This window comes from Antedon bifida, chromosome 6 (assembly GCF_963402885.1).
Source record: "Antedon bifida chromosome 6, ecAntBifi1.1, whole genome shotgun sequence".
Classification (NCBI taxonomy): Eukaryota; Metazoa; Echinodermata; class Crinoidea; order Comatulida; family Antedonidae; genus Antedon; species Antedon bifida.
In genome coordinates this window covers 5031741-5174555 of record NC_136231.1, presented here as the reverse complement: position 1 = coordinate 5174555, position 142815 = coordinate 5031741, and the positions used below count along the sequence as shown (strand labels likewise).

Genomic DNA, 142815 nt, shown 5'->3' with positions numbered 1-142815 from the left:
ACAAATAAATTATGAATAGGCAAGAGGCCACTATGTATAAATAAAATTTAACCAGGCAAATAAGTCAAAAGAATGCAAGTTCCATTTGTTCTCATTATCAGATAATAATCAAAGGCACAGATTAAAATTAAACATTATTTGCCAAAATGAAAATGATTTCCTGATACCGGTGCTTAGCATAATCCAATGAAATACATAAAGAGTTTATTTTGATAATTTAGACCAATGTGCTTAATTTACATGCTGGCATAATTGCCCTAACTCAATTTAAGACGATTAGTTATGCCAAGTGATTAAACTGAGAAGATGCAAGCCCTACACAATAAAAGTTTTGGAACTTGTTTTTAATACCATGAATATTTCAGGAAGGCATCAAAGGTTGAACAACTGGTACTGACTATGACTGAAAAGGAGTCGCTGCATGGACTAGACATTTTGACGCATAATATTGTAAATAATATATAAAATATATGCTTCTGTAATATGTATATATTGCTAATGTAAACAATTCATCAATGAATTTTGTAAGCTTATGCTTTAATAGAATATGATATTAGTATGCATACAATATATGATGTCATTTAACACAAATAATTCATTGAGTTTGCAATGGTTGTTAATATTTAACGTAAGTTCATAGGTTACACTGGACATGCTCTCTCGTAAGCGAATACTACTGCTTCACACAACATATTACCTGTCCGCCAAAATTACAATAAGTAAGTAAGACCTGAGCCTACTAAATATGCCACATTCGCAGGTTGCCTAATAATAGCGTATCCTAAAGAGGGGTATAGCTTCAAAAGATTATTATAATCCAAGATCGATATTCTCAACTTTCCACTGTGTATGATAGTTACATATAATTATTGTCAAGTTTATTTTAAAATCATAGTATTGCATATTTATTGTGCTATACCATACCATATTTCATATTATTTAAGCGTTTCAGTTGAACTTTTAAGTTAAACTGTATTTTATCCACGGATCAACATAATAAATAATAATGAATAAAAATACAATCTTAGAGATTAAGATATTTGTAGGATAATTTGCGTTTGATTGGATGTGTTACTATGAATGGATGTCGACATATCTAAGAACAAGGGCTTACAGTTATAAAGCTCCAAGATGAGCTATCATAACAACAATATGTTTAAAAGTAAAAAAATCTAATCTAATTACAGTTTAAATATTATTATTTAATAAAATATTGAAAATAGATAATAATCAAATACTATAAATGACAAATAACACCTCACCAAATCGTAAGCTCTGTCTACACTATCAAACTTTATGTGACAACAATTTGTTTGTGCCCTTACCATATTTGGGCACATCAAACTTTTGTTGTCAAACTATGTTGATAGTATAGAGAGAGCTTAAGTTATTGATTGATTGATTGATATTTATTTGATTCCAATTCATGCAAAGAATAAAAATAGGCCTAAATCAAGGCAACCATGGATCATGAAAATGTTGCCCTGAAATAATTAATAATATGATAATATATGAAATTATGTAATATATATCACATTTCATCATCAACATTGTTTGATGCCAAACAAGATGAATGAAAATCATCTTATTGTAGTTTACATTGTAAATTTTATACAAAATGTAATAATTCTTTGATATGTATATTCTTTGTAAAATGTGTATCAATATACACTTCCGTAACGTCACATCATGGAGTTATTTTTATACCTCCATGGCCACATTTTGTGGTGTTTATGACTATGTATACAAGTTGGTATTGTTTGTGATATGATAAATGTAATAAACGAGGCGAAATATTTATCTAATGTGTTTTCATTATTGTCGGATATGTTTTTATATATAAAAAAAAGTTAATAGCTAATGTCTTTTTAAAAATGGATATCGAGTGACAAATCTCTTTCAAAATGCCTTTTGGAGCAGATGCACATAATAAATATTCATCATTAGGCCTAACTAATTAGTATAGGAAATATACATAAGTATGGTATATATATTAACTCATGTTATTCAATATTTTATTTATAACGTTCATTAACATAGGACTTTACAATAATAAATGACTAATTTTTAGGGCCTACTTTATAACTGAACTGAATTGCGCACTGACCTTCTTCTGGTCTGTTCTCTCTGTGCTGCTCACAGTAGACTTCTTTGTCCACAGCAGCAACTGGTGGTGAAGATGAAAGAACATCTCTACCTACCACCTATATTACTAGGCCTACCTCCAGTTTTAAGGACTCGGAGAAGACTTGTTAGAATGGAAAAGGAAAGTCATTCTCGAAAATTATTTCCCTTTGAAATTATATTGTATGTGCTTTATTGTTAAGTGATGGTTAGGCTTACTTTGATCTTACTAAACGGTATTTATTTTGTTTACTGATAACTAAGCCGATTTGTACGCCTAGGCCTAACTTAACATCATGGTCGAGTCATATAATCCCAGAACTCTATCCCATCTATTTTCGTTTAATGCACAACAGTATATTTACTTGTATTTTTCACGAAAAAGAGATTTTATACGGCAAATATTATAACTAAAAATGTGAAATATAGATCACTTTAACGAGAGTTTATAGCAGAGACTTTCCTGATATACACGAAATGGATTATATGGCGACAGGTCGATATCTTAATCCGCTCCGTTTCTCTGTTTACTGGATCGAGCCACTGTGGCTGTAGATGGATTTGTATATCTTTCTGAAAGAAACCAATCAAATAATTATACATATGCAACGCCACGGGCCTACTTTATGAATGATTGAAAATTATGATATACATCATGAATGCTAGAGACTGATGATCTACTATAGATTCAATACCGTTTGAACATTTTTGGTTTTCAAAAATAAATATGAAAGGTAAACGGTAAACGGTAATTCCTGCAAACCAATCAATTAAGAATGATAAATACCATTAAGACAGGTGCTGATCGTTTTTAACAAAAACCACGGTTATTCAAAATTAAAATCAATAAACCGGGTTGTGAGAAGCTTATATTATTTCTCTCTGTAAAAATTGACTCCATCCACAGAGAGACGAGTGAGTTGTTCGCGCGTATCTCTAAGAATGGTGAATTAAACACATTTTGTCAATTATTGTAATCCATTCTATTCTATGCGGCATTCATTAGAATTTCTTTTTTATGTATCCTATATCAAATTGAATGATTTTTTCCATATCTAACAACACGGCACCGTCTTTCCGTTCCGTGAAACAGAACAAGTGTGAATGCAGCTTTAATATCTTGTTTGACGACTGTAGGTGGCGCACGACACGACACACAATGTAAACAGGCATCATCCACATAAAAACACACACATGCGAGACGAAGTCTAAAATAAACAAAAAAAGTAACTTTGATTATTTTCTTTCTTTTATATATACTACAGTATAATTATATATATATATATATGTTTTTTCCGCATTTTAGTAGTTGAAGGGTTTGTCTCATGTCGACATAGCCTAGGCCTAGGTATAAATGCATAGGCCTAGCTAGGCCTAGTAGGCTAGGCATAATAGGGTAATTTTGGTAGCGGGACGATTCGGCTCTTTGTTTGAGACGATTATTCGGCCGGCCCTGGGACGATTTGGCCCTGGGTGGGACGATTCGGCGCGGGACTAACGCCATTGCATTGTTTTATACGTAACTAGACTGGGGCCTAGCCTCGTAGGCCTAACTATTAGGGTCCTACTAGGAACTAGGCCTAGTTACTAGCCAAGTAGTCTTTAGTTAGGCCTAGTGTAGTAGCACTAGTAGGCTACTATCTAGGCTAGCTAGTAGTAGTAGTAGTAGGCCTAGGCCTTCTACTAGCCTAGATAGGTAAAGTTCTTATTAGGCCTAGATCATTGCGCCCAGGCTGCACAGGGTAATAACAAAAATGCCCAAGACCGCCGAGGATTACGTGACTAAATTATAACTTTTTAAAGACCATTTTTATTAATTAACAATCCTGAATTCATTCTTGTTCAAATATTGTGTTTGCTCGGCCCTGGTATGGGATTACAGCCTGGTAAATATCTAATCCTAGATCGCTGACCTAGATGATTCGATTGTGTATACTGTATATTTTTTTTATATTAAACTTATCATCAGTTTAAAAATACAAACTGCACATGTTCAAATCATTTTATTACTTTATTACAATACATTCATTTATTACAGTCATACCATCATTATTTGCCATCAATTATAAAAATAAGAAATAGGCCCATCTAAAACTGGAACTGCCTGATCCAATTAACTTATTTGAGAAAGGACGTAGGCCTATCATGCCTTGGAGTTTAACAAAAACATATCTGTATCTGGGTGGTTATCACTATGCGGGCGTCACTGGACCTTTCAGGCGCTCTCTGGGGTTCTGGGCGCTCTGTGCAGGTTTTAGTGGGACCCTATTACAGTACTGCATGTACCATTTTTAATTCTACCTTCCCTTTTAAAATTTTTTTAATGCATTTTTTAAAAATTCAACTGTTAATACAGCCATATATTGTGTAATGCAGGATGTCAATTGTAAATCATGTTTGGCCTTCTACGATCTCATTATTTCTATAATTTATTTCTTATTGAGATTTTTAAAGGTCATCTTATTCATTACATAATTGTTACAATACATAATAACAAAATTCTTGCTGATCATTGAACTTTTTTTAAACTAAATGTGCATGTTTTAACTAACAGTAACTAAAACTGACATATGTACCTTACAAATATGATAATGAAAACGAATAAATAAATTTAAAAAAAGTCATTTTCGTAAACCAGTAAAGCTCTGTTTTCGCATGGCCCTGAAGTGCAGGTGCATGTTGCTTGGCTGCTTAGGCCTACCATAAGATCAGAGTGAGCAAGAACATTAACAAAAAATTTATCAAAATTAACCTCGCATTTTTAGTAAAAATTTAACTGTAAATAAGTAAATTCTATGTTTATATAATCATTCTTGATTCAATACCAAAAGGCTGATAAAATAGATCAAAAACTATATAGTTTTTTACTTAAAATAACATGCTTTACAAAATATGAAAGGGGGATCAGCTCAAATGGAAATGTTCTCATATATTATACAGTACATGTTATATTATTAATAAACACATCATTACTCAGTTAAATCCGGTTTACATTTCTAATTTTACAATGTCTTATATTTTAATTTATAAATAATTCTTAGAATGACGTCAAACATTAAGCTAAACATCCGGGTTTTCAGGAAACATTTGATAAACATTTTGAAATGAATCCATAAATTTTGCATTTGAAATTAATCCGTGTTTTATTTTTATAAAAATTATCCAATTTGAATTTTAAAAATATTGTTTTTAACACTCTGCATTTTAAAACAAATTATAATGACGTCATTAAAAATGATATCAAAAGGTTGAAAAGTGTTATTTTTTATTGTTAGAGTAAATAAAAAACATCCTGACTTTTTGTCCTACTTTTTAAAATTGAAATTCACAAAACATCTATTATTTTTTTTAATACTAAATTGAACAGTGCATTCCATATAGTAGACATTTTTGCAATCATCTGCAGGTGCATGGAAAGCAGTTGATTGTAGAGTAGCGCAATAACTATAGGCTACCTGTAACCTTTTGATTAACTCGCAGGTATAATAACTGAACTTTATGAACTTTTACTGTTACAATAATCATCAAATGTTGTATTCTTAAACCTAGAAATGGTCTTGGCAAAAGCAAGATACCTTGAGTGCCTGCTCAGAGCGATTAAAATTACTACAGAAAAAACCCACTGCAAACCATTGTGTATGAGAATGTTATGCCGACCATTTACAAATATGTAAGATTTGTTTAGATTTTATTATGATGCTTTCGTTCTGTGAATAAAAATTAGTAATCTATTACAAATTTTCATTTAGATAAAGAAGTGGGTGGGGCTCACTCCCGGATGCAGAGTGCGGCAGAGTTACTCCAGCCAAAGAAAGGCTCATTTTGAGGAGGACCCCATATTTATTGTTTTCCTCTTGCCCTTGCTGCCACAGGTTTGGTTGTAGCTAAATCTACACCTTGTTGTGCACATTTTTGTAATGAATTTGTCATGAAGACCTACTGTGCCGTATCTTTCATTTGTGTAGCACATGTACTATGCAATTGTGGTGTTTAATGTCTAACATTAACGAAAGATATTGTACCTGGCTACTTACTGTGCACATCCCGTATCAAACACATTAGAATTTCCGATTATTAGATTATGTTTATATACAGTAAAATGTCTTTAAACCAATATTATATATATATATACGTCGCAAATGTGGTTTAACATAAAGACATTTTAAACATATATATCCATAAAACCGGATGCAAATATTTTTCAGGGGTTATATTTTGTGGTAAATACAACTTATGTGATTAGAATACTACTATATTCATTTGAATATTTGTTTTCCCCTTCAGAGCAAGTGCAGATCTTCAGGATGTTCCTAAGGGTTTTGATGGATGGGAACCTGTGGATGATGTTTATCGTATTGATCGCTATCCACCAAAAATTCGGCATATCAGTGAATGTCTTGATGATTTAAGGGCGCAAGATAAATGGGCATATTGTCGAAAACCAGAAATTTACAGTGACAGAACTGTTAATTTGAGTTTGCTTCTTGACTTGACTATACCATTAAAAAAGGTTTGTATACAACAATTTAAGATATAAATTCTTGTTTTCACTATTTTCTATGGAATGTTAATGTTAGTTCAGATAAATGTACAGTTTTATACAAATACAGAATGTTTATTAGTTGGATGATGGAGAATATTTCATAAAGTCGAAAGATTGACTGCTCTAGAGCAGTCTTTTTCAACGCATAAACAATATTCTTCACCATTCAACGAATACAAAACATTAAAAAAAAATCATTTTCACCATTCAAATCCTAAACATTTGTATAATAATATTTATGATTTTATCTTGCAGAAACAAGTAGAGCCATTTATAGGTATGGCTGCAATACCGCATAAATTTAAAGCATCTAATAAAGTGATTTGCTTTGCGGAGGTACAGTATACTTTTCTTAATCCATAAAACAACAGCCCTGTCTACACTATCAAACTTTATGTGACAAAAAAATGTGATGTGTATGATGATGTCATATCACTACCATGTTTGAGCATATTGCTACCATATTTGGGCACATCACACTTTTTTTGTCAAACTAGTTTGATAGTGTAGGCAGAGCTTAAGACTTTGTGTATGTAGAGTGTCTTGTGTAGTGATATTGTTTCCTTTGAACAGGATGATTTAAGAAGGATAGTGAACTCGGCAATTTGCCTAAATATTAAAAAAAAAGTAATTTGAACCCGTCAACATTAACTATTAATTTACAGGGTGATCAGGTGACTGAAGCGATGAATTGCGGTGCTCACATGATAGGTGATGAAGCCTTGATAAATCAAATACTGAATGATGAGTTTACTGATTATGACTACATAGTAGCAAGTCCATCCATGATGGCAGGTCTGTTGCCATTAAAGAAAAAACTTAGGAAAACGTTTCCAAGCTCAAAAAGAGGTGAGACAATGTATGAAATTGATGAAACTGATGATATTTGAAAATCCAATCTCTGTAGAAATTTGTTCTCGGTTTTTACAGTAAAAGTTACAGTAGTTTTAACACATCAATTAATAATATTTTCTTGTGAATATTTGTTGAATGTTGAATATGATAAATCTTGCAGTATACTGTAATGAAACTAACTTTTGTTAATTGCTAATTTTTACCACTGTTATGAATCACAATATTTACACATTTATATTTTACATTGTAAAAGGTTCTGTCGGTGTTGACATGAAGAAGATGCTTGCTTTGTATTTAAATGGAATTGCTTATAAAGTACAAACAAATATTCCACATGTTAATGTAGCTGTAGGGAAGGTAAACAATTCTTTTGGAAACTTCGATGCAGATATCTTATTGTTGGCATGTCACAGAGGTCAATCAAAAACACTGTCATAAACTCTCCTGTAATCTTTTGAGGGTATTTAATTGTGTTAGAGTGGTATTAATCGGAAGTTACTACTACCTTATTGGACCGAGTATACTTTAGAAGGCTGGTCTGGAAACCTTGCCCCTCTCTCTGGCACCCCTCCTGCCAAATCCTGCATCTCCTCAAATAGGATGAAAATCGAGCCTAAAAATGGGTGTGATTATCTTTAAATTGAATAATTTCTTAGATCTTTAAAAGCGAAAATCAACATTATCTAACAGTAACACTGACTGAAAAGTCTCAACCTTTTTTTTTTCCATTTCAGTTAAGTCTTAGTAATACACAAATAGAAGAGAATGTAAACAGTTTAATAGAAGCAGTATGTACACATAAACCACCGGCAGCTGGTAAGTTCCTAGCCAATTGTACTACAGGGAGATATTCATATTATCTACTACTAAAAGAAATACCTAACCCACTCCAATTTAAAACCATCCCAGTACAAATTCTGGTCATGTTGTTATCCCATTACTCACAATCCCTCCAAATGATACTTCATTGCTCCTCCTAACCCCTTCCTGGGTTAATTCAAATAGTTTAAAACCTTTAAAGTATACTTATTGCCTTTTCGATACCACATGTGTATGGATGTGGAGTAAGAAAAATTTGTATAATGAATAAACGTACATACTCATAGATACAAATATAAATGCACATTGTACCTTGCTTATTTGGTCACTACTGTACCTCTCAATAAGGTTATGTATGATAATCCTTGAAATAACTTTTTTCCACGTCTTAAACAAATAATCACGAGTGGTTCAAGTTCTGATCGTTTCATTTGCCTTTTTCTTTCAGGTCCTTTAATTCGAAAAGCAACAGTCAGCGCTTTCTTATTAGATGGTCATCAATTTAAATATGAATCATATGTTCCTGGCTCATGCGAAGAAGAAAAATAGTGTGGATTGTGGTTCATCAGAAATAAAAACTATTGTTATAGCTTTTAGAAATGTTGTGATTTGTACAAGCCAACAAGCACAAGTTCAACCCTCTGTTATATACACTAAAGTGTGGTTCCCACTAGCAACGACATATTGCATAATCACAAGTGGGAACCGACGACGCAACAGTGCTGCAAAGTCACAGGTTTGATTTCACGCAGGCGGGGGCAAACACAATTATCGGAAGGGCATTTTCTTACGTTGCGTTACGTCGCTAGTGGGAACCAAGCTTAACTCACATTTCAAGTATACTGCTCTAAAATTACATTTGCTTGAGTGGATGACTGTTGTCTCTTTAATTCTTTTCAATGCTTACTATTACCTGGAAATGATATGTATCAAAAATTGCTTTATTGAATACTGTCCTAAGAGATACTACAGGAATATGGTCTCAAGATGCTCTCAGACATTGAAAGTGTTTCTTTTGACAAAGTATTGAACTGTAAAATGACATGTGTTTTACTATTTAGGACCGCGAGTCTACGTAAACAGCACAGACCCATACAAACCCCTGGGGAAAATACTGCAAGTCAAATTTGTGAATAGTGCTATAATAAAAGATGTCCACATCTACTTCTAAGGTTACCTGTTCATAATTTACACTGCTCAAACAAAATGTATGTCTATATATAATTGTCTTTTATTTATATGGCAATAATAATTATATACAATGTGTATATACTGATACACCACAGTTACATACAATAAATAAAATTATAATACAATCTATTGTACATTGTTTACTGTTATACATTGAAAATGGCAGAATGACTTCAGAACATTCTAGATTGGGCATTTACCTTTTTTTACTTTACTCCTATTTCTGGAAATCTTTGATTATGTCTATTTTAGTGGTGGTATGTATACTAGTTGTACACAGACTAGACTAGAATGTTAAGAGATTATCTCTTTCTCAAGCAATACTCGCCTTATAAAGTTTGTTAACAATAGGTTAATCAATATTTTATGACTGAATTTCAACTTTTCAATATTAGTAAAACGATAATATTTTGGCACACGTGGTGTATCTTGTGTTAATACTTTAGCTTGATATTTCCCAGACAAAAATCAAAATGCCAACAAAATAAAAGACTTGGGGCAAGTCTAGAGTATAAAGAATGATATGAATTGGCGAAGTGGGAGGCTGATAAGAATTTATTGTAATGTTTGGACTAGCTTGTGCCAAGTAAGTAATCGCCATCCATTTTTCAACTACCAAAAATACAGTAAGTATGACAGATAATGATTACACTGTGTATTATCCTAAAGGAGTTTCATCTTTAAAAAGCAGCAACTCCATATTTTAGGATTATATATCATAATTTCTGAATTTCTTGATAATATCATTCTTTGTTTGTCTTCTCCACCCAGCAGCTGAACCTAGAAAACCAATGTAATGTTAATGTTGTTGGATTTCTAAGCGCTTAAACAATCAAAAGATTGTCCCAAAGCGCTAAGAGAAAAAACAGAAAGAAATTACAAAGAAAAAAGATGTAGATTGTAATTACTGTATATACAAAAAGATAATCTAGGAGGACTTTAAACCCACAGACTAAAACAAAATATACACCTAAGAGCCCAACCCACCATGGCTCTTCCCTACCTCCCAGAATGGGCACTCAAATAAATACTATTCAATACCTTGATCATTAACACTCATTTTATCAGCAAAATCTTCTGGTTGATCCTCTTTAGTTGTACTTTCAATCATAGGGTCAGTTGTAACTACTGACCAATGCATTGACTGAAAAACAAAAATAGGAAAACAGGATTAGAATGACATGTAAATTATGTGCCACATGAGTCTACCTTGTCTACCTTGTCATCTGCATCTGCCACATGAGTATTAAGGCCTAAAACTTAATCCCAAAGACAAAAGCATAACAATAATACAGTGAATATCTATAACTAAATAAAAATTGTTTATGCTATAAGCAGCCAAATGAACTTTTAATCAGATAATTTTAAGGTGCTTGTAAATATTGCTTTTAACTTTCAATATTTTAATGAATTGATTTAGTTTATAAGAAAATGATATATGGTGGTATCAATTAATTCAATGTGGTGTAGGCTCTTGAATTGGCAATGCAATAATTGAACAGGGTGTTTATATGTATTGTAAATCTCACCGTTTTTACCGATTCCTTCATCCGTGCCCATTCAGCATACGGTATATGCAATCCGGAATTAAGCCATGTGTCATACTGCTTGCGTTTTTTGGGGTTGACTAGAATATCTCGTGCTTGCTGAAGTTTGCTAAATTCCTCTGCAGCTGTCGCATCTCCTGGATTTTTATCAGGATGATATTTTAATGCTCTAATCTTGTATTCAACATTTATCTGTTCAAACTTAATAACGAAACAGTTACTGTAGTAGGTAAGTAGAAAAAAAATGATGTGTGGTTTTACCACTTTCTTGGACATATTTCATTATCCAGGGGAGCAAGCAGTCCGGGTGAAAATAGTAAGTGATTGACAATGACAATGATTCCTTTATTTCTTTATCGACCCTTTTTCAGGGTATGAAAGAACATTCGTTCAATCTTATACAAAAACAAATAACTAAACACTGTAGGCTAGGGTTCGTGGTCGGGATCCAAAGCTTTGACTTTCTAATTGTCGAGGTGTGTGAAAGGACCATAAGAACTGTGTATTGTTAACATTTGTTTTGACTTCTGGGGTCAGAATTCCTGAATGTTCATACCAAAAATGGCTGCACCTCCCCATAGATCGATGATATGGAAAGAGACTTTAGGGTAATTAAATTATACATAAAATGTATTTATTTTAACTGGCATTTTAGCAAATATACCATTTACATTATTATTATTATTATTGTTATACTGTAAATAGTAGTAGTAGCTTGATATGGTCTGAATACTGTAAAGTTATATAATCATGCTAGAAATTGTAATATAGTAATTGACAAAATGCTAACTCACTGTTGATAGTTGGTCACAGCCAAGTATTTCATATAAAGTTTCTTCTTTACTTGGATCATATTGTAAAATGGCATCCATTCCAATCAGTTAGAGGTGGTTTCTAAGGAAAGATACCAGCAAAATACAGTTATAAAATAAATAATTTACAGATGAATAAAGCCACACCTCACAATTTGAATTTAATGACCCTATAAATTGTACAAAGAGGGTCATTTTATACTGCTTAGCAAGCCATGACCGATTTTAGTAATACCAATCAAATTACTGGTGCTAGTCCTAGTCAAAACACTGCAAATTGCATAAGGGAGATAGGACATCAAATTAAACTCAGCACTTCATTTCACCATTTTTAGGCCCCGCCACTCTCCATGGAGTAAAGATGCACCCTCCTATTTCAAAATCCTGGATCCACCACTGCTGCTATTCTGCTGTATTTACAGAAATATAGTGAAGAGAATGGGAGATTATTTAACAGTGAATTATACTGTTGTATCTATTTAAAGATATATTTTCCCCTGAAAAATAAATTTGTTGAGTATGCCATTTTAATGTCACATTAATAATAGTTATTTACTTTTATCAAAAATTGGATCGAAAAAAAAAAAAAACCTAAAGAAACTGTAAAAGCAAAAAAATCACCAAATTGTCTCAGTCAGACAATAACATTTTGGTGAAATTTATTTTATTTAATATTTAGTCTTTTTATAATGAAATGAATTTTTTTTTTCCTACATAAGTGAATACAAACTTTTTTTAAAGTGCAAAATGGCCTATTCAAAGTCTGATTTGTTTAATCATCTTGTCATGTTTTTTTGAGAACTATTGGAACCGTCAATACTGTCCGGCCAATTAATGTTTTCTATCTCTTGGTGCCCTGTACCGATATTAACTGAATTAAGGACACTAGGACTAGCCTAGACGAAATTCAAGTACAGTTGACTATAGTATTTGGTATGACTCTATATGAGTGGTTTTGACCAGATATAGCCTAATTAGGCTATTTATACAGTACCTACCCTAGAAAAATGATATTCTTAAAAAAAAAAAATTCATAATTTATATATAGCCTACAGTGTGTAGCCTATAATAAATGGATAATAAATAGTACCCTCTCTCTGCTGCTCTAAATATTGTGTGATGATGATGCATATCACATGTAATCAGTTGGGATGTCAAAAACCATCCTTTTTGTGTTTTACTGTGTTCTGAGATGTGGTATTCTGCTCTCCTGATCTTATTTGTATCTCTAGTTTTGTTGACACTACACTCTCCCCCTTTTTTCCAAATACATTTGTCACGAAGATCGAAAGGCGGCGCTATACGATTTTTAAAAATCAACATTTATCTGCTCAAACTTGTTGAAAAATAGATATAAACAGTAACTTTTCAATTTCAAAACTAAACAAATTATTTGAAATGGTGTAAATATATGATACAACCAAAAACTATTTTAAAATGTTGAATTCATGACTAAAATATGTTGCATAATAAATACTTTTAGGGAATTTTAATTTCTCGGAAATCAGTGTCAACAAAAATGGCTGACAACTCTGAATCTGAAATTTCAGCGGTACAAACAAAACGTCCTCGGCTTGAACAGGATGAGCATATTTCATCATCTTCAACGTCTTGTAATGTACCAATTCTAAATACTCAGTATGAAAGTGCTAATTTAGGACCATCTATAAATAATTCATTAGAAAATTGTTCATCAACCATCGATGATGTCAGACCAATTCATGAAGCTGGCTCATCCGGCGATCGAGCAGGTTCATCCCTGGAGGAAGCATCACCGCTGTGCAGTAGCAGTAGGCCTAGGCCTAGCTCTGAAAACCTTTCCGAGCTTAGCTCAACTGTGCCAATTTTGCAAGGTGGGAGCTAAAACATTTGCTCTACTTTTGTTATTTTAATTTGTTCAAATGGATAATCTAGGGTAGGCCTAGGCCTAATCTTTTTTTTGTTTTTTTGTTGTGGGGGTTGGGGAGCCAGGGGAGGGGGTAAAGCCAGGGGAGGGGAGAGTGGAGGGGGAATGGTCATTGTTCTAAAACAAGTTTTGGAAAGCAAGATTCTTATATAGTTTTCCGGAAAGTGATAGATGATAAAATTAATGTGGGATCTTTTGGATCATAATAATTAATATTTTAATTTTTTAATAATATATAGTACCTTGTGTAATGTTGTATTTAGGTTAAACTAATTATTTTATTATCTTTATTTCAGAAAACAAATTTATTTCTGATAAAGTCACAGCATATTCTAAAAAACATTTAAAAATCAATAAAATTAATAAATACAATAAGATTTTTAAGGTATATAAATATTCTAAATTATCTAATTTTAAACCTTTTAAATTTACATATTTTTTCAGTTGTATCAGTAATGTGAGATTTGAACGACACCTATTTACCCTTAAGCTTATTTATAGTATTCTAGCAAAAGCTAGTGGACTAAATGATTGAACTAAACCTTGTCGATTTTTCAATACATTTTCATAATGAAAAAGTTTTTTTATAAAATGATTCATTTGAAATTATTTTGATCTATTTTCATCGTATTTACAACGTAGATGCTGTCTATGGCATTTTGTTTTTAGAAATCATTTTACTTCAGGAAAAGTTTAGCGACATTGGTCCTATGGTTGTGCTGTAAGACTTGCATTTCATTCTGTACAACCTTTGAAACATTTATTTGAAGAATTATTTATTATTTGAGTAATTTTTACATACTGTAGATAACATCACAACAGATAATGAACCATCATCATCTTCTGCTACAGTAGATGTCAATCAACATCATATTGATAATGAAAATGATGATGAAGATAGTGATGACGACTTGGATTTAAATCTAGGAGACTGGTCACCACAACCAGCCAAAGGTGAGTAATATACATCGATGGTCGGTCGTAAAATCTGGTATAAGCAAGCCAATTGTGTTTTTAATGTGATTTTTTTCTGAAATAACCATCCACGCTATAAAGTCTATCAAGTTAAAAATGATGCATAAAGTAATATTTAAACTTCAAAACTTTAGGTCCATTTGGTTGGCTTCAGCAGCAGATGATCATGGGAGTGAACCCTAGATCCATCTTATCCAGAGTTTTACCTGGTACAAACTTTCCTAGCGAAATGGAGGAATGTCAACTGTGGGCATTGCTTGTTGAATATTTTGAGTATTTGAGTGAGCCGAAACGACGTTCAAAACTTGATGCCTATAATACTATGGATGATGTAATACGTCTGTTGCAGACATGCACTAAGGTTCTTGTTCTTACAGGAGCAGGGGTAACAATTTAATTTACTTTGTTTAAAACGTTTTAAAATTAAATGCATGTTCAGATGGTATTATGCAACCTACTGTCTAAAACTTAGCAGTAAATGAACAGGTTATCAACTACAATATGCTATGCTAATGGCCTAGATTTGCTGCTTTCAAACTGGAAGAAAAAATAATTGTTAATAATGTTTAAAAAGAAAGACATATTTCCAGTATATGATCATGAGTTTGGAGCTCACTTGCTTCATGGTTACTGGTAGTAGAACAAGTCTTCTCGGTGTACACATTCAGAACATGTGCACTTTCAAAAACCTAGTACTGTACATCTTGTACTGTTACCCTGCCTTACCAGCCACTGCCGTAGACAGGGGAGAGAGAACCTTATTTGGCTGCCCTGATATGACGTGACCTTGGTGTAATTGAAATGTGAAAGACCCACAAGCAATGAGCTATACAAAAACTCATACATTATACATCATACATTTATTATCATTAAATTATCTGCTACATCATGTTTTTTCTTGTTGTAGGTATCTGTTTCTTGTGGTATTCCTGACTTTAGATCGAGGGATGGCATCTATGCACGACTCAGCCAAGACTTTCCTGACCTTCCTGATCCACAGTCTATGTTTGATATACATTACTTCAGGAGAGACCCTAGGCCATTTTTTAAGTTTGCTAAGGTACATACACAGTTCTTTAGTTGTAATCATAAGGTTGTGCACTTTCATAGTGGATATGTGAGCTTTATAAATTCAATGGTTATTTTGTTATTTATTAACAAAAATATCAACCTAATTCCTCTACTGTAAGCTAAAGGTACAAAGAGTTACACATTTATTTTTAAATTTTGAGCCATAAAGTACATTACTCATTTTCATAAAGTACCAATCAAGTAAGAGGATAAAGGAAATGCATACTGACTGTATATAAGCGGGGTCTGAGTAAATATAATATAATTTAAAAACAGTGCATTACCTTTAAACAAGACTTGTTAACTTAGGATTTTATTTTTCATCTTTTAATTGGTAATCAAATTTGCTTTTCATAATGCACTAAATAAGAAAAGAGAACCAAAGTCTAAAAAGAAACTTGATGTTTATAGCTTAACATCACCGCTGGAGTTTAACTATGTCAGTACATCCATATGCTATCCATTTTTTTTTTCAGGAAATTTACCCAGGTCAGTTTAAACCATCAGTTAACCATCAATTCATCTCAGTGTTAGAACAGAAAGGGAAGCTTTTACGTAACTATACACAGAATATTGATACATTGGAACAAGTAGCTGGTATTACTAAAGTCATTCAATGTCATGGTAAGAAAAAGTAATAGTTTTGGTCATTGAATATGTGTAAAAGTTTAATATGGAGAATATTTTTATGAGTTGAAAGCTGGTCTCCACCTTGTTGAATAGAACAGTCATATTACTAATAGAATTCAATAATATATTAAAACTTAGTTAGGATAATATTAGGGCAGGATGACAAACTTGAGTTGAGAGTGTATATTGTAAGTATCTTTTATTACTTTTTTGTTATTTATTATTAATTGTTACAGAACGTTATTATGTAGTATGAAAAACATGTATGTTCTGTGTAATATTCATTTTTATATGCATGATATTTCTTCTACCAATAATTAATTAGTTCCTTTTTAACATTTGTTTGCTGCGAAAGATAATTTTGTATATAATAGTCATGTTAAGAATAAAAATACTTGGTACCATACGTTGGTCTATTCTTCATTCCAGAGAAAACGCGTGACCGCGCAGAGTCACTAAAAACACATTTGGATTGTAGTTTTAGTATTTAACACAATAGTTTATTATTATTATAGGTTCTTTTGCAAGTGCCTCATGTACAAGATGTAAGCGTAAAGTGAATGCAGATGCCATTAGGCAGGACATATTCAATCAGGTACTGTATTGATTCATAAATGACTTATTCCACTGAGGTGCTTTGAGAATTAATATCTCATCTTAATTTTACAACACACTGTTTGGTATGCCGTGCATTGTTATGCAAATAGGATTGGGAAGGTGGTTTTGTCAGTCATTTGCAGTCGACACTTACAGTTAATTGCAACGTATGTGGCAACTGGCATGTGTGACCGCACTGTCCCAGATAAAACGTGATATATATTTAAAACAAATACTGTAGTTTGTTTTGTTTTTTATTCTATGGGGTTGGTTGATTTATTTTGATAAGATCAGTTTAGTTCATGTGTTTTTTCATAATTTTTATGGTTCTTGATTAACCAATTTCAATCTGTATTTCAATTCATTGTTGTATGTTAGTACATATTCTATTACGATAATAATTACTATTAAATAAAACAATAATGATATTAAAAAAATAGGTTGTTCCTGTATGTCCAAATTGCCCTCAAGATGGTGAAGATTTAGCTGTTATGAAACCAGATATTGTATTCTTTGGTGAAGGCCTGCCAAACACATTTTATGAATCACTGGAAGATGATAAAACTCAAGCTGATCTTCTGATTGTGATTGGTTCGTCACTTAAAGTTCGGCCAGTGGCAACTATACCAAGTAAGTTGAGTTGACAGCCTTTAGTATTGCACTATTTTCACGGTTTCCAAAAACTTTTTATTGTTTGGAAGTACAGTATGTCATTTATTAAGGCAAGGCTGATATGAAGCCTGAGGTCAAAGCCCAAACCTGACAAATGTTTCCTCAAGAAAAACTGATCAACCAGATCTACCTCCATGATAAGATATGCCAATTTATACTGCTGGAACAAATATCTTATTTAAGTGACATTAAAATCAGTTATATTTACTTTTCTTATTAGATATGCTCTCTCATGATATACCTCAAATTTTAATCAACCGAGAACCTCTTCCTCATATGACCTTTGACATTGAATTACTTGGTGACAGTGACATTATTGTAAATGAGTTATGCCGTCGACTTGGTGTAGGCTGGAATCAAATATGCCACACTGATGACAAATTGGAAGAATCATTAGACATGCCTTTGTCTGCAAAGATGTTGTTTGAGACGATGCCAACACCTCCATACAGTCAAGGAGAATGTGAGGAAAACTCTCAAGATGTCAATGATGTCTCACAAACAGAGGCAGGAGCAGATTCTGTATTTCAAGAGGCTGAACAAACTGATATGGCTTCCAAAGATCAGAGTGAAAAGAGTTCAGAACAAAATGTACATGAAACTGATGTTGAAAAGCAAATCAAAGATGAAGTTGATGTCAGTACTGAGAGTTCTTCTGAAGAGTTAGTTACTAACATGGCATGTGAGACAGAAAACAATTTAATGAATAAAGCATCATCTAGTAGTTCTTTTGAAGTCAATGAAAGTTCTGTTGAAGAAAGTCCAGTAAAGACAACAAGTGGTAAAAAGAAATTACAAAGGAGATACAGCAGAGATAGTATAGCAACACACCTTAAACGTAAGTGTAACTGATAAACTTGTCATGAACAGATTCAGTTTGTCTCAAGTCGGCTTCGACCCTTCTTTGTTTTCTTCTTCCACCATCCTGGATCTGCTATGGCGTTGCTTTTCTTTTTCTTCTGTACATACTAACATCTTCAAACAAAAGTTGTTGTTGTATTGGCCAAAAGGTGACATTATATTATACTATAATACCCAAATCAATAAATACGTTTAGAATTAATATTCTGTACCTGTTGTGTTTATGTATATATATATTTATAATGTAAAAATGTAAAGCAAATATATATCCAATCATGCTCATGGTGCTGGTCACAACATAACCTAGTTTCTTGTTTGATTTATATTTTGTTTACACTTCAATTCACACATCTTTCTGACCAACTGTCTATATGATTATAAATAGTCATAAGAAGTTCTTTTTTTTACTCCTTATTAAACAAAAATAATTTTATGTTTGTTTTCAGCATCAACATTTCTTTTCCTGCCTCCAAATCGCTATATTTTTCATGGTGCTGAGGTTTACCCAGACAGTGACTCAGATGATTCTTGTGAACAGAATTCTTCATTGAACACATCAGGTTCATCAAAAGACCAAATTAAAACAGCAGAAGAGCCTACCACAAGTGCTACGTCATCGCAAGATGCTACAGAGGATGCTCCAACATCAGTACCTAACATCAATGCAAGTGTCATGCCAGCTTTACCAAATACTGCGTCAGTATCAGATGCAATTAAGAGTGAAATGGCACCTTTACCAGATGCCATTGGTGATACATCAATGAGTGATGTCAACGTGATTGGCACTGACCCAGCAGTCAATCCGTCAATGACCTTACCAGAAGTCGGACAACATATGACCAATCATAAGGAAGTTGTTTGTGCTGAAAACCCTGAAGGTACTACATCAGGAGCCAACTTACAACCAGCGCACCATATAGAGCACAATCCAACCAATCACAGGACTGAATTATCAAACAGTAAAACCACCAGCTCTCAGGAGATGTCTAAAGTGTGTGATGATATACCATTGGAACCCAATCAGACATGTTTGTGAATTTATCTTCAGTAAAAATAAATCCAAAAATCTTCCAATTTATCTGAAATTAAGTCCAGATACTTCACTGATGCTGAACAATAGCAACTAGCAAGAATGGAAAATACCAAAAATTCTAGACAATTCAATGATAAAATTGAAACGAAAACATATACTTATTTTTTGTACAAAAAGTTAAAATAAACTTTATATTTAAATCCACAACTTAACATTTATGTTAAAAAGGAATATTTTTTTATATGACCATTTGCTCATGTACAGTTTTACATTACATTAAGATATTTTAGAATCTTTAAACATATTGAATCATTATCAAACTCATTTAAAATTTACTGATGTACGTCTATATCCTACTACTACTGGCCAAATTTGAGACTTTAGAAAAACTCTTTTGATAATAAAGAATCTGGTAAACAAAAGCTGTTCTACTGAGTACTACAAAATCCATAATACATATACTGTATATATAAAATAGAAATAATTTGTGTCGGCTATAATAATTAATACATTTGTTTTAGGAATATAGGCAAAAAAATGTTAAACATTGTTCTGTTTTGATAATGTGTAGAAATATTTACTTTTTGTTGTACAGTAGAACCCCTATTAGGGGGACAGCTTTAGGATTGAAGTGTCCTCTTAACAGGGAACTCCCAAAGAAGGGATTTGCTGTAATTGGTATAATAATTATTATACAGTACTGACTAAACAAAACCTCTACTTTGCCTGGACATCCTCATAAACTTAAAAACCAGTGTCGTAATACTGAACTGCCTACACTGTAAAACACATTAAAAATGTTTCATATTATGTTTAACTGACATCCTGTGTCTGTGTACAGGGGTGGGGTATCACTGTCAACTTTCTGCTTTTGTTGAAAGTTTTTCTCAGGAACTTATCGCAGTCAAAGATGAAATGTTCTGAAAACATATCTTTGTAAATAATAAACCACCCCACTTCAGTAGCTATAAGATTTGTTTATATAAATATAACTTTAAAGGGGGCCACCTTGAATGAATTAAATAATAATTTTGATAGATTTTTAAAAAGTTAGTGGTGCTTGAAAAGGAACTGTACCTATAACTTTTTTAAAACGTTAGAATTTAGTGATTTTCTAGCCTTTTAAATGACAATATTATTATGCCAATTGACGTGAAGAGTTTTCCATTTGATGGTCATCAAAGAATACACTTTTTTGTTATAACGCGAAGTGTACTGTAAAGCTCTGTCTACACTATCAAACTAGTTCGACAAAGTGTGATGTGCCCAAATATGGTAGTGATATACCAAATATGGTAGTGATATGAGATCATCATGTCCATGATGAGCATGTTTCCTGTTGTGATGATTTTCGAACATTAAATTGAAAATGTTGATTTTGTTGTGGTGAACATTTAACAAGCATGATGGCATGGGGCAGTGGTAAAATTATTTATGTCGGAGCGAATAATATTGGGGCATTAACTTTGTATTAATAACGTTGTAAATTAAGTATTCAACACTGCCATTATTTTGTAAATTATTAATTTTGATTGAAGATAAATGCTGCATGTATGGACAGTCAAATTCAGGGTTAACTTGTGTATTATTCTATTAACTTGTTCTTGAAAAAAATCATCTAGTTTCGAATGATTACTTTGATCAAATTATTTTAAATAATACTAAATAATTTTGTATTTTTTTCCTTTTGGTAAACCATAAAACTATTACTTACTATTTTGCTACATTTTGTCTACTTGCATCGGCAGCCTTGTTCATCCGGACAGGAAAACACATTTGTTTTTTAGAACTGTATCAGAAATTACTGTACAATGGAATACAGTAACTCTTTTAAGTCTTTTGCAATCATTTGAAAACAAAAGCCAATCAACATTCACAAATATTTTATCATTTAAAAAACCATATACACTGTTACAAAAATCACTCAAGAGATTTATTCATAAATGTTTGATTTCAAAGCCTTTATACATCACCAACAACTGACATTATGGAATGTATCTCAACACAATATGCATAGTAGGAGAGTATGCTTCCAGGCTATTGTTTTAGATTGGACGAAAACAAGACAACCAAATGAACATTTGATTAAATTGTTAGATTTACAGTAAATGTAGTTAAACAGTATCTACAATCTCATAAGTACAGTACTGTACATAACATCTTGATTTAACTGTATAGGAGTCATTTTGTACAAATCTTTAAACTATACACCATTGGGGGCTGGCCCACAATTTCATGACTGAAAATATGGTGTCAATGTACAGTATATATATACAGTATCAATTTGAGCCATTGGATTTAATTGTATGGGTGTTTGGTTTAGAGAGTTAAATGTAGTTTAAGCTATGGTTAATGTCTATGTATTATAATCTACTGCCGTATATTTAATTTAACATTAAAATAATGATCGGACAGCATTTGTTAATAGGCTAGTGAATACAGTACACTAATAATTTAATATTATAGAAGTTCTTTTTATTTGTTCATATCATGTATTCTATTATAAAAAAATGTTTTTTTATACTATTTAACAAAATTGATTTACACATTTTAACTGATTACACAATAGTAGTGTTCTCTATGAGATGTTATTTAAAGTTTGAAAGGTAACCTGGCTGTGATTTTATTTTTTGTACATAAGTTGGTAACCCCTTATGTGAAAGATAGCCGAACTATTTCCTAAATATAACTAAACCTAACCCTCTAAATAATCTCTATCTCACTATTAAGTAAAAAGAAGTTGCTCATGGGATTCGAACCCCATACATCGTCATGTAAAGTCGATAGTCTAATCCACTCGACTACACAGACGGCTCAACAGAAAGCGTTTGCATTAGCGAATTATAGTCAGCTCAATTCTTACGATCATTATGGATATGACTAATGAATATTCATGTTTATTTTGTGACGGTTCATGAGGGGTCCCCCAACTTATGTACGAAAAGAAATATCGCAACCTGGCTAGGCTACTGTATTTATTATACCTCTGATCAACAAATAAGATTGTTGGTAGATATGTTAAACACACAATAATTTATCAATTGAAAATGATATAAATCAACACCTGTGTTAGATGTTTTTATAGCAAAATTTATTATAATTAACGTTATATTAATTAATTACTGTAGAACAAATCATAAAACCAAATGTTGTATAGTTGAGTTTTATTTACTGTATTGCAGTAGATGTTATCTGGTTCTTCCTTTACTGGACAAATCAATGTTTTTTTCAACAAGAATTAAAGTAAGATAAATGAAACTGTGCTATATTTCTGTATCTTATGGTATTCCAAATGATTTTACATATCACCTACAGTGTAGTAGTCTACCATTCATATTACCATATCAAAATGTGTTTTCACCAATAATGGTGTAGCATCAATGATAGTAGTCCATGGCTCAATATAGTACTATTGTATATTGGTCTAGTACACTAGCTGTGTACTAGCCCTAGTTCCCAGCATATTCATATTCAAAACAGATACTCTGTGTGAAAGCCAGGTAGTCTTGTTTATTCATTTTACAATGTCCTCTCTATTCATATTGTTATACTCAAAATGTGCTAGATCCATTTATATATCGGTTTATCATTTACCACTTGTATTTCTAACTTGATTGGACATTTAAACCAGTGTGACAATAGTTCTTCAGTGTACCCAGCGAGGAAATACATTTTCTGTGGAGCAATTACTCTCATCAGCACCATCGAAAGAATGATCATGTTTGCCCGCCTCTTAATAATCATATCTGTTGCCAAGCAACCGTGAAATGTTCCATATATAAATTTGCGCAGAAATACATCCTCAAACACTCTTTCAGCAGATCCATCTTCATTGTCTAAATTTGCTGTATTGGTAAAATGAATTAAATACTGGTCAGTAATAAGGGAACATAGTAAAAACAATTAATGAGAAGATTTTATACTAGCTTAGTAGGTAAAACATACAATGGGCATGCCTGACATAACCATGTTTACTATAGTAGATGCCAATATCTTTACATGTTTGAACATTGTGGGGTTTGATATATTTTTCAAAATTATATAGCAACCTCTATAGTTTGGACATGCTTCCATAAAAAACCTGATACAGTATTTCATTTTTCCAAGTTGGGATAAAAACAACATCATGCAAAACAAAAAACAAGTACATAATATACACTGAAAGAGGTCTGGTTTAGTTTTCAGAGTTACTAATTACTTAATCTTCAAAAATTAATGACACATTATCTTACCTGTATGATGAGTATTCCACCCCTTCCGTACTCCGATATTAAAAGGTGGGTTCGCTTGTTCATATGTAATTGGCTTTTCACCTTTACTGACTTTCACTTTACCCGCTGTGCTTTTGCAAGCAACAGTGCTTGTTTGGAAAAGCCTAGTAACATGATTCTGCAACGGTGCTCTTGTTAATATACTCTATAAGAAAAATAAAAAAATCATCATGTATCTATCATTGCATAAGTGCTCAATTGGGCTCTCAAAAAAGTTTCTGGGCTGAAGATTGCACTGCGATTACATATAGTCTCATGACCTTTAATTAATAATATAAATAATACTTAATAGTGCCATAGGCCAAGTCACAATGGTGAGTAAAATAGGGCTAACTCTTATCCTCAAACTCAAGACAATCGAGAAATAAAAACAAAACATATAAAAGTATATTACAAAATTGAAGCGAACCAACAACCCCTCATTCCACTGTGCCAACCAGCCGGTCATACAATTTGGTTTTAGAATGATTTATATTATACCGAGTCTGTCAAAATATACAATAACATCATGGGACATGGATAAACTATTTTATTCTTTATTTTCTTTTTTTTTCAGAAAACGTCGGTTCTATACATTTATTATATTACTACTTTCCCACATTCATGGCATGGAATTATTTTTGACTGTTTTGACTTTTGAGGCTATTTTTTAATTTTATTACTTTCTTTCTACTACTACTAGGCTACTAACCTAACCTATCCTATCCTACTAGGCCTAGTAACTGTCCTAAATAAACAGTGGGTCTACCATTTTACTATGTTCCATGCTATAACCTACGTATGGGCAGGGCCTAGCTAGCCTAGCTGTACTCCCCAATCCTCATTCTGCAGGTTTACCCTCCTCCTCCTGCTGTGCACGTACGACGTCGACAGTAGTGAAACTGCAGGCAGAGCTAGCTAGTTAGCTAGCTAAATAAATAACATATAGGCCTAGGCCTGGGCCTATATCATACATTTTTCAGTAAATATATACAACTAGGGCTAGGATACTAATCAGCAATGTTTATATAGAGCCTAAATATATAAGAAACAGCCAATAAAAACAAAACCATACCCATCGTAAAAACTTCATGGAGGCAGCCATTTTTTATTTGGCAAGTTGAAAGTTCAACGTACAGGGTTTAAAGGTCACTTACGGTGTACTAGAGCGTGAAACATGTTGTTATTAAAAAAACAAGGAAACAGTTTATGAAAAATATAGCTCAACTATCGTACTAAAATGAATTTTAGGCGTCATATATTGTTGTTTTATACCTTTTTTATTCTTTTAAATTGTATGTTTTGTCAGTTCAGTTCATTTGAACCCGTAAATTTTGCAGATGAAGGCGGAATTGGAGGGGGATCATCAAAGTTCCCAAAGTTTTCTAGTTTGAAAGATACGCTTCCTGTAATTTTATGGTGGACAGACAGTTTGTATCCTCATTTTAACAAAGAATCTGATATAATTCAATGTCCAGGAGGCCAATGTGTAGCAACCAAAAATAAAAAGGTATTAGGAAATGAAAGAACACGTGCAATTATGTTTTACGGCACAGATATACGGCCTTACGATATGCCACTTCCACGGCAACCTTGGCATGAATGGTGTTTACTTCATGAAGAGTCGCCATTAAATAATTATTTATTATCGCATCTCCCAGCTTTGCAGCTTTTTAATCATACAGCAACTTTTAGAGAGGAGTCGGATTATCCGTTAACGTCGCAATCTATTATTAATAAAGACTATTTACTTCATCGCTCCCCGGTTCCAATTGCAGAAAAGAATCGGTTACGAAAAAGTGGATTAGCGCCGGTTTTGTATGTACAGTCCCATTGTGATGTCGCTTCATATAGAGATAGATATGTGGAAGAATTAATGAAATATATTGAAATTGATTCAATTGGCGATTGCGTAAATAATAAAAAAATGAAGGAAGGCTTGGAAGATCCTGTGAAATCAATGAATGATGAAGATTTTTATAAACTTATATCCCAATACAAATTTCACTTAGCATTTGAGAATGCTATTTGTGATGATTACATGACTGAAAAATTGTTTCGACCACTCCACGTGGGATCTGTGCCTATATATTACGGGTCATCCAGACCATCAAAATGGATGCCAAATAACCGTACATTGATTTTAGTTGATGACTTTTCAAATCCTGAAATGCTTGCAAATTTTATTAAGAATTTGGATGAAAATGATGACATGTACTTGCAATATTTAAGTTACAAAAAAGATGGTATAACTAATCAATTTCTGTCTGCTCATTTAGAGAATCGACCGTGGGGAATAAATGAACCGAATCATGTTGATTTCATTATAGGCTTTGAGTGTCATGTATGTGACAAACTTCGAGAAAGAATCGAAAAGGAAGAACAACACGCTCTTGATCCAAGCGTGCCTCTTCTGGCCCCACACATGGCCAAATACAATCATATGGGATGCCCTCAACCAGACTCGACACATGGGGGCTTGTTTGAAGAGCTTGTCGTTGACTCAGCAGATGGGTAATTTCTCAATGAAATACACACACCTTTACTTTAAGCTCTGTCTACACTATCAAACTTTATGTGACAAAAAAATGTGTTGTGCCCATATATGGACACGATGATGTCATATCACTACCATATTTGGGCATATCACCTTTTTTTTTTGTCAAAATAGTTTGATAGTGTAGACAGAGCTTCAGTATACAGTAGTTGTTTTTGTTGAGGTCAAAGTTCATTTGTATCATGATCATTTTAAACCATTGCACCGCTACAGTAGCACTAGCACTAGCAGTCGACTCAATAAATTAAATGACATTTTAGTTTCCATTCCATTCAATTTCTAGTTATTTATTTTGTGAAACAATTGATTTAAAATAATATTTACTTTTGCATCTCTTTTCATCTTTTTAGATCAATTTTGTGGAAGGAAGACTATTGGAGTATGTTTGACCAAGCTGTTGCTTTAAAACAGATGATTCTAGCAGGAGAGAAGAAATCGGCCAAACTGTTTGACTATGTTGAAAACCTGTACAAAAATTAACATATGTAGTATTGCAGTAATTGCTGTACTTGGCAGGACTAAAAATATGTATATTTGCAAAAAAAAAAGGATATTTTTTACCCAGATGTTTTAATTTTATGTTTTGTGAGAGTATAATTTAAGCTTAGATACCAATGAATTGTAGGTTATACTGTTTTTGTAGGCCTACAGACAATTTGTATAATCACCTGGACAATTTTAGATTTTGATGAAAAATACATCCATTGGAATTGGGTCTTTTGTGGTTTCTAAATTAGACTCACTTTACCTACTGGATAAAGTAATATTTTATGTTTTTTGAGTTGCCATGGTACCAAATAGAAAGGACCTTTAAATTGGTTTTTAATTTGATGGATGTCTTGAAAATTGCTCTATTATTAATCTAGTATTATAATACGGCATTAATGACAAATTAATTGCAGGTGCATAAGATAAGTAATCTAGAGCTACGGTATTCATAGTTTGAAATTGTAATTATTTTTTCTAATAATTAAAATTGATGGCACGAGTAGTCTACTGCAATTTATGATAGTAAATCTTGTCGGTGTAATAAATTGAACAGGATTAGAGGGTGAATTTACACTCAAGGAAATAATAGTAGTTTCGCCTACTGTATTTATCAATTTGCATAATATTGCTCCATATTTAGGGCAGCTCAAGCCGAGACAATACAGTACTTATTTCATATGAATTAAGATTGAAAGCATTCAATAAATGTGTTTTTTTTAGAATCTACTTTAATGAAAGTTAATGCATTTAAACATGTCCATGAATCAATGTCATACATGTAGCGTGCAGGCTCTTATTGCGTTCAATGGTAACAACATAGATGATTGCTAGACGCCTAACTGAAATCAAGGATCCAATAAGCACTCAGCAGAAATGTAGAGCGTGGATCTTTAATGCATATTTTTACCATGATGAAACAACTGCAGAATGTTTTTATTTTCTATAACAAGTGGATGTAGACCAACAAACTACATTTTTCCCTGTGTTTAAACTCTAGTGAGTCAGTATGGTAATTTGGTTGTGAAAAAAATGATGTCGTGATTTTTGTATGTAATTGTTAGCTGTCTTGTCTTATTTTGTAATGCAGGCATTTTAGCTCAGCTACCGCTTTTTTATTTTATATTTTTATATATAAATAAATATATTATATTTTAAATATATAAATAAATAAAAAAGTAAATAAGTAAAAAAAAACCTACCAAAAACTCTCCCAGGAATGGAAAAACACACATTTTTTTATTTTATATGTTGCTCTTTGTCAGAAATTGATTCACGATATACAGTATGAGCCTTAAGCCTGTGTCAGTAGAGTATACCTAAATTGAAAGTACTACCATTTATTATATTATGAAGATTTCATCAATAATTCATACTGGCTTTAGTGACATTCCAGTTAATATCATAACTTAATAATATTACGGTATAATGTTGACAGGCTATATCCGTAAATAGAAACACTAGTGAACGCTTTGTTTTTTTAATGCTTACCTGGACTTTTCAAAGATTAATAAGGTAAATATTGGATTCCATTAACAATTACATCAAATTAAAAATAAGTGGTAGTTGCGCTGGCTTATAATGAAGTCACGTTTTACATCAACTTCAATCATAAGTTACTTATTGATATTTAACTTCCATCTTGGTTAAACTTATTTGATATTCACCAGTCTGAGCCAATGTCAATAACAAGGACTGTGTATATAGTAAACAGAGAATTACGAGAGACTCGATATCCTCCAGGCCAGTGCCTGACAACGGTATACTGATATTGATCGTGTACGCTATTCTCCATGGTTAATATGTACGGTGTTTGACTAGTGTATGAAAATTGATCTTTTTTTCGAAAACAGCATTGATGTTTTGCAAATAAGCTTCCAGATGCAAATGAAGAAGTAGAGTATGTGGTTGTGATCTCAAAATAAAAATGTAAAATGTATAACTTGCTTCAAAATAGTTAATTAATTATTGATGCAGTATTCGCTGCTTCCTTGGGCTCTAATTTAACTTTGGTGTATGAACAGCAGATAGTGATCTACTGGGTACAAGTCCCACCCAAAAATGACCTGCAACTTTGTTTGCAAGTTTCTCAAATGTACTTTATAAAATACTATTACGTCAGAGTGGGGCAAAAAGCTGACTACTTAGTTACCCGTTACCTGTAATGAGTAGTCATTCTGTAAAACGAAACATGACAAAGAAACATTGTCATTGTCTACAAGGCTTTCTATCATATACATGTAATCTGGGTTGTTGTTGAAGAGACTGAAAGACTACACTGAACATGATAATTGTGATGAAGATACTTTACAGTGCAATCAAGTCGCTACAGTATGGACACAAAATACCTATTTCATTATTTGATACATATATTTTTTTTATTATGTACATCTGTACAAAAATAATAATAATTTACGTTTTATAAGACATTTTTACAAATTGTTGAGGCCTTATACTGGTGGAACAGTTAAAACCTCTGTCAATATCATACAGTCCTCTATAATAATTAAAGGTATGTTGCTTCAGTACACTTTATAACGTGATCGTAAACCAAACCATAAAATATACTCATGAATTATAGAAAGTAATATTATAAACTGCTGTACACATTATTATATGGTGATTATTTTACAGGCATACACAACTGATATTCTTTGCATTATAAACAAGGGGAAAAAAGCCATTAGAGGTATGGGTACATTGAAAATGATATTACTTTCACTTATAATATGTATAACTTATTTTAACTCAATACTGTAGTAGCATACAAAACATGCTATCCACTAATTTGTTCAGATATTACTGTAGTTTTTAAATTAAAACTGAAACAAATTAAATATAGTTATTGTTTCATATAAAATTTAATGTACAGTAATTTTGTCATTTTATTGATGAAATGTGGGTATTATTAAAGATGTATTGTCCCCCTGAAAAAATAATTCTTAAAAAATTGTTGTTGAATATTCCATTTTAATGTAACATAATAGTTATCCACTTTGACCAAAAATTGGATCGAAAAAAAATGTATTTACCTGAAAAAACTGTAATTTAAAGCAAAAAATGGTCAAATTGGCTGCCAGCCAATGGTTTTTGGTGAAATTTAACTATTTATTTTGTCATTTTATAAGTGAAAACATTATTTTTTTTCTACAGAAGTGATTAACTTTATTAAAACTACAAAATAACATATTCAAAGTCTGATTTAATTAATCTTCATTTTTTATGTTTTTGAGGGACAATACATCTTTAAACAAATAAAATATTGGCCTACTGATGTTTACAATATTAGTTAGCTTTCATTTCGTGACAACCGACAGCCTAGGAACAAGTTAGCTCATGTTAATTCATTGTGTGCATGCGGGCAAGTTGGAAAACATTTCCTAATTCTATTTCGTGACGACCAACAACACATCAATACGTAGGTCCTACGTCGTCAGTTTTCGCAAATCAATAGCTCTCTCTTAACATACAGGAAACTATTACAGCCTTTTTCATATAAATTTCACATCATAACTTGGTTAATATTTTCTTGAAAATAGTATACAGGAAGTAATATCCTATACATACAGTACCCTCTATATTGTATGAACTTTAAGTGAAATGTGTTGTTGCTATCAACTGAACCTCTTTATGTTGTTTCTTGGAAATACGGTCACATTTTAATATCAGGAAACTAGTTATTTTATCTATGATACAATGCAGTTTCTTTTCTGTATTGACATTAGATCAAAGATCATATAGCGCAGCCACGCTGCGCAAGATAGATATGTGTTGCTAAGCTCCTATCCTATAACACAACGCTCCCATGTATTTCCATGGCCCCCGGAATAGCGGCCAAACCAACGAGTAAAAACAAATAGTGTTTATAATATTAATAGTTATATTTTCTTTGATAATTTATTTTGTTAACAATTATTGTATTACTATTTATCAATGATAATCATTGTGTCTCAGTAAATTGTATAGTTGTCTGTCTTGTATTGTTTGAACTTGTAGGCCTAGCCTAAACTCATCGAAACTCCCGCATTCATCCAGTTAATTTTGCCGCCGGAATTGCGTACATGGGATTACAAATATCTTGCGCAGTTATCTATCTTGTGCCGCGTAGTGGCGCTATACAATCTTTGATTACGAAATGAAATAAACTGCAAAAAGTTAATTAAATAATTCATGAATTGTTATAATTTTATGCAAAGTAAATTAATAAAATACTATTAATCGGTAAACATTATATCAATAAAAAATGAATAAACATACATAATTATCAATAAAATTGGTGTTATTATACAGTAGAATCCCTCTTAAGGGGACACCTTCAATAAATTGGCCCCTTAATAGAGGTTTCCCCCTGAATAGGGAATAGCATTCAATAAATATTTCCCCTTATTCATATCACAGGAATGTGTATTTCCTTAAAAGGGAATATGTGTCCTAAAAGGGGGAGGGGAGGTTGACTTATATTTAATATGAACTGATTCAACTACTGTAAAATGCTGTGGATGTTTTGTGATGAATCATCATCCTATTATTATTAAAAAGTTGACAATGCCAATTGTGTTTATGATAATGACTCATATGGGTGATGAAAATTAGCATAATATTTTCCATAAATAGTAAATCTGATAAACTCCAAAGCAACAATAATAATTATCTAAATTCTTCTACCGTAAAATTTCAACACGCGCCAGAAACTGTAAGCTTATAGTAATATCATAATTAATAAAAATGGATCAGTATATCGAGAAACACCTTTAACTTCCTGTTTAACATGCAATTTGCGAATTAACATAAGAACAACCTGGCAACAACACAAAGCATCAAACTGAATATTCAATCTGATATATGATTAGATAGCACAAACAACAAGGAATAAATTACTCTAAGTGTTTTCTGTTTAGGTGTTATCTAGCGATCTCAATTTTTATATCTACTCTAAATCCAAGGACATTCATATCAATATTCATTGTTTTTGTTTATTTACCAATTTTTTTGTTCCTAAATCGTGTTGTATTTCATAATAGTAAAAATTAGTGAGCCAACGCAGAATTTTGTTTTAACTTTTGACATTTCCTTTTTATATTGCATTTAATATCAAACAGTTTGTATAAGACCATTAGTTATTCATAGACATAATATAACCGTTGCAGTACTTCAAACGAAAATGGAAATTTATAAAGTGGAAAAAATACTCGTGGGGCTATGCAGCTGCAAATTGGACAACTGTGGTTTTAATGGTACTGTATGTTCAAATATGGACAACTATTTTTACCCTCAATTTGGCATGGTGATTTGGTGAGGTCAAATCAAATTGATAGTGATACACCATCATTTAAAAATAATCATTTTAAGCAAATATAGTAAAAAGGTTTTGAATAATTTTATTGTAAAAGAGATGTTCAGACTAATGAAAAATAGTCTTTGTCAAACCATGTACTGTGATTAAAATATTCTTGAACTAATGTATATTTTATATAAACAAATAAGTACTCCATATTAAATGAATTTACCAATGTTATCAACAAGCCTTTTAGAATGAATATGCCTAGATCATTGGACTGAACATGATTGGTGAATTAATTGTTGAAAAAAAATTCAGAAGTCTGTAATTAATTATAAATTAATATAATCAATTTTTAATGACATGTTCTTCTTATTCGTATTAATATGGAAAATTATATTAACAACAAATATTGAACCAAACTGTGCTCAAATTTGAAATTGAATTGATCCACATGATGTACATTATAATTTCTATTGAATGTTTCTGTATAGGCCCACCTTTGGTCCTCCATTAGTAGCAGATCCTCAAAAACGTCACTTTTTAATGTGTGTGCTTATACCGAAGTATATACCTTTAACATAAATAATATAAACATTCAGTTCTTTCTATATTTATCCAAAATAAATTACTGTGCTAGGTTCAATTCTGGACAATTCCAGGTTATGTTTTAACTTTAATACAAATAAATAAACCTTCTCTGAAACACATTGTCAACTTGATACATAACCCACATTTTCTAACCACATTTTGTCATACATTAAATACAGCAGAATTACACTGTGTATAGTGCTAATGTATACAATATATGTCCATAGATCGCACTCAAATTGGAGAAACGTAAGTGTAAGCTTAGCTTTCCGTTAAACTAGAATCCTGTTAGATACAGGCCAGCTATTGTGCTCATCGCTAGACAGGAAAGTGGTCTTGAGTAATGCTTGGTGCTTCGTAACTAACAAGTTAGTATTTTGATAACGTGATAAAACATTGTCACATGATAGAATATGTCGCTATTCATCTTCTTTAACTTAAAACTTGCGAATCAATGTTCACCGCAGTTTCATTCGCATAATTTAATTTGTAACGTAACCTATCTTCCATCGGACAATCTTGAACGTATATTACACGGTTGTATGCCTTTAACCGTTTCCACAGTTGTAAGTACACTTTACATTGTATGTACATGAAAACAACTCCTCCAGTGAAACCAATTGCAACAACCACTAGTTTTGTCCAAAAAGGCCATTCTAAATTCCCTTTCTCTATCTCGTCTGTTGTTCTTTCTATCAGTACGTATAGTGACCAGACAACACACGTTATTGCAATGAAATGGAAGGCAACCGAACAAAGAATTTTTCTTTTTTCATTGGCAGACATCTCCAAACTTTCCCACTAGAAGAATAAACAAAAATATTTTATAAACAAATGGTCTTACATCAATCTGAATTAAGTATAAAACTACACCAAGACTGGATTCTGGTGCCGGGGGTTAAAAAAAGTTGTTTAAAACCATAACTCAAAAAATGTAATGTAAGTGTGTGATGATAAATATTAGGATTTATAACATTTGCATTATTTATATACTTGATTCATAACATTAACATAAATATAGATTAAAGAATAATCCAAAACTATAAATTATTATGTGAGTCGAGTTTAACTAACAGTAAGCTTGGCATCATAATGTATATTTTAACAAGAACTATACAGTACATCAATTATGAATAACAAATAAGCAAAACATTGCAAATAACAGAGTAAATCCATCAGAATATGTCTAGCTCAGCATACCGCTGGGACATTATTACATTTGTTGTTATCCTTTAATTGTTATAGCGTATGCTATGGGGTGCTAATAAAATATGGCCTTTATGTTTTCAGAAAGCATAGCACCTTGAGTGAGACATCATGTTGTTGCTTTTTGTGATAAATACAATAAGCCTGAACAAATTTAGATTTAAAGTATGGTAGAAAGTTTATTCAAAAGTTATTTAACATACAGTAGACGTACAAAGAGATGGATCGGTCCTTTTTCTGTACTAGGCCTACAGTATAAATATCACTGGGGTAGGCCTATAAGAAGCAACATGATTTATGTTTAACACAGGAAGAAGGCTCGTCTCCCTAGGGTGCTCAGTACCATATAAGGGGATCCCAGCAAAGCGAGCAGGACCTCCTGAGAGACATACTTATGGACCTACGAATGAGAGTACTAATGCTGATGAGGCTTAATTAGCTTCCATTTATGTGAATGCCATCAATCACGTGACCTGACTAAATACAATAGCCTAGCCATGTTTCAAAAAGTCCTGGGAAGAATAGTAATATCTTGTTAAGTCTCCCTTGATGCACATACAGTACATGATTGCATCCTAGCTTGTATTATCGACTGCATTATACTTTAGTATAGTACAAAGTGTACATAAAATCTAGTATTATAATTGTGGAGATATCGTTGAGGTCAAAAGTTAAGTCCAATTATCAAGCATCATATTCTATAGTCTATTCAATGTGAAGGGCATTTATATATTTGTGTGTCAAATTTCAATTATATTTAGTAAATACAGTATAACTAAATCTAATACTTTTAAAATGTACTGTGTTTAAAGCTATAGTTTTATATATTTTTTGTTGTTTTAATTATTTGTATCATAAATATAGTGTATACATACCTGAAAGCATTATTCATGTACAAAGAATAGGTAAAATTAGAATCCACTGAGGAATTATGAGAATATAATTTATTTTATGAAAATAGTTGTAAACACTTTGTTGAAAAAAACATGTATATCTCACCTTGCCAACTGGCTTTAGTTTTGAGTACATGCGATATGCATAATGACATAACTCGCAATCCTTTGCGTTTGAGCCTTTGATCCATTGATGTAAACAATGCTGGTGAACAAATTTTAAACTGCCTGTACAAATGCATGGCATTATCAGTTGCGAGTCCTCTTCTGAACCGCAATGACATATGCGACAGATGTCACCTTGACTGGACGCTAGAGAAACCATCGACTGAGCGTGCGATGGACAATGAGATGGATTACACGACGATTCTCTGGACATCCCCGTCGGGGGCGTGTACCATGTTTCGGTGGATGCTTGCTCATACAGTTTATCAGAGTCTATGAATTTACTGTCCAGACTTCCATCTTTAACTTCGTCAGTTTCCACAACGACATCATTGATTTTGTCACTTATATTGTTTACCCCTTCGGACATTGATCGCTTTGGACTTAAGAGAGTGACCCCACCATACAACGAGCCTTTGTCACTTATGAGGGGCACACTACCTGTTAAGGATCTTGATAGAGGACTGGTAACTTTATAACTCTGAAAAATTAAAAAAAAAAAAATGTAAAAAATTATATACTTAAATGTTCGTATTTATTAGATAAATTAAATTACGATTTGATCCGGATTGCCTCCAAATTTTAATGGAGTCATTTGTAGCTATATACCTTTCAGTAGTTTGAATTTGGTAAAGACCCGTCTTTTAGTTTTGACAATATCCTACTAACAGACACACCCACACACATACAAATAAATCAATATTGCATAGAAAAAATGGCGGAGATAACAAAACAACTTAAAACTACTCCTACTGTATAATACATAAGGAAAACATCAATGTACTGAATTGCAATAATCATGTATGCTTGCTTGTAGCTATACGTTACAGATGGCCTCTGCATTACATTATCTTGAACATTAACATAACAATATTATTGCTTACGACATGAATTATAAAATCACAATTTGAAAAAAAAGAAGGCATTACATTATCATTTTACGTTCACTGTTCTTTGTTTATCTTTCATAAATAAAATAATTCTAATTAAAAAGAATTACATTTCAATTCCATATCAGATGTCATACCACATGGCGCATTCTATCAATCTTAATACATGGATGGAAAAATTTTACGTAAAAATAGTACATTCGAATTGCTAGCTTCAACTACTGTATCCTGTCGCTGCTTAGATAATCTTATGCGCATAGAAAATAATTTGTCAATGAAATTATTAACATTCAATCTGCAGACTTGATGGTGGATGAATTTTTAGTCTAAGGTCATTAAGATCATTTCCCAATATTACAAAAATTTGATTTTTTAAAATATTTGCCACAATAAACATGTTTAAATGATGAGCACTGATAAAGTAGAAATGAAGAAATTATGTAGAATTTCAACTGACATTACACACAATGAAAGGAAAGACGTAAATGAAGCAAATGTATAGAATTTAAGTCTATTCAACAAATTGTCGTGATGTAATTTTCGGAATGATCGTAATCAAAATGGTACTGGGTTTGGTCTACTACCGTTTCTGTTCCCAACTAGTCATCCATTCATAGAAGTGTTGATGAAGAAAACCTATCTGGTGTTTACTACAGAATGGTCCTGAGACAATGACTATACTTCGGCTTTAGTTGATCGAAGATTGAAATATTTTGTTATGAGATATAGTAAACGTTTAAACGCATTTAAACATTTCAATTATATTAGAGTACTTTAATAACTTAGAATGCGTACAATAAATCAAATCTATCAAATTAATGTAAAAATATTATTCACATAGGATTTAACATTTGCACAAAGTTAATTTTGATTTTCTAATCTTATTATTATAAAATGAATTAAATTGTAATCAATGGTAGAGAATTCCCATTGCTATACTCAGGCAATTTGTATTAATGTAACTATTCTGTTAATATGGATAGTACAGTACTGTAGAACACAAAATGAATTAAAATCTGATGTACAATAACTAAAAGATGAAACAATATAAGCTGTGTTATCAATTGATTTTATTTAATACACTTTTACTATATTTTGTTTTGTCTTCATTTGTGTAAAGTAATTATCTACTATACTGTATGTATCGATTAAAATTCCCTTTTCTGTATGTAAATTAATTAATTGTTATATTTTATATTGTTATTTTTTAAGGATGCACCTTTGTGCTAAGTGTGCCACCGGTGTAATTCCAAATAAATAAATAAAATATAATGTATCAATATCAGTGTACCAGAAGTACAGTAACATACAACATGCAGTTGACAATGGCAATTACTTTGTTGGCACTTAATTGTTTAAATAATCAAAGAGACACTGTTGAAAAGTGTACAGGGAAATAATAATTGGTTGCACAGTATAAACAAACAAATTTACAATTTACTAAATTATTTTTTTACTCTGGAAATAACAAACAGTACTGTATATTTATACTACTGTGCTAATAAATTTGAAAAATTTATGACATTTTTTTCTTTCTTTACATTACAACATTCATAAACATATTCACATTGACGTCAATGAGTCAACACTGAACTTTAAATTATAAAAAAAAATGCTATTCTCCATAAAGAAATATTTACACATTAAGCTATAGCATACATTAGTGAGTATTTCAGATATTAGCATTTTAATTTTATCCAATGTTAATACTGAATATGAATAAACATTTTAGTAGTGGACGTAGGTGAACGCGTTTGTGTTTAAAACGCGTAATTATCAACGGCATATTCGGTTTAAAAATATTAAAATGGATGATCAGTTTTGTCATGTACTGTATGATATATTACTATTAGATTATTATAAACTGTGTTATATGTACAGTAATCAGCTATCCGACCTCTGTACCTGACCTCCTTTGAAAAATCCAAAATTATGTCCTATGTGAGCGGATGGCTCGGGATTCGTCGTTTAAGCTGTTAACGTCCAAATGGCGCTCAATTTATGGTAAAAATAATGGTTAAAATTAAGCCATTATTTTAACCTACTATTGTAATATACGTCCGCACACAATAATGTACTGTATTATGACGACTGATCAATGATGTACATTGATATTAATATTGATTTGGATGGAAACATGATATTGACAAAGATAATCATAAATTCATTTTTATTGATATAGTGTACCTGTGCTGTATTATCTGTATTATTAAAATATTATTTATGACATGTAATAAAAATTTAAAGTCAATACAACATTTGTACATTAAAAAATATTGCCTGTTCATCACATATTAATAACTGAAATGGAGAATAGCGATAATAATAACAATTTATTTTGATTAGATATCGTGAGTTCATTTGCATATTCGGCAAAAAAAAAAAAAATTCTAAGAACACTATTGTCTCTGAAACGAATGACGTACATACAACAAAAGTATTTATAAACACATTTTGTGGCCAGATTCTGACACTACACAATGATTTTCAAGATTAAGGTTTTTATTATTATTTTTATTATTTATTCGGGGAAAAAAAATCTAAGAACATTATTGTCTCTGAAACGAATGACGTAGATACAAAAAAAGTATAAATCATTATAACATATTTTGTGGCCAGATTCTGACACTACACAATGATTTTTAAGATTAAGGTTTTTATTATTATTTTTATTATAAACCACAGCTAAATTTAAAAAAAAATGTTCTGTGGTTTTAATATAAAACATTTTCTATAAATAATTAAACAACTTGTTGTCATATGCAACAGAAACAAATGGCTTATACCATACTGTACAGAACAAAATGCTTAAAAATAGAACAAATTAAATATCTATCAAAAGCCAAGTTAAATATAGTACAAAGCTACTATTGCATCTGAAATTTCAACCTCGTTATTGGAAATTTGAGCAGACTTATTATAGAAATAGTATAATTAAAATCAATAAGTTAATAACTAATGTATTTCTGATTGGACATCTCAGTAATTTCTACTCTAGATTCAAATTAAGATCGATGAAGTTGCATAGCACATGTAGAGTAAACTTATCACTGATGACAATCCATAAACGCATAGTACATACATGATGGCCATCATACGAATATAATCAAAATCGTGGCAAGGTCTCATTAGAATGGATGAGGAATGGAGGTCTACTGTAATGCTAATAAACTAATTATGCGCAATATGACATTTAAGTAATTGTACAGGTAGATGAATAGTAATCATGGATACAGCATTAAATTACTTTACTTTAAAGAGAAGCGGGTAAAGACAGTTTGCCCATTTGAGATTATTTACAATATGGATTACACAACACATCAGAAAATAATGGTTTAAATTAAACCTCAGAAACAAGGTTTGCTATTTGACATAATACATGAACATGCTACTCTATACATATTAAACAGTAATATCACATGTTTCTCTTAACATTCATTGAGGAATGTAATGTCCTCAGTCCAAAGTGTCTGGCGCCCCAATCTCTCTGAGCACCATCTTTGATACTGTACCCTTATTTAAGTTACTGTCTACACTATCAAACTAATTTGACAACAAAATTGTGATGTGCCCATACTGTACCGTATATGGTAGTGATATGCCCAGATATGATAGTGACATGACATCATCATGTCCATACAGTATATGGGCACATCACATTTTTTTGTCACAAAGTTTGATAATGTAGACAGAGCTTTAAAGACAACCACAATTACACTATATTTTGTGTACTTACATTTTCCACTGGAGATTCATCTTTTGAAACTTGTAAACTGCTAGGTATAGATTCTTCTGATGCTAGCGGAGCAACACTGATTTGGTGAACTGGCATTGTTAGCCGTCCTAAAAAAAAATATATATTTTTTGCATTTTTTTCCATTAATACACAGAACAACAGGATTATGTTTTCAATGGGCTACAATAGCAAGGACAGATTCTGGAGAGGAGCACTAACTTATCCAAAACCTGGACTCTCTTCCAAAACCAGACTTTTCTTAAAGATGTATTGTCCCTTTGACTAATTCCAAAAAAATAAAAAATAACAGATTTCGAAAAAAGGTGGGTCATTTTGAAGTATCTTAATAGTTATTAACTATCACCAAGAATTTTTCGAAAAAAAAAATCATTTAACTGAAATACAGACGTTTTTTTGTTAAAAAAATAACTTTGACTTCCAGTCAAAGTTTTCGATCAAAACATATCCCATAATGAAACGCGCTTGTTTGGCTACTCTGTATGCATAATCATAAAACTTCCTCACGATCTGTGTGAAAATACCTTCTCAACCGTGACGAGTTGTAAACAATCCTAATTAGCATATGCATAATGCGTACTTGTGGTTTGAAATCTTTGTTTACTTTCGTTGGCGACGATTTTCCAGATGAAATGTAATCAAACTAATTTACCTGTTAATTACGTAAACTTGTTGCTTTTGGCTGGAATTTTCGACTTAAAGTGAATAACTTTAATATTACTTTGATATTGCCAATTTAAATTTAGAATACTTTGACCTTCATTTTTTTGTGTTTCAAGGGACAATACATCTTTAAAGGTCCGAAAGGTCCCAAATTCTTTTTTGACCACCAAAAACACATCGGAACAACATACTTTCCAGAATACATGACATATTAGGCCAGCTTAAAGGTGTCAGTATTGGATGAGTTTATTGCGTTTCCTAGAATACATTTGAATAATCCCTGCCCTGTGTCTGTCACCATTAGGACCTGAACAAAGACTACTGTATTACAATGGTTGAAAGATTACAAATAAACTGCCATTTTCCTGCTTACATAACACATGTCTAATTCATTATACAACAGTACAGTACATCTAAACAATAAAATTAATTGGATTCTAGAAGAAAACAATCAATAATTTAAGTATAACAAACTGTATTAAGTTGAAAGGGTTAAAGGTTAAAGAAAATGTTAAGTAGTAGTAAAGTACTATATAATGTATTATATTAATATTATCAGGATCATCTCCCGAGTGTGTACTGTACCTTTACACAAGTTCACAGTACAATCAATGTGAATATCAATGTAACCAACAATTAAGACCAATTAGACAATTAAAATCAGTTTAAAAAGTGTTCCATTTTTATAAAGAAATTACTTTCTTTACTAATACTTTTTTAGGGTGGGAGAGAAACAATAACAAAATTATGTTTGTCAACATTAAGGTCAATTAATACATAAGAAAAAAAAAGTATAAACCAAATCAACTGAACTGACGTGAATGTTGTTAGTGGTAACGCACCATGTGGGCGCATCATAAAATGTTTTTTTTCTCTCTTTAATTACCAAACTGCAATTACCAAAACGTAGTGTATTTACATTTTTATTTTAAAGTGACCTCTTTTAAATTGTTAGGTACTGAAAGCTCGAATTTGTACTGTATTTAAACATCTGCAATTAGCAACCTAAAGTACTATGCTTCTTTCCTACGTAAACTAAACAAAAACACACAAATTAACCAATTTAGAATTTAATACACTATTGTTCATTAATTTCCTATAGTAATTTATAATAAAAGAGATGTTTAGTCCTGGTTTGATGATGATACCTGTAGTGTAGTCTCGTTTGGTCGAAAAGCTTTTATACTATGGAATTCGTTACTGGAGGATGTAGTATCTTTCAAGATCAATTAATCAATTCAAGTCAGGTCTTGAACAGGCATGGTCCAACCACCCTCTAAAATTTGCGCCGTATTCAAGATTTGATGTTATTTTCAAAAGGGGCTTATACTATAGGCATAGCCTAGCCTCGACTCTGTACCTAGCAAATGCTGAGCTCCAGAAACAAGTAAGTAAGTAAGTGTGAAACAAACATTTCTATATTGTTAATAATTAAGTATTGGCTAATCAAATTTTATGGTTTACATTCAATCAATGAAAAATTACATAAAATTACTGGTATAATGAGAAAATTGTAATCATTTTTTTTATTTAGCTGTCATACTTGACTGATTTTGTAAGATATTACCACTTCAAATTCATTAAGAAGCTTTGTCTGATAGATAATAAAATCCTTGAAAACGAAGAATATAAAGTAGAAACTCAAGCATGTACCATTTTAAACTAAATACTAATAACCATGATAGTGTTATTATTATTAAAAATGCTAATGAAAAAGGGCTCTGAATAAATTGGTATGAAAAAATGCTTGAAGAGGGATGTTTAATTACTTGTACTTGTAGCGCTCTTTTTCTCAGAGAGAAATACGATAATGTTTGGTCCCTACTGTAGGCTAAGTTAGGCATGAAATAGGCTTATCATTTTTTTTTAGTTTCGGCACACACTTTTAATCTATCGTGATATGGGTGTTAAACTACGAAAAAGGGTGGAAACCAGATATTGAGATGCGATACAAAATCAACCAATCAAATTTCAAGGATACACAGGTTTGTTATAATATTTACTATATAATGTAAGTCACACCTTCGAAATGACTAATGTTCAATACATAGGCTCTAACATTGGAATCTGTCAATCTAGTTTGACAAAAAAAGTGTTATGTGCCCAAATATGGTAGTATACCCAAATATGGTAGTGTTATGACATCACAATAATATATATTATGGGCACATCACGTTTTTTGTCGCATAAAGTTTGATATTGTAGACAGAGCTTAAGGCAAATTATTTATTACAGAAGAAATAATTTTTTAGGCTATTGACATGGTCAATCTGTGCATATAGTTGAAAGTCTTATATTGGCACGGTATGGTTGTGCACATAGAAAACTTATTGGACTGATAATGAATTGGCTGATGATAGCCACTTTCACAGTAAAGTAAGACACAAAAGGATATTAAAGGTTCCTCTAATGTAAACACATCCAGTTATCTGTGTACACAACTAGCTTCTTTGTGGTCTATGACATTATTGAGGTTTAAAAAAGTGCAACCTCATCACACTGTACAATAGGTACAAAGCTTTAGGCCAAATGAAACTACTGTACTGTACCTGTAAAATGTATAGGATATAAAATCAGACACACAAAGATCTTTATCTTCTGTATTGTATCTATTTTTGATTAAATTAGTTTACAGTATTTACATTATCACTTACAGTACATTACAGTACTTTTATTTTAAGTATAACAATAAAAAATGTTTTTAAACAAATTATTATTAAGGTTATATGGTTACCACCCCTAAACTAAGACTGTGAGGTCAAGAAATTACATGGGGCCGAGTTGACTTGGGGCCAAGTTGTCTGGGGCCTGGTTGTTTTTTTGACAGGCTTCCGCCATTTATTTATGGTTTCACTTCCTTTACCCCTTTTTTTCATAAAAATTATTAGACGCAATTTATCAGGTTGGATAAAACCTTTACTTTTTCATATGTTGATTCTCTAAAATATATTTACTGACCATCATTAACTCACAGTCACCATTGCCTAGACAAATTTTTTGCGGGTGGGGAAATTAGTACTTATTCATTAGCTAGTGATGCTCTATAGAATATGTCGGAAGTTGGATTTATCTGTATCGCGACCTAAATAAAATGCGCCTGATTTCAAACATTACCGACAGGCTGATAGCGATACATGAATGATTAGTCATCATTAACCACAAACTTCAGATTAAAACAAAACGAAAACTAGGCTCTTCCTGACGGTGGAGGGAACATACTAACAACATAAATAAAGCGCTCAGCAACTGAGCGAAATACTTGGCAAAAGAGCAACATAAGTTTTGTGACGTCACCAACATATCAATGTTTCTGAAAATAAGGCATATTTTGTTTTAGGCCTAGGCCTATATGCCCAATAATTCTGGTCAACAACTTCAATTCTTTTATCTAACATGCACTAAACTAAACAGGTATGTAATGTAAACAGAACAGGACCAACGGCTTTACATCCCATCTGAAGGACGAAGCAATGAATGAGTAATTTGTAAAATTGTATTAACTTTACTTACCTGGATACCGACGTCTGGGTGAAAATCCAAGACGATTTTTGCGACCGTTAGGCGATACCCTAAAAAGTGAAAATATGTTTTTATTAAACTTGATTAGAAAAAGTAGAGATGATGTAGTAGAAATAGTATTATTAGCCTCTACAACAGCATCACACGATCGACTGGGCTAGACTGTGTGTGGTGCATGATGGAGTAATATATTCAAAGGAACTAGGCCTACGAATTCTCAATCATTATATACCACAATAACCATATAAACAAGCTCACTTTTTAGTATGACATCCTACGGATTGCAAAGACAAAAAATCCACGGCAAACTAAACAATTAACCCACTTGAAAATCAATTTTATAACGACGGTGTGTGCTGCTCGAGTACACTTTCTTTATCGACAATCTTTGTTTATCCAGGAAGTGCTAATTCCATATATTCCAGACGTCTTCTTTTTCTCTCCACTCTTGAACCACCACAGAGAAAGCCTAAACTAGTTAATTGACAGTCTGTAAAAATTGAGGGCAGCAAGCAAGTTATTTTTAACATCGAAAGATTAGAAGCCGCACTCTGTCGATCTAAACGCAAATATTAATTTTATTTCGCTACGGTGATCGTTCGAGATCACATAAATACAGTCCTAGTTACGAAACAGAGGTATACAATAGAAAAACAATACATCATTATCTTTATAATATACTTTAAAAGGGTTAAGGATGTAAAATGTATTATTTTTTTTAAACAAAAAACCTAAATTCTGATAATCGTGACATTCGATTAGAGTGGAAATGAGTGATTAATTTCTGTTTTAAAGAGTTGGTACGGTACCAGTTTATTTCAAAATGGTAGCATAAAGATCCAATGTCAATGGCATATTAAAATATAGGCAACAAAACCACTCGCTCCCCTTATTCAGTGCATGAGATATACAAATTAGAATTATAATTTTTACCTCTTCAGAAGAAGTTGACCTTAACAAGTTTTACTTTTTTTTTACATAATCTTATCATAGTCAGGCCTTTTAACATCCATCAGTCAATATATTGTAGCCTATTAATTTTTCGGAAGTCAGTTTTGTGTAAAAGTGTAATTTCCAAATGAATTGATTTATGTTTAAATTAACATTTTGCGCCAATCATTAAGAAAAGTAGAAAGGTTGGCCTCAATGAATAACAAACAAATAAAATGACAACTTTAAAACTATGCTAGTAGGCCTATTGTAAAAAATAAATATCCATGTTAATTAAATTACTATAATAATACCATTTAATTGAGTATAGTTACCATTTCAAACCCCCAAAAATAAATTTCAGTAGGCCTACCCCTTATTCGAATACTAAATACGGTATTATTAGGGAAACTATCATAGAGGTCGTTAAAGGGTATCTCCGTGTTTAACACAATATATTGTTCATGAAAGCCTTGCAATTGTAGCCTATAACACCACTTAATATTTTTTTCAGCGGTAAGAATAACGAGCGCCGTGGAATAAAGCCTTTTTTTACCTTTTGAAAAATGTTATAAATTCAAATAGGGTATTCACCAAAATTGGTTTATAATATCAGGGAGTTGTTTTATACAACTCTCTGGTTTATGCAATTTTTATGTATTTAGAAGAATTTTAAAAAGTACATAAATCAAAAGAACAACTCGATCATTTTTTACACAGGAAAATACTTTTTTTTATAGAAATAATTATCCAGTTAATGTGAGTTGAATTGAAAACCATAAAAAATTCCAATATTCTATAAATTTAGGTACCGGGTTTAAAAAAAATACATTTATTCCATTCTTGGGATTTGTTTAGAATCGGAATATTTAACATAATTAGACAAAGAAAACATATTTATACTTCGATACAGTATAATCATATGCTCCATGATATAATAGATCAGAACGTACCGCCTAATTGAAGGTAAAAGTAAACAAACCCTGTTTATGAAAGGGTGACTGGAGTTCACGAGTTTTTCACATGACTGATTCTGAGTGAGAATGTGACCAATGAGATTATGCGTTTTATTCAGCGGTCGTCGACGATGATGACAAATTCCTTTCTGTAGTGAATCATGTGATGGCCATTGGAGAAAAATAGTGGTTGTCAATATGTAGAGTAACACGTTAGAAACAATGGCTAAAGTACTCCATCGTATGTTTCATAGAGACAGAAAATGTGGTTTTAATGCAGAGTAAGTATACACTTGATTCAATTTGTTAGTGAGTTGTTTTTTTGTTTTATTTTAAGTCTAAATATGATTGTAAATTGCTGTCTTTTCCACACAGGTCTCCCGAAAGCTTGACCTCGTACAAATGGTAAGTCAACGAAAGAATCGCTTTTTTGGGGGTTGTGTTGACAAAACAGAGAGCCTGGTGGAGCCAATTAGGCCTAACTTGACATTAATATGTATAATTGGTAGATTGTCAGCAAGCAATACTTGCGACAGTGTACACTTATTTTAATATAAAACCACGGAGCTATTAGTATATATCTCCATCACCATGATGAAACAATGTATTGTTTTCTTATTATTGATGATGTAATTCTATTATTCTACTAATTTGAATCATGGAGATTTTTATACCTCCATGTTTGAATCAAGGTCAAATTAAATTAGGCCTAGCCTAGGCCTAACTAGGTTAAATTCACATACTTTAGCTACATCAGAGAGTTATACTACTAATGTACATCAATTGCATATCTGCTTTTGATTAATTCGATGGCTGGACGTTGATGAAAAAAACATTATTCATTAACAATACTCAAAATGCAGTAGTTCACTCAAGGTCAACTTCGGTCAATCAAATAACCATTATTTTTGTGTTGAGTATAAAATTTATTCACATGGTTATTTGTTCTCTCACTCAGCATAGCAGGCTTTATGATTGTCGTCGGAGTCCAATTATATTTAATTGATTGATAATTGGATGGAACATATAATGTTTATTTCTGTCAAATGTGCATGAAATGTTTGTGTACAGATGCAGGGTGTAATGTTCCATTGTTTTACTGTCCTAATATGTCCATCCAACACAGAACCTAATTATCATAAAGGGGTTTTCATTCCAATCAATTTGAATTGCATGTAATGTCTAATACCATGAGTTGATTTTGATTGAAGAAACATTCCGTTAACATCGGCTATTGAATTATACAATATCGCACAATGTCATTGTCAGTTTATTTTACTGACTAGAGTAGTCTAATCTTATGTACATCATATTCCAGTTGGAAACCGCCCGACTTCGATCCGAAACAAATCCGTCTCCTTGTGTTTCAAGAATCCGACACAAAAGGGAAGAAATTACTCTTTGATTCAAAGTCCATTAAGAAAGTAGAAGAAACACCTCGTGTAAGTATTTAAGTAATTAGTATTAATCTAATTTGTAATTATTTTTTTATTTACAGTTTTACCAATTTAAGATTACATGCTGTCTGTTGCTACAGTATATAACACTGTTTAATTGTACACTAGACATTTATATTATAGCATCCTCCAGTACTATCATTCTGTTGTTTTTTTCGAGGATATATCTTGAAATGAACATATTTAATATATGAAAATATAATTTTATTTTGTTTATTTTGCCACATACAACAGAACATGTACTGTAGGCCTACTGCCAAAATTGAATATTAATTATAATTTAAAAAAAACAAAAAGAGCTTTCATGTTTCTTCAAATAGAACAGTTAATTTTACTTGGCTCTGTTAAATCAAAAGAACTAAAAAATAGTACATCATGACTTGTAGAAAGGTACAGCTGTTAAGGAAAATTAAAAATAGACAATTGACCAATCATTTGACCGTTCATTATTGACCTTTCATATCACATTTAAATGAGACTGAATGCTTATCTGTCAAATGTTTACAGTGGCGATAGTAGTATAATTGTATTGGCATTGTACCAAGTGACTGAATATCACATGTTTTAACTATTTCTTTATCTGATTATTAGATTATTTTATCGACTTGTGATCTACATGTTTATATCAAATATTTTACGTATTGTGAAAAAGTTAAGGGGGAATTTTCTATGTACAGTACTATTCAAAACAGTAAACATAACTAGTTTACTCAAACATGATAAACAAAGCTCAAAATAGGATCTAGACATTTTATTGGTCCACATAAGATGGAAATTCATTTTGCTTAGCATAATTTAGACAATAAAACTACAAGAAATTGCACAAATGCACAGTAGGGCATTTTGGTATTTCATCAATATCGCTGAACAATTTACTGGTTATAGTTTTCAGTTTAAACTTAGCTGCTGTTGTGCAATCATACCTGTATATATATATATTTAATTTTCAATTGACTGTACTTCATTTCAATGTATCTGTTTATAGGCACGCAAGCATGACTGCTCAATTCGTTCACATTTTTATGCTCCTTCCCCCAAGGGGAGATGCAGCACCCCATTGCCACGTAATTCCAGCAATCCATGCTTGGACAATGGAGAAAATGGAAAATACCAGGTAAATGAACACTCTTGCAATTATTCTCTTAAAAGTTTAAAGTTCAAAGTAATTAAAAAATCTTATCTATCCTATGCCTTTTTTCATAGATCAATAAACAGCTTTAATTGGATGCACTGACGTACATGACCTATAGAGGAGAAGTGTGTTAGTTAAAATGTTTAACATTTAAATCCACAGCACCTAGAGCAAGGATTTATCATTGAAAATGGCGCTATACAAAAGTATAAATTATCATATCACAAATAATACTTAGAAATAAGAGATCCATACAAAAATATAATTAACTTTATTGCAGTTTCAAAGACCAGGATCTGACGTAAAGTTGCTCGGAGAGATGATGTTTGGTTCTGTTGCGATTTCTTACCGTGGCTCGACTCTCAAAGTTCATACACTCAGGTACCCACCACAACTGATGCTCACAAGAATATTCATTCTAAAATCAGTCAAGGATTCACAGTTGTAAGTTGTTCTATCATTTACAGTTCGTAATAATAGTAATATTATTTATGAAAAATAAATCTGCATGGGAAAAATAGTTAGTAAATTTAAAGTTTGTCATAAAAAAATGAAAGAAATAATTACAACTCCATGTTTTCTTTGTCAAGTAGTGCACAGAATTGCGACAGAACAATCTACTGTATCATAATGTAATACACCCCACCTGTTTTGTCACATGTTAATTCCTTAAAGGCTTTTTATCATACTTAGTATATCTAATTAACATAAGGTATGTTGCAATTGTATTATGTAAATAATGACATTATGAAAATGAATGCAATGAATTATAGATTTAAAAAAAAAAATCCTACCATATTCAAACAATTTATTGCAGGGTGTGTGTGTGTGTCTGATCATGTGATTCTGTCATTATCATAATAGGTATATTTAAATCTTGAGAATCATTTATGCTATGATCATTTTCAGATGTATTGCAACCAAAATTCAAACTCTTCTGTACAATATGGAAATACCCTTCCATACATTAGTTAGGGCTTCAGTTTATGTTAAAATCTGTGTGGATAGCTAATCTTTCATTTTCAGTGTGATAACCTTAATTAATAGGAAAAGTTATACAGTATACATTAATTACACTGCATCAGAATAAATCAAATTTATAATGCTTTTTCATCTCCAAATTACTAGATTACTTTAAACTAGATGTTCTATGGTGAAATGGTGTTAGATAAGCAAATTAAACTATTTTCTGTGAATACAATAGACTCATCACCATGGATACAGTACATTATAAAGTTATACTACTGTTACAGTATATTTAATACACTGTATCAGAATATATCTAATTTATAATGCTTTTTCATCTCCAAATTACTAGAGAATACTTTAAACTAGACGTATCTTTCTATGGAGAATTGGTGTTAGATATTAAGCATATTAAACTATTTTCTGTGAATACAATAGACTTATCACCATGGATGCAATACATTGTTTAATTGTTAATTAGTTAGAATACTATAAACCCCAGCTGTAAATCTGTCTGTTATTAGTGCAGGTTTTGTTGTTGCTATTGGATGTGCATTGAATAAAATACAAATACATCAGTAGTGTGCTCAATCAGTCTTAGGATAGGCTGACACATGAAAAGAACATTTTATTTTAATTTGGAATAAAAGAAAAATAGGATATTTAAACCTACTGAAATGTAATTAACATAAATGTTTTCTTATATTTTACTGTTTTTTTTATGTTTTACTGGTTTTGTTAAAGTTGTGAATTTTGTATGATTAGTAAATGAACTTACTTTTATTGAGTTCTTTTTTAGTTGGTTAGTATAGGATATTTTGTTTGTGTAATACTTCAGTATAAATGATGCACTTAGACATGCAAATACGAAACATTAACATAATTGCATTAAGTTTAAGGTGGTAGGTAAAATTAATTTATTGCAAAACAACTACTACAGTCATTCAATCATTTTAAAAACTGACCTTTAAATAGACAATTGAATAAATATCATGTGATGCAGTGTATAGTTCCTGTCCTTGTTAAAACAGAGACTATTCTTTCAAAAGCTAAAGAGCATCACATGACTGAGATTGTGTTATAAATTTGAATCACAGTGCTGACTTGCATTGATTTTTATCTCTGTCACGCGTGGTGGATAAGTCAACATTTCTCCTTCTAGGCCAAAGCTAAATTACTAATATAGTTCATAAAATATACCTATTAAGATAATGACAGAATCACATGATCAGACACACACACCCTACAATATATTGTTTGAATATGGCAGGATTTTTAAAAAATCTATAAATCATTGCATTTATTTTCATAATGTCATTATTTACATAATACAATTGCAACATACTTTATGTTAATTAGCTATACTGAGTATGATAAAAAGCCTATAAGGAATTAACATGTGACAAAACAGGTGGGGTGTAAGTATTACATTATACAGTATATTGTTCTGTCGCAATTCTGTTGGGCTATTCTAATTGACAATGAAAACCCTGATCTGACATTTACAACATTGAGTTATCATTATTTCTTTCATTTATTTTAAAATCACAGATAATGTTCATAGTATGGTAAAGTGTCACTATCAAATTTGAACAATACCATGAAAGCCCCAGTGGTCTAATGGTTAGAATACTTCATTCTCACAGATGTCATCATTCCTCATAGTTTTAAAATTAATTAATTAATATTCAGTATCACTCTGTGCCTGTTAATTTATATTATGTTAATGTTTTTATGTTATGATAATGTTTCCAGCTTCAAACAAGATGTAATTTATCAATTTAATTTTACATTTCTAAGTTTTTAAATGTGTTCTATTGTGTATATAAACTATATTATTAACTATATAAAAGTGTACAGTACCTACTGTAAAATATATTTTTTGTTTTTAATACTTATTTAAAATCAAAATAGTAAGGTATTTAATGAACAGGCAAACTGCCTTAATATAATACCATGACAGAATACTCAAACTGAAATCAACGCCTAGAGTACTTATATACCAATTTCACAGTTGTATTTAAATGAGGCAATTATTAACATGATAAAAAATGAGGTACAGTAATACTTATTTACTAATTGAATTATGTTTTGTAACAACAGAGATCAGGACAGTATTGAACATAATTCATCAATGGTAGATCTTAGCACACCAAAGACTATAGATTCATCTACCAAAAATGAAAGTGCATTAGGTAAGTGGATTTATAACTTATCATTTAATATTTATTTTTTAAATGCCTTAATAAAGAGTAGAATCTTGTAATTTGATTGGATGATATAGGGTCATATCATTTATTATTTGATAACACCCGACATGGTCATTGAACTGTTTAATTGTTTGCATAGCAAATACTAAGAAATGTAAACAGTAAAGTAGTCTGAACTACTCTTAAGCTCTGTCTACACTATTAAACTAGTTTGACAAAAAAAAGTGTGATGTGCCCAAATATGGTAGTAATATTGCCAAATATGCTAGTGATATGACATCATCATGTCCATATATGAGCACATCAAATTTTTTCACATACATTTTGATAGTGTAAACAAGGCTTAACAAGTACAGTAGTACCAATCAAATACATAGAAAGTAGTACAATTACATAGCTATTACTGTACAGTGTCTTGCCACACTAAAATAATAATAATAATAATACATAATGGAATAAACCCAGAACCTACATACAAATTACAATACATTATGAACAAAGTAAATAAAAAGTTTGGTAAGTAGGGCTTTAAAGTAGGCTTATACTGTATACAGTGTATGCTGAAAATAACTGTGAGAAAGAGTAATATAATACTAAGATTACACAGGTGAACAACTTTACCAGGATTTACACAGATAGGAAACTAAAGATTTATATATACAGTAACCACAATAATTAATTTGCTCTGTTCCATTTTTAAATGGCTTCTTTTTAAAATTATATAAATTTATGTAAATGTGATTTTTTTATTTGTGTAGCCCATAGTCTTCCAATGGCGATTCCAAACTCACCTTCCAGGAGTAAAGATTCAGAAAGTGGCATTGCAGGGATGTCAGGTAAATAAATATGGACTATACCATTGTCCAACGGGGGTGTGATATTTTAATGTACTAATGTTCTTCTTTTCATAATGTATTCCTCTCTTTATGTCGGTTTATCCAGGTAAGCGACACTTAGACTACAAACACCACTGTTGGTTGGTGTATTGTTAGTGGCACATCATGATTTAAAACCAAAATAAAAACAAATCAATGAAAAATGACCAACTTCTGCACATGCTTACAAACCAACCATAATTCTGATAAATTCCCAGTTCTTCTGAAACAATTCAGAATTCTGAAATTAAGGTAGTCAGCTATCACAATAACCAGACAATTGGTGTAAGATTAATTGCTCTCTGTTGCTTCATGATAGTTAGCACTAACAATAGTTGCTATTATTAGAACTATTATTACTAATAGAAGGCCATCTTTCTGATGAAAATAGTGCATGTAACACAGGTACTTCTATATGATATAGAAAAATAAAGCTGAAATGGCATACGGATTGTGTATTTGGTTATTTAAAACAAAGCCCTCAAATAATAGACTATTTCAAGGTATGTTAACACGCTCGGTTATTAAAACCATTGTTGTACTCTGGACATATTTATTGACAAGGGAGACCAGGAATAGGAAAGTATAATGTTCAGGAAATGAATAAGATAGCAGTTTGGTTGTTCATGTGGCATTTTGCCAACTCTTCACCCATCTTTTGTAAACTGGAGTTTTTATTATTACGGAATTACATTTAAAACATTAAGACATTGTTACACCCTGGCAGTATATTCCCTTGTGATGACTTCACCTTAGATTGTGCTGCTTAAATTCGACTCATCTCTTGCCAAACGTTATCGGTACTTTAGTTGCTACAACTCAGACATTGTCAACTTTATTTCCTTTTTGTAAACATCCAGTAGAAGATGTAGCAAACAACCTATAAATATTGGTTGGTATTTAAATTGGATTTATTTGTCTAATGGATGTCTTCGACTTATCCTAATAGTTTTGGTTCAAATAAGAAATCCCTGTCCATACAGAATTAACACAATAGTAAAGATTACGTGATAAGAGGTTAAGTTAATTTATCTGTATGGCTGCGTACAAGGATTTATGCTTGGCTAGGTTCGGTTGCGTGTCATACAGATCTTTACGGTGTTATACAACACAAGGTCACTGAACTAGGTTGTCTAATAATTTAAAGTGATCAAATTGCACCTGTTAACTGATAAGTTGTAACAGCACATATGTGTAGGGTGCAGCGCCTTGAACCTATAGCGACTGACTTGTCTTACTGACTTGTCATAAGCACATGATTTGGAATCATCTTGGAGGATTAGTCAGACTATCTTTTGCAACCATATATGACAGCATCAAATAATTGCAAATACAGATCAAATATGAATAATGGAATCTCCCTTTTTGGATTTATTGTTTGCTAATTTCTCTATTCTAAAAGTGAAAAACGTTGTCTATTTAACTAAGTTTATTAAATTGATAAGGAGATATTATCTGAAATGAAATGTTGATATAAAGTTATACTGAAATGAACTGTTTCTCGACATTTCGATCAATAATAAATTTGAGCGTGGTGCAGAGTTTGTATAAATCTGGACTGTAAAGTTTTATAAAAGTATAATAAATTATAGATTGATGCAATATTAATCTCACTCACTTTCTACACTATTATTTTTTAATACTAGGATCATCAAGTAGCTTTTTTACACCCTTTCCATCACCATGTAGCAGTGTGTCCAGTACCTCATCTAGCTTCTCTAGAAGAGTATTGCGCAGTCAGACAATGAGAATGGACATTGATCTTGGACGGAGGCGGTCATCTATGGATAGTGGACATACCACCCAGGATGAGGCATGTATTCTATTCCATACAAAGTTTAGATCTCTGTCTACACTATCAAACGTGGGATGTGCCCAGATATGGTAGTGATATGCCCAAATATGGTAGTGATATGACATCATATCCATATTTGGGCACATCACATTTTGTTGTCACATAAAGTTTGATAGTATATTGATAAACTCTAATCTTTAATAATGACCCAATTATATTGCAATTGACTCTATATGTATCTATACTATAATATTTTGATTACTAGAATATCCTTAGCTGTCATTTAACCTCTGATATTAATTTGGTTTCATTGTGGAATGAACTCTAAACATACTAAACATATTTCTGAAAATATAGAACTGAAATCCCACACAATTTTTAAATATTAACTTAAATAGGTTAGGTGATTGTGACAGGAGATGAACATTATTTCCTCTGTCATTTTGATACACTCCTTGTTTTTCCTGTTTGTGATGGCGCTGCTAGGATTAATCAGATCCTTGTACTGTGTCCTTGTAAGTTTGCTGTGGTTGAAACTTTTGAAAATCAAAGCGATTTAATTCTTCAGCTTTATGGATTATCGAAAAATAACAACTTGAAATGATTAATTATTAAAGATGTGTTTACACATGAATTTAAAACAAATATTTATATAGCCAATGATTATTTTTCTATTCTATATTATGTTTGTTAAATGCTGTAAGTAGTATGTAATATAAAAAGTTCTTTTGTTAAACTATTTCACAAAGTCGTTCTCAATCAACATCATGTTAAATTATCATAAATGTGTATTGTGCTGTTAATGTTATTTTGTTTTCTATTATACTTAGCCTGTATCCAGGAGAAGAAATCCAAAGATTGGGTTAGCGATTGTTATTGGTCAAGGCAAGGATGGCAGTGAAGAACAAGCTGACAAGTTTGAGCGATTTTTCTTCTCGCATTTCTCACTTTTTGAATCGCACTTTCAAAAGTTAACGCTGGTCGTTGAAAAGGCATTAACACTCCAAAGAAGAACTTACATAACACCTTTATTTGAAGTAAGTAATATTCATTCTCGAATTGAAATGATTTAATCATATAATACCACTAAAATTAGAGAATCAATAATCATAATCAATATTTAATGAAAATGCAGACTGTCTTAAAAGTTTCATGAAAATTGATATATTTATTCATCCAGGGCCTGGAGGAGTTCCGAAATTCTATTTGTAATTTATACCTGGCTCCACGTATTCAAAAACCAATCTGGTTGGATCTGATGAGCTATCCAAGTCAAAGAAGCCATCTCTGCCAACATTTCCTTAAGGAATTGATGTCAGAATTGGATCAGCATAATACACTCAACACAAACTTGTAAGTGTATTTGTCATGCCATCATATCTGCTAGGCCGCTCAAGGAATATTGTAAGGAATATCCCCTGCAGTGCAAGGCATAATTTATTAAGAGTGAATCCTGGTAGATCACAGTCTACTCATCATACGTTGTCCAATCAAGTGTATCAAATGTCTTTTGTGCAGATTTGTTACAATATGCACATAGGCCTACTTTACTTGATAGTTGGTATAAATTGGTTGTATTCCCAGCACAAAGGTGTTCTGGATAGGCATATTTTGATATTGTCAGCCACACTTATAAAAGAGGCTTTACATATATTACATCATCTTTTTTTTCAGTTTTGTTAGTTGTCTATTAACTGGTGTGCTAACCCACCATCTTGCCTGGGTACCAACAGTGATGCCAGCTGGAGTGACACCAAACAGGGCCTACCTTGACAAGCACTCGTCTACTTTTCTTGACACCCTGGCCAAGTCCCATCCATACAACCCACTCTGGGCACAGCTTGGGTAAGCCATTTATTATATGAAATATCCTTTATTACTTGTTTGCATAAAAACTGATTTTATTTACTTCATAAGAAGAAGAATAGTTTGCTAATTTATATTATGGAGAGTATGCTTAATTTTAATGGTTAAAGTAAAAGATGATACTTTATAAATCAAACCATTATTTATTATTTAATGTGCATGTATAATCTGTCACATCTAATATGAATTCCTAATTTTTCTTTACAGCGACTTGTATGGTTCGATTGGCTATCCTGTAAACATATCGAAAACTGTGATAGTGGGAAAAAAGGCAGAGACTGTCTGTCGGTTTTTGTTCATTCTTAGTTATTTCATCCGTTGCAGCGAAGTGTATGAGAAACAAGAGAAGAGAGAGGAGATAGCAATGGAATATAAGAGAGTCTTTAGCTTTGATGATGTTGCAGAGTTTGTCCTGATGCCATCAGATCAGGATTATGAGTCACGGCATCTGGATGGTTGTACAATGAGTGATGAAGTGTTGGCAGCCAGTGCAATCGGAGATCATGCAGAAGGATCCGGTTATCTGTCAAACACAGAATCTAATGATCTTGAGACTGACAGCCACGATTCTAATAATCTATATAGATCAAGTTCTGTTAAAACCAAAACGCGAGATTCAGGTATAGCGTCCTCTATAGAACATAGCTCGGACTGCTTTGATCACGCAGACGATTTTGATGTGCAATGGGAACAGAGTAATTCAAACGCAAAGTTAAAGAACTTTAAAAAAGATCGTAGATTTACTGTAAGTGAGGGTGATTACTTTAGTAGTAGTGATGATTCCAAACACACGTCACCAATTTCTAATCGTAAACTAACTGAAACTGTTCAATGCTTGCCAGTTGTTAATTTTCCAGAAAAAACTGAAAATGAAATTTCCGTGCAATGCGTAGATACAAGAAACACTACAATGAAAGACTCGTCTATTGTTTGCGCACACAGTGACATGACTTTGGAAGTGAAATGTGAAAATGTTGTCGCTGTTGGTCGAGCTCCAGTAAGAACTAAAACATTAAATTTTGAAGAGTTAAAACTAACTAAACATTTGTTAAAATCTGGGTATGTACCACCACCAAATAGCCTATCAAAGTCAGTTAAACTTTATCCTGATCTTACCAATGCTGTTGACAGTGGAGATGTAAATGAAATTGATATCCCTATGGTAGATCATTCAAAACTGGTATTAAAACCAGATGTTATTAACAGTCCTGTAGAAGAAACGCTTTCGTGTGCAAGCCAAGCTAACATAGACAAGGATACTGTTGTAGATAAAGATACTAATGAAATTACTTCTGGGAACTCTACTCCCACCCTTGATACTTTTACTGGTGATAATTTGACACCAGTAACTGAAAGTCTGACGACACCAAAGGTTCATTTACATCGAAGTTATAGTGAGAATTGTGGTTACGATCCAAGATTAGTTGAGCGTGGGAATTCAGTAATATCTGATATTTCTTTATTGTCGAATAAATCAACAATATCCAATGGAAGCAGCAATATGGATCCGGAAGAACTCCCATTTATGCCGTAAGTTAATGTTTGTCAATAAAGTTTAAATGTTATGAAATATACCAGTGTCGCCATAAAAGAATTTCTCTATGCAACAACTTGTTGTATTTTTATTGGCTAACTAAAAGTCCATTTTATTTTCTATACCTAATTTTTACAATACTGTTATTTTATACCTTGTTTGGTTAAGATTGCTTGTTAGAATGGCTTACACAATTGCACCTTTGTGTTATTGTGCAAATAAGTAATACAAATATTTCAACTATAGTACACTTTTTTTATTTAGTTTTTTGTCTCCTTTTTTCACCCATACTATTATTACTATGCTTACTACTTTTTGCTTTTTTTTCAGGACATTGTCTATTGGCAATTCAATTACCCCTCAGTGTAGTCATTTGGAGAATTTTGGTCGTTCTTTACTTGGAGGTTACTCCCCAAACTACCTCCCAGACTTTGCACTTCAAGGCCTACCAGAGCTAGATAAATCAAAGTTGAGAAGTGAAATCAAGTTAAGCACGCAGGTATACAATCATTTTTCCACCCACACCAATTTTGTTGTATCATTTTTATCTATTATTCTGCTGAAATAAATTTATACTGATATGTTTCAGACAGAAGTGAAAGTATTGTTAATATTTAGAAGCAGTAATGATTTCGCTTATAAAAAAGACATAATAAATACAGTTACATTTTGACAAAAAAACCCATTGATTTCCTTTTTAAATTATTTTTTTTTTCAGGTAAATGATTTTTTATTTTACCCAGCTTTTGTTAAAAGTGAATAACTATTATGTGACATCAAAATATTTTTTTGTAAGGGGAAGGGGGAAAATATATTTTTGAAATGGCTTAGTCTTGCATGTCCTATTGATTTCATACTGTGTTATTTTTTGTAGAATTCTGTGCTGGATGAGCCCATTGCTAGCAGTATGTGTATCGTGGCTGATACTGATAAATGGACAGTGGAATTGTTATCTAGTGATATGGAGAATAGAGCGCCAGCTGTTATACCGCCCTCTAAGCTAGTTTCCAACCTGCTAAAGTCCATCCAGGAGTTATGGCAGCTAAAGTTAGCCCCAGATTCTGTAAGTGTATTTCACCAATCAAATTTAAGTACGAATGAATAAAAAAAATTATTATAATTCAATTTTATAATATTGTTTACTACACCCAATTTAGTCTCATTTGCTCATCATTTAAATGAAAATTCTATTATTATTACTACTGTATTACTATTACTATGTTTTTTATTTTGCCAAGTACTTCACTCAGTTTCTGAGTGGTTTAATTTTTCTATATTTGCCTTTTCTTATTTTTTACTTTTTATATTCTCAGTGTTTAATGCATCTGGAAGATCGTCTGCAAGAAATTTACTTCAAAAGTACGTTGTTAACAGACTACCTGAAAAGTAACTGCAAGGCAGGCATTGACGAGATACAAAGCAGACTTGCAATAGACCAAAGTGATATACCTCTTCTTCTATCCGTCTCTGGTGTTCACTCATCCCACATTGTCTATGAACATCACTACAGAACGTGGAGCTCGAACCAGCAGCAACAGGTTCAACCATCATCAACTACTGAAGAATCTCAGGGATAATGTTTAAAGAAAGCAAGAAAATCATGGAGGAAATATTAAACCTACTGTGTACTATGCTAAGTTTCTACTGCCGATCAGATTAACTTACCAAAATTATCTGACGTTTAAGATCGCAAATAATTGAAGTAATCTACCTTAGTGTCAATCTGGCTGCCTTGACGCCAATCTGGCTAACTACCCAAGCATTTTATAAACATCTGAGTATTGTCCATTAGATGACAATCAAGTTGACCTGAACGGCAGTTAGTATTGCATAACATGAATTACAAAAAAATAAACCAGGTCTATAATCATAATATGATTATGAATATTAATGATGTGCTTCTGAATATTCATTATTATTCAATAACAATTGCTGCAACTGTTTTCCTCACAAATATTATAAATAAGTGTTTGCTAACATTCTCTTCTTGGCTTTGTCTGTGTTGTAGGTAAGACACCTAGATCCTAGTGTTTTCTGTTATTTGACCGAGTGGCGATTTAGTAAACTTGCAACAGATAGATTTAACTGATAGTGGCATCTTAATTGCAGGCAATTAAGATTTCATTGTTCTTCTAGAAGACTAATTATTAATTAATTAGAATTATGTTTATGAACTATAAGTGTATTTTCTTCATTAGGTTTTTAAGATTTACTAATTTCACATTTTTAGTTCTTTATATTCTTTTAGAGTATTCAGAAAATAGTGGTATATTTCTGTCTTTAAGATTGATCAAATATCATTTACTGTAGTTATTAAACCAAAAATACCCTAATCAAACTTTTACACAGAATTATTTGGGTTTTAATCACATGTATCCTAAAATATCATTATTACACAGTCTTATGTTCAATTATTGATTGAACCTGGTAAAAACAATACAAAATATGAAAAATAATTATGATTATATTTGATATATTATGAAAATATTTGTGTGTACTACTTACCTTTGCAATAGCTGTTAAGGGAAAATATGTTGTATGGTTCTCGTCAGCCCTTCTCAAAATTGACATGCACCCTTTTAACACTATATATTTATACTACAATTTCGAAAAGTCTTTATGAAATAATATAAATAGAAGGATATGTATTTGTTAAATATTGTCACCATCGATCTCGGTATTTATTTTTTTGAAAAAAAAAAACAAAAATGACTGATGATGAACTTTTATGATGTGGGGCTGCATTTCATGCACAGGCAATCTATTTGCCATGGCCTAAAGCTATGTCTACACTATCAAACTTTATATGACAAAAAAATGTGATGTGCCCATATATGGACATGATGATGTCATATTAGTACCATATTTGGTAGTGTAGACAGAGCTTAACAAGTTGTCTGAATCAACGATGTCATCAATTAAATCATTGAATTAAGTTTGATTTTTAGTTTAAGCGGTTTATTTTCTTGATTTTGTGCAATAATTGTTGATTTTGTACAGTATTTGTGAACACTTGTCACATATTTTAAATATTCAATAAACAGCAAAATAGTAACTAAAACGTCCAAATATATAATAAAAAAGTTTTTTGTCGTATTTAGAATAAATGATACTCTAAATTTAATGTCATACAATTCTATGTAAACTCATTACACCCCTTTAAAATAATACAGTTTGTTTGTATAATATATTTTAGGTAAAGAATGTTTAGATTCAAAGATTGATTTTCCATCCATTTACTGTTCAACATTAGAAAAAACATGTGTTTTATTAGTTATGATGATTGCTAAATATGTCTGTAGATTGATCAATCAAGTATAAAACATTCATGTTCAATAGTATACTAATATGGAAAAGTAAAATCATGTCTAAACAATTCCTAATTCCTGGTATGAATTTGGCACATGTGCAGTGTGAGCTATCTCAACTGTGTACTTGTTCTATACAATTTATAACTTAAAAATACTAAAGTATTATAACTATATTATGGTGTATTCTAACGGTGTATTTAATTTAGCTAGTTTAAAATAATTTGTATGCCACTGTGCCTTCTATTTATTACAAGTTGTTTGCAGGATATAAGCAAAAATACCAAAATAGAAATATAATTATTTATTTGGGTTACAATTTGTTTGATTGTTATGGCTTCTGGGGAACCTGTAACAATATGTTATGTTATGGTATAAAATTGTTTCCAAAAAAATTTAAAAAATGTATTCATAACACTACTACCAGTTATTTATTCTGGTAATTATCCAAATAATGTTGGGTTTAAATTTTGCCTCAGTACTTAACCTCAGTGAATAGGCAGATATAGCCTGTAAAATAAATGTAATATTGATGATAATACTTTATGTATGAAAGGATTATTATAAAATGTGTTTATCTTGTCAAAAATTATGAATAAGTTAAATATATGAAAGATTTTTGGAAAAAAAAATGTATTGTCTTAATTTTTTGTTTTTGAATGATACTGCTAGCTACTGAAAGATGTTTGATACAATATATTAGGGCGCTTTCGATTTGCGACGACCAAACTAAGTCATGCTAGTTCATTGTGAGCATGTGCAGATATTGGCATGTGTGTCCTCGCTTCTCACCTCGTTGCAAACCGAAAGTTCCCTACAAAGCTGAAAAAATGTTTCTTATTTGGCTTGTGCTGATAAAATACGTTTTTCTATCATTTCCTGACTTTGACACAATTTGTATTACTGGAAGCAAACTTATCCAAGCAAAAGAGTTTTTTAAAATAATTGTGGTTGGCGAGAAGTTTCAAGTAATGAGGGGGAAAACGCAAACGATGTATCTGTCTGTGTGACGTAATCTTATGAATATTCAAAAGCCAGTAGCTTTGCTGTATATTGATTTTACTACGGAAACTGCGATTTAAGTACGTGTTGTGTGAAGCCAACCGGTATAAAGTCAACACGGAAGTGAACTTGCGTGTTGGAAGGTGGCAGTGGTTTCCACACAATTTGAGGCCTACAAGAAGCAAACTTAGTTGTTATTCGTATTTATAGGTATGTACATAGTTAATACATTTTATTATATTAAATAGTAACAGTTTCAGGCAGTACAGATACACTGGCACTCACTTCAGGCTGGCCCAACCAGACGTCACAAGCCAGGCCAGGGGTCCACCAGTCCAGTATTTATTTACTTGATTGATTAATTTGTTGACAGCCAGCCTAGCGGGTGATATGTGGACACCGTTGGTACCTGTAGGAATAGGCCTAAGTTGCAATCAATTTGTTTGCGGCCTGCTGACAGTGATAGACCTAACTAGATACTATAATTTGTATTAGGGATATTATATTATTTAATGTCATACCAAAGATATTCAACAACAATTAGATTATACTAGATATTTTCATCAGTTTGATTTTGATTTAACTTTGATTGCAGCAGCCATTTCTGTATTACCAGAAGATGAAAGCCTTTACAGTACTTCCATGTTCTAAAAGATATTATATAATAATATCTATGATAAAATCCATCACCATAAAGCTAAACTTGAGTACATTCATCTCATGCTTTTGTCAATTCATTCTTTTCCATTTTATGAACAGTATTCTGTGTTAAAAAAAAATAATTTAAGGAATATATTAATATTATTTTATTTGTGTTTATCTTTATAAACAACTAATTTGTTATAGGATGAGTAATATTGTTCTGTTGTTTACTAGACATTGAAAATACTAATTTGAAGGAAATGTATCATAGAATTTGATCTTGTTTTTTGATGAACTTAATAAGTTAAAAATTTAAATTAATTTTCTGAGTAATTTTGTGGGACAGACAAATTCTCATGAGGTCTTTTTTCATATTAATCTGTAATTGTATTATGAAATTGCATTAATGTTACAGAGGCCATTGCAATAATTTAGTATAATATAAGAAAAAAACAATATCAGTAATATATATTATTTTTAATGGATTTATAGCACAAATAACAGATGCACCCAACAAAAACAGAAATATATAAATTAAAGATGAATTTGGTGTTTGCCTTTTTGATTGAATAGATTCAAATGTTGATGTTGAAAATTACAGTACAGCATTATGATACTGTACAGTAGGTTAAGTTCAGCAATTAATTGTAAAATGTTAGGTCCTATCCCTTCTCCCCTACTATAATACAAAATCTAGATCTGCCACTGTAGCCTACTGTACAGTATGGCCAATTTGTATTTCATGTTTTTAATTAGATGATGTGTTATTTGGAGTATTTTGATAATTAATGCTTGATAATTACATCATTTGTTGTACTACAGTATACAGTATATAACCTTGTCCATTACCCTTAAGGAACCCCTGACCCTGTAGACATTTGGAAGTGTCATTTATTGGATTGCTCATGTTTTCTATGTGTGAATTTTAGTCACTCAATTACGTTATTATTGCAGATTGTGGGATATTATTAATTAAGCTTAAAATAGAAAGTGTGTTGTTTAAATGTCCATCTTTTCCCACTGGATCCTCTCCTACTGCCTCATAAATAAAACCTTTTTGTACAATATTTTTCATACTGGTAGTGAAAAGAAATTATATAATATGACACAGAGGGTACAGTACACTGATGTTCTTGTCTTGTTTTTCTGCTTTAATTTTGAAGACAAAGCCTTTTACTGTATATCACTATAATAATTAATTGATGTTGTGTCTATATCCTTAGGTTATTATTGATTATATTACATTGGTATCCATAGAAATATAACAGTGTAAAACTACCTGTATGGCTAACATTATTACCATAATGTTCTATTGATTGTATTGTGTGGCAACATTTTAAGATGTAATGTAAACTAAAAATATTGTTGTTGAATCAAATGTGTAGTCTTACTCACTATTTTCTTAACAGATCAATAATAAAAAAAAAAAATTATATTTTTGTTTATATATACACATATTCTATACTATTTCAATACATTAGTTGAATAATAATATCCTGGATTTATATAGTGCCTATTGTTGTGAAACCTATAAGCGCTAGACATTATTACCCCTCATTATTACCCATTTTTTTGTATCAATTCAAACACGTATGGAAACATATTCCCATAATGCAGCTACAGTAGTAATCAGCGCAAAGTTGTGTTTTGATCTATCTAACCGGGTACCCATTTATACACCTGGGTGGGGAGAGGCAAACGTAAGTAAAGTATCTTGCCTACGGATACAAGCAATGCGGCGAGAGTTGGATTTGAACCTCAGTCTCACGGTCAGTAGCCCAACGTCCAACACACTGCGCCACACGCCCTCACCAATGTTAATGGACTTTTATATTGGCTGCCATTAATAATAATATCCGTAATTAAGTTAGGATCTACAGTACAGTACATGCTGTAAACATAATGTACAGTACTGTTAATAGTTATTTGTTTCTTTAGTATTTGATACATGATAACAACAATTGTAGATGCCCTCTACCACCTTAGAATACTTTACTGTAAGGATTCCTTGTTCTTCTGCTTTCGATATATAGTTTATCTGGAGAAACTGCATCGAGCATTGACGCATTTAGTCTGAAATTGATCCTATAAATGAAGATGAAAAATAACACAGGATGCTTTAAGTAGAACGAATTTGTAGGCCTACTGTCTTTATATTTTCATTGGTTAAATAACTACTATGAAATTTAAGAAGTTAATGAACCTACTTAAACTACTAAAGTTGTTTGAAAAGTGATTAATAATGGACATATGGTTATTTTATTTCATGTCTAGTATACTGTATCAGTGAACTTTATTTAACCCACCCCCACAACGGAAGTGGTGTAGTGTACCAATTCCAAAACCATCTGGAAGGGGCTCAAAATCCTGATGATACACCTACCTGTACTACTAATATACTTTCACTGGAGACTATTAAAATAAAATTTTTTTTGCTGATGTCAGCTTTAAATATTTTAAAATTTCTTTCGTTTTAGTACAAATCATACATTAAACACTTTACTTCAGTAATTTCTAAATAACTTTATATTTTGTTTCATGAGGATGTGATTTAAATTAGTTGGTAATGATATTTTAATTTTTTATCTTAAGGAAATACAAGTAAATGGGGATTTAATACAATTTTCCTCTTTGAAGTTGCTGTATTCAGAACTTACTGAACCCTAACTAAGCAAGTATCTATTGTATGCAAAAGAATAGGTACATTGTATTGACTTTCCAAATCTTGTGTATGCAATACTTACTATACCAACTACTGTATAGTATCTTTTTATACAGTCTCAGTCTGTAATGAATGTGCATAAGAATTAACACAATTCTACCCTTAACTTTACAAAACAAAAGTATGACAGTATTTTTGATTAATAAAAGAATGACAATATCTTTAATTGTACCAGTTTGCATAAAAATGAATGAAATGAAAATGAATTAATCTTTTGTATATTGAATGATATGTGCCAACAACAGTAATAAATATTTCTTTTACTTCCTTAATCAAAATATAATTATCATTTGAAATGTGCAGACGTACTGTATTAATGTCTGTAGGCAAAGTATATTTCAAGATAGATACAGTAGTACTATTATACAATATTAAGGTCAAGACATTTTACAGTATTGTCCAAAGAGGTCTAGAAGTAGACTATTATGTCATCATTTTAGTTGTGTTATGTAAATAGTACCATATTCCTCTTTTGTATACCAGTATAACCGTACAAGGTTTTTATTTCCATGCCATATTATTGTAATGTTATATTTCCCAGCAGATAATTTTTACCATGACCAAATTTATTAGTCCTTCATTTCCATGGATGCACTGGGATCCTAAAATTTGTTCTCGAGGAATGATAGACTAGGTTCTAGCATGTAATTAGTAAAGATAAATATTTTGGCACATATGGCGTTTCATACGTATATTATAATACTCACAATTACGACAAAAATCGAAATGTTCACTGCTGGTGGACTAACATAAAAAAGACAACTACATACTTGGGGCAAGTCTAGAGAAATGATAAGATTTACATTTAATCATTTGTTTTACAGTAGAACAAAACTAAATATCAAAAAAATACCAAGATAGATCGAATGTAAATTCATTCACACTAAAATTAAAAGGCATAACAAGATAATTGCGCTTAAAAGCACTCTGATCACCAGAAGCAAAAAAATAGACCTACACATTTTTTAAGTATCAGAGGTGACTGAACTTCACAGTTAAGGGATTATAAATGGCACTTCAATCCAACACATCCTTCCTCAGTTGTGGTTATAAAAGCAGTTTTGAATCATACATGATATAGAAAAAATTGATGAATTCATTCTTTGTTCATTTTGTAAGTTAGAAGGCTTCTGTACATATCTACAATATTGTGAGTAATTTACTGTATAATGAATTAGCATGTTGTTGAGCTCACTGATTGTAAAGTTTTATTTACGACAGTGTCGCACTTGGGACTCATTGTCCTTGTATAATATTGCCTCATATAACAATATAATAATAATAGGCCTATAATGGAGAAGTCTAAAAAAATCAATAAACATGTATACCTTATTATACAAATTATATTTTGACCAAATAGAATTTTTATAATAACGTATCTTCAAACTATGAACATTTTCAATCAACATGTATACCTATAGTAGACTTTTTTCTATGCTTGCTGTACCTATACTGTAGTATTCCATAACAAATTTTGCAATATCTTAAATTGTAATACAGTAAGTACAGGTATATCTTATGCTCCTTTATGTTTTATTTTATAGATGGACACATTATAACATGGTGATAAGAAATTGAAACAATGGATCAAAGGTATCAGGACCTTGTGGGCAGGTACTGTAATAACACTGCATATTTTATTGCAAACTCTATTAAAAGTGAATGAGTGGAACCATAATTACGTACTGTAGCCATAACATCGGCAAGGGTTCGAGGCTCACTCGCTCCATAGTTCTAGTGGTAGAACGAGTCTGCTCAGATAAGGACTATAAACCATAGGTCCAGTGTACACATCTAGATCATGTGCACTTTAAAGAACCTAGTACATCTTTCGAGACGAGTAGGGGGTAACCCCGGTGTGCTAGTACATCACATCGCAACTGGGCCTTCTGGAAGACCAGTATTTGACTGAAAGAGGCCACTCAGTATAAATGAATAATATATAAATAAAAGTTACAGTTTCATTCATCCACCCATTATAAATAATACGAATGAAAAGTCTATACAGTACATTGCCTTAAACTACATTCACACTTGTTCCGTTTCGCAGAACGGAAGACAGAACAAGTGTGAATGTATCTTTAGTAAGTAGGAATACTCTAAAAAAGACACATTTGAGACAGACTTCAATATAAAATATCAGTATGTCTGATATTTATAATAATAGTCTCAATAAACTGTAGCTGATATATCAAATAAATGATTTTAAATATAATTTTCTATTTTATTTTATAGTCAAATATTTGCATCTCAGCTGAAGGTGTATGAACAGTACCAGTCAAATACACTCTCAAGTTCACGTATAACGGTTACTGAGGTATTGGCTGTTTTTAAAAAAAAAATGTGTATATGTAAGCTTTCAGTGGAAAAAAAAAGGCATTCATTCATCAGTGGGAAATTATTTCCATTTATTGTCAACAGTCATTTGCATATAAAATATACATAGAAATTATGTTTGCTCTGAGATACTGTATACAAAAACAGATAAATAAAAAACAATTACAATTCAAAGTTTCACATTACTCTCGTATGGTACAGTATACTGACTGCCATGCGTTTTTGGAAAAGTGACTGCAGAGGTTGACAAACATTGATTTCTGCACATATTTCCACATGCTATGATTTGATTTTGTATGGAAATATAATTATTACTGTACAATAATTGAAAGGCATATTTTTGATTTCTATTATTACAGAAAGGGACATTTTTCAACAATAATCATAAAATTGATGTACTGTAATAAGATTATGAAAGTATCAATTAGACAATAAAACGTACTATTTATGGAAATATCAAGAAGGGTTTGTGGATTGTACCATTTAATTATAGGGATGTTAACAAATTTCTTTTAATTTAATTTTTCTCTCTAAGAGTAATCTGTCGATGTCCACACTGATAGACTACTACTGTACTAACACTATATGATACTGTAGTTTACAAATATGAAATTAATGCATAAAAATACTATGTTAATTAAATTAACATTATAATAATTATTATTAATAATATTAATTATTATTAATAAATATTAATTAAATTAACATTATATTTTTCTCATAGCAAAATGGAGTTAAAATATTGAGTGGAGTACTTCGCTTGTATTGGGGTGTTCAAAAACTCATCCATTTAAAACAGGAGGAAGATCATAGTTGGAAACGAATGAGTCTTCGTCCAGGAATTGATAATTTTGATGATCGTAAGAGATCAAAGGCTGTTGATTCGAATCGCAACGCACGAATGTACAACTCTTTGATTATTGATTCAAGCGATAATGGACTAGAAGTGTTTAATGAAGAAGTAGAAAAAAACAAGAATGGAAGAATTACGGATAACAGAGAGGATGAGAAAACAAATGGACATGATCACGAAGATGAAAAAGAAACAAGGCAACAAGCGGTTGAAAGACGTCGGAATATGAGAAGAAGTGGAAGGACATCCTCTTTCAGTGGTCATATGTACAAAAGAAAGGTTTGTTTATTTAAGAAAGAAATACATTGCAATGATTGGTAGTTAAATCTTGAATTATACTGAATGGCCCTCAACGCTGGAGGCCTCAGGCGGTTTTAGCCTTTTCAACATATTTTAATGCCATTTTCTTCCCCCATAAGTTCCAGGATAGTTTAGCCAGGGAGGTATAAAAATAATTATTATTTTTATACCTCCCTGGTTTAGCCAGTAAGCACTTGAATTATACTGACATATTTTAATGCCATTTTCTTCCCCCATAAGCTCCAGGATAGTTTAGCCAGGGAGGTATAAAAATAATTATTATTTTTAAAGCTCCCTGGTTTAGCCAGTGAGCACTTGAATTATACTGACATATTTTAATGCCTTTTTTTCTTCCCCTGGGATCTGCTCAGGGGTCCCCATAGGCCCTGGGTTTAGCCAGTGAGAACTCATAGCCGTTATGCCACTGCAATGTAAAAAAGGTACAATTTTATGTACTGTATGTTGAGGACAATTCATATAGAGAGATTTGACCCTTTTTTTTAGACATGATCTTTCATTGCAGATGAAGCTGATGAATACACTCTGTTTGTGAATATTTATTTATTACAGTATATAAATACTGTACATTAATTGAATTAGTTTAATTGACTTTTATGAAACCAAAAGTTATATTTAATTTTGTCTATTTTAGACTGCTGTTTTCAGACCCAAGTATGGAACGCAATCAAGTGTAACGATTACAAGTTTAATGCAAACTACTGATGTATTGGATCTGCTGTTAAGAAAATTTTGCATCGTAGATCCAACGTCAGATTTCCATCTGTACGTTTTACGGCAAAGTGGTGGTAAGTTGTACTTTAAAAATCAAAATAATCCATGAATTTAAACAGAAAGAGAAAAATGTTGTGAAATTGTTAATTTGCAGTAAAAGTAAAGTGAAAGTCAGCAGAAGAGAAAAACTTGCATTAACTTGGACATTTGTATGCACACACCCCAAGTTAAAATATATAGTTTTTATAGTATAGCACTGTATGTTTAACAACTGATATTCTGTGTCATCTGTAATTTACCTATTTTGTTTTAGGCCGCCCCTCAAGATGTTTTTTAGCCTCTCTTTTTACTACTACTCTTTAGAGAGGTCATTCTTTGGAGGCTATGACACATTGGGAAGAAAACTAAAATGATATGGAATAAAGCACAGAAAGAGAAAGAAAATACATGTATAAGATATTCTTTTAATATTAATGTTCATCATTTTTGTTTTTGTAGAAGCAACAGAGTTAAAACCCACAGACTATCCTCTGATACAACGGGTGAAGCTAGGACCTGATGAGACTGTGGCCAAAATTTTCATCCTCAGCTCAAGTGATGAAGTTTCCCCAGAAGTAAGGCTCTTTCTAAAATCAGATATGATTTTCTCATAAACTAATATTTGTTATTTCACAGTTAATGATGTATTGTCCCCCTGAAAAATATGATTTTTAAAATTTTTTTTTTTGAATATGCCATTTTAATGTCACATAATAGTTATTGACTTCGACCAAAAATTAAATCGAAAAAAAATTGATTTACATGAAAAAATTGGAATTTAAAGCAAAAAAATGGTCAAATTGGCTGCCAGCCAATGGATTTTTGGTTGAATTTAACCATTTATCAAGTTATTTTATAAGTGAAAACATTATTTTTTCCATTTTTTTTTCTACGGAAGTGATTTACTTTATTAAAACTACAAAATAACCTATTCAAAGTCTGATTTAATTAATCTTCATTTTTCATGTTTTTAGGGGGACAATACATCTTTAAAGTAAAACTTATTTCAAACAGAATTTTGTTTGTTACAAGTTTATTAGCAGTAGTCTAAAAATAAAAGATTATATATTTTGGTGATGATCACTTTACAGTTGTGGAGACAGTTCACACACAGGTTTTAAACTGAATGATAATGGTGACTAGGAAATGTTGTACACTCGCAACTAATTTCGGACGTCATTATTTGTCCCTTTCATCACATCACCAAGATCCCCTTTGTTTGCATTACAACAAATTTTTTTGTCAGGTTGCGCAGTATGTGAATCTCTCTGAAGTGGTTTTAAAAGGTATTCTAAACAAATTCGAAGAAGAAGAGGAGAATGAGGTCAAGAAAATTAAGCACAGGTAAGCTCTTTATCTATAATAATCCCATGGGGCTCCAATGCAACTACCCAGGGTTGGAGGGCTTAGGATTGGTATACCGGGGGCCACTGATAAAGATCCTGAACTTCATGGCTAAAATCTGTTGATACAAGTCAATCGTTTAATAATAATAATTTGTTTTCTCTTCATAGGTATGATCAATATAGAGAGAATGTGCGCAAGAAGATCAATAAACAGAATGAACCAGCTAAGTCTCCCATGGCAAAGTTTGGTAAATTTTTCAAACGAAAATGAGCTAATTTTATAATAAATGTTATTGTTGTGTTACGTGTATTGGAGACGTGAATTTCAATTTCATTACAAATGGAGGCACAAATGAATAAATGAAATTTGTAATTTCGCTAATATACCCCGTTATTAACTCATCACTTCTGTCTACTGTATTGCATGGTGGCAGGTCAAGGGTGTAATAATACAAAAGGAGACTTTAATTGCCCATGATTCTACCCCAGGACCCCACTCCCAGACCAGGGATGCGAGTTTCACTGTGAATTGCAGCTATTGCATAAATCCTGGATCCAAAATTGTAATTTGATAGGCCTTAGGCAGCCTATGTTTAGTTTTAATATTATATTATTCCTGATTCTTAATTTTGTTATATTGACATGGAAAGTTAGTAAGAAGATAATAATTCTGACTGTTATTGATTGAATTTTAATGGAAAAATGTTACGGGATTGAAATCTATGCATTAAAAAATACTATGCAATTTTTATATCCACATTTTGTATGTTTCCAAATTTTATATTCAATTTATTTGTTTTTCATATTTGAATAATATTATTTGCATATTTAATTTTGTAAATAATTAATTAAAATTATTATATTTCACATTATTTTTAACTGAAATTTGCAGAATGTTGTTTTGCTTCACCACATTCTTTCATAAAGTCTGCTGATATTTTTGTTTTTTAAAGAATATTTCTAAGCGTTATATAAACATCCATGTTAACGTTAATACAATTAGGGACTTACGAAACACGATGGTTAGGGGGAGGACGACGAATATCCTGTGTTCACTAGAGTGTAAAATCATAAACAGTCAACATAGCCGTTTTATTAGTTACGCACCCTTGCGTGAAGACGACGACCGGCAGTATATCTCTCCGATCCCTCCCCTGTCTCGTGGCGCGGGGCCCTTCTGAATCACTTGGCTCTGGTGATACAGCATAAGCCTTCCTAGCTAGGGCCTTGCATTTAAACGCCGCTTTTAACACAGCCATTTTAACCCAATAAAAAGTTATTTCATTACACAATTGAAATAGAAGTTCAAATATTATTTAGAGTTTTGAAAATTCGACGTTTAAGTGTAATTTGAACTGTATATTTAAGGTTATAATTATACACATTCTTTCTAGTCGTTCTCCGTAAACGGGAAAATGGCAACTTTATCGTTCTCAAAAAGTTAAGACGATGAAATTTCATGCTTAAGCTCCGCCCACTTTGTTAAAGCCGTCCTATGGCTTCCCATCGTGTTTCGTAAAGTCCCTAATATCTCCCTAAGGACACCTTTGTCTTTTAAAATACAATAAAAAAACTGATTATTGTAAAAGAAAATGTTTATAAAAAAATGTATCAATATTTTATAACAGATTTTTATTTTGACCACAGACTTCTTTATTAAATAATGACTAAACGATGCAATTTATTAATTAGTACTAATTAGATAGTATTTGTTTGTTGGGGTATAGTTAGGAGGGATATATGTCTAGTCCTACTTTTTGTACTCACAGTTTCCTTGTATTTTAAAATATTGCTCCTACAAATTAAACTTACAAGTATATGAAGATATAAATATTTATATTGTAATATTTTGAGATTGTAAAAATGTGGAATTGTAAAAAGTTTAAATATAGTGTAGATAAAAAGAAATATGAGTGAAATACATAAGCCTTTTTATGAATTTATAATTGATAATGGTTACTATTAATTTTATTTTAAGTATTTTTAGGGTTAAAAGTTTATTCATAGACTGTCATGTAACTTTATTTGTTGTAAAGTAAATGTGAGTCTTGTATTCATACCGAATATAGGGGAATGAGCTGTTAGCCAATTAAACTTTGAATGGGTGAAGTGGGGGCATAGATCATTTCCCCCACCTTCCCAGTATTTTTCAACCAGGTACTCATTCACACACAAGCAGACGGGGAATCATTATTATAATTATATGAACCCAGGTATTTCTTTATGATAGTCAGGTTCGATAACCACTCGAGTATTGTTGTTACATGTGATGAGTGACCATAAATGCCGTAGCGAGAGGTTAAAAACAGACGAGTCAAAGATGCTTTAATTATAATTATTAACATAAAATATGATGATCTCTGCTGGGGAATTCAGGTGGGTAGTGAAAATTTCAGACAAGGCGAGTGTCTCTTTTGCCTCATGCTGGCTATGGCCCTGGAGGTTTTGGAGTGGAATAGCCATTTTAATAAAGGCCTACATTAGTTACAAGTAGAATGTACTAACTGTACATCCCAAAAAAGTTAGTTAACACTGGTATACTTATATTATCATACTTACCTGTACTTGATAATTACTTGGGACCTTATATCTGTATCAGCATAAAACAATTACTGTAATAACAGAAAATATACTATTTTAAGGATATGACTTACTGTATATCAGAGTGTGAACTCTAGTACTTCAGCCACAGCAGCATTCTAATTGTGTTTACAGTGCAGGCATGTAATCTCAAACAGCATTATTGATTTCACTTCCTTTTCTCCTGCTTGTATGTATCTCTGTCCCATCACAAAAATTAATAGTCCAGATACCAACACATATACCTAGGTTCTTAAGGTTAGGACTGGAAGTATCTTTTTTTTATATAAAATACTTAATTGTTGGTGAAAGTGCGGGTATATAATAAATGAACTACAGTAGCTTTATATATACAGTATATATAAGAAAAATAGTGATTGAAAATAATTGACACTTTAAGATGTAATTTTCATATCAAAATGCCTATCAAAAGTTCTGGTTTTATCATTGAAATTACCACATTATTTAATAATAACTAATAATAACTGGTACTTGATATAGCGCATTATGCTGAAAGCCTCAATGCGCTTTTTCAATGCATGTTCTTCTCTTGTCGTTAAAGTTTATGGTTTAAGGTAAAACATGTGATGATATCATTTACTTGGTACAAACAGCACCATAAAAATTGTCCTTGCAGTCGTCAAGTACACAATGCATGTGTAAAATCAAACCTTCTCATGTCACACTTTCACAACTTGTTGGCAGTTTTTATATTAAAAAAAGAAAAGAATTTTGTTTTCAAATAATAAATCATTTATAACTTAATATTGTTTCAAAATTATTTTTGATCAACAAATAATGATCATAAATAACTATTTATGAATATATTATATACTTATTTTTTAAACAGAGAATACCAAATGAGGGAATCAATATAGATTTGACTAAATAAAATATAGAATTTTATAATTAAGCTTTGAGTGAAGGTAACATAGTGGACGAAGTAAATAAATATTGCACTCTCTTTTCATATTTTATGTCCATAATTGGAGTTTTATTAAAGATATATTGTCCCCTGAAAAATAGAAAATTTGGTTGAATATGCCATTTTAATGTCACATAACAGTTCCTTTTATTTATTTTGACCAAAAATTGGATTTAAAAAAAGAAGTTATTTAACTAAAAAAAACTGCAGTTTTAATAAAAAAAAAAATTGTCTGATAAATTTAACCGTTTGTTTAGGCTTTTTATACGTGAAATCCTTGTTTTAGTTCCTATGGAAATGAAAACTTGATTAAAACTGCAAAATGGCCTATTAAAATTATGATTTTATTTATTTTCATTTTTCATGTTTTGTTGAGGACAATACATCTTTAAAGAATAATAACATGTTTTTTAGACTTGTAACCAAGAACATCGTTTTGGATATGATGTTGAGGGAATCCAAAAAGCTTTTGGTTACTTTAATACTGTTATATCTTGTCCTTACAGTAGTTCTCAGGGAACCCTTTTAAAAGTCTTGGTTACAGGCCTGCTGTTTTGTTTAATTCAAAATATTTTGTATTTGTTTACTAACACTTGTTGATTTTTGTACTGACAATGATTTTAATGACAATCTGATACATTTTGAATAAAGTTACAAAGTTATTCATATTATTGCAGTTTATATTTTTTTGTTGAAATTACAAAGTTGTTTACATGAATATCTTCTTTATATAATGTTGTGGTATTCAAATTTGTTAATTAATTTGTCATTTTTGTGTATTATATTATATATTTTATAGATATATTGTACAGTCAACTCTCCAAATACCGGACTCTCTGAAAACCAGAAACTCTCCCCAAACCACAATTTTCCAAGTCCAAAATGTACCAAATACCTTTTACCATTTAAAGCACATTCTGAATACCAAACTTTCCAGAAAACCAGACATATTTGTCCAGCCCAAAGGTGTCTGGCATTGGGAGAGTTTACTGTATAAGGTATTACGAAGCTTTTGATTTGCATTGCCCTAGAACCTATATGCGCATGAGTTAGTTGTGTGATGTCATTGTCTTGACTGTGGAAGCATTTGTCTCAATGTCCATGCATGCAAATAAGAATTAACATGTAGTTCTATATATCTGGAGTCTTCCCTGTTTTATTTAATCTAAACAGTTGCTTCAATAGCTCAAAATTGTTTGCAAGAATACAAATTGTTAAACCATATAATAATGTATCACAAACTATTACTGCATGCTTGTTGTTACTTCATGTACGTTCATTCATATATTTTTTCATTTTTCCATCATTTTATGCAACTTATCTGATCAGTGTTTAAACCATCTAATGTATTTATTTGACTGATATATATCCTCTTTATTTAAAAAATACTGACAAATTTACATCTCGTGGCCAAATGGCCAAATTGTGTGTAAAAACATGTCAAAAAATACATAGTGTAAGAATAAAAACAGCATAACAGCATGATATATTTTCTCCAACCTGATTTGAGCAGTTTTTTAGAGATTGTTATTGGTTGATGTTGCTTGTGGATTGCCTACATTTGTTTACTTTAGTTGGGTTGGGTTCTGATGGCTGTTTGTTTGGTAGATTAGTTAGTAAAAACATTCAGTTATTTCAATTATCTTTAACACATTTTGTTGTTGAAAATGATCTATATCTATCTACAGCATTCATTATGGTAGGTACTCCAAATGTATTTACTAAGTTTATCACTTAGACTTTGCTCGTTGATTAACCCTACAAATAAAGCTGGAGTTCAAAGGGCAACTATTGGAACAGGAACTTCTAATGGAAATTACACAAATTTGCTTTATCGTTAACCTATCTGCGATTTTGGAGAGTAATATTAGGTAAGAAATTTAACTAACTCAGGTACTGGATGATGCTAGATGAATTATATAAGTTTTAGAAATGTTTTCCAATACATATTGCACAAATATGTAAATATATCTGGATTACTATATTGCCATTGATTAATTTAACATACTTTAGGTTAGGTCCATGAATTCACAATATCAAATTTATTAAAATAATCTAACACTAGTTTCTTCCTTTTTCAGTATTTTATTGTACCAATATTTTGTTTATGAATAATTCATTTTTTATCGTACATAGGAATCAAGTAAAACAGTGGCTGATATAATGTTGAAGTCAATCTATATCATTGGATTACTTTACCTTACTAATTGTATGTATAGATAGATTTTTTCTTTATAAGTTGTACAATAATTAGAATAGTGTAAATGGTCAAAACCAATGTTTCAGGCATACTGTCATATTGAGTGGAGTTCTCTCAGCTAAATACACTTAATGTAGGCCTAATTGTAATATGTTGGCAAGTTATAATATTCAAATTATCAATACTTAACTTGAAATTGTCAGCTATAGAAAAAAGATAAATATATTCACACATTTGGTGCTCCTGCTTTTGCCAAAAATGTGCACCTACTTACACTAACAATGCTGAAAAAAAATCACCTTTGTTTTTATATAAAAAGACGAAATAAACAGTTAAATGCAACCAAAATCACATTAGAAGGCAACCAAACTATAATTGTGACATTAAATGGCATATTCAACAACAACATCATTTTTTCAAGGACTACGTCTTTAAAATTACTAAGAAATTGAATAACAACAAATAATGTTGTACCGATATAAGTCAGTAAATTTTAAGTTCTATTTTATCAGGTTGCTATGGTTTGTTACCTTATTTCAAGTGTTCCGATACGTCTCCTAACTGTCAAGGCGGTCACAGACTAGATATGAATGGAGAATATTTTGATGAAAATACAAACACAGGTATGTGAAATAATTGTTGCAGAGGGTAATTTTGGATGTAGAAAGGAGAGGATGTGTGACAGACTCGCTCACTACCATGTTCAAGAAAAACAATTTTGTAATGTGCACAATGTTGTTTCGACAGAGTATGCCACTACTTTGAGTCAACTATGCAACTCTTCTGTCTCTTAAACGTTTTCCGTCATTCAAACAATATGCTTTCTACGATTTGTTTGAAATACTGTATGGCATCCTCAAGTATAGAGACTATTTTGATAAAGTAAAAGAGATAAAATTTGGTTTTGATTAAGGGTTTAGGTAAGCTATATAAGGTTTAGTTAAACTTCAAGGGATTAAGAGACAACCTTTTTGGTAATGTTACTGCTTCATACATTACAGTGGCTGAATTGAACATGATATTTTTTGTGCAATGAAGAAAATGAACAACGGTCAATATGAACTATAACCAACAATCGTACTGTTGCTGATCTCCAACTATTATTTTTTAAATATTGCTCAAACATATTGAATTTGATTGAATGTGAATAGATAAAAAACTTATAGTTAATGCTTTATTTTCTTCAGGTGAAACTATTTACACTCTTGTAGCTGTTGATCTTGATAATGATACTGTGACGTTTAACATAGAGCGAAGTTTTTCTCGAGATGATGGGTTTGAAGATGGCTATGATTGGTTTGATGTTGAACCAAGTAACGGGAGTGTGTCATTTAAACAAATGCCAAACTATGAGGTATATATTTTAAGTCTCAACATATATTAGGCAATAATTTTATTTCATATCCAAATCAATCAGTATAATTCACACCATCTTTGAAAGACTAGTTTGTGAATAGTTTACGGTCACCAAAAGCCAAAGGAGGATGTTCACAGGTCTGAAACATGTGTTTTCTTACAAACAAATCTAATTCTTTACCATTACATCATCTTTCTCTTATTATAAATTGCTGAATCATTATAAACAATTTTTTCTATAATAAATAATAAATACCTCATTTCCATGACGCCCTTCATGAATTCGCATGCTTAAAGGCTTCACATAATAGACTCACAGAAAATATAAAACATTGCTTATTGCTACTTAACTATATATGTTTAAAATGTATATTTTACTTTGATATTTATTTATTTTTGTTTAGTCATCAAACAAATTTCAGATTACATGGACTTTAAGTGATGTTTCTGGCACGGTGAGTTCAACATACTTTGTAACGTAGTTTCTCACATCATTAGATCCTTGCCTCATGGTTAACTAACTATAGCCACATCTGATAGTTCTCCAACTATTCAGCCCTTAATAAAGTTATCCATAAACAAAAACTGTTATTACATAATTGAAAAAAAAAGAGGCTTTTTCAAGTTTATGGTTTTCCATAAAATGTTTGTTTTAATGGTGACTATCTTCAGTGTGAACGTATCATGAAATATATCCTTGCTGTTGCCTATGGATTTGCATTTTTAGTTCTTTAAAATGTTATTACAGTCAATCACACATGTTTTTTATCTTCTTTTATATTTTCCAGTTTCCATTTGAAGACATTAAGGTCTATCTAAATGATCTCAATGACAACTATCCTGTGTTTGAAGAACTTGTTTACACATTTAATTTGTTCGAAGTAGGTTTACTGTAATATAATACAAACCTCTGAACATTATTACCCCGGTAATTCAAATACGTATGGAAACATACTCCCATAATAATGCAGCTAGTAATCATCGCAAAATTGTGTCTTGATCTAACAGGTTACCCATTTATACACCTGGGTGGAGAGAGGTAAACGTAAGTAAAGTATCTTGCCTAAGGATACAAGCAATGCGGCATTGTTGGATTTGAACCGCGATCTCACGATCAGTAGTCCAACACAATGCGCCACACACCCTTACATTTATATTAATAATTTCAAACCCAAGTGACACTTTTATTTGTTCAACTGTCGAAAAAAAATAAACATAACAAAGCCCATTACAATTCCTTTTTTTTTGGTTATGCAGATAAAAAGTTCCACATAATTACAATTGATAATTGATATTAATTCACCAAATATTTTGTTCTTCATTTGAGTATTATATAATGTATTTATATTCATGCAATGGTAATTTCATTTGGTGAGAAAGATGAAAGGTTTATTAGTTTACTACTTGTATTTAATGTAGTTTAAATATTTATTGAAATCCTGTGAAAGGAATAAAATGACACTTGCTGAGCATGTTTTGCAGTGAAAATGTGCATTTTATTTAGGCTTCTAAACTAAAACTTAACTCACATTATTCAGTGTTCCAGTATACATGATAACCTGTTTAATGTATTGTTTATAGAATTCTACAAATGGTCATGTTGTTGACGTTGTACATGCTACTGATTTTGATTCAGGAGATAATGGTGATATTACATACTCACTCACTCAAGATTCACAGGTATATTTTTTAGTTTTAGAACTATTTAGTAGTTACATTAATAAGTTTTATAATAGTAATAATAACTCCAGTGTGAAGTTTGCCTCTGGTTAAATAAACAAGTTCTGTGCTACTCCACTTCTGTGATCTTATCTTTTCTGCCTAGTTCATTCACTACTTACTCTGTAGGTCTAAGAAAGAAGAATTAGGAGGGAACAAGGCATTGCAAATTATGCTACCTAAGTATAGCTGATCAGGTCTATATCAATGCATGTAGAATGGGAATACACAATTCAGCAACTCTCTTCAAAATGCTAATATTTATTCTTTCTAGGTTTTTGAGATGCAAAGTAATGGTACCTTAATAGTGAAGGACTCTGATATGTTAGACTATGAAAATGAAGTTATTTATACACTCATGGCAAATGCAACGGTAACTTTTTTTAAAACAAAACTGTGTATTTTTTTTATGAACTTTAACATCTTTTTCTATTTTATACGAGCAATAAAACTTTTCATAAAGATGTATTGTCTCCCTGAAATAATAATTCTTAAATATTTTTTTGTTGAATATGCCATTTTAATGTCCTATAATAGTTATCCACTTTTACAAAAAATTGGATTTAAAAAAAAAATGTAATTACCTGAAAAAAGTGTTATTTAAAGCAAAAAATTGTAAAATTGGCTTGGATTTAACCATTTATTTTGTCTTTTTCTAACATATATATTAACATCGGTGTGTATATAGCACTGTTCCTATTTTTTGACTTTTGATTTACATGTTTTATAAATGAATGAAAAAAGTCTGAATTTTAATAAATATAGATATTTATTATCCTAATTTAAAAACATTTTGTTTCTACTTTCAGGATTTTGGAACTCCTAGAAATTCTGCTAAGGATTTAGCAACAATTCGTATTTTAATTCAAGACTTTAACGATGTTCCACCTGAATTTAAAAATCTGCCGTATAGCACTAAATTAGATGAAAATAAACCAAAAGTATGTATTATACAGATATTGCTTAGAGGTTAAATATAAGATTTGACATCCCCGAGGGAATGATATTTTGTTCAAGGGAATATATATTTCCTGAAGCGCTAGCTGAGGGAAATATATATTCCCTGAGAACATAATATCATTCCCGAGTGGATGTCAAATCTTATATTCTACCGATATATATCATCGTACTCGAGGATATATACAATCTATAGATAGATGTTCACGTATTTACATAGGCTATGTAATATAATAATATATTTGTCTCATTTTTATTGTTATTGCATTGGGATATGCTGACTGTTAAAAGCGCTATATAAATATGACAACATTAACATTAACAATTTAAATACAAAAGTCAGCATTCTATTTTACAATAATACCAGCAGTGAAAATATCCAATTCACGTCTGATGTAAATATATGTGCATTATGTTGTTTTATTTAGGGAACAGAAGTATTTGTAATAGACGCAGTGGATGGGGATAAGGGTGTAGAAATAAAAAACAACATAGTGTACACATTAGTAAATGGTGAGTGTTAAATATTATGTTTCTTCTGTTTTGATTTTGTCTCCTTAACTCTTTTCTCTTGTCTATCAGTATTGTTAGCAGTAGGCCTATATACATTTTTAATATCATTTAAAAACTTACAATTATCTTCCTCTTTATGTTAGAAATTTCTGGCCACTTTACTGTAAATGAAACTAGTGGGCAAATATTTATTGAAAATCCAATTGATAAAGAAAATATGACTGAAAATGGATTCACTATCCAAGTACAGGTTTGAAAGCACTTTCTATTTTTATAATGTGTAGGATATTTGAAGATGTGTTCATATTTAAATGATATGCTAAGAAATTACTACCCAGGCTGGTGGGGAAATGGCAAAAGGCTTTCTACTTTCTAGGAGTTGTATGTGGTTAAATTATCAGATAATCTATATTATTTTATAACCTGACCTGACATGACCTGCTGATTTTGCCACTGTAGCGTCAATTTGCAGATTGTTTTCTATAATGGTAGCAGTTGCCTTACTGTACTGTACGTTACATTTTTGTACCTGTTTATTAGATACAGAAGTTCTTATTTTTTGCAGGCCACTGAAGAAGGAACCAATCAGACTAGTGAAACAGAGGTTATAGTAACAATTATAGATGTAAATGATAATGTTCCAATGTTTAGTCCAGAAATTGAAGTTTACCAACTTGATGAAAACACACCAGAGGGCAATCTCATTTACCTCGATATGATAGTTAAAGATGTAGATGAGGTAAATATAGTAATATGGATTAATTACATGTATTTTTGCATCATGTTTTTGGTACTTGGAAAAGGATATATGTCAAAAGCATATGTATGCACCCATACAATGTCATATCTCATTGTATCTCTTAGTTCTAGTTCCAATTTATTTATTTATTCTTTCTTTTGACTGGATTGCATTTTCAGTAACGCACTACTGCTTTCCAAAATGGTCCAGTTACAAGTTTAAAAGTAAAGAAAAATTATAACATATAAAAATACAGAAAGATAAAAGCATCATAGTAGGCCTAATTTAAAAGATATATACTGTACAGAACAAATTTTCTATAAAAAAAAAAAAAATAAATAAAATGTAGGATCACTTAGATGACATTAGAGTTGCTATATTTTTGAGTTTATAAATATTTTTCCCATTTATCCAATAAGATATGATTTTATCCTTTGAAAATCAAACTATTTTTGTTGTAAAATGCATGTTTACCTCAGAGACTGAATTGAGAGTGAATTATCAATTTGTGTAACTTTGGTTTTTAACATTGTTCGATTGATAAACCATGTTGGGGTGTAAACAATACATCGCCAATGTTTTGCCATAATTATTTGTTAAATCAAAAGCTGTTGTTTCCCAAAAATACTGTTATTAAAAAGAAAGATATAAACTGAGGAATAATTTCAAACCTGATAAATAATTTCAAACCTGTTGATGCAGAGGTGCAGAAGTGGTTTACATCAATAACAAGAAAATGAATGGATTGCCAGCTGGGACGTATCATTGCATGGATTTTGCCAAATTTTACATTTTATTTTAATATATACTGAAAATCTGAAAATTTGGATTTCTACACCTCAATTAATACTAGCAATTTTTTCTTTTTAAGAGTGGAAACAATCAATTTTCATTTTCTCTTGATGGTGGGAATGGTACATTTGCTTTAAGAGATGCGGACAAAGTGTATACATCTGAAGCAACAGTGGTGTTGACAGTAACAGCGCTATTAGATTTTGAGGAAGGAAACAATAATATATCTTTACAAGTGGGATAAATGTTTGCTTTTATGCTCAATTTTAAAAACATATTTTTTTTTTTAATTTAATTTATTTTTTATTAAAATTTTACATTGTTTTATCCAGAACTTTGCATTCAATTTCCTTGTGCTCCCCTAATTTTTTAAAAATCTATAGTTTTTTATATGTAATTATGATAATAATAAAATAAGTATTGGTATTTATTGTTATTTCAGATAAATGCAACTGATGCGTCAGATACGTCTAGGTTTAGCGTTGGTACAGTTTTAATACAACTCCAAGATCTTAATGACAACATTCCACAATTTGCGGATACTTCTTACGAAGTTGAAATTCCTGAAGACTCTAATAATGGATCATATGTGATTACTATTACGGTAAATATATATTATGTTGGATTTGAGCCCAGATTTGAACTCTCTTAATAGCAGACACCTTGGGCTAGCCTAGTATGCATAGTTTTCTGAAAAGTCTGGTATCCGGAATGTGTTTCTAATGGTAAAAATGAATATGGGACATTTTGACCTCAAGAAAGTCCGGTTTGAAGGATTTTCTGGTTTTTATAGAGTCCAGTATTGGTTGACTGTACTGTGAAGTAATTGGGTAATATATTATTATGTAATTCTGCTGTATAATTAATTTCAGGCAACAGATGAAGATAGTATTACAGAAAGCACTACATACAAACTTACTGGAACTGGTTCAGACATTGATTGGTAAGAAGAATAACAAAATCTATTAAATTCTATTGATATGAATCAGATCTCTAATCTTATGCTTAATATATATGTATTGTGATACATGGGTTTTTGACATTTGGCTCCTTATGTAATGCTGTAAATGTTAATAAAGGGATTTATCTACTACTCCTTTCAAAACTCTGGATTTTACACTGTCGTTTTGTTTAGAGTGGGTAAAATCTGGAGTTAGACAATGTGAAAGAGGAATAAAGTAAATATAAGCTCTGTCTGTAGTTTGACAAAATAAGTGTGATGTGCCTAAATGAGGTAGTAATTTAACGTCATCTTGTCCATATAGGCACATCACATTTGTTGTCACATAAAGTTTGTTAGTGTAGACAGTGTCTTAGAGTTAGAAGCATGGATTTCAATTGAAAATAGAATTTTATTTCAACACACATCCAACATCAATTTGTGTTTCCTATTGTATTTTATTAGTTTTAATGTTTCTCCAAATCTTGGAATTGTTACTGTGTCTGGGGAATGCCCATTTGATGTTGAACAAGGGAAGTTAAGTTATTTCTTTACGTATCAAGCCAAGGATGATGGCAACCTTGCTAACACAGTGCTGCTTAAGATTGATCTTACAGATGTAAATGACAATTCTCCAGAGTACATGGGAACTACTTTTACATCTTCCAGTGTGTTAGAAGGTCCTAATTTTAATAGTTCTATACCAGTGGCTAAAGTACAAGTAAGTAACCAGAAAGTTACTGGTATCTCTTAAAATAAATAATGTAACTGTAGGAGAATAAAGCATAACCTGTGACTGACTTGCCTACTGGCCTGGAATTGCCAGGAATGAGAATAATTATTCACATCCAAGATTATTTAACCTGTTTTATTAAAATTAAAAAGACACATGTTCTCTATATGTCGTGTGCACACAATTTTCTTTTGTAAGACAGTTACCTGTTTTCAAAAAGCTATTATACCAAATTTTAAATAAAACTATAGGAGATAAATGCTTATTGTTAGTTTACAGATGCGGACATAAATGACACTACAAATGGGCGTGTTGCATATCGCTTAAGTGACGACAGTTCAATATTTACAATCAATAAGGAAACTGGTGACATTTTTCAAATTGAGGCTGCTGATTACGAAACTCAACGTTCTTATAAACTTGATGTGATTGCTGAAGATTTTGGAACACCATCGATGTCAACTAACGTTACAATTGAAATTAGAATTGGGGTAAGGGTTTACTATGAATTTCTGTTAATTTGTTATAGCAATGCTTAGACTAGATAATCATAACAAATGCATTTTACCTTTCAATTTCTGAACACTTTTATTATTTCAAAGAGAAATGTTCAGTTCAAAGAGCAGAGTTTTCATGATTTGTTACGTTCCTGCAATCTCTCTCAACCAAGAAACAAAATATTGATATTTTTTTCATAGGATGAAAATGATAATGCACCAATTTTTAACGAAAACGTTTATGAAGGGCAAATAAATGAAACAGCCCCAAATGGAGGTAAGAGAATATTTTGCAAAACACTGAAAATATACTAAAATGATCATAGTGAATGGTGATAACTATTGAGTTTGCGGAGATAATTATGATGATAGTGAAAATCATAAAAACAATTGAAAAGACATTTATTCATTTTAATTTTAATGTAAAGTATATAGGCCTATATTATTACATATACAGTAGTAGATGAAAGACTCAGAATGCAATACATTCTTACATTTGTTTTATAGATACATGTCTATTATTATACAGTAAGATAGAATACCGAAAACCAAGCCAAAGCTCAAAATATTATTACACTGAAAAGAAAAACTTCTAAACCATCAACAAAGTTAATAAATGTCAGATGATAATGATAGAAAAATGTAATTATATTTCCTTTATTTAAAATGTTGACCCATTAAATAATCTACCAAATTGTATTTTTTTTAGAGTTGATACTAACAGTGAATGCAACAGACGCCGACATTGAATATCAGAACCAACAGATTGATTATGAAATCCAGAGTGATGAAGCAGTTAATGGCAAGTTTTTAATTGATCGTATTCATGGAGAGATATGGAAGTCTGGTGATCTTGATTGGGATAGAGGACCAAAAGACTACTACTTAACCATAATCGCAACAGATCGAGGTGACAATCCAAAAAGTGGAAACTGCACGGTGCATATAGTTGTTCTAGACAATAATGATGAATTACCAGTATTAGAAGATTCTGAAGTTAGCATAAGAGAAGGTTAGTGTTAAGTTTGGACTTCTGAGACAACTGAGTGTATATACAGTGTCTATGTTAGGTCGACCACTAATCCATCTGCACTTTTTGTTCCACCCAGCCGCCTTAAGACCTATGGTGATTGAGTCTTTGCAGTTGCAGCTCCTAAACTGTGGAACAATATTCCTGATCCTATTAAAAATGCATCCTCTATCATAGTACTTTTAAAAACCCATCTTTTTTCTTTGTAATTTCTTTTTTGTTTTTTCTCTCAACGCTTTGAGACAATCTTTATAAATCGAACAACATTAACATTAAAACTATTTTTTGTTGAAGAAATTAGAGACTAGCTGCTAAAGTTATGGAAAATATGCCTAACATGACAATGTTTCCACCTTTTGTGGAAATTTGTCCCTTAACAAATTCTGGTTATTAACGGGACCCTAAGCAATATTTCTACAATATTTTACAAATAGTATGCATACTTAGAAGACCTACTGTATACCATATAGAAGTAAGTTTTCTTGTGGCAATTTAGTGATATAAAACGAAAAAAGTAATAGACCTATCAAACAAAACTGCTTCTTATGTCCTTCAGTCATAATGTCAGTTTTCTCTTGCATAAATCTCTTTTTGACTTGATAAAAATGAGAACCTTGTTTTTGATTATTTGTAAGAGAATGTTGTGGCCTTTTTTGTCATGGTTTTGCGCTGTTTTTTTTGTTGTGTACGGCCTCAGAGCAACACAATTTTCTATTTATAGATTTTTAATGATATAATAAATGGTAATGAAATAAAATGTATGTTTATTCCTTATAGATACAAATGTTTCTTCCATTGTCACAATCATAAAGGCAAATGACTCTGACAGTAACTCCCAACTGGAGTACACCATACTGGACACTGAAGCCTTCAACACCATTGGTGCTCCCATTGATGAGTATCATGATGATCACTTTACCTTAAATAGTTCAACTGGTGAACTCCTCTTGACCCTGAAACTTGACCAAGAAGAGGTTCAAGAATATCGTTTGACAGTCCAAGTGAGAGATGTCAATGGAATAAAACAAACAGACTCAGGTCCTTATAGTTTTTTTTATTTTCAATCTGTTTTTGGCAGTTTTTATCTAATACTCATGTTTTATGAATTTTTAATGGTAAAATACTCTGGCATGAAAAGAGGTATTAGTAGTAGATAAGAGCTCCAGTAGGGTCAGTGATGTTGGTCTCCCAAATAGGTTGTGCTTAACCACCTACATCTGACATTGCCAAACCCAAAATGTCTTATAATCTGAAACAGAAGTGGTGTAAAATATACCATGTGACATTGCCAAATTCAAATAGAAATAATTGTCGTATAATCTGAAACAAAAGTCAATGTAGATATACGTCATGAATTTTAATGTGAGAATGAAACAAAATTACCTTAGTTATATGATTTGAAGAGATTTTTGCATTGTCTGCAAGCAATAGTATTTTTGAGGATTGTATTATTTGAAAATCATGTAATGTTTTTTTTTTATAGCCGTAATAACCATCAAAGTCATAGATGTTCCAGATGAACCACCATATTTTTGGAAGGTAAATTCTTTACTTGATAAGGAAATTTCAAAGACTCCAGTTATCTTACCAAAGTGGAACTCAACTTTCTTGCATACGATAAAGGAGTTTTTAAATGTTTGCGTTGACATAAATCTAGGAACTAGTTACGTCATTTGTTCATTGTGCACATGCAAGGATATGGGTTGTCCTTCCTCACACAATTCATCGTCATAATGTGTAGGATTATATTTCACCTGTAAATCAAAAGCTATTGCCCCAGTTTTTGCTTGTTCTATAGCTTTTTTAGGTGTTATTTGTACTCTTGATATCAAAGTTAAAAGTTGTATTTTGTATCATTAGCGAGCTATAGTTGTGAATTTCTGTGTTGTTACTTTTTTTTTGTCTTTTGTGAGATTCACTCACTTTTATTTCATTCCTTACAATTGTTACAATAATCTATATCAACGTTGATTGTCAACAACTTTCTCTGCAGCCTAAAGTTTTGTTTATGTTTTTCGTATTTTGAGTATTTTACATATATCAAAAGTTAAAGTATTTAAAAAATAGACAGAGGTTGTTTTGTTACTTTAGCCACCTGACAGTGGACCTGTTGAACCTCCTGTTCAAGAAGTACAATTAACTGAAGATGTAAATGAAGAACGGCATAATGATAGTTGTATTGCGTACATTGAAGCAAATGATGATGACACTATTGACCCCATCTACTACTTTATCGTAGGTAAGTTATGGGAGGAGTCACCCAGTTAAATTCTTAAAACCACTCTAAAGTTTATTTGAAAGCCTCTAGCATGCTAAAGTTCCACCTACTAAAAAAATGTCCTGATGGTGGTTTGCTCTGGTGCTCACTCATTTGATTGGTATTTATACTTGGATGATGCAGATTTTACTGTAGTTTGAATGTTAACTTGTAATTGTTGTTAGCTACTCTTTACACTGGATAGTTATGGCATACATACGTTTAAATTGAGTCTTATAGCCTACAGTATGCTGTTCAGAGATGTTGCAAAGTATGTTTAGGTGTTTCAGTTGAGGCTGGAAGTTGTCAACTTGTCTTGTGTACTTTAGAAGTATTGATAAGAGAAAGCTTAAACTTCACTTGAAGAGTACGTCTATTCAAGTAAACATCTTAATAGATCCAGTAATTTATTTTAGGCCTACATGATTTCTATTTTTACCAACAGCTGGAAATGAGAAATGTAAATTTCACCTTCAAAACAACACAGGCTGTATTACAGTAGTAAAAACTGTTGACCGTGAAGACCAAGCTGATTACACTCTCATCGTCAAGGCATCAAATGATATGAATTATGAACAAGGACAAAAATGCCCAAACGATGACTCGAGTCTAAAAACAACTACATCAACATTTGACCCACTGAATGACCAAACACTACTGCAGGTCAAAATTGAAATAATTGACGAGAATGATAATCCACCTATATTTACAGAAGATACTTACACTGCAGGTAAAAAAAAGTATCCATTAATTAAGTATAGATCCAGTTTTAATTTAAAAAAAAACAAAGCATAATTGGAGAATGACAAACAGTGTCAATGTCTGCATAGCAAATAGCAAGGCATGAAACAATAGGAGAATATGCAATGAGGTATCCTCCCATCTTGAATTATGTAGCACAAATACAGGGTAACATGTTTGCAGAAAACATTGCATGAGATCTTGGCCAGTGGTCGTATTCACCAATCCTCCGGCCATGCGAAGATACCGAAGTTCAGTAATAAACAACTTCTTTTTGTTGTAATTATGCTGTACATTCAATTTCTTCAATTAATTTAAAACTTTATGAGAATGCTTAGTAAACAAATGATGATGAATGATGAAGTACAGTAGCATCTTACTAATTTGTGTAAAATATATTTTAAACTTGATTTTGCATATTTTATCTTAACAGGTGTAACATCTACTTATAACTATGGCACATCAATTATTCAGTTAGTGGCAACTGACGAAGATGAAGGAGTTAATGCAGAGATGGAGTATTATATAATGAATGAAATACAATATGTTGGTACGTAAACAAATAATTGTGTATTTTGAATGTATAACATTAATGATCAATAGGGAGATTTTAATTTGTGAGGACCTGGAGTTTTGGCAAATGATGTAATGCATAATTTACATAAGTCATAGTCATTTCCTAGTAACTACTATGCATATTTCCTGAAGTTTAAGTGCATAAAATCATCTAATGAAGGTAATGAGGATACAGTACTGCATCTTAGGGATACAGAAAAATGGCACAGAAACATCTCAAAGTTAATCCGTCTTGCTCATTGTCAGTTCGAATTCCATGTACTGGAATTATTTTAAACTTTCTTTTAAACCAAATATTAGATCATTTGATGAAACAATTATATGAAGAATTTAGTTTTACACTACACAAACAATTTATAGTAAACTTTTTTGTTTTTGTTTTACAGAAGATAAGCCTCAGTCAAATGCAATAACATTTTTTGATATACCGATTCCAGCCAATGGGTGGATAACCCTTTCCAATCTCTTTCATTCTGATGACAAAGGCTATTTTGAACTTGATGTTGAGGTAGTAGGAGCTGGAGGTTACAAGGATACTGCTAGTGTTTCAGTAAGAACTATATCATAGTTATATCAAGGAAACTAGGTGTTTATTTAGTAGATTTTGGAACTTTTTGTATGGTTGGTAGCCTACATGTCATGTGATGTGCCAATGCAAGTGTATATCCCTTCCACAAATTGTTCAATTTGCCCATTAAACTATTAAGAATTTATTATAGTGATTTTGTACACCAGAGGCGTACTCCCCAAAATAAAATAAAAACAAACAAATATTTGGATCCCTAGCTTATGCATTTCTGCTAGTGATATTCACCAATTTCATTGTTTATTTTAATTAATTTACATTTTTTTTCTTACATATAGATTTATCTCATGAACCCTAATGAGAACCAAGTTAAAGTTGTATTTGACAAAAAATCTACTTTAATATTAGAAGAGGAAAAATCGTTCACAGGGTATTTATCTGAAGAATTAAAAGTAGAATTTAGAGAGATTAAAATAACATCATCTTTACAGTTTAATAATAAGATATTATATTAATAAATGTATTAAAAAAGATATATATTTGTATTTATAGCATTGTGGGTAATGCAACAGAATATCTTATAAACATTGACTACATCACTGTTCATTTAGATGATGAAGATATACCTATAACTAGTATGTAAGTAAAGTTTAAAATTATGCTCAGTCTGTCCAGCCATCATCATGCTGTTTTAACTCAATCATATACTTGGTTTTAGGCGTGTAAGTTACAGTATATATTTATGTATAAGTTACATAGTTATATATTATGCTTAAGTTACACCAGTCCCTAATAGACTTTAAGAAGTTTGTCAGAGCCTTATTTTTGTGTGTGTTTATATCACAGAAGGTCTTTCTGTTGTAAATATAACAAATTATTGTTTATATTCACAAAAATATTGATTTTGTGTGTATGTTTTTGTTTTGTTTGTGCACATAATAGTTTCTGTTATAATGAAAATGCCTGTCTACATCTTTATCATATTTATCAAACTTTTTTAGGACTGATATGAGAATACATGGAGTAAATGTAACAACTAATAAAGTCATTGCGTATGGCATTCTTATAACGTAAGTATTAATACCTATGATAGTTTAACATCTTAACTTTGTACAGTGTTATTATAGCTACCATCTCACTGCTGCATTCTTATTACAGTATTATTACAGTATTGATATTACTGTATTGCTTCATACAGTATTATGACACCATTCTCAAAATGGTTTTCAGGAATCTCAGTGGTTTTCAAAATGCAGGTTACTGTATCTCAATTTTGTTAAATAATATAACACAATTATTAATTAATGCATGGTGTATTATTGCATTCATAATTGTGTACAATATTACAATAACATTATTATTACAGTGTCATAGTTTTTGAAAGGTATTAATGATGATTACATACAATAGATGTTAAATATTATTTTTTCTTTTATAGTGCTATAGATCAAGCCTACACTATATATGCAGCCTTAAAAAATAGATATCGTGTCATGGAAGTTGTGGTTTGTGGTTTTTGTTTATTATTGTTTTGATATATGTTAATTGTATAGAATAAAGTTTGCGGTACACCACATGTATTAGTTTCGATCAATATGCTTTGATCGTCCTCACTCCCTGCGGACGATCAAAGCATATTGATCGAACCGTCGAGAAACTCAACAGTTCTTTTCAGAACTAATACACGTGGTGTACCGCAAACTTTATATCAACATTTGATTTCGCCATGCAAACCTTCAATAAATGTATAGAATAAGTTATGTTGCAGTACAGGTTTTTGGTTAGATCCTATTTGAAGATATTCTCATAAAACACGATACAGTTAACATACAGTTATATGAAAAGAAATATTTTTTTATTATTTTTGTCTGGGAGCCTAGGCGTAAAGTTTTTAAATATAGGTTTCCTTCCACACATGCTATGTTTTTTATTGGTTATTATCACAAGTGTTTATATAATTATTATTTTAGGTATTTTAAATATATGTGTGGAGAAACATTTATTGAATATTTATCTATTGAATAAACAAATCAATCAATATTTGATTATAATTACAGAAAGCAATACCAGATCCTGACCCTGTGTTTGACACTCTGAATGCATTACAGTGGTTCTTTTTTACCTTTTCTCTTGTTCTCATCTTCATTCTGTCATTATGGGCCATTGCTTTTGGATTTTGGCGCTCATCGTAAGTACCAAATGATATATTTTTATTGTTGTTGTTTTATTTGTTAAGTCTATTTACATATGTTAATGTTTGATTTTGGTCGAAGTAAATGTTGATTTGGGAAAGTATAGTTTTTTGTAGTTTGAAGTAACTATAAAAGTTATCAAGTTAGCAATAAATTGAAATTTATGATGGTAGTATAAAGGACAACTTTCCCGAGAACCATATTTTAACAATGTATTAGGGCATGTACATATGATTTCAGAACAATCGCCAGATTTACAATATCGTCGAGAGTACAAGGGTAGGCCGGTAAAGATTACTATAAACACCATCGTCTGTATTCAACAAAAATCACCGCGATCGTATTAAAAAAGTTTTTAGTGCGATATGGTTGAATGATTCCCGAGCATCATACGTCATGTTTCTAGCTACTCTTTCGGGTCAATAGACAAGTCTGGAAAAGCGCGAACATTTCTAGTAAACACACTTTTTAAATAAATCGTAAGCAATATAAATGTTGAATTGTTTTATTGTTTCTTTTGCCTATCTGGATATTAACATGTTTCTTCAAAATACCAGACTAAACATTTTGGTAAATTTAAGCCTAATACAGGTCAAATTAGCACAGTAACCTATCTCTTGTATGTTAACAACAGTGAAAACTCATGAGTTGAGGTGGTAGATTTTGCCTTGGAACTTGTGACTCACAGCAATTTACGGCGACGGCTGTACGGCGAGCGCGCGCGCCGATATCGTAACTTCTCACGATTGTTCTGAAAACATATTATGTACATCCCTAATACGTTGTTAAAATATGGTTCTTGGTAAAGTTGTCCTTTAAGTTTGAATTTGGCACTGCCAGGTCAGATCATCACTACCATCACATTTGAGAGCATTTTAATTTGTTGAATAGATTACGGAGAAAGCTGAAAGTTGCAAATGCTGAGATATACAAGAATTTTGTCAAGCCAACACCGCTATCAGGCACGAACAAGTTCGCTGAAAAGGGGTGTGTTTATGAATGTCATATTTATATTATTATGCATGTGTATTATTTACATAATTGCATGTATATTTTCTTCTTATATGCGATATCCATCTTCCTTCCCAGACTACCACAGAATAAGTGAATAGTGATATTTCATATTCATTCATTTTATTTAAAAAATAACTATACAATAATTTAACTTAAACTTTAATGGCAAATAATAATGGTGTAGTAGACTACTGCTTATAACTGTATTTAATTCTGAATATTTATTTGCAGTAATCCGTTGTTAGATGATGAGGAAGATGATGGTGAAGAAAAGTAAGTCGATCATCCTCTCCAGAAACAGGCTAAAAATATGTTATTATAGCCTTGTTCCGAATTCGTTTATAGTATCAAAATACATTCTAAAAACCAAGACATATTTCGTTATTAACCTTTAATTCATTACATCTCTTTCTTCAAATTAATATTTGAAGAAAGTTTATTTATATTTATAATAATTTTATTTATATTTGTCAAATTATATTTAAATTTATATTTATTTGAATTAAAAAATATCGGTGTAATTGATTGACAGCCAATTGATGGTAGGCCTACACATGCACGTTTCTTTTAAAAATGAAATTTGTTTATTTAGGATTCTTTTTCTATGTTATACTTTTCTTTGCCCAAATTATGATTATATCGGGATATATACAATTTTATTTGCATTAGGTAAATGAATATTCATGATCTAATTTAAATATTTCATTTTGTTAACAGTGAACCCAGTAATGCAAGTGAAGCATCTGAGACGCTCCGGAAACCTAAAGAAGACGACAACATTTATGAAAATCCGAAAGACGATCTTTTGTTAATTCTTCAAGATTATGATAAATCTAAAGGTATAGCTAATCCTGCGATAGAAGGAGATGACAATGTAGAAGTGACTGATGTTTAATTTGTTTGATCAAACAATTTTTTTTGTAAATACCATACAATCGAATATGGGCTAAACGAAGAACACCAGCGTAATACTTCGTTTTGTTTATTTTTTATGTGACATACAATTATAAAAATGAATAATGCTGGGCAGGGGCAAAACATCGCTGTAACTCAATGAGCCAGCTAATCCTCGATTTATTACCGTACGTATCGCATTTAAATACATAAAAGGGAATGAGTACATATATTCAAAAGCCATTGGTTTCCCGGCAAGTTCAATATTAAATTTTCACAAATTAATACTTACATTCTATTCTACCTGAACACCACGCAAATCAAAAGAGCGCGCAGTAGAATAAGCGCTTTTCAGTGAAAGATTATATAGCCCAAGTAAGTGTTCGGCGATTTAGATCTTAGTACTGGCATTCACACTTGTTCCGTTTTACGGAACGAAAACGGCGCCGTTTTGTTAAATAATTTGCAAATCTTATAGGCTCTGTATAGGATTGAGTTTAGGATCGAATTAAGTTTAACCGTTTACTGACTTCCCTTAATATTTGTACCGATCCATTATTCAAAAATTTATATTAACGATCTGCCTAATTCTACCGATTTTTAAAAATTATTTCCGATTATTTGTAAATCGGACACCAATTTATTTAATGTTCAATTCAAAAAAGTTATCAAATGGTGTAAAATAAGTTGACAGTTAAATATATTATATATTATATCCATTCCAAAAATTAAAATAATAATATCCAGATTACTTATGTTTTTGTACCAAATTAATGTTAGTAATTATCTTCATTATCTTGCTTTGTTATCTAGATGGTGTTAAGCATGATTAGTTTTATAACTATTCTTATCACTCTTTGTCAATGTATGAGTGTTTTGTTTGACAAAGTTGAAAGTACAGTAGGTCGGGGTGTGGGGCGGTGATAGTAGTATAAAATACAGTAAAACATTTATTGAAATTTACTTTTTCAAAGTAATTGTTAGGTAGGCCCGGATATAGTAAAATATCTGTATATCTTTTTGTTAATAATGGTTATACGTCAGTATAACAAAATAAAACAAGTCACCACACCGGTTTACCATATCAATATATCGTTTTTTTTGTAATGTGGCTTGTTGAGCTGTGTGCAGAATTTGTGCTTTAGAATAGATAATTATATAAAAATTGCTTTATTTTAGTTGCTTATTGTCAAAATGGCTAAACAACCAGCTTGTTTTTGCTGCAAACGGCAAATGTGAATAGAAATGTTGTAACAACCATTATGTCATTGTCAAAGATCGTCCACATTTTAGTTGGAATTACCCAAGTTCACAACAATATAAATGACTAGAATAATTAGTAGAAATAATTAATAATTTGCTCATAATCCGAAACGTGGACATTTTTGTCATTAATGTATTGTAAACATAGACCTAATTAAAAACTTTTATTGAATATTAGCATGGTAGACATTTTTATTTTATTAAATACTATACAACATTGTATTTGATCTTTGTATACGATTTCAATATGTTCGATATGTCGATGAGCCCTATAATCAACAACTTGCAGAGGTTTTATCGTCACTATCAGAAAATATGAACTTTAAATAAACATGCGTTCTAGACTACTTAACTTCAGAAAATGACGTTACAAAGTCTGTGTTTATATAAATCTATAATTTAATACAACCAATAAAATTATACCTAATATATCACGTTATGCAGTTTACTTTAAATGACATAGTACTTGTGAACTTCTGTAACTTCGAACTTGGTTAAGCCCTCTATTCTTATTGACAACAAAAGCCTATAGCAACAGTTCCACTCACGAACCAAGCAAGTCATTCAGGACCTCATTTACATGTCAATACAACCACGTTGCCCATAACAACAAACAAGCATGATATGACCGATCTGGATTTGTATAGACAAACATACACAATCAGTTAAGTGTATACTTCGAACCTGGTGTTGAAATTTAATCACATTTGCTAGAAACTTTAAGCGATCTTGTATTTGATTTTGTGAATTTTTAAGAAAGTAACAACTATGTCTCAGGCAGGCGTTGATAGCCGGCCAGGCACGCAAGCAAGTGGTAGAGTTGGTTTAAATCTACCAAAAATTCAGCACCCACTTTCTCGACTCGGAAACCCTGATAAACTGAATGTAAGAGGCCTATCTAGCAGGCAAGGAAGACCCACGACACAACCCAGGCTTTCGGATGAAATACCGTTTTTAGCACCGAGGCTTACGAAGAGTTCTCATGGAAATCGAGAAAGTGAGGATTTCAAACGTTCGTTTCCTAAAATCCCACGACCATTTTCACAAAGTTTGCCTGTTCACATGGAGGAAAGTGATAACGAAAACAAAACCAAGATTCCTATATTTGGTAAGTATGCAGTTAATAATATAGGCCTGCTATCATCATAATTAAATTATCGTCATTTTATATTATTTTATTGTTTTTAATACTTTAATGAGCATCTGTCATGTCGACATCCTCCGTCGGTGATTCCTCCTTTCCGCCGAGTCTTCTTAACATCATCATCAACGTCATCATCAATCATGTCATCATCATCCTCATCATAATCATTTTGGAAGCACACTCTTTTGATATGACAACTTTATAGGCCTACTTAATTGCTTACTATAGGCCATATATACTCGATTGATTGTCCATGTTCAACAACCTCTTTTAGATTAATTATATTTAAAATAATAATCATTAGTCACAAAAATACCTTCGGATCTGTTGGGATCTCATTTTCATACTAAAATGTTGTACATTGATTTTTAGAAAAATGTATAAATAATTTTTTTTTAATTGGAAAAAAACACGTGTCTATTGTCTGTTGTTCAAATTACGCTTGGATCGATCACTCCATAACAGAACAATTGTTATAATTTTGTAATTAATGGTCACCATCGTAAAGTATATGTATAGTTTTGATATTAATAAGGAAGAACGAAATTAAGAAACCAAATTCTTTTCAAACCATCCGTCAAAAAGGTTGTGTTACCCCAAGGACTGTTAGTACACATGATTAAGTGACTTATTGTAACAGGTTATGGCCATCTCTATGGTAACCGACTATACACTCCGCTCATAAAATCTCTCTTTAAATCAAGATGGAAGCGTATACATTGATTTTAACATCAATAACAAATCGCATTTTCGTATTACGACCTTCTTAAAATTGATTCTCAATAAAAAAAATAAAAAAAGGGGGGGGGGGGGCAATAGTTAGAAGATAATTCAGAATATAAAATAAGTACTTTCTACACAACAACTATCTAGATTAAATAATGAACATGTTATGTCAATTTAAAGAATTGAAATTATAATTGTTTGACATGTGAGTTGGTAAGACAAATCCCATATCCCAACCTAAGCCCCTATCACCTTGATTTAATGCATATTTTTTCTGTACAGGGTCAAGAGCTGATATGCTCAGTAGGGGTGAGAGCCGTGGAAGTACCGCATCCCGCTTACCAAGACCTGAAACAAAACTTAGGCTGGAAGTTGATGAGGTAAAAATAGCTAATATCCTAAAAATGCATTTCAGACAACTGACTATAGAAGATACATCGCAGAATTGTATATAATATAAATTTAAAGTTGTTGCACATAAACAGCTGATGCACTAGTTGATTATTTACGATGCATACAGAGACAAAAACTTAACCAATTTCATTAAAGACTTTTACGTTTACCTGATTCAATAACGAATTAAAGAGCTAATACGATTGTTATGAGTAAATAATAAAAGACTTTTCGATTTAGTTTCATGTTTCTTGTTTAATGTGTTCGGATAATTACACAACCAGCTATCCGTTTACAGCCACTTTGTTCCTATGACAACAGTCTATTTATGTTGTCTCATTAACAAATCAGATGTCCTTAATCTGTAAAATTCATTTGATGGATTTCAATGCTTAACGAATAAACATTAGATAATGTCTCAACACGTATAATATACTTGAAAAAAATGATTTTGATTATATTATATTTATCATTATTACAGTACCAGGCCTGGTTGGCCATAATTGATTTTAATATTAATACATTAAATAGACACATTTTTATTTATGCCTATCAATTTGTTGTTCAATACTGTTCATTACTTTGTTGCTCCTTTTTAAAAATCTTTTGGGCATAAATGCCTTTTAATTATACGTAATTGAGAGGATATGTTTTTCTGTATCTGTATTAACTTTTTATTACAAATGTAATTTTCAGTTGGAGATGATTTTACGAGAAAAGTTAAAGAAAAATTACTACGACATCAAAAAGTTATTCATTTCGAACGATCCCGAAGGCAGAGGTAACCTGGCGCGCGAGGCTCTTCATCGGGCGCTCACTGCATTCCTTGGCCGATTCCTTAGCACCAAGCATTTCAACCTGTTGCTGATTAGGTAAGTTACGTCATTCAAGGGCGTTACGTCATTCTATTAAAATTATGATCATATTAAATGTATTAAACGTAATGACGTCATAAACTGTAGTCTTGGGTTTGTGTGATGAAGATATTGACTGTGACGTATCACTAAAAAACCTTATTGTTCACAATTCACTCGTAATTTATTTACAACGATGGCCGATGTTACCAAAATGCATACATATGTCAATTCGATCTCATGTACCAGCACTGAACAACGGGAATCACGGCTTTATACTGTTATACATTACGTAATGTTATCAAACCTATACAAAATACATATTTTATATTCTTTATGTTTGTGTAATCATGTTTAGATTAAATCTTGGTGACAAGCAGGTGATTCGTCTAGAAGAGTTTCATGCATGTTTTAGAGAAACTGTCAACAACGATCTACCGTCTTGGCTCGATCCCATAAATCGACATAACCTGGATAAACTTACAATGACGTCGGCGCAAGTACACGCACAGCTGAAGGAAAAGGCTCGACAAAGGTAACATAAACATTATGACATTATCATGCAGAAAACATTATAAGAATTTGATATTAAGATATCTCTTCGTTTGTTTTTATCTAACCTTTCCCGCTTGTGTGTGGCACTGAAGACTACGAAAGGGCATGAGGCGTAACTAGCATCTGTACGTCTACACATTATTTCAGCGCGCGGGGTTGATGGTTGCACGTACGTATGCTTAGCGTGGTTCCCACTAGAACGCAACGCAATGACGTATTGACACAAAGTGCTGTATTGCGCAATCACAAGTGAGAACCGACGACGCAACATTGCTGCAAATATCGCAGGTTTGATTTCACGCAGGCGGGGGCAAACACAATTATTAGAAGGGCATTTTCTTCCGTTGCGTAGGTTGCGTTACGTTGCGTCGCTAGTGAGACCCAAGCTTTAGCTAGCTATTGATTGTAACGTATAACTTCGTACTGTAGTCGTCGTGTCGCCTTGTACAATCGAAAACACTTTTTTGGTCGTCATCGAATTTCTCATAATTAACCACTGCTAAATTTATAAAATTATTATATTTCTTCTTATCTTTCAGACTAGTTGATATTGCTGAGTTAATACCGCAGATAAATCCAGGCGGTAGTGGACGAATCTTAAAACCAGAATTTAGAAACGCTCTCAACAAATTGTTATTTTATATGGATGATGACGAATTCGAAAAGCTCTGGTCCAAGTACGCATACAATTTATTGTTCATTTCTATGATAACGATTGATTGATCATTGTTGGATTGTATAAACCTATCAATTGCTAGGCTCACCCATTATCACTTTTACTAAAGAACGACACGATTTTCTTTCCATGTGCGGAAAATATACAGTTTGTTGTTGTTCAAATATGTTCTGTATCCGATACCTTGAACTTTCATTTCACTTTCAACTGGTTAAACTTTCTAAAGACATGTTGATATAAGAGAATAAGACAATTAAATAAGACCTGTTGTCAATTAATAGACGCAATCGAGTAAGCGCAGCACGCAATTTCAAGGTACGGTTCACAACATTAATTGTGTGACGATATAGAGGGCGCCATGTAATCACCTTCTTGAAAATTCGACAAATTCTTCTAATCATTCTATTTACCACCTTTATTCACAGGTATGATGAAAATGGATGCGGTGTCATAAACGGCGTAAAACTAATGAACAAGTTAGGCATATCTTTTAGTTCTGGTGCAGAAAATGGACAAGCAACACGAAAACGTCCATTGGAAAGTCAATTAAGCCCACGAAGCGGTGATAGAACATCTCGTAAGTTACAGTCTATCGTTATAATAAATAATAATTATGTTGTAGATTTCGATATATACGATTGCTCAGGATAACAACATTTTATTTTTCATTCAGCACGAAGAACTCTAAAGAAGTCCGAGGTAGATCGAGCCAAATCTCTAGATGTCGAAAATTGGTTAAAGAACAAATTCAGAGAGGGATTTAAGAAGATGAAAAAGGAATTTAGTAATCTCGACCCACAGGGAACTGGAGAGGTAACGTGTTACGTGTTTAGGCATTGTTAATGATCAATAGGTACAGTAACCGATAATCAATGGTTCTAATGTAGATTTATATTCTGATACGTCTTAATTTTATAGATTGACCGAATGGATTTTCAGAGAATTCTCGCAAAGTTTGAATTAAAGTTGGACAATAAGCAACTAAACGACTTTTTGGCACGGTGCTCTATTACCAGTAGAAAAGACGGTAAAGTGTCATACAGAGAGTTTCTTCAGCGATTTCAGGACAGGAGCGAAGAAGGAATTCCACACAAGATTTTGGCAAATCCTAAGCATAGGTAGGGCATACTTTATATGTGCAGTGATTGCAAATGGTTGACCGCGTGTCACACATACACAATTCGTGTAATGATATCTAAAAACGTTATCTTCTTATTGCAAAGCAAAGGTTCAATATAGCAAAAACATCTGTAGAGCGATCCTATTTTGATATGTATGGCAGTGGCATGATATTTCTATAGAATAAAAATCGAACAGAAAACCATGAATTTATTTATTCCAGTATGATACCAAAGTTTGGAAACACTTTACTAAATTCTAAAAACATTTTTATTGATTAAATAGATACAACAAAAGCGAACGAAGTGGTAGCCCTGGTGCTTGCACAACAATAACTGCCGTAGAGACCAAATTGATGTCAATGTTCCAAGCGGAATTCTTATCATTACTCGGAACCTTTCAGTAAGTATTTGTTGTATACAACGTTCAATACTATAAACCAGGGAAAAGCAAAATGTAGTTTCCTATTTGATTATTTGGGAAGTTACACCTGCCAATGGCGCCAAATTTTAGTTCGATGTAATATCGTTGTTTAATTGATACCTCTCATATTCTTTATTTAACAAAAATGTTGATGTTATTCTTTTAGCAAAATTGACAAAATGCACACAGACGTGTTGTCGCAGGAGGAGTTTAGAGCTGCGATTGAAAGCCGCTTTGGTATCGACATGTCTGATGACGAGTACGCTACTCTTGTTGATAATTTACTGCTTGATGACGAAGGAAACGTAAAATACCCACAATTCATGGCCCAATTTGACACCAGGTAATATTAATTATTAATATTTTAGGGGCCAACATTCCTACACGTAAGTTACTGTTCGCGTGACGGTTCTGGATCCAACGTTCGTAACATTCAGAGAGGTGCGATTCATTTTAAATGGCATTCGAGGTCTACAATGTAGGCATAGATAACTTTCAGACACATACAAATTATAACATACCGGTACTGTTATTTTCTTAGAAACATCGGTGCTCCGAGTTTGTTTGACACAAAGTCCGAGTACTACCGAGAAGAACCAGAAGAGCTAATGGAGACAGAAGAACCCGAAGAATACAGCAAACCTATGGACTTTAGAGAGTTCAAGAAGGGTCGATCAAACGAACAGGTAATATATTGATCTATTAGTTGTGACGTGTCTACAAAAAAACTCACGGTGTACTCTTTTATCTATACTAATCCTTGTTGAATGGTACGTGAATTTAGTAGATTGTATACAGCGTCTACTACATTTGACATGCTATAGATTTGATTTCATTCTGGGGTGTAATTAGACTTACGATGTTTGTCTGAAATACAAGCTCAAGTAGTATACGTATAAAACGCCATATGTGCCAAAATATTTATCTTTTTACTAATATTAAGTGTGGAACTCAGACTAGGGTGTAATGTAATCGGACATTCCTGAGCTATGATTGCCCATTTTGCTTTCGTAGTGCAGAACATCGAAATGGGAAAAGTAAATATAAATACGCATGCACACAAACAAACATATCGTTATTGATCTATTTTATTACTTTGTGTCGTAAATAGCTCTCTTTAATGCTGAAGAAATTAGTAAGAGAACGTTATCATGACGTAGAAGCTGCCTTTAACGAGCTCGACGAATCAAACACAAAGAAACTGACACAATCGACGATGTACTATATGTTAAAAAAGTAAGTGGTAGATTCTAAATTCAAGATAAAACATTCCTCTCCCAAGACTATAGATAATTATGATTCCGGACATTTAATTAAAGACGATACTCCGTACTTGTAACACTAAATATACGAAATACAGTCTCCCGTAATAGAAGTTACAGAATACTATAAGGTATATCTGAAACGTTTTTAAACTGATTTATGTTTCATTAAAAGCGACCTAAATAAATGATTTGTTTACTTTGTAGACTTGGAGTGAAGCCAGAGGTAACAAGAGGAGAAATCAGTAGACTTTGGGATACGTTTATCACTACTCAAAATCGTATGCTCGACTTTCAGCAATTTGTTCGTCATTTTGTATACAATCCCCAGGAAGCCGCATTCCCAAATGCAAAGATCGTGCCACCGAAAAGAGGTGACGCCGATTTTCTGATCCGTTCGCGTAAGTTGAACTGTGCAGGCGACATGTTAGAAGACAACTTAAGATCAAAGGTTGATTACATGTGGAACGATCTTAGAACAGAATTTCTGAATTTGGACAAGTTTGGCACCGGTTACATAACAAGAGAGGAGTTCAGAGACGTTTTGCAAGAACTCTGTATTCAGCTCAACCATCTCGAGTTGGATATTCTTTGCAAGAAGTTTGATATAAATAGAGATGGCAGGTAAGATATCATTTTACGTAGTATTCAACTGAAGATCTTATTGTAGGTTCACGGCCCACCTTAGAACAATGTATTTTGTCTTTAACCATTGTTCATTACATTTTATGGTTGCTCCAGAAACAATAGTAGGTCTACAGTACATATTTTCTTTTCATGGATTTGTTTTTCGTACATTCTATAGTACCCCATTTAGCGAATGAGACACGAACCCCGACTATACTACACGATTTAGAACTCGTATGTTATCATACGAGAAAGGTTGCACGAAATGCTTGGGAATAATACATCGTCCTTCTTCAATGTTTAAATGATACACATTACATTATCATTAACTATTTCTTTCCAGAGTTTCATACATTGAATTTCTAAAACCATTTGCTCTTCGAAAACAAACTCATCGATATGGTAACAACATGCTAGATGTTCTGACGCATCCTCAATCCGAGGTACCGATTGCTCCTATCGTCAATGAACCGCACAAGGGACTAACTGGAATAACGGCCAAATTGCGACAAAAGGTAGACATCATCACATTTTATTATCATCTGATTATGCTGGTTGGGTAGCCGAGTGGTTAGGACACTTGACTGTCATACAGAGACCCGGGTTGAATTCCCGACAACTCCCAGTCCACTCATCTGTAAACGAGTACCTGGTAGAGAATACTAGGGAGAAAAATGCGACGTGGCAAGGAACTGGCCATCCTACCACATAATGCCGAGGCTTAGTACAATGAGCTCCTAACAGCTCTTTCCCCTACGTTAAGAATGAACACGGATTTATTACCTTTACCTATGCTGTATTGATTTACGTGTCTTTTTTCACAACCTGAAAATGCGTATTTATGGACGACTTTGACTCAATACCACTGCAAATATACCTAGTGGTATCGTCTGTTTATTGTCCCTAGACATGATACCGTACGATAATTGGGTGCAGCATATCATCCTCACCAAACGTTAGGTTCATGTGTTTATCTATTTAATTAGTCTAAAAAAGTTTATGTTTAAAAAAAGTTTATAATTATGTTTTCTTGAACAGTAGTGTGTGTAAATACCAAAGTCATGGTTTCATTATATTTTTAGAAAGTATGCCTATTATTCGGAAAACCTAACTTGTTTCTATCTTTTTTTCAGTTGGTGGGAGATTGGCGGAATTTACGTCGAGCGTTCAAAAAACTTGACAAAGGCAACACAGGGTATCTGACCATACCAGAATTCAGAAATACACTAAAACTTTGTAATATTGTATTGAACGAAGAAGAGGTCTATCACGTCATGTCCGACTTTGACGAAAATATGGATGGGAAGATTAATTACCATCGGTTTATTAGCGAGACATTCCGATCAGATATGAGCAGATGATTTTCGTGGGAAGCGTTATTGATTAATCTAAAACTTGGTTCTCACTAGCGACGCAACGTAACGCAATCTACGCAACGTAAGAAAATGCCCTTCCAATAATTGTGTTTGCCCTCGCCTGCGTGAAATCAAATTTGCGATTTTTGCAGCAATGTTGCATCGTCGGTTCCCACTTGTGATTACGCAATACAGCACTTTGCGTCAATAAGTCGTTGCGTTACGTTGCGTTGCTAGTGAGAACCACGCTTCAATTACCTTACCGAATTAATCTAATGTTTATATGAACTACATCTATTTATATTGAATATGATTATTTTGCGTTGCATTTCATTCGGCGGGTTTGAATGGTAGGCTATAGATTTTTAATTATAATTTGAAAAAATTACCAAAGAAATGAGGGTCTTCTGTCCTAAAAGGGTGTAATACTGTACTGCCTTTAATTGAATATTCTATTTATAAAATAAGGATATAAATAACTCATTTGTTGTATGTATGTTACAATTGAGTAGAGAAATCCTAATACTTTAATAGGTTTTCCAAGTGAAGCCAATAACTGTCATGATATTGAAAACTATTGTATAGTTACTGTAGGTAAGTATTCTAAAAAGATCGATTGAAAGCATTATAATAACAGCAATATTTCATAAAACTTGTAAATAATTATTGAAATTGCTTGTTTAAAGCCCACTTCAGTACCGTAACTTTTTAAAATGTAATAAGTAACACTACTTTGACTAAACTGTTATTTTTCAAGATATTTATTATTTTAGAATTGTACTGGGATACAATTATTGGTTTTTGTAACCCGGTAATCATCATCACCATCATAAACATCGTCATATCTTTATTTTTGCATCAATCATTTTAATAAAGACCTATAAAATACATGATGATTTTAATTAACCTCTTATTCATCAACGGAAGGGTAGTATTTTTGGAGAAATATGCCTACTTTAATTTAATAACTCTTATAGAGATCCATTATAAACAATACTTTGAAGTGAAATGTATGTATTATAATTGTAACATTTTATATGTATGCGTTTTCTTTATCAATAAATCTATATACATATATCATAATTGTGTGGTCATACCATCCTTTAACAGCATGAGAATCTTATACCCGGCGGTAAACAAATTACACCGAAAATTGACTGGGTATACAAACACTTGCCCTCTTCTCCCCAGTTTTATGCGATATAATAAGACCACCACTTGATATCACATGATCAGTAATGTTACAAACAAAGAGTCTTGTTTTTTCCGGAATTCTTGCATTCGATGACTTTTAGGGCTATATTATTAAGTCGAAATGTTGCAGTGAAGATCGCTGTATAGGCTTCACTATTATATATACAGTAAGACTAGTTCCGCGCACTTTAATCAATGACCGACAGAATAATATAACAAAGGAACATATATAATGGTTTTAATTCTGAAACTTATAATGTCATCATTGAATATTGTCTCAACCCATATGTTACAGGAGGACACCGGGATGGACGGTGCTGAAAACAAAAACAAAATCAAACGTTTGTAGAGTAATCAATTAAGCATGAAAATGACAATGGACACGCTTTAAGCGCCCACTGTATTTAACACTTCACGTGTGAGAGAACGTCGGCACGTGAGGCCACGCGTGCGTACTAGATGACATCCCGTTTAATCATTACTTACACTTCAATGGCGACCAATCATTGACGTCCGTTAACATTATAATATACTCTCAGTTGTTAAGCAAGTATCTAACTATGACGAGTTAGCAGCAAAGCTTGATAGATAATTGGTTGGATATAAATGATCGTTGAATCTCACTTTAATGGTTTATCACGGCTTTAATTAAATGATTGAATAAATAACCTTGGAAACACAAACTGAATGGATAAGGGGCGGGTGTATTCAAGTGGCCATATGGAGTCAGAAACGGACAATACTATTTTAGCCTATTATTAGAAACGTAACGGATGGTTTAGTCTTAATTCTCATTATGTATTCTTATAATTAAATGATATTGTTTCTTTTATGAGTATATTATACTATTGAAACAACAAAATATTTTCTTGTTGTATGTAGTGCTACCAAATTCATAATAGTTAAGGCCTATTGGGTAGTCTGAAGGGCAAATTCATAATGGAGTGCAGGCGATTGATACAATTTAGCCCAATGAAACAGAATTTACAGCAGAGGCGGACCTCTGGTATCAAAACGATAATCTAAGATTAAATTATTTATAATCGTCAATGGTTAAGTATTTGTTCGTAATAATGATACCAGTTTCTATTTATTAACATTTAGTACTGTACTGTAATACTGTTTATCAGAATTATACACGGCCCGTTAGAAATGTGCCTTTTTGATTTATAAAACATCGTATAGCATTAAACCATGGAGGAAAAATATATATTTCCTCCATGATTACTAAAAAAAATAAATGTATATGATTCATTCATTATATCGATCCACACGATGATATTATATAAAAATGTGCAAAACGCAACCACGCGTGAGTTTTCAAGCTGGTTGTGGACGGCTTGCAACATCCTCGACTAAACAATAGAACTAATAAAGCGAAACCACGAACCCGTGCACAGAACAGTAGAGCACAACGACGGAATGTCGTGAGAAAGAGGATCCATCGGGCGAAAATTAACACTTGTCACCGCTAATAACTGATGCTGAATTCAATATTACGACAGACGATGCAGCAACGTTTATCAATCAAAGACGATCAGAGAAAGAGAGCGGTCCACTACAACGAGGCAACCACAGGAGATAGAGACCAGGCCTAATACTTGGATACTTATTAGTTTTTATCATCTATATCATTACTTTTAATATGATTAGCAGGAAGCGTGAACGTTCAGTAAGTATTATTAGTCTTATATATTTTATTTTAGATTATTATTTTTATATTAAAATGAACAATGTAGCTGGGTATATCAATTTTGTTCTTACCAGTGTAAGGAGCATTCGCAGTGGATGTGCAGAAAAGTAGGTGGAATGCGAAGCCAAAGTTGTACTTCTGACGAAATCAAATACAGTCCATAACCTATTTAATTCAATAATTAATAATAAATTGAAAAAAATTAAATTAAACTAACTTGTTCAAGAAGTTAGAAGGCATGCATTTAACACCAAAATTGTAATATCTCTTTTTTTTTTTTATTGCAGGAACAAACTTCACATAAGGTGATAGAAAAGCGACGTCGGGATCGAATTAATAGTTGCTTAGCTGAACTCAGTCAGGCCGTCCCGTCTATCTTTGCTAAACAGGTACGTAAGTTTTGTAAGACTAATATTATGGTTTCATTATTAGGCTATAACCAAACAGTTTCACAAGGCGCTATTAGTGATATATCAATAGGACCAACCAAGGTGCTTTAAACAGTCCTGGCTTTGTTTGTATCAAACCTGTTAGTGGCGGTAATTATCGCTGTTGGTTTCTATTGAATAAAATAAAATAAATAAAATGTAGTAGAGTATGCTAGACACGCTTTCTTAAACATCAATTAAACTACTTTTTAGCAATCAAATAATAACATTATAAATCGTAACTATATTCAATTTATGTAGACATCTGGTAAACTGGAAAAAGCCGAAATACTTGAGATGACGGTCAAATATCTACGTGTTTTACAGCGTTGTGGAATAGCTGGTCGATTCGAAACAGGTAGGCCTACATTATTGTAGTACACTATAGGCCTAAGTGTTATTTTATTGAAGTTAGGCCTAATTTGTAGAAAAAAAATTTTAAATTCATAAGTTGCTTTCATAATAAGTGTGTTACATCTACTACTCGAATAATGGTTTATTTTTCATTTTAGGGTCGGAAACCAAATTTAGCAAGCATGATGAGATGCCCAATAACCAATATAACGCAGGCTTCAGTGATTGCCTAAAAGAGGTAATTCGTTATCTAACAGAAGTTGAAGGTATAACCCCGTCAGACGAGAAATATCAAAAGATCGTACATTTTTTACTTACCAGACAAGAAACAGCAACAGTGAGTCCAAATGAAGATTACTATAGAAAGTTCACCAATTATTCGAACGCAAAACCACCGAAAACGTTACACGTAACGCAACCCTCCTCTTCGATGATGGCATATCCGTTGTTCTTCGATTCAAGGTACACCAGCGAAGTGTCACCACAACATCCCCAATGTAAATGCCCAATAGAGATCAGAGCACCACCTGAGTTAATCATACCAGAAGATACCATCATTCACGAACCGACTCCGCTAGTTACTGAACTACCACCACTACGTGCAACTCCAACGCTTTGGCGTCCATTCCCCGTCAACGCACACGCAATACGTCACGTACAGAGACAACTATTCCAACCACATCCAATGTATTTACTTGGTAATAAAACAAAAACAAACGAATTATCACCCTCTTGTAAACCGATGTGAAAAAACCGGAATTCGACAACATATCGAACTTTCAAAACTGTACCATGTAGAATTAATCTATAGTATTTTCTTTATGGCTAAACTACGTGTCCGTAATTAAGCACGGCAAACGTTGTTTAATGACGTCTCTGCAGTAGGCCCTAAATTTGACGTCTGTGCGTCGCGCTCGGGACGCCACAAACGTGTCAACCTAGTGGTTGCATGCGAAACCAAGCGTTACTATATTCAAGAGAAACGCCTTGTAACAACGTAATATCTACATAATGTAACTGAACATCCCCCACCTATTTTTAAATTGCCAGGGTAGTAAGTAAGCAGTAACGAAGCAAAACGATAACATACCTGGTATATTGTTATTGTATATTTTGCTTAAACTAGAATAGTGACGTAATACCACAAAAAAGTGTTACATTCATAGAGTTGTTGCGATAAATCTGATAGATATTAGATAGGCCGCCTAGATATTTATTATTATTATACAACATATATTTAAACAAATCCTTGATGGATGTTCTATATATAATTCGAGTAGATTTTTCTATTAATACGACGAGCTGTATTTAGCAATATAATTTGTTTTCTCTAATATTTTAATACAAAATTTGACAAGTGACATTGATATAAAGTTTGCGGTACACTACGTATATTAGTTCTGAAAAGAACTGTTGAGTTTCTCGACGTTTCGATCAATATGCTTTGATCGTCACTCTGTTATATTAGACAACAAAAATTCTTTAGACTCATCCTCATTGATATTTTATATCAACATTAGATTTCGCCATGCAAACCTTCAAACAATAAGTGACATTATTGTCAACAAAATATATATTCATGATAGGCCTACTGTATTGTAATGGTTAAACATCGCTGCGGCGGTACTTTTCGAGGTTCATTGCGGCGTGCTTATTCGACGCTTACTTATTTGAATAAGTTATAGGAAAAGTGTATCTAGTATATTGGTGGAGAGTTCTAATTTTTAGATGAAGATTAATTAAAACTTTAGATTAATTAAAACGTAAAATTAACTAAGTAATAGGCTGCAAACAATATATTTGAATTTTTTGACAGGGTCGATTATTCGACAGCGGCAATAAATTTGTTTTAAGTAAGTAAAAATGACCTGCGCAGTGCATACACTTTAAACAAGTGTAAAACAAAAACATTGAGTGCAATAAATAAATTGAAATACACTGAAGAATTACGTCATGCCTCATTTTATTTAAAGTCACGTGTTGTGAAATCAACGAGATGTGTATGCGCCGTTACTTTACCATTAAATACCATAATTGAGTTCTTCCATGATGAGATGAAAATTAGTCGAAATTTACATTTTTCTCTGAACTTATTATGCAGTGAAGGAAATAACATTCACACATTTATTCACAATTCACAATTACATTTACAATATTTAATAGTATACCAAAAGAGTGCTTGTCAGTTTGGTAACCATTATTTAAATGCATTTAAATGTACGGTACATACAACATTAAACAACAAGGCCAACAGTCATAAGTCGCGTGCTAAAACGCATAGTGATACCGGACCGACAGACAGACCGACCGACCGACATAGTGAACTAACACGCGACTAAAAATGATGTACAAAAAAAGTAAAAACATTGGTCGCCCACGACCGGTTAGCACGTCCGGTGGGGCACTCCCGTGTTGGGATATGGGGAATGTATGCATTTTATGTGCATAGCGTCTAGAACCACGACAGAGGAATTGTATACTTAACGTTTTAAACTACAGTAACGGGTTGTTGTGACATGACCGAGATATATACAAGGAAGGTATTCAACTTTCGGATGGGGGTATATTATCATGCTATGGTAGCAGTGGCAAAGAACCAAGATTTATCAAAATACATTAAAATTAACGCTAAATTTGGCTGGGGATTTCAACATAATAATGCCTACTTCTTACTGCCATGTGAAATATTTTACATTTGAGGTCAATAGAGAGGTTTCGCAACGCTACGAATACGATAACGAAAACGAATACGTCACGCACATGTATTCGTTTTCGTAAGCCTGCAAAAATCGAGGGCGCCGTCGATCCAAAAAAAAAAATGTGACTGCGGTAAATTCGAAGCGCAGCAGGTACGTGTTGCTTGGCTGCCTAGGCCTAGCGTAACATCAAAGCGAGTAAGCATTTTAAAAACTGCTATTTATCAAAATCGACTTGTTATTTTAGTAAATTACTTTTAGTAAATTACTTTCAATAAATCTATAATTATATTATAATCATGAATCATTTCTGATTCAAATGCAAAATGTGGAAAATAATCAAAAACTATACTCGTTTTGTAGTTACGAATATGACTGATGATATTCGTCAACACAAACACGCTTTACGAATATGAAATGGGGATCAGCTCAAAAGTTTCATAAATGTATGACGTATCCGTTTTCGTTATCGTATTCGTAGCGTTGCGAAACCTCCCTAATATCTCAAGTGTAGCCACTATGTTGATATTGGAAACTATAACTTACACCAACTATGCAATAATAAATAGAGAACTACAGCATTTAAAAAAAGAAACATTTATTTAGCATAAAAAATCATTAAGAAAGCATTACTAAGTTGACATACGGCTATTGTTTTGATAGCCTTGGTTGGTTAATGTCATATTACAAAATAGTAAAACTACGCAATTAAAATAAATTTAAATTAGATTGCTCTGTTTTTTAGTATTTCATATTCAAACCATTTTTAAAGCAATACACATGTATTTAACGTAAGTAACAAACTAAAGAAAAAACAATTAGTGCATTTCATTTGCATTTTCGTTCGCATTATTTGATATAGCAATATTATTAGAAAAATTATACTAATTAATAATCATTGTAAGCTAGCTACGAGGAGGAAACCCACCTCTATGACCACCCCCTCTGCCACCCCTGAATCCTCCTCTCATTCCACCACCTCGACCTCTCATGTTTCCTCTACCACCAGTCCCTCCACCTCTATTTCCCCCTCGAGCACCCCCTCCCCTTGGCCCACCTCTGTTTCCCCCACCACGTGGTCCACCACCCCTCTGACCTTTGTTCTTTGGGGGTGGTGACTTTGGCCTTAATCTTTCAATCTCATCAGTGCATCCAGTTACTATGGTCTCAGTGAAGTAGTTTCTGTATGTGTCTGGTTTGAAATTAGTATTCGACAGCTTAGGACCTACAGTTAGCCATCCTGTAAAATACAAAAGGAACAAATTGTATGATTTTTAAAATTCTTCAGATCAAACAAACAAAATTATATAACCAAAGTAAGGTAAAAACTTTTGGGTCCTGAAGTAGCACACTTGGGGATAGAGCTTCTTTAACCCATATTGATAGTCTTTAACCCATATAGATAGTCTTTAACCCATATAGATAATAATAATAATAACTGGTACTTGATATAGCGCATTATGCTGAAAGCCTCAAGAAAAATTTAGAAAATTAAAAATTCAAAAGGATAGGATAGATAGTCTTTAACCCATATATTTCAACAACCCTGGGCAGTATCATACCTGGCCGTATTGTGTGGTCTGTTCCAAAGAGATGAAGGCGTCGTTGGCCTAGACAGAAGTGTTCCATAATGTGGAAGATTTCTTCAGGCTTCTCTAAACTTCCTTGTTCTGGTTCTTCATCAATAATCACATCAAGATCAACATTGGCATGAATGAAGTCTCCATCTGTCGACCGTCTTACAGTTCCTTTTATGCCCATTAAACAATGCTCCTGAAGAAAAAATATTTCAAAGGTATTTGTTAAGCCCTGTCTACCATGTCAAACTAGTGTGATGTGACCAAATATGGTAGTGATATGACATCATCATGTCCATATATGGGCACATCACATTCTGTTTGTTTTGTCATATAAAATTTGATAGTGTAGACAGAGCTTTACACCATTGTTCCCATTGTTTTCTTATCTCTATCAAGATGATGATTTCGGCTCAATTGTCTGGTTCTCGAATCTAAGTCAAAGGGAAAAAAACAAACTAGCTAAAATTGTAAAAGTGGGCCAGTAAAATAATCGGCATTAGCCTTGAACCTCTTATTTCACTTCATGAAAGGGACATCTTAAAAACTGTCAATAAAATTCGTCAAGATCCCGATCACCCTCTAAATAAATTCTTTAAGCTTAGCCAAACTGGTAGACTGATCACTCTGAATCAAAACACTAAACGTTGCCGACAATCATTTGTTTATAATTCTATATTTAATAGCATGTTTGTTAGATCTCTGTAATTTCTTTGTTATTGTATTTATATCAAATGTAAATCAACCAACCAAATTTTATTTGTACCTTGTTGTATAAATGATAATAAATACTTTTGTATCGTATACTTGCTCAAAACATACTCGCTTACTCTTGTCAAAACAAGGACATATAACAGTTACAAGTCACACCAGTAATGGGTTGATTAACTTGAGTTAATCTAAGTGCAGTGCGGATATAACATTTATAATTTTCAGAATAAAGTTATTGAGATCTTCAGTTAATGTTCAAAGTAATTTTCCCCTTGCAGAAGCCATCAAAAATCAAGTTATTAATTGTATAGTCACTTTATTTGTGGGTTTCTATATAACCCGATTTCACTTCATAACACCAAAATATGTGTGAACACATTGATATCAAATGCTTAACTATTAGTTACCTTTGACCGTTGAAATAAAGCTGTTGGTCCTAAATTTTTGGAATGGCCTGGATTGCGAATGTTGGTTTTAATCCAGCATATATCTTCACAACGCCTGAATCCCCATTCTCTTAAACACTTTAACAAAACATAAATATTACTAAATTCAATTGGTTCACTTTCTCTAAGCTTTGTAATGTGACATTTTCCAAAGATCTCATTGAGTTATCTAAGATGAGTTTAAATGGATTAGTTAATAATGGTAATGTTCAACAATCAGTTTTTCAGATACGTACTGCTAATACAATATAACCCAAATTTACTTTTTTTCTATGTCTTGTTCGCAAAAATATGAATGTTTTTTTTCAGATGTTACTTACCCGTCTTCCATTGTCAAGGCCATCAGATGAGCCAACCCATAAGAAAATAAATGAACGGTGTGCTGCTATATCTTGTATGTCTAGCTTTAATATCTAACAAAATTAATTGTTTATTAATTCAAATAATCAAATAAAATTATACATAATGAAACGATATACCTTGTGTAATATATGCCAAATAAGATGAGGCAATGTTGAGCTCTGACAGTCGATAGTATATAGCTCTGTCTGTCAAACTTTATGTGACAAAAAAATGTGATGTACCCATATATGGACACGATGATATATTGATATCATATCACTGCCATATTTGGGCACATCACACTTTTTTTTATCAAACTAGTTTGATAGTGTAGACAGAGCTTAACAAATCGCCACAAGGTATGTTTATCATACAGTACAGTATAATCTAATTATATCATCCCAACTCCACAACGCCTCTGTGCACTTTTTTGTCAAACTAGTTTGATAGCGTAGACAGAGCTTAACAAATCACCACAAGATTTTTTTATCATACAGTAATCTATTTACATCATCCCACCTCCACAACGCCTCTGTGCACTTTTTTGTCAAACTAGTTTTATAGCGTAGACAGAGCTTAACAAATCGCCACAAGATATGTTTATCATACAGTAATCTACCTACATCATCCCAACTCCAGAATGCCTCTGTGTTTGATACTCCTGGTCGGTGTCTGTACTCTTCCAGTGGTGGATCAACAAGGATGACATCAAACTCACACCCAAGCTCATGGAGGTCAAAGGTTTCTAAATCTGCTTGTAAGTACCTATATAATAATAGATGTTTTTTATTGACATTTGTATGTGTATAATTGACTATTACAGTTCTATTGTACTCTTTTAAAACTATTTCGGTAAGAAATGTAGTTTTGTGAGTTGTTTGAATGTTGTACTTACGTTGGAGGTGTGTTTGTTCTGGAAATTAACTCATCTTTTAGGCGAATTAACTCTTTCAGTTTTGGGTACTCATCAAATCTATCTGCTAAACCTGAAACATAATTAGTTGACTTTTAGTATGACAACAACAATGAATTGAATTTAGAATAGGATGGTCTTGTTGATCTTAGGTTAGAGAAGCGGGCGGTTCCAGGAGGGGCGAAGTTTGTGCCAAAGGCAAGCCACGTCCCACTTTAAACAATTGGTTTGAAGCAGGGTAAAATTGTGTACATATGACATACTATAAACATAAAAGCACATAAACGTTTATCACTATCAAGGTGCTATTTAACATATCTTACCAACGTCACGTATAAAATTCTGTGGCCTTTGACCTGTGTCAACATGGTGCTGACAATAGTCGTTGTGAGGATTCGCACTTTGCGTACCCTGAAATAAAATTGTTTGATTAAATATTTTTACAATTTTTTAAGTAGTCTTTTTGGGGTTTTATTTTAAAATCTATAAATATACTGATTTTTAAAAGAAATCTTGAAAAAAGAAGCCCATCTTAAACAATTGAAGTTTCCTCAATTGGGTTAGAATACCTGTTCATGTAGGGGCTGTATTTAGCTGAACACAGCAGAAGTAGTGTCTGAAAATAAAGCCAGTAATGGGATTATACTTAGTAATCCCAGGGAAGAGTAAAATTATCTTCTCTGATAGTCCTTACCTTTAGGAATGTTGTAGAGTCTTTGTAGACGCCTACTTCCTCTTCCAAGCCCTGCAAAAAACAAGTATTGTCTAATAAATTTGTGAAAACAATAAAACACCAAAACTTGGACTGAAACTTTTGCAAAATTTTAATTTCATTTCTTAATATTCAAGTACAGTTTAAAAGACAGTCTGTAAAGAAATGCTTTGAGCCTATCTACATGTAGCACTTGGGTACAAACTCCAAATAAAGACCTAAAACTAAACTAAACGGTTTGGTGCACTGAATACACAAAATAGTCCTATGTTTGTTTTCTTTATTAAGACAGAAGAAAAAAGTACATAATATTACAGAACAAACAAAAACATTAAATAATAACATTATTTTAAGAAAATGCTATAAAACTTACTTGACTATCTGACCTTTTCAAATTTTTGACATCATTACTTTTTGCTTCTTCTTGTCCTAATCTTCTTTTTGAGGGAGGAGCTAAACTGGTATCCTTTGAACTGCAAAACGTTGATAAATAAAGTTTCATTAATCAAGAATACAATACATAAAAACTAATAATTATCAATATTCATCTATATGATCTGGTTTATAAAAGAAAAATGTGCATTGTTGTTTGGCCCATGGTCTAAAAAATATTTTGAAACAAAAAAGTGGGAAATACAATTTAAGCATTTTGCAAAAAAACCTTTGCAGATAAAATTGTTTAGAAGCTTTGATACAGTACGTTTCTGCATGGTTTCTGTAGCCACAATTAATCTATGGTGTAGTATCGATATTCAACAGATACCTTGATTGTTGAGATTCAGTCACGGATGGCTTAGTACCAGGTGAATCGGTGTTCAAAACACTTCCAATGTCTTCAACTCCAAACTGTAAAAGAAATATAGTACTACTTACAAGAATAGGTAGTCTTTATATGCTTATTACTATTAGGCCTAGTAGTGAGCACTCTAAAGTCTATGTGTTTGTTAAATTTTAAAGATTAAAAATATTTTTTTTTTTTTTTGTATTATATTAAATACATTACCTGCTTTCCCAATAACTGTCTGCGTTGTTTTGAACGTTCTTTGAGGGCTTTTAGTCGATCTGACGACATATTGTTTTTGTTCCAAATGAAAGTTCTAGGCCTAGCCTAGCCGCACTAAGAAGCTAAATGAGATAGACTCTTTGTTGTCCGGTTGTTAACTGGTTTGATTGTTTGGAAACCACGTCAACCAGGCCTAGAAAAAATTACCATTTTATTTAATTCATTCGAAAGGACAAATTTAATTGTAAATACATACATACATTATTCCTACCTTTATAATTTAATGCAGTGTTTTTTTTCTCTACATTTAAGGGTTAATTCTTCTAGGCCTAGAAACTTACAAACTTACAGTACAGCAGTCATCATGCCGGTTTTATTTTTTGTTAAACAAAATACCGCCCTCAACTAGAAAGAAGATCAGAGAGATCTTCAAGCAATGGCTATTCGCACTTTTACCGTTTGAATAACAACATTATTTTTATATACGTAGCACCAGGCCGGCACCGAGTTATATCCACGATCTCGTTTCGATAACCAACCAGAGATCAAGGAAAACGAAGTGCGAAAAGAAAAAAAACATGTCGAAAAGGTTTAACGAAATAATAATAAGAAATGTGTATAAACCAGATCCTAAAATTCCTCTTCAAAAACCATTTGCTTTACGAAACAATGTATCTTTAAGAAAGAATAAAAAAGAGGGTAATACAACGTTGCTTTTGTTATTTTTAGGTATTTAGGCTAGGCCCTCTCTGACCTGTCTCTGTGTTGGTTCGTGATGGATGGATAGGGCCAAACAGGCAGTCCGATCGCAGTATATTGACATATAATTATCCTCTACTAAGGCCTAGGAATTTTTATGTCTAGTTGTGTTGTAACTTATATTTATTTTAGTAAAAATATACAGGTCCTTACTTAAATAAAAGCCTGTCTATCCTACTACCTTATTATTTTGTAATGCTTTTTGTATCATCAAATTATTAAATTGAAATATTTATTTGTTAATTATTTAAAACTAAAGCCTCTACGGCTTTATACTGTACTTAGTTAATCCATGGAGGTATACATCCATGGTTAGTCCTAGGACTATTATATATACTGTATGTTGATTAAAAGGTTAACATTACTATTCTAAACCAAATACATTTGCTACATACATTTTATCTCATGTTATGTTTACTGTTTTCTGTAGTATTACAATTGTTGTATGTACCTTGCTAAATAAATAATTATTTATTTTTTGTAGCTGCCTCATGTTTAACTGAAATGTCATTATTGTTAGCATGTTGGAAGAAGAGCAGTTACAATGATGCTGACTGTCTGAAGGAAATGTCAGCTTTTCAAAAATGTTTTAATGAATCTGAGGTAATTTATTAGGAAATAAAATATTTATTTAAAAAATTCATTTATACTGCAGATACATCATACAGTTTCTGTTCAATCACCAGCTTCATTGGAATCGTGGTGGTGGTCAATGTCTGTCTTCTGTATCATTCATAATTTTTATCATAATATTGTACTATTTACAAGGTACAAGACATTTATACTGATTAAAAATATCCTTCAAATAACTAAGTCTACTATTATCTAATTAAATCAATTAGAATAATCAATTATTAAAATAATCTATTCTTAATTTTCTTTTTAATATCGTTTTATTAGTACAGTAGTAACTATCTTTGGAAAAAATCATATTATTTTAGTTCACTATACAGTATCATTGTAACTTTAAAAAGAAATTTAAAAAGTTAAATTTATTTTTCCTCTTTCAGAAAGAGAAAAGAGCATTTGCAGCAGCAGCAAGAGAAGGTAAAATAGAAGCAGGTCGAACAACAAGTGAACAACTAAACAGACTTATGAAAAAATTTCCACAACGCAATCGGTAGCATCTGTCAAATATTTTATTTTGCATTTTTATAGAACATTTATGGATTCACAACATCATGAACATGAAAAGTCAACATTGTTCCTCTCACTTAAAACTGAGCTTTACGATGTCATGATATAATATGAATAGTTAATAATGTTAAAGAGCTTACCATCTGTGTGTACTGTGTAACTTTAATGCTGATTATTGATTACATTTAACTATGTGCACTACAGTACATGGTGTTGTGATTTTCTAACATTCGGAATGAGTAATACGTCCAGAAATAAATATTTAAACATACTATAAATGATAGATACTGTTTTTTGAGTTGCTTTAAACTCTTCAAAATGTGTGGAGTCTGTCAATTAAAAACGCAAGAAAGTCGAAACTCGCACATCCAACGAAAGGGTTCATCTCCTACCTTGGACGCAACGCAAGACCGTAAGCCCACCGAAAGCAATTTGACCAATCACGACGCGATGGATTACCCGACCTATCGTTTTTGATTGGTCAACTCACTTAAGTTGCGCCTAAAGTATGCTTTGTCACGTGTCGTTGCGTCCAAGTGGAAACTAATCTTAAGTAGCAAGGCGCCCCCTTTTTATTTCTCTGTTTCACCTGATAATTTCTAGAATTTAATACTATACCATATTACCTGTGAATGCGGTACTCTTCTGAATATAGGTGTACATCGTTTTGTGATAATAATAATTATGTAGCTCTAAAACGCTAAGTTCATTACGTCAGAATTCAGCGTCATGGACACAGTCTCATCGCGGTGTTCTTCCTTCCAAAATCATTGCAATAATTATTTTGATGCAATACAATAAATGATACAAATCACAAAAACAGAGAATAAGAATATGATAATTTTATTTATTTAAATTCATATTCAATAATATCACACCTAATTACAAGTACAGAATTATATTTGTATTTTATTTACAACTATATACATGAACACAATTATCGATATGTCAGAGTACACTATAATTCAATATAACGCACTTATCCTAGCCCAGGTCTCCAAGTTGTTTCCGATACCAATCGAGAGGAGCGTTAAGAATACATTTCTAAAGCCCTGCCTACACTATCAAACTTTATGTGACAAAAAAATGTGATGTGCCCATATATGCACATGCTGATGTCATATCACTACCATATTTGAGCATATCACTACCATATTTGGGCACATCACACTTTTTTTGTCAAACTAGTTTGATAGTGTAGACATAGCTTTAGTTTGCATTTCTCAACAATTCGCGATCTAAACAAATATACAGTGTTTTACAGTGCAAACCAGTTTCCAATAAATAATGTATTATTCGAATAAACGCACATGCTGGCTGTCGATATTCGTAAGTGTGTGTTTGAGTTTGAATTAGAAAATTAATAAATACATTTACTTTAAAATATGCTACTCCAACGCCTTTTAGGCCTACATTGCTTCAAACGCCGAACTATATCAACCATCAATGTATAACTCATTATCAAAAGTTGTAGTTGTTGAGTATATAAGAGCTAATAATAGAGCATTATATCAATTGATATTTAAAAACGATCTTAAATTAAGCTTAAAATTGAGCTCTTGAACATGCTTTTATAACAGTATTTCAATTTTGTTACGTATTTTAACGAATTTAAAATCATATTGAACTAAACAGTTCATATGTTTTTGATAAAAATATACCCCCGCGTACATACTATTTTTTTTCTCTAATGACAACCGCAACTTGTAGCGATCATGCCTTCAAAGTGCTTCAAAACTACGTTATCATCATCTGTATAGTAAAGTAATGTGATGTGTTCTGTTTTATCCGGTACACAACAAGGTTGCCCAACTGTCTCGTCTAGGTTTAAAGTGTTTATTAGGCTTTGTACCGATGCATGATTACTGGGGTTTACAAGATTCGTTAGGGGAAATGTGCACTTCCCGGAGCAGTGGTTTGCGTTGTAACCATCTGGGGAGATGATCCAGTCTGACCAACCGATCGTCTGGAAATCGACGTACATTGGTTGTAATGCACAGGGACCAGTTCGTTGGCTACGGCGTGTGTTTGTTTGGTACTGGTTTTCACCTGTATTTGCGTGTTCTGTTGAGTTTGTTTCTGTCTGTGTGTCCCTCTTCATGACATGTTTAAACCCTGATTTTGTTTCCTCTTTATTATCGTCGTACGTCTCAATTATATAATCATATGCACTATCGGGATCTGAAAGAGTTAAAATGGATCAATTAATTTATCGTTATTACTAATATTATTATTTAGTACTTTTTATGTAATTGATATTCATTATTTCAATGCCTATGTCGATATACATTTAATGTTCTTGTGTTCATCTTATGAAATACACTGTGACATTCCATAATGTTACATGCATGAGTATTGTAATTGGAAAAAACATGATTTATTTTAAGTTTGTGAAACGAGCACGTACCAACTTTCGTTATTGTTTTTGGTAATGCTGGTTTTTGTCTACCGTCGTCGCTAAACAAAACCAAGTTTGGCTGTTTCGAATCGTGATGTTTTCCACGCTGGGCGAAACGTACGTTGCTGTCGTCCATCACTTCTCCGTTCAGATTCGTCACCGTCATGAGAAATCCTAGGTTTGTTGTTGAATTGGCTATCCAACTATTGACAACGTCTGTAACGGCAAACACCTCCCAACCAGTTCTCTGCACACTGATAAGCCGTATACCAATCAATTCAGCGCCCTCTACTGATAACGGATTGTCCGTTTTCACTTTATAAAGATGAACCTAATGAGTAAATAATAAGTTAAATAATTATTAATCAACTATACATTTTTTTTATTTGACAAAATAATATATGGAACTATGAATATCTAGAGACGTTGATACACATTCGTCGAAAAAAAAACAGAATCTAAACCACATGAAAGTTAAAATGAGGAGATGTCTGTTTTCTTCTAAAATTCTAACGACCTACATATGTGTATTATTTCTGATTATGTCATTTTTCAATGATAAAAAATCCGTTTAGGTAAGTTGGGCGGAAACCCTTATCCCTAGTTCGTGTCGATAAACACTGAAACTGGTTTTCCGCAGAAGATCATTGGCTCAAACATAACAAAGTTGAAATGATCTTATCGCAGTTGTTGAAAGATGGTGGCGCGTCTGACAGATCCCTTAATTCGCACAGGTTAGAAAACTTACAGCCTGGGCACAGGAGGGGTTATTACCAAATTTGTTCCTTAACTTTCAAAACATTTAACCAATCAGAAAAGGTAACTCCTCTTAGATATATTAACCTTGACTTTACTGAGCTATATTTCCAATGCGTCAGCGTTCGGAAACAAAATCTTTGACGATTGATGTGGACTTAAAATTTTAATATTTTTAGAATTACAAGGTACCACAAAATATAGCACAGTGATTGCAAACTAATCCTGTTATTTGATCAATGGTATGACAGAAATGAATCTTAATGTAAAATGGAAAAGGTTGATTATTAGTAACTTTACCTGGTAATAGTGTTGTCGTCTATTATCATGTTTAACTTTTGGCTTCATTTTGAATAGATGCAATTCAGCTCGAAGTATTCTGTCCGTGTTTGGTACCTTGGTTAAGTTGAAACTATACAGCATTCTTTGTCTGTGTGCTGTTGAAAAAAATAATTAAGATTAAATATATAAAATACAGTATATATAAATGTATTGCTTTTATCTACCAAGATAGTGTAGTGGGTCCAATCCAATAAATAATACATCTCTTTCTTTTTTTAAACTTAGGTAACAATGTCTCCGATAGATAAAGATGCACAGATTAAAGAAGATGAAAAATTATTTATTTCGTTCAAAAATACTAATAACCAAACACAAGGTTATGCTGATCATTAGAAAGTAAATTTTATTGTCAAAGTATGTTTTGCTTTTTCTAATTATATTTCAAATTTGTAATGCCTATCCTACAAAAACTACAGAGCATCTCAATGTGACGTCAGCTTTTGTTAATAGCCCAATTAACTCACTGTTCCAATGCAACCGATTTCTATTTCTGAAATATTTGTATATTCATTGTTGCTATATGAACAGATGGACTGGGAAATGTAGGCATAATCCCATACCACATATTCCCAGACTGATTACCCTCTTGACCCTGCTTTGAAGAAATTGATTGAATTCAAATATATTTCCTATATATCGGGAATCGTTATAATAGTTTTAGTCAATTTCATTTCATGATGTTTAGGCGGAAGATTCGAACGGGTATTGCGATATAGCATAATGACTGGGGGTTTTTACAGGAGAAACGGTCTTGCGCAGAGCGTGCGATTAAAGCGAGCACAAAGTATTAAAAACAAAATCCTAAATATCGCATATGTAAGCCTAACATGTTTCTACAAATTGATTTACAATAAACAATTATGCTTAATCACCTCAATCTATTTTCTACAAGTATAAGTGAACAATTTCCAAGTAAAGTGACGGTATGTCCGTTTTATAAATCCACTAATTAAATTATTTATAGAGGCAGAGAAGAGGTTTTAATTATCTAAAGTACCTTGGAACATTAACAAAATAAATAAATAAAAAATCATTCAACAATTGCCATAAGGCCTACTTGTAAAATCATCCATTTTCCGTTTTGATTTTTTTTTTATTGCTAGACCCAAAGTTAACTCTGATTGGTCGAGTTTGTATAATTAAATGACTATGTGTAGGTTAAAGACAAATGAAGAAGTTGAAAACAACATTATCGTACAGATGTTTCATAATTAAACATTCAGATTTCTATGAATCTAGTTTGACTCATACGTAACAATCTGTTAAATGACCGAATGATAAGTATTTTTGTACAATAAATGAAAAATTATTGAATGTAAAAATAATTAAATTATGGTTGCCATAATCGCACAAAATTATTTTGGATGTGGTAACATGGGTATAGTCAGTTTCCAAGCAAACCTCGACAACTGACAGTTCTGATAAACTTGGGAACATATATAAATATATGACTTACATTTGTCCAGGAATGAACGTACAGTACTCGAGTAATACGGATTTGGTATATTAGTAATTCCGCCAGAATGCGCAATAGTATTGTATAGATCCATCATATATTGAGGCGGAGAATGATCCTTTGCCGGTGAAAAATGCGACTTGTTGGTAAAACCGAAAACGTTGCGTAACTGATCCAACGCTTTCGTACGAACTTCTTCCGATTCAGGTAGTGTATTTAAGTCCTCCACATCCGATATCGTTGGTGATAGTGGCGTTGGTTTTCCCGTACAAGAATGGAAGATGATTACAATCACGAAAAGTAACTGGTATACTGACATCGTGGGTAATGTTTTTCAGTTGAAAAAAACAGATTCGTATAATATAATCGTATCGGTTTCCAGTGAAAGAAAAAAAAATCAGAACAGTTTTACACGATTTCGTATCTATTGAAGCTTGCTGTTAAAACACGTGTTGTCAGGACGAGGGTCGATGGAAAGTTTGGCAATCAGAGTCGGGTGTTTGTAATTTCAAAGGATGTTACGGACCAGTTCACACCTGTGATTGACGCTCAGCTTGTCCTCTTACCTCCGGACGAACCAATACCTGAGCTAGATGGGTGCTCATGATCTCAACAGCCCTTAAGGACAGCGAAATCCACTTAAGAGATCACGGTTTCTTTTGTCTCTCCAGTCCATCCACGATCACCAGAATAAAGTTGTAATCGCCCTTAAAATTCATGAACGATGAAGATGAGATTGATTAAATTTACTTCATTCTTTGGTTTAGTGCGGCAGTAATACAAACATTAGCATGCTGTCATTCTAAATCAGCGGATTACGGGGCCTATGAACATTCATGTTAATTGTTAGTTAGCCTTTACACAAGGTGTTGGAAGTAAACTCACGCACAAAGGCATTCACACCCCTTAATTAGCTTTTTGTATTCAAGGAACGGTTCCGAAAAACTTGAAACGAATTATAGAATGGAGTGTATATTGTAAAACTTTAATTTAGTGACGATTCCTGTCATTTTAATTTAGCCGACCCAAATAAATAACTCATAATAAATCATATTTATTTTCATCAGGAAGAGAATAATTGATTCGCTTATACTAATGTATGTATTATAAGTATTGTCAATTAACAAGTGCAAGTTGTACTGTCTTTTCTTCCTTTATCGACTTTCCTCTCAAACTATCTGTTTTCTCTCTCAAGAACAATCAATAGCATTGTTAAAGAGTCAACAATAATTTTATATTTAGTCTGACACATTTAGTTTATTATATATATAGTCGTTCTCTCTCTCTATGGATATTTATCTAACATGAAAAATGAATGATTAATCTTGATTAAAATGTATATAAAGGAAATAAACACTTTTGTTTATAAATCTTTTTTTTCTGATTTAATTTAAAACAGTTGGTTAGCTGTGATTTAAATCAATGAATTATGTGTGTCAATCAGTCGGATGGCTAACCAAAGTAAAATACTGCCAATCATGTTGTTTTCAATTCAACATAAAACTTGCTTTACATTAAAATTTATCCGGAAACCATACGGTAAACACTAGAATAACGTAAAGACTGTTTGTAATAAACGCACTACTAATACCAAGCGACAACAACACACGTTATGTTTTACTATTTGCATATTCCTAAAACATCTTTACGACACATTTAGGTTTACATAGCTAATATAGACAGATAATACTTCCAGTTATTGAACTCTTTACTGTTTTATTAGACTTCAATACACTGCAGTTTTTTTAGAAACTAGTGTGGGAAAAAGCACGATACAATCTCACAGGTGTAGTGGTTGAATAGAACCAATCTGTTACTATATATACTAAACACTCACTTCAGTTTCCAGCAGTTATAACTGGCAGAACGTGCCAAAATAAAGGTACACAACAATAAAAACCAACAATTCACACCTGGCATACGTTGTTGACAATAAGTTAAACCACAATAGAAACAGGTGAAACTTAGCCCTCTTCACTGTTCGCTTCAATTAAGAAATGTCTATTCACACACAAACAGAGGGTGCTTTCTTGGCTGCTTTATTATTGCACTCATGACATAACAGATCTTACCATTCCATACTGTTATAAATCGGCCCTGGCAATAATTAATAATCTACAAAAGAAGCCAATACGATAGTGTCATTTTTTGTAAATATGTTCATTTATATTGTATTTAATTAACCAATCAACAAATCAATCACATTTCATATAGAGAACGCATCAAATATTCAGGCACAGTTAAAACACGCGTAAAAAACCTGTGCCATTTATTTTATAAATTTATTTAATGCGGGTTGGTAAAAATGTGTCGTAAAAAGCAATACTGACCGACCAATAATCGACGACCGGAATAAGTATTGGTGATGTGCCGTTGTGTCCGAAATTCCGCCCTTGACAGTTTCTTCCATACGAAGTCATTCTATACAGTATTCAGTGTAATACGAATGTTTACTTAACCAGATTAAAATAAGTACTGTACATTATAAACTCAATTGGATGTTTAAATGGCAGGGATTAAACATGATGCACAGATTATCATGTTTACATACAATTATTATTTAGGCATACATGTCTCTCTATGACAGGATTCCAGGTGAATGGGGCCGCTGGGGGAGATCGGGATAGAAGGATCTATGATTCATTTTAATTCAATCCGCCCGTAAAAGAAGTTTACTTTAAACATTAGATATTGTGGCACGTGTCAGAAGCGGTTTATTCTCCTTTGATCAAGTGAACTTCTTATAAATCAATAACATGCATTGGTTTATTATTAGAGACCGATGCAACCATATGGTATGTGACATCATCAATACCTATAGGTAATATATAACTGATATATTCAAAGAAAATACGTGCAGAAAAGTCTATTTATCGTATCTCCTTATGCATCCGAAGTGCAGTACCGTAGTCAGTTTCATGCAGATTTTAAAAAACAAAAAACGAAATTCCATATAGAAAATTGAACTTGTGAAAGCAGCTTTATTGTATAAGACCTGTTTACTAAAGCTCTGTCTACACTATCAAACTAGTTTGACAACAAAAGTGTGATGTGCCCAAATATGGTAGTGATATGCTTAAATATGGTAGTGAAATGACATCATGATATCCATGGGCACATTTTTTGTCACATAAAGTTTGATAGTGTAGCTTTACATTGCAATATTTTCATTTTAAAAATAGAAATCACAATAATTCATAATATAGTATATTAAGAACTATTGAGATTGTTTGTTATGATCATTTCACCCGAGTTAAGTGTAAACAGGATACATTGCCGTCAATACTATTGTTTGCATTGTTATCTGTGAAATTGTGTAAACATACCTGAAAATATGAATCATTCTCCAATTATTGCTCTTCTAAACTAAACAATAATTGTTTTGATACAAAATGATTTAACTAACATGTGTAAATTAATAAGTTCCGTTTCATAATTACAGAAAATAATTATTGATTATCCACTAAGGTTTATGAAATAATTTAAAAATGAGGTCATGCTATTGTATAGTGGCGTATTCCATGTCCTATGACCTCATAATTAGGACAAAGGGCCACATAACATTGACTGTTGTTTTTGAATTATAATTAATTTATTCAAACAAGTTTAATCATGAAAATAAATGGCATAAAGGTTTAACTTCTAGAAAAAACATCCGTCATGACGTTGCATGCCATGTTAATTATAAAGTAATACTATAACAATTTGCTGTACAGTAGATGATGCAATGCCTACAATCATTTTGTTAAGTGTAAGTGGTTTTGATTTGTTTCTGGTGACTGGTATCTCAACTTTTTCAAACTACGTCGGGCAAGGGATTCTCTTCTATATAGTAATATATGGAGGTAACACATAACGTAATTTTCTTGTTGCATCTGCAGCTTGAGATAAATTGTAGGCCTAGTTATTAGGATTAATTGAATAGATTAAAGTATAGCCTACCTTTTCTCTTTGCGTCTTTTTCTGTGTCCTTCAAGCTTTCATTTATTGTTTAAAGTTCTTTCTGAAAATATTCTAAATTGTCCTGTGTAGAAACTATGTAAACTATTGCTTTAGATTTAAATCGAATTTTAATTTTAAATTCTCCTGTTGTTCGATTATTAGGTCAAGAATCAACATTGGATCCACTCTTCCATAGATTAAAATTGTGCTTCAGGTATAATACAATCACTTAATTTTATTATTAAGATGAAACACATTATCTCACCACTTATCTGTACTTGTATTCAGGTTAGGTGCGGATTTAGATCTGAGCAAGTCATTAAAACAAAGTAAAAACTAAATATATTCTGTATTCTTATGAATGGAAAAACCACAGTTTGCGGTAAACAAACAAGTGGAACCGGACACATTGTATTATAATTAAACAAACAAAAACATCACTAAAGTTGTAAATTATTGGTATGCGTATATTATACCATTGATTTAAAATATTCGTACCGTTATTTTGTAGAAAATATATCATAAAAATTGTGTAGAATTAAACAATGTTAGAAGCAATTTAGAGACGCAGTTTAACAGATCTTTATATTTAATTGTGTAATTATAAACGACGAAGATGATCTCTGTTTCTGGAGTTTCAAGAGGGATCGTTTGCAAGGACGATGTAGTTGACGCTATAAATATTATAAGTGTGGTTCTTTTGTGCCTGACCTGGAATATGTTGTATAGATCATACCATATAAGGACACGATATTTTAAATATGTTTTTACACAATATTCGAGTTATTCGTGCTTTTTTCCCTTATGTTAGGAATGAGTAAGACTATGATTGTTTTATGGTAGATTCTTGAATAATCAAAGAACAAGGCCATATACATGACTGCAAATTTGAGTTAGTGTTTACCGACCAACCGACCGACCAACTGACCGACATAGTGAGCTGTAGAGTCGCGTAGCACCCGACTAAAAATGAATGTGTTTTAGGCTAAAATTATACTTTGACCAAGACATTTTGACCAAGAACGTTCGTTTTATGCACAGATTTGAGTAGTTTATTTACATTCATTTTCAGAATAAAAAATCAAATCAATAAATATAAATAAAATAAATCAGCATTAATAAAATACATTCATAGAATGATCCTGTGCATAAAAAACAGAACGTTCGTTTTATGTTATAGGCATATGTGTTGCCACTGACGAAATAACATAACCACAAAATACATTTTTTCAATACATCAATATATTTACATTATTCACATAAATGTTCCCTCAAGTCGAAAGTATTTAGCCTATATTCACAAACAGTTAAGCATAACTGGAGACAAACTTCTCTCATCGAATACAAGTCCCTACTGAATTTAGCTTAGTGTAGTTAAATATAAAACCTGACGTTCGCGTGTGTAAGGGTGTCCTTAGGGCTGCAATACAGACACTATTTTTGTACAAAATCAATGTTATCTCTCAACAGTTTCTTTCAGTAGAAAAATATATAAAAGTATTACATATTTTTCTCTGAAAATAAGAATTAAAAACTAATTCGACCTCTTAATAGTACTTAACAGTGTTGCCTTAGGCTACGTGTGTATGAAATACATTTAAAACAACATCGCAATCAGGTCCGTATTAGGTAAAATGATTTTTAAGACCGAATGGACAGGAGCTACTGATGTTTTGAAGCTACAGATTTAAAGGGAGCCTGGGGTTTCAAAATCCATTGTTTGTGATAAAATATATCTAACTATAGATGTTTTAGAAATAGTAAATTCAGAGGTACTATTTAAGTTTGCCCGGCATGCTGTGAGACTCTGCATAAGATGAACTCGCCAAACATCCCTATATAACAACCATATACCCAGTTTATTTTAGTAAATTATTGGGCTATATTGATATCCACTTTGCTGGAAGATTTTAAATTACATTTCATCGCTGGTGATTTTAAAATAAAGGCATAAACATCTAACTGTAATATGCCTATACTATACTAACTCAAGGATATATTACCAAATTTCGTTAAATGTTTATCTACAAACAATATACAGGCAATTGCTATAATATTGTAACTTTTAAGTGATAAAAAAACTATATACATAATTGAGAAGACTTCCACATTCTTCTTATGATCAATAGAAAAACAAATCTCATACAATTGTATTCTTTCCCATTTGTTATTATTATTCAAACTGATATTGTGTAAAACGCTGAATATTTCGTCCAAAATAATGTAGGCCTACAGTAATTTAAAAAGCAGGGGTGTGTACTTAAATATATCATAGATATTCCCTTTTGACTTATCTGAAAATATTTTGTAGAATTGCTTTAATAAAAATTCATTTTGGAATAAATAATAGATAATTTAATTAATAATTATACAGTAGAATGAAAATCGCAGTAATAGTAACTTGTAATATTTGGCTGTTTTAAACTGCTTACTAACTGACGTCACAGCCACACCAAATATGGAAGCCGTTATTACAGTACGATGTAAAAACGGGTTTTTAGATAAAATATCCCCTTCTCGAATATGTTTTATTTGTATAGCTCTGTTGTATTGTATTGTATCTAGCATCCACAATCTCTAATAGTTAATACAGTTTGTCTTCGGTTTCCTGTTGTTTGAAAGTTGTGTTGGTGATACGACTGTGGACTGCAGTTTGTTTTCTTCGTTAACGACATTAAACATTCATCAGGATTGCTCGGAGACCTGTTAACAAAATTAAAAATATTCACTAGTATTAATAAAAATTACATGAGTATAGAATAAACAGTAATTATTTTAATATTAGTATAATGTGAATATAAATAATATAATTAACCAATGTGAATTTGAATATGAATTATGAATAATTAATATTTAACAATACCTCAGAATACACTGTAACGAAGCATCCTGTGAACATGTTCCTATGCATTTTCCAATATCCATTTCCTAAAAATAAATCATAACAAAACATGAACATGAATGATATTGATAGGCTTAGATACAATTTACGAGCCATTAAGGATAGTGAGGACATTAAGGGTAAAAGATATTTCAAATACAAGATGTCTTGGCGTAACTTCTTTACAGCAAAGTTTTATTTCTGCAGTGGATTAGTTATAATTCCTCGAATATCAATGTCATCAGTAAAAGGAAATGTTAGGCACCCACATCACTTTAAAACTTAGCTTAGGCCCACGCTTTTGTTCATATAAAAGTTGCATTACTGATAACATACTACATTAAGAGCCTTGATTTTTTTAGCAGAAAGGAGGTTATCAGTGACGAAACGAAGAAAAGTTACATCTGCTGAACTTCGATTATAAAAATGGAAATCATTAGGACTTGACTTGGGCCCACGCAATTTGTGCGTTTTCGTACTTTAATTCCGAGGTATGTTTGTGGTTGAAATGACAATGTCCTGGCACGCGTTCAGTGTACCACTTACGTCATCAGCTCGAATCATAAGACCATAAGGCGGAAGGGTGGTAAATAGGTGGTCGCATCCCATAGTTTAATGGAATATAATTAACTCGAAAACGAAGTGAATTCATAAGAATCAAACGTTATCTACCTACATACATAATCTACGATATATTCTTTGAGAGACTTTTGTGTTCCGTGTGTTAAAGTTTATGCCTAACTATGCTGCACAATTTTATACTTCAGAATCGATAGCCGTAAGCAAAAAAACAAAAAACAAAACAAAAACAATAACCAAAAAAAACAAACAAAAAAACCCCTCCAAAACACGAATATATATACATAGGCCTAATATTTAATACAATAACTAGATATAAGTATATGCTTTTATATTATTATTTTATATTATATTTTTATTTATTCCGCATTTAGGTGCGCCTCACGGGGTAACCTTTACAAAACCTAAGCAGATGTTGATAATTCATTTATTATTGATCTATTATCGATCACCATTGGCTCATTAAACTAGGTCAAAATCTCACCTTTATTACTGTTTGCGTTGAATTCGACGTCGTGTTGAACATCACTTCGTAGTAAACCTCTCGATGCGTCGCGCGGTAACATGAATGTTGACATTTACAAGCTTCAATGACGTCAACACAAAATGCACCTGTATTATGCAAATATAATTCAAAGTAAACATAAATTACAAAATATATATACAAAATAATATTGACATATTGTAAACATAATGTCAGTCTGCTTTCGGCTATCGATTAATCATAATCATAAGTTAATATTATAGATAATTATTAATTTATTAATAGTAAATAGAACATTACAAAAATAAGTCATCTTACCGTTAGGTCCCTCAATTGTAACAGTGCGATTTTCAGTACTTTTACATTCAAGTCCATCGCCTATAGAAATAAACAAATTGTATTGTCTTAAAATGATAACAAACAAACATTGAATTAGTGTACTGTAAACATCCAGGATGATAACAGCAATAAAATAATAATTAGTAATGATGAATGTATCTGAGTGATGTTTAAAAACCAGCACTCTATAATTAATTGTAGTCACTGGAATATATATTTCGCATCCATTGCAGAGGAGTGAAGTACTCGGCTGCGGCGTTTACTTAATCATACAGTCATCTAGGCCTACCGTATATTATAAGAAATTGCATAGTCTAGGCCTATATTCAATATTCAAAGATACACTTCCATAAATGTTATAAAACTTATTGTACCGTAGATAAATTATCGATACCTTATTAATCTTCAATACAAAGAATCGAATACAAAATATAAGATGTTGCCAATTAATTTCCTTAAATTGGATGGTTGCCAATTTGAGAATTTTGAAGAATAAATTTAATTTAATTTAATTGACAGTTTCAATTCTTTATGCGAGTAAATAAAATTAATGTTCAGATTTCAGTATTTTCAAAAGCAATATTTACTGGACATTCTTATTCATGGCGTAATCGTAAATCGTAATTGTACACCACGAATAAATAATTTAAATTCATAAACATGTTAATGAAAGGTAATTTAGATGGTTCTTAAAAACTCTTTTATGTTTTCAACAGATCAGCTACTTCTTCAGTAATTAGCATAGCTATTCACATCAAGTGGCGAAAGTTGAACGAGTTTAAAGTTAGTTCCACGAAGCAGCGAAAACCAGATGGCGTGGTACGTCATAGGAAACTTTTTCAAGTGGTGATATACGTAAGGCGGCAGGCGAAGGGGATTAAGACTTTTATCTGAATTTCTCATGCCTCCTCCTTTTAGGCCAGCTCATGACACATTGTGTTCTTATTTTCACCAAAATCATAATAATATGTGATTTTCATACAATATTTTTCATAAATGTAAGATTTTAAACCATGCGATAAAGCTATTTGATACAAAACCAAAATTCATAATATTTAACTGAGATAGACTGTATAATTTACTATTACACAAGTTGTCTTAATAATAATATGGATAATAAAACATATATATATATCTATATATAACATACTATTGTAAGTATCTAAACGTCACATTAATGCCATGTTGCTATGATAACATGATGATGAACGTAGTATTCTCATTTTCTTTTCAGCTAAACGTTATCTACTATAAGTTTAAAGCTTTTGTTTTATGATGAAAATAAACTATTCGTGATAAAAAAAAATAGGATAGGTTTATCCCGATGTGAGTAATATATGATGATAATGATGATGATGTAATAATAAGATGATGAAAGGAGGGGGGGGGGGGGGGGAATGACATATATGCGATTTCTTTTTATTGTAATGATGAATAATAAAGCCATGATTTTTTTATATGAACATACCATCAGAACAAGCACCAGCACACATTCCGACATCTACCTCCGTTTCGTAAGGTGTGTCCGCAAAAAACATCTTCATTTGCGATTTACGTTCGCACGATGGTGGCGTGTGCACGCACTCGCAATCCTGAACGACGTCAAATACTCGTGGTTCTCCTACGAGGTAAACGCGTTGTACACGTATTTCCGAAGCAACGCACTCGCTTGTCTCAGGGCATTGCATACACTGAAATATAAATAAATAATATGATAAATACACATCAAAATACAATGATCAATGAGATTTGAACCTTGTCATTTGGATTCATTCACTCACTACAATCCCACTTTCGTGGGTTTTTTTTCAGAAGAATTATTGTTTTCTGTCACTGAATTAAATAAAAACCTTACACTACTTACATTATTTAAGAATAAGAAATCTTAGTTTAACGTACTATTTAAACTACTTGTTTGAAGAATGTTATGAAATAAAATAATTGTTCATTTAACCGTCTAAATTAATACGATGCCCTTGGAATAGACTGTTTTCAGTCACTGAATTCAATAAAAGCCTTACACTACTTACAGCAGTATTATTTTTTAACGTACTATTTAAACTACTTGTTTGAAGAATGTTATGAAATAAAATAATTGTTCATTTAACCGTCTAAATTAATATGATGGCCTTGGAATAGACATTATTATTTTCTGTCACTGAATTCAATAAAAGCCTTACACTATACTTGCAGTATTATTATTATTAGAAATCTTAATTTAACGTACTATTTAAACGATTTGTTTGAAGAATTTTATGAAATAAAATAATTGTTCATTTAACAGTCTAAATTAATATGATGGCCTTGGAATAGGCATTTTAATTTTAGAAAAACCAACATTAATTTATTAACAATATTGAAAAGAAATCAGTAAGTAATCACTACGAAAAGCTTTATAAAATCTAGGTTTTCTTAATCCTAAAAACTTCACGAATTCCAATATTTCATAGCTTATTGTATATTGACCTGAAATAGTATGGATATTTTTTAAAACAATTGGAAGATATGTCATTGATCTGTAGAACAATACATCTAAGTACATCTTTAAATGCCTGTTAATAATTTGGCTCCGTTGACTACTCAATCAAATACGAAAACAAAAGACAATAAAGAAATCAGAATTATATAGCTTTTTTCGGAATTATAAAAAGTCTCTTAACATTTAAACTTGAAATATTTCGCCCACATTTTTGCACTTGTATAAACACTTTACCATTATTTCTTAAATAATTGTTAAGTAACATAAACCACCTCTCGATTAAAAATCGATTAAGTAATACAGCTTCAAAGAACAAATAAATAGTGAGTATAGGCTCCGTACGATAAAGTATATGAAATAGTTTAATACTTGTTGTTTATAGGTACTGTATAAACTATAAAAATACACAGTATTCTATTAGCCTATGCCTATGCTTTTGAATATCCAGATCATTTTACGCTTTCGTCAGGGAGATGGCATAAGATAATTTTAAATTGAGTGATGTTAATTTCATTGAAAGATATATTTTACACCAATACAAGCATATGTTGTTTTGATTTAAGTTTATGTCAGGTTTCACCGAGTATAAGTTAGCGTCAATTATGATAATCGACAGGCCAATTTCTACGACCAAGCACTTGTTTAGAGTTTCCATACGTTTTGCAGGTGGCCTCATTCTTCTCTCAACGTTTGTTTAGCTGGGTTTCAAAACAAAAGTGACGGTATGTTGCCTATTGTCTGCTTCGTCTATAGCGATTCATTAGTATTATTTAACGGCTTAGCAACAATTACGGCTTATAGTTCCCATCCCATACTGACAATTGTTCTTCATCTTTTCACACTTATTATTGACTCACCTGCATCGAATTGTTTACTATGTAGAAGAATGCCAGGGTTTACCTAATTTTCTTCACTTACAATACATGTTTTGTTACGGTATCAGTCAGTCAAAGGTGCTCAGTGGACTGCAGGTGCACGTTTGCGAGTTTGTCAAATAAGAGAATTGATGAATACCATTAAAATAACATGAATAGGGATCTTGAAAGGTGTTTAAATACACTGAATTGATATGATGTGTCAATGAAACTAGTTTGCTTTTTCATTAACATGGACATGTATTTGCTAACGTACAAGAAAAAGCTATAAAAACAAACACCATTCATGCAATAAAAGTTGAATTATTATATTTTTTTTTCATCGAAATAATATTTTTGTTTTCGCAATATTAACGGCAAATTGCTATTGTAACATTGTTTAGTTTTTAAAAAGAGAGACAGAGGCTCTAATATACTTTAGTTATTAATATGAAACCATAAGGAAAACAGAAGGATAGCATAATATTGTCTCTTAATTAGAAGCACCACAGTTAAAAACAGTGTATTATAGACAGAAGTAGCGTATATAGACTATACTGTACAAATGTTTTAGGCCTGCTTGGTGCAATATTTTTTGTATTTTTGTATTTCGATGTTTTTTAAGGGGCAACTGACTCTTTGAATTATAGTAATTGTTTTGCTTTAGTTGCCCCTGACAATTGTGCTTTGTTTCTGTTCTGTATCTGTTTATTGGTTAAATCAATAAATGAAATGAAATGAAACTTCTTAAATTTGAATTTTTTTTTTTGGACTGGAATTCATTATTAAAATAAAGCATTGGTATTTTTACGATTATATATATTGCTCTAAATTTTAATTATTCAGTCAAGCGCAAGCTATTTTTGTTGTTGCTCCTTTTCATATGCAGTGTAGGCCCTATAAAAAGTTAAATGCAATTGATAACGAATTAATTTTACGGTTTTATTTTTGTTTAAAAAAATCAAACAAATCAATGACAGTATTGTGTGTGTTTAAAGAGCGCCACCACGTACAAGAAAACTTTTTAGTTGGCGTCAGTGATGGAAGTAGCAAGGCGGCAGATATTCGGTCTATTAAATCGATGTGGACAACGAGAAGGCAACTTGGACAAATGGACAATTGGACTTCACCCGCATTCGGCTATAGAAATAAAAAACCTCGAGACGTATGTCGGCTAATGCCACAAAGTTAACTTTGGAATAATAGAAAGCATTTAGATCTTTTCTCAATCTGTAATCCAACTGAATAACATTCCATGAAGTGTTAAATAAGATAAAATAGCAGGATAATCATTTTTAAGTATCTTAATTTAAAGGTATTGTTACATTTTTCAATCAGGTTAAATTAAACTAGCCAAGATAAAATTAAGGATAACTGATCAACACTGGAAAGACCAAACGATATTTATTCCGCGGCGACGGCGCAAGGGCTGGTTTGGTAAGCCTGTCTACTAAGTCTAGCTAATATAAAGTGTGATGTATCTTAGGCAAGCTAACCAAACCATGGTGGCAAAATGTCTCCCAAAGTTCTAAATTTCGATTAAACCGTATCATCCATTACGAAACTAATTAAGATTATTTAATTAAAGTTATAGCATTTATAGCATTTCCGAAATATTGTCTGAAATATAGAAAAAACAAGGTAGAATGTTATAATGTTTTGAAGATTACATGTTGCGCCAGCTGACAGATTGACACATTTTTTACCATAGTTTGGGGAACTAGAAGTAGACGGGGTTTACAGAAAACCGAGCCGTACACCGTCGCCGGTGAATAAACGCCGTTGTGTATATGTTGCATTTAAGTTGAAGTTTATTGTAATTGAATATAGAGATTTTAAGCATAAATATATTCAGAAAATACAAATTACAAGAATAATAGTTATTTCTATAATATAAATTACTCGGACATTTTATTTTACAAAAGTAGCAGTATTAGTTTACAAATTACGATGTTTGAATAAATTTATATTTCGAAACACACGTTAATACTATTACACGAGTATTGTTAGCACAATTAAGGAAATAATCAGATATTAGATGACTACTAAATTCGATAAAGTAAAATTGGCCTTGATTCAAAAGTGTGTTTGGTAGTTAAAAACAATATCATAATGTGTAGGATTTTATAAATGCAGCAATGACACCGGCCTTCCGAAGACATTTTCTTAATGAAACAGTTTTTTGTAAAGATTTCTTCCTTATAAAAACAATCTTATAGTATTGTACAGTACCGTATTTAAGAGAAAATTACCTGATTTTTTTCTTCCGGTAGCAAACGATTTCGTTCATCAGAATTTTTTGATACTTTTCGACATTTTCCAACATCAATACCTATACGTCGTCTTCTGTCATCTGAAATTAATTGATAAGTAACTTAAAATACTATCTATTTTTATTTCTTTGATACATAGTTTGAGAAAGAACATTGTCTATGAAATAGATAATAATATTTTTTGTTATTATTTGTATTGATATTTAATAGGTTTATAGGTCAGTTTGTATGTGATATTTGTATGTATGTATATCAGTAAATATACCGGTTATAGTACATTGGCTTTAATGCAAAAAAGTTGGCAGCAAAATTTGTCTAGGCCTAGTATTTCTGTAGCTGTAATGTCTACAGCCAAATTTCAAGGGGATAAAAGTACATTATTTTGTCATGTGTACGGCAGCTGCGAAAATGTATCAACAACACAGATATTGAGAACTCATGCCTTTAATCTGATGTGGATTATTATCATCCCGCGATAAGGAGGCAATAATTCGCATACCGTATGAGTCCCTTCGTATTAGCCTAAACTAGCTCTGTTTTGTTGTATTTAGGTAGCCCTAGTTACGTGGATGTTTTGTTATTGTAGTCAAATTGAGGTGTTTTATCTCTTATTTAAATAATCGATCTTAACTAATTAGATACAACCCTTTGTCTATTTAATCACCTTAAATTTGGTATGTTAAAACTGAACTTATTTCTGCTAGTGGAAAGATGCTATCAATTAATTGAAGACATCGTTAGATTATGCTTATACCGAATAAAATTAAAGCATACCTATTATTCTGAAATTGGTTTAAAAACCAATAATTTCCCCCTTGTAATTGTAATTCTACGCTGCAGGCAAAAGCTGCAGGATATATTATACTTTAAATTATTTTAAAAAGTAAACATTTTGTTTATAGGAAATTAATTAGCGTTTAAACACGAAGTGTGTTGAATGTGTAGGCCTATTTATTAACTATTGAGAACTTTGTATTATACCTTATGCCTACTTAACATCACATAAATCGACACCGTAAATCTTATATTTCTTATAAATCTAAAACAATGAATATTTTTAAATTTTGTTCTTTTGGAAAAAGCTTGTATTCTTACAATACTAAAATACGTTATTTACACAGAATGTGTTCGGGAAAGTGAATCATCCAACTGTGGTTGGCTTGGTAATTAGTGTACCATACAATTTTATTGTAATTTTTGTAAGATTTTGTAAGATGACCTACCATAACCAGCTTCTACTACGTGTCTTGTCCTTTCACAGCACCCTCTCTTAACAAGTTTACCCTCTTCATCTTCGTCCATAGGAAAGACGATTGGAGGGTATGCGGAGCTTTGTACTCGAGGGATCTGATCAACAAGTGAAGGGTCATTTTGTAACCCCTCTCGAATTCTTTCTGTACTGCGTGGAATGTGTGGTAGTATGGATTCTTCTTTACTCGTCGGGGCCGCATACACAGCTGTAAAAGATATTACAAATGGGCTAAGGATAATTCCAAATTATAACAATATTTGATTAATATACATATAATATACAGTTATTTTTAAATACCTACGCAAATTCAAAAAACATTAATGAGAAATGTGATATGGGAAAAGCATGTTTTCATAAACAATTCTTTCATTTTGCTCAGTTGTTTATATTTTACGAGTTTCAGTCCAAAAAATACTTTTGTTTTTATTTGTGCATGTTCCTTTAAATCTTCTTAATGTGTTCTTAATCTTTAGGTATTTTCAGTATTCGCATGAAGTGTGTTCCTTATAGAAATGTGTGTAGGTTACCATTATGTGTTTAAAGCTACACTCTGTACCGCACACAATAATTCCATGTTGTGGCAGTTCAGGCCAAATCTGTTCCAATACTTTTTGACATCTATAAAGTCCTACTTTTGATATGATTGCCATTAAGAGATTTATTTTCAATTAACATTCTTTTATAAATCTTAATTGATAATAATATTATACAATGTATGATTTCGATTATTTATTGTACGTTTTATAGTGTGCTATCAAAGTATATTCAATAAAGATTAGGATTGGTACGTAGGCGTTTATACAACTGTCAACAAGGCGAAAAGTTCACCTGTGGGCAGTCGAGTAAACATTAAAAAGTAAACACCACAAGTTTCTTTCCGAATAAATTCTACCTAAATCGTGTACCACCAACAAAGAGTTATTAGGTCTGTGGTAAAAAAAACATTATCAACGACATTTGTAACAAAATATAGGCTACACGGTAAGTTAAGGACCGGTTCACAAGAGAATGCGTTTGTGTCAAAGTACCAAAACTTGAAAATAAGCTATCGACAAGAGAAAATTCCTGGCGTAAAATGCTTAAAATGTATGAGTAGTACCCATATGGTATTTGAATGGAAGAAATCCCATTGATAATACTGATTGACGGAATGAAGATGTTTGGTATCATCTTGAAATGAATACTGAAGTAATTGGAATGTTTACTAGGGTGACCAATCGAGTTGTAAAGTAAAGAGCTGAGTGCACTTACACACTTTATAAGTTTGCAAACAAAGACATGAAGATAAAATTGACAGTTGCCAGGTCTCGATCCCATACCAGTCATAATCCAATTCAATACATTTCATATCGTATGAAGAAATTACAAATTAATATTATACTGTACAATAAAATGCATACAAATTGTGAATCTTGATTTCATGGTGAGATAATTAACTCACACTAATTCACAAACAATAACTTGATTACCGCGCATTTTCTTAAATGAGGGAACCATGACTGACGGATTGCTCGTTTAGTTTCAGAGTGGGTAGCTGCAGGTTGCAATGCATTACAACTTTCCCATTGGTATGTTATAATGGACAAAAAATACCCGTATCACTTACCAGCCATCACTTGGACAAGAACCACACCAAGACAAATAAATCCTTTTAAAAGATCCAGAAACATTATGAGTTATCAGACAAGAAAATTAAGTTTCGTTCCAGAAAGTTTAGCACGATCGAGAATATGTATAATTCCAACTGAATCCAAGGAGCTTCTATTTAGCCGATCTTTCACAACTGGGATCAGGTAGTGGTTTGATGCCAGAAAATCAAAGCTTATACAACAGGACGCCATTAATCATGATAGCCAGCAATTCATGTAATTGCTCGCTTTTATTTCGATCGAAAGAAACGAGACAGTCAGTCTAGACACCCAGGCCCATTGACTCACCGGCGCTTCTTATACTGTCCAATCATTTCAGTGGGTTGAAATGGCCTGCCTTTCTTTATATAACTATCCCTAGGGTTTCAAAATCATTAATAGGTACCATATATAATATCATACACAACAATCTATTAATCTAATATTAATACTTTATCTCATCACAGATTATCACCACGGCATGTCCCGGAAATCCAGGTCTTAGATCTAACCCACAAGCTCCCTGGAATTTCTTCTAACATAATAAAGAAAATCATCATAAGAAATAATTTAGTTTAAAAACCAACATATATTTTAGGAAATAAAGATTGTTTTTTTTTCTATTTATAAATTTGAAACCGATGAAATGAAAAAATTACAGTGACTTTTATTGAGGATTAGCTAATCACATGATAAAGGATTGCACAATGGTGAATAGACGTTTGTTTTGAATGTCGGATTCTCTGATCCCATGTAGTAAAGGAGTCGATCTTTACAAACTGATCACACTCTACCGAACCCTTCTATAGTAGTACAGCAGCAACAACACGTAAACGGATGTAACAACAGTATTGCCAAACGCAAAATGAAGAAACTATATATAAAAAAAGAAAGAGCAATAGTCCCCCTAGTCTACTGTAAATAAAAACATCAAATTGAGAAATTGATTCGACATTGTAAGTAAGCCGAAATTGCGTTTAGTAGGTCTTCATTCTATGTTTATGTGGTTTGTATATTTGTCTAGAAGTTATGAACCATAAAACGCATCAATCAAAACAAAAATAATAGTCATAGGCCTACAGATATAAATAGTCAGAGAGTTGCGAGTGGTAGGTAGGTTGTGTGGGGGTAGGTTTATGCCTAATATCGTACTTAATTTAGTCTAAACTTAACGGTTTGGTTTCACCCCTTAAATTCACAATTGTCTTTATAGGCTTAAATGTTATTAACACATTATATGATTAAATGTTATCAAATTTCAATTATTAGTTTTCGACAAGGTTATTTAATCACAACAAATATTGGCACTTTCGTATATTTAACTTGTTTCTTTGAACACAAATACTGATTCGGGTATCATGAATTGATAGGATATCAATTAATGCCCCAATAAGTGGAATTTCATCCCTTCTAACACCACATATTCAGACGATATGCACATAATCATCATTTGGTTATCATTACCTAATTTAATCGCAGCCACAACCACACAAACCACATTAAACATAGCCGAAATAGACTCCCCTTTCACACACGTGGTGACCTAAATCTTATAAGGATCTGGAACTATAATATCGATATCTGATCCAATTAATCGGTAAGAGATTCGCCGAGTTATCGCATTTCCCGTGGAAAGCTGGCAAACAATCGTAGCCGGTCTTTGTAAAAATGGTATGTTACTCAATGGATTTTCCATGGATCAACTTTTGTATATTATATTATATAGATGACCATTTGGTGAAGGCTAAGAGGAGAGGTATTTCACTTAAATAGCCACTTCACAGGACCATATGTAGAGGAAATGACTTTCTCCCGTTAGTTCGTCCCTCGGAAAGGTCAAGAACAGAACTAAAAATAGAATCTAGATTTGGGCAGTGCTAGAAATCCAGGGTTGGATTATTCTACATTTTGTAATATGTAAATGAGTTTTCATTTGGTTCTCTGTCTTGGGATTTGTTAATCGCTCAAGAGAGTGCGATTACCATCTGTATAGTGCGAGAAGAGATGGTAATTGGACATCTTTCTAATGCGAGGAGAGATGGTCATTATAGGCCCTACTGTATATCTAGTGATGATAGATTGTTATTGAACATTTATAGTGCGAGGAGAGAAGGTAATTGAACATCTATATATTAGTGCGAGGATAGATTGTCATTAAAATATAGTGTGAGGAGAGATGGTAATTTTGCAAATGTTTGTCGCGCTTATTGAATAAAATTAATAAGTTGTAGTATTAGCTGCGTAATACAAAATACAAACTGTAATGTAATTTGTTGAATTTATTTTGACCAGGATACCCTATAATATTTTCTTGTATGTAAATTGCGGGTTTTTTCGTTATCAAACAATCAGGACGATTATTATTCCATAATGACATACGGTAACAATCATAGTTTACTTTATTGACGTCACATTTACTTATACTTAATGATAATCAAATCCCATGGTTTAGTACTAAGTACTGGACATAATGGTAACGATTGTTGGTCACTGGTACATGCTTAAGTTAAGTGATGACAATGTTTACAATCGTTTATCTGACTATTAGATGCGGTGAGAAATATTATAATTGATGGGAGGCCTACTTATGCCACCTCATGGTATAACAATAAAGAAAGAGCTAAACAATATATCAATGATATTATATTCACATAACAGGCAAAGAACATTTATTCTAAACTGCCTGGTGATATATGAAAATGTATCAATTCATTTGAAA

The 142815-nt window shown here is 32.0% G+C and overlaps 16 protein-coding genes across 19 annotated transcripts; 10 read left to right on the top strand and 6 right to left on the bottom strand.

The window, feature by feature from the left end:
• The first annotated feature begins 3278 nt into the window (after positions 1–3278).
• LOC144845055 (large ribosomal subunit protein uL1-like) lies at positions 3279–9657 on the top strand. Its single transcript, XM_078702184.1, has 8 exons — positions 3279–3350; positions 5674–5794; positions 6409–6634; positions 6923–7003; positions 7333–7516; positions 7776–7879; positions 8257–8338; positions 8790–9657. Exons 2-8 carry the CDS (start codon positions 5676–5678, stop codon positions 8888–8890), a joined length of 897 nt encoding a protein of 298 aa, XP_078558310.1. The 5' UTR covers positions 3279–3350; positions 5674–5675; the 3' UTR covers positions 8891–9657.
• Positions 9349–13143, bottom strand: LOC144845056 (J domain-containing protein-like). The gene is made up of 5 exons (XM_078702185.1): positions 12982–13143; positions 11874–11973; positions 11062–11280; positions 10574–10676; positions 9349–10312 (listed from the first exon to the last, which is right to left on the bottom strand). The coding sequence occupies exons 2-5, from the start codon at positions 11949–11951 to the stop codon at positions 10242–10244; spliced, it is 471 nt and encodes a 156-aa protein (XP_078558311.1). The 5' UTR covers positions 11952–11973; positions 12982–13143; the 3' UTR covers positions 9349–10241.
• A 261-nt stretch (positions 13144–13404) lies between these two features.
• Positions 13405–22132, top strand: LOC144844107 (NAD-dependent protein deacetylase sirtuin-1-like). Its single transcript, XM_078700836.1, has 9 exons — positions 13405–13744; positions 14605–14751; positions 14907–15157; positions 15680–15832; positions 16320–16467; positions 16989–17068; positions 17511–17700; positions 17963–18580; positions 19050–22132. Exons 1-9 carry the CDS (start codon positions 13411–13413, stop codon positions 19637–19639), a joined length of 2511 nt encoding a protein of 836 aa, XP_078556962.1. The 5' UTR covers positions 13405–13410; the 3' UTR covers positions 19640–22132.
• A 651-nt stretch (positions 22133–22783) lies between these two features.
• On the bottom strand, positions 22784–25018 carry LOC144844108 (small ribosomal subunit protein uS3mA-like). The gene is made up of 3 exons (XM_078700837.1): positions 24962–25018; positions 23869–24052; positions 22784–23481 (listed from the first exon to the last, which is right to left on the bottom strand). Exons 1-3 carry the CDS (start codon positions 24989–24991, stop codon positions 23198–23200), a joined length of 498 nt encoding a protein of 165 aa, XP_078556963.1. The 5' UTR covers positions 24992–25018; the 3' UTR covers positions 22784–23197.
• Positions 25019–25083: 65 nt separating this feature from the next.
• LOC144845053 (GDP-fucose protein O-fucosyltransferase 4-like) lies at positions 25084–27071 on the top strand. Its single transcript, XM_078702181.1, has 2 exons — positions 25084–26400; positions 26794–27071. The coding sequence occupies exons 1-2, from the start codon at positions 25127–25129 to the stop codon at positions 26921–26923; spliced, it is 1404 nt and encodes a 467-aa protein (XP_078558307.1). The 5' UTR covers positions 25084–25126; the 3' UTR covers positions 26924–27071.
• Positions 27072–30126: 3055 nt separating this feature from the next.
• On the bottom strand, positions 30127–44298 carry LOC144845054 (E3 ubiquitin-protein ligase MARCHF8-like). Of its 2 annotated transcripts, XR_013612489.1 has the most exons (6): positions 44147–44298; positions 43880–43938; positions 39689–39795; positions 35004–35543; positions 31414–33599; positions 30127–30140 (listed from the first exon to the last, which is right to left on the bottom strand). XR_013612489.1 is itself a non-coding variant. In XM_078702182.1 (5 exons), the coding sequence occupies exons 3-5, from the start codon at positions 39782–39784 to the stop codon at positions 33231–33233; spliced, it is 1005 nt and encodes a 334-aa protein (XP_078558308.1). In that variant the 5' UTR covers positions 39785–39795; positions 43880–43938; positions 44147–44298; the 3' UTR covers positions 30246–33230. The 2 variants fall into 2 exon arrangements, 1 of the variants encoding a protein (XP_078558308.1); XM_078702182.1 differs by lacking the exon at positions 30127–30140 and having other exon boundaries at positions 30246–33599.
• A 3928-nt stretch (positions 44299–48226) lies between these two features.
• Positions 48227–61532, top strand: LOC144844187 (folliculin-interacting protein 1-like). Its single transcript, XM_078700942.1, has 12 exons — positions 48227–48345; positions 48644–48807; positions 51433–51524; positions 52298–52375; positions 54061–54227; positions 55040–55246; positions 55390–55562; positions 55884–56054; positions 56283–57605; positions 57940–58108; positions 58484–58672; positions 58923–61532. Exons 2-12 carry the CDS (start codon positions 48683–48685, stop codon positions 59184–59186), a joined length of 2958 nt encoding a protein of 985 aa, XP_078557068.1. The 5' UTR covers positions 48227–48345; positions 48644–48682; the 3' UTR covers positions 59187–61532.
• A 472-nt stretch (positions 61533–62004) lies between these two features.
• LOC144844585 (ras association domain-containing protein 2-like) lies at positions 62005–75066 on the top strand. The gene is made up of 8 exons (XM_078701562.1): positions 62005–62129; positions 66828–66897; positions 67519–67600; positions 68345–68752; positions 69426–69579; positions 70004–70119; positions 70791–70888; positions 71059–75066. Exons 2-8 carry the CDS (start codon positions 66866–66868, stop codon positions 71159–71161), a joined length of 993 nt encoding a protein of 330 aa, XP_078557688.1. The 5' UTR covers positions 62005–62129; positions 66828–66865; the 3' UTR covers positions 71162–75066.
• Positions 75067–77934: 2868 nt separating this feature from the next.
• LOC144844998 (cadherin-related family member 1a-like) lies at positions 77935–81396 on the top strand. The gene is made up of 8 exons (XM_078702115.1): positions 77935–77949; positions 78356–78406; positions 78740–78832; positions 79533–79631; positions 79945–80043; positions 80480–80611; positions 81056–81140; positions 81284–81396. The coding sequence occupies exons 1-8, from the start codon at positions 77935–77937 to the stop codon at positions 81394–81396; spliced, it is 687 nt and encodes a 228-aa protein (XP_078558241.1).
• A 1721-nt stretch (positions 81397–83117) lies between these two features.
• On the top strand, positions 83118–94127 carry LOC144844997 (cadherin-23-like). Its single transcript, XM_078702114.1, has 20 exons — positions 83118–83156; positions 83544–83614; positions 84077–84332; positions 84617–84835; positions 85043–85118; positions 85551–85853; positions 86649–86909; positions 87355–87410; positions 87963–88110; positions 88574–88858; positions 89303–89419; positions 89832–89995; positions 90310–90401; positions 90524–90610; positions 90973–91041; positions 91410–91476; positions 92029–92159; positions 93055–93150; positions 93409–93450; positions 93895–94127. Exons 1-20 carry the CDS (start codon positions 83118–83120, stop codon positions 94070–94072), a joined length of 2757 nt encoding a protein of 918 aa, XP_078558240.1. The 3' UTR covers positions 94073–94127.
• A 1885-nt stretch (positions 94128–96012) lies between these two features.
• LOC144844292 (EF-hand calcium-binding domain-containing protein 6-like) lies at positions 96013–105551 on the top strand. Its single transcript, XM_078701133.1, has 15 exons — positions 96013–96442; positions 97487–97584; positions 98294–98469; positions 98810–98986; positions 99546–99683; positions 100108–100259; positions 100356–100495; positions 100601–100800; positions 101087–101203; positions 101391–101567; positions 101766–101910; positions 102336–102460; positions 102694–103110; positions 103457–103628; positions 104247–105551. Exons 1-15 carry the CDS (start codon positions 96103–96105, stop codon positions 104472–104474), a joined length of 2802 nt encoding a protein of 933 aa, XP_078557259.1. The 5' UTR covers positions 96013–96102; the 3' UTR covers positions 104475–105551.
• A 1523-nt stretch (positions 105552–107074) lies between these two features.
• Positions 107075–109263, top strand: LOC144845253 (hairy and enhancer of split-related protein helt-like). Its single transcript, XM_078702441.1, has 4 exons — positions 107075–107334; positions 107643–107744; positions 108045–108141; positions 108296–109263. Exons 1-4 carry the CDS (start codon positions 107308–107310, stop codon positions 108883–108885), a joined length of 816 nt encoding a protein of 271 aa, XP_078558567.1. The 5' UTR covers positions 107075–107307; the 3' UTR covers positions 108886–109263.
• A 2151-nt stretch (positions 109264–111414) lies between these two features.
• On the bottom strand, positions 111415–116942 carry LOC144844415 (N(6)-adenosine-methyltransferase non-catalytic subunit METTL14-like). 2 transcript variants are annotated; one of them, XM_078701310.1, is made up of 12 exons: positions 116809–116942; positions 116538–116730; positions 116298–116380; positions 115908–116007; positions 115517–115567; positions 115146–115233; positions 114805–114895; positions 114533–114674; positions 113888–113980; positions 113529–113645; positions 112396–112606; positions 111415–112073 (listed from the first exon to the last, which is right to left on the bottom strand). In XM_078701310.1, the coding sequence occupies exons 2-12, from the start codon at positions 116604–116606 to the stop codon at positions 111739–111741; spliced, it is 1380 nt and encodes a 459-aa protein (XP_078557436.1). In that variant the 5' UTR covers positions 116607–116730; positions 116809–116942; the 3' UTR covers positions 111415–111738. The 2 variants fall into 2 exon arrangements, with proteins under 2 accessions (XP_078557436.1, XP_078557437.1); XM_078701311.1 differs by having other exon boundaries at positions 116879–116910.
• A 125-nt stretch (positions 116943–117067) lies between these two features.
• Positions 117068–118714, top strand: LOC144844416 (small ribosomal subunit protein mS37-like). The gene is made up of 3 exons (XM_078701312.1): positions 117068–117236; positions 117781–117899; positions 118307–118714. Exons 1-3 carry the CDS (start codon positions 117116–117118, stop codon positions 118418–118420), a joined length of 354 nt encoding a protein of 117 aa, XP_078557438.1. The 5' UTR covers positions 117068–117115; the 3' UTR covers positions 118421–118714.
• A 505-nt stretch (positions 118715–119219) lies between these two features.
• Positions 119220–124299, bottom strand: LOC144844413 (bone morphogenetic protein 2-like). The gene is made up of 4 exons (XM_078701309.1): positions 123386–124299; positions 121888–122024; positions 120841–121162; positions 119220–120614 (listed from the first exon to the last, which is right to left on the bottom strand). The coding sequence occupies exons 1-4, from the start codon at positions 123702–123704 to the stop codon at positions 120121–120123; spliced, it is 1272 nt and encodes a 423-aa protein (XP_078557435.1). The 5' UTR covers positions 123705–124299; the 3' UTR covers positions 119220–120120.
• A 4868-nt stretch (positions 124300–129167) lies between these two features.
• On the bottom strand, positions 129168–140523 carry LOC144844804 (uncharacterized). 2 transcript variants are annotated; one of them, XM_078701870.1, is made up of 8 exons: positions 140406–140523; positions 138440–138673; positions 137196–137296; positions 133079–133301; positions 131590–131649; positions 131272–131399; positions 130191–130255; positions 129168–130030 (listed from the first exon to the last, which is right to left on the bottom strand). In XM_078701870.1, exons 2-8 carry the CDS (start codon positions 138516–138518, stop codon positions 129889–129891), a joined length of 798 nt encoding a protein of 265 aa, XP_078557996.1. In that variant the 5' UTR covers positions 138519–138673; positions 140406–140523; the 3' UTR covers positions 129168–129888. The 2 variants fall into 2 exon arrangements, with proteins under 2 accessions (XP_078557996.1, XP_078557995.1); XM_078701869.1 differs by lacking the exon at positions 140406–140523 and adding an exon at positions 140075–140225.
• Between the last annotated feature and the right edge of the window lie 2292 nt (positions 140524–142815).

What these genes read in the sequence shown, in the direction of transcription:
- LOC144845055 (XM_078702184.1), top strand. Translation starts at nt 5,676, where the DNA reads ATGGTCTTGGCAAAAGCAAGATACCTTGAGTGCCTGCTCAGAGCGATT. An exon ending in TGACTATACCATTAAAAAAG is followed by an intron (nt 6,635 to 6,922) that starts GTTTGTATACAA and finishes TTTATCTTGCAG; the next exon opens with AAACAAGTAGAGCCATTTAT. An exon ending in TTAATGTAGCTGTAGGGAAG is followed by an intron (nt 7,880 to 8,256) that starts GTAAACAATTCT and finishes TTTCCATTTCAG; the next exon opens with TTAAGTCTTAGTAATACACA.
- LOC144845056 (XM_078702185.1), bottom strand. Translation starts at nt 11,951, where the DNA reads ATGGATGCCATTTTACAATATGATCCAAGTAAAGAAGAAACTTTATAT. An exon ending in GCTGTGACCAACTATCAACA is followed by an intron (nt 11,281 to 11,873) that starts GTGAGTTAGCAT and finishes TTCGTTATTAAG; the next exon opens with TTTGAACAGATAAATGTTGA. An exon ending in AATGAGTGTTAATGATCAAG is followed by an intron (nt 10,313 to 10,573) that starts GTATTGAATAGT and finishes TTGGTTTTCTAG; the next exon opens with GTTCAGCTGCTGGGTGGAGA.
- LOC144844107 (XM_078700836.1), top strand. Translation starts at nt 13,411, where the DNA reads ATGGCTGACAACTCTGAATCTGAAATTTCAGCGGTACAAACAAAACGT. An exon ending in GTCACCACAACCAGCCAAAG is followed by an intron (nt 14,752 to 14,906) that starts GTGAGTAATATA and finishes TCAAAACTTTAG; the next exon opens with GTCCATTTGGTTGGCTTCAG. An exon ending in TATAGCAACACACCTTAAAC is followed by an intron (nt 18,581 to 19,049) that starts GTAAGTGTAACT and finishes GTTTGTTTTCAG; the next exon opens with CATCAACATTTCTTTTCCTG.
- LOC144844108 (XM_078700837.1), bottom strand. Translation starts at nt 24,991, where the DNA reads ATGGCTGCCTCCATGAAGTTTTTACGATGG. An exon ending in CCATGAAGTTTTTACGATGG is followed by an intron (nt 24,053 to 24,961) that starts GTATGGTTTTGT and finishes TTTTTCTTATAG; the next exon opens with AGTATATTAACAAGAGCACC. An exon ending in GTGGAATACTCATCATACAG is followed by an intron (nt 23,482 to 23,868) that starts GTAAGATAATGT and finishes TTACCAATACAG; the next exon opens with CAAATTTAGACAATGAAGAT.
- LOC144845053 (XM_078702181.1), top strand. Translation starts at nt 25,127, where the DNA reads ATGAATTTTAGGCGTCATATATTGTTGTTTTATACCTTTTTTATTCTT. An exon ending in GTCGTTGACTCAGCAGATGG is followed by an intron (nt 26,401 to 26,793) that starts GTAATTTCTCAA and finishes TCATCTTTTTAG; the next exon opens with ATCAATTTTGTGGAAGGAAG.
- LOC144845054 (XM_078702182.1), bottom strand. Translation starts at nt 39,784, where the DNA reads ATGCCAGTTCACCAAATCAGTGTTGCTCCGCTAGCATCAGAAGAATCT. An exon ending in ATGAATCTCCAGTGGAAAAT is followed by an intron (nt 35,544 to 39,688) that starts GTAAGTACACAA and finishes TTAATTTTTCAG; the next exon opens with AGTTATAAAGTTACCAGTCC. An exon ending in AACTAAAGCCAGTTGGCAAG is followed by an intron (nt 33,600 to 35,003) that starts GTGAGATATACA and finishes TTATTCTTCTAG; the next exon opens with TGGGAAAGTTTGGAGATGTC.
- LOC144844187 (XM_078700942.1), top strand. Translation starts at nt 48,683, where the DNA reads ATGATGTTTGGTTCTGTTGCGATTTCTTACCGTGGCTCGACTCTCAAA. An exon ending in TCAGTCAAGGATTCACAGTT is followed by an intron (nt 48,808 to 51,432) that starts GTAAGTTGTTCT and finishes TTGTAACAACAG; the next exon opens with AGATCAGGACAGTATTGAAC. An exon ending in AATACACTCAACACAAACTT is followed by an intron (nt 55,563 to 55,883) that starts GTAAGTGTATTT and finishes CTTTTTTTTCAG; the next exon opens with TTTTGTTAGTTGTCTATTAA.
- LOC144844585 (XM_078701562.1), top strand. Translation starts at nt 66,866, where the DNA reads ATGGATCAAAGGTATCAGGACCTTGTGGGCAG. An exon ending in GTCATATGTACAAAAGAAAG is followed by an intron (nt 68,753 to 69,425) that starts GTTTGTTTATTT and finishes TGTCTATTTTAG; the next exon opens with ACTGCTGTTTTCAGACCCAA. An exon ending in GTCAAGAAAATTAAGCACAG is followed by an intron (nt 70,889 to 71,058) that starts GTAAGCTCTTTA and finishes TTCTCTTCATAG; the next exon opens with GTATGATCAATATAGAGAGA.
- LOC144844998 (XM_078702115.1), top strand. An exon ending in TAGATGAAAATAAACCAAAA is followed by an intron (nt 80,612 to 81,055) that starts GTATGTATTATA and finishes TGTTTTATTTAG; the next exon opens with GGAACAGAAGTATTTGTAAT. An exon ending in AGTGTACACATTAGTAAATG is followed by an intron (nt 81,141 to 81,283) that starts GTGAGTGTTAAA and finishes TCTTTATGTTAG; the next exon opens with AAATTTCTGGCCACTTTACT.
- LOC144844997 (XM_078702114.1), top strand. Translation starts at nt 83,118, where the DNA reads ATGCAACTGATGCGTCAGATACGTCTAGGTTTAGCGTTG. An exon ending in CATCTACTACTTTATCGTAG is followed by an intron (nt 88,111 to 88,573) that starts GTAAGTTATGGG and finishes TTTTACCAACAG; the next exon opens with CTGGAAATGAGAAATGTAAA. An exon ending in AGGATACTGCTAGTGTTTCA is followed by an intron (nt 89,996 to 90,309) that starts GTAAGAACTATA and finishes TCTTACATATAG; the next exon opens with ATTTATCTCATGAACCCTAA.
- LOC144844292 (XM_078701133.1), top strand. Translation starts at nt 96,103, where the DNA reads ATGTCTCAGGCAGGCGTTGATAGCCGGCCAGGCACGCAAGCAAGTGGT. An exon ending in AAGGAAAAGGCTCGACAAAG is followed by an intron (nt 98,987 to 99,545) that starts GTAACATAAACA and finishes CTTATCTTTCAG; the next exon opens with ACTAGTTGATATTGCTGAGT. An exon ending in CGGCCAAATTGCGACAAAAG is followed by an intron (nt 103,629 to 104,246) that starts GTAGACATCATC and finishes TCTTTTTTTCAG; the next exon opens with TTGGTGGGAGATTGGCGGAA.
- LOC144845253 (XM_078702441.1), top strand. Translation starts at nt 107,308, where the DNA reads ATGATTAGCAGGAAGCGTGAACGTTCA. An exon ending in GCAGGAAGCGTGAACGTTCA is followed by an intron (nt 107,335 to 107,642) that starts GTAAGTATTATT and finishes TTTTTATTGCAG; the next exon opens with GAACAAACTTCACATAAGGT. An exon ending in AGCTGGTCGATTCGAAACAG is followed by an intron (nt 108,142 to 108,295) that starts GTAGGCCTACAT and finishes TTTTCATTTTAG; the next exon opens with GGTCGGAAACCAAATTTAGC.
- LOC144844415 (XM_078701310.1), bottom strand. Translation starts at nt 116,606, where the DNA reads ATGTCGTCAGATCGACTAAAAGCCCTCAAAGAACGTTCAAAACAACGC. An exon ending in GAATTTTATACGTGACGTTG is followed by an intron (nt 114,896 to 115,145) that starts GTAAGATATGTT and finishes ATTATGTTTCAG; the next exon opens with GTTTAGCAGATAGATTTGAT. An exon ending in GCCTTGACAATGGAAGACGG is followed by an intron (nt 113,646 to 113,887) that starts GTAAGTAACATC and finishes GTTTTGTTAAAG; the next exon opens with TGTTTAAGAGAATGGGGATT.
- LOC144844416 (XM_078701312.1), top strand. Translation starts at nt 117,116, where the DNA reads ATGTCGAAAAGGTTTAACGAAATAATAATAAGAAATGTGTATAAACCA. An exon ending in AAGAAAGAATAAAAAAGAGG is followed by an intron (nt 117,237 to 117,780) that starts GTAATACAACGT and finishes TATTTTTTGTAG; the next exon opens with CTGCCTCATGTTTAACTGAA. An exon ending in AATGTTTTAATGAATCTGAG is followed by an intron (nt 117,900 to 118,306) that starts GTAATTTATTAG and finishes TTCCTCTTTCAG; the next exon opens with AAAGAGAAAAGAGCATTTGC.
- LOC144844413 (XM_078701309.1), bottom strand. Translation starts at nt 123,704, where the DNA reads ATGTCAGTATACCAGTTACTTTTCGTGATTGTAATCATCTTCCATTCT. An exon ending in GACGACAACACTATTACCAG is followed by an intron (nt 121,163 to 121,887) that starts GTAAAGTTACTA and finishes TTTACTCATTAG; the next exon opens with GTTCATCTTTATAAAGTGAA. An exon ending in AAAAACAATAACGAAAGTTG is followed by an intron (nt 120,615 to 120,840) that starts GTACGTGCTCGT and finishes TAACTCTTTCAG; the next exon opens with ATCCCGATAGTGCATATGAT.
- LOC144844804 (XM_078701869.1), bottom strand. Translation starts at nt 140,138, where the DNA reads ATGTTTCTGGATCTTTTAAAAGGATTTATTTGTCTTGGTGTGGTTCTT. An exon ending in TACCGGAAGAAAAAAATCAG is followed by an intron (nt 133,302 to 137,195) that starts GTAATTTTCTCT and finishes TTTATATTTCAG; the next exon opens with TGTATGCAATGCCCTGAGAC. An exon ending in TGCTGGTGCTTGTTCTGATG is followed by an intron (nt 131,650 to 133,078) that starts GTATGTTCATAT and finishes TTATTTCTATAG; the next exon opens with GCGATGGACTTGAATGTAAA.